This window comes from Myotis yumanensis, unplaced genomic scaffold, assembly GCF_028538775.1.
Source record: "Myotis yumanensis isolate MYYU_CA2020_CCGP unplaced genomic scaffold, mMyoYum1.0.hap1 SCAF_1, whole genome shotgun sequence".
NCBI classification, from domain to species: Eukaryota; Metazoa; Chordata; class Mammalia; order Chiroptera; family Vespertilionidae; genus Myotis; species Myotis yumanensis.
The window spans coordinates 169,544,583-169,653,475 of record NW_027223752.1 but is presented as its reverse complement, the minus strand read 5'-3'; the positions used below and the strand labels follow the sequence as shown (position 1 = coordinate 169,653,475).

The 108,893-nt window shown below is 41.0% G+C and overlaps 1 protein-coding gene and 1 pseudogene across 1 annotated transcript; both read right to left on the bottom strand.

The window, feature by feature from the left end:
* Window positions 1–959: 959 nt before the first annotated feature.
* Window positions 960–106,214, bottom strand: MANBA (mannosidase beta). Its single transcript, XM_070391995.1, has 17 exons — window positions 105,957–106,214; window positions 89,538–89,632; window positions 86,092–86,197; window positions 85,100–85,270; window positions 78,848–78,971; window positions 65,986–66,161; window positions 64,990–65,100; window positions 50,230–50,381; window positions 48,890–49,007; window positions 45,551–45,637; window positions 40,221–40,388; window positions 29,314–29,532; window positions 19,880–20,044; window positions 8,435–8,579; window positions 6,513–6,655; window positions 5,235–5,492; window positions 960–1,781 (listed from the first exon to the last, which is right to left on the bottom strand). Exons 1-17 carry the CDS (start codon window positions 106,131–106,133, stop codon window positions 1,557–1,559), a joined length of 2,640 nt encoding a protein of 879 aa, XP_070248096.1. The 5' UTR covers window positions 106,134–106,214; the 3' UTR covers window positions 960–1,556.
* LOC138998976 (large ribosomal subunit protein uL23 pseudogene) lies at window positions 32,044–32,821 on the bottom strand (annotated as a pseudogene).
* Window positions 106,215–108,893: the final 2,679 nt, after the last annotated feature.

Genomic DNA, 108,893 nt, shown 5'->3' with positions numbered 1-108,893 from the left:
CAGCTGGTTCCACAACCATCAAATCTCACAGAACTGGACAGTGCTATTCATCAGGCATGGTGTCAGATTCCTCACATCACCTTTCAACATCTTGTGGAGTCAGTGCCAAGAAGAATTGCCACAGTATTGAAGGCAAAAGGTGGCCCAACAAAGTCCTGATGGGGTGGTCATAATAATCTGGCCACTCAGTGTGTATACACACACACACACACACACACACACACACACTAGAGGCCCGATGCATAGATTTGTGCATATTCAAAGGAAATTAATTAGAAAAAATATTTTAGAGGCCAAGGAGGGATTGTGGGAGGGCTCCAGGGGACGTCCAGCCCGTCTTGCCCAGTCCCAATCGGCTGGACCCCAGCAGCAAGCTAACCTACTGGTCAAAGTGTCTGCCCCCTGGTGGTCAGTGTGCATAAGCGAATGATGGACCGGTCAAACAAATGGTTGGACACTTAGCATATTAGGCTATTATATGGGATGTATATATGTGTGTGTATATATATATATACACACATATTTATATATATTCATATGTATTCACAATCACTGTAAGTCTATATATATATATATATATATATATATATGTAAATAACACATAATATGAGGAAACTCTTGGATATAGAATGAAAGGCCTGGATTGTCTGCATTTATTTTCTTTTTGGTTACAGAACCATATCTCAAACTTCTCAGTATTAAAACCAAATCTATTACCTAATCAGTCTTGATTTTAAAGCCAAACTCTCAATGGTAGTCCATTTCATAAAAAACTACATGATTCTTCACAGAGAAAAACCCTCAAATATCTCGATCAGATTCTCCAAACTCTCCCAATTTATCAACTAGAATAAAAACTTGGCCAGAGCTAAATGGAAATTAATGGTCAGCACAGTATTGGGCACAATGGAATGTTTATGGAATGATTAAATAAGCCAGAGATGAAATAAGCCACTTGATGCAATTTATGTACATTTTAATTTTTTATATGATTTCAATCCCTACAAACCTTTACCAAAATTATTACAATTTATTAACAATTTTCCCCATTTGCTTTATCAACGTAATTTTATGAACACGATCATGTGTAATAAAGTACTATGTAGCCCTCTTATAATTAATCGATGTAAAATGATTTAAACCCAAACTAAAAAGAACACCACTTTTCCGCCAGAGTCAACAGTCTAAATCTAACTCCTCTGAACTGAAAAGCTCCTTGGATTGAGCCAAATCGGAAGCCCTGTGGTCATGTCCCTGTGGATCCCCAGAGGCTGACCTGTGCAGACATCCTTCTCTGGGGAGGGAGGGGCAGTTGGGTTATAACCGGCTCAGGTGGTGGTGAAGCTAGGAGGGGAAACCTAACAGCACCGACCTGGCACAGCTCGCTGGAGGGCCCCCGAGCACACAGCTGCCCTGAGAGGGGCTGTGCACACCGCTGGGGGAGCGATGCACCAGATGCCTGGCACAGGTGGACCTTCCGGCTCCATCCCTGGTCTCTGGCTGCCTGCAGCTCTCGCGGGTGGCTTAGAAGTGCTTTCGAAAGCAGCTGGATTCCCTTAGTAAATATCAGCCAAGGAAGTCACATGAAGAGATTGCTCCAATTCACTCTTGCTGGTGGGCCTCCAGGGGTAAAAATATATAGTCCGCGTCTTCTCCGTCATGAGGAAACCATTGTCACTGAATCTCCCCGGGATGCTCCCTACATCCAACCACACAAAGGGCGCCACAGCCTTCGTTTCCAGATCAAACACAAAGGTGTCCTTGTGCTGAGAGATGATGGCCTGAAAGGAAAAGATAAATGAAGTGAAGGATGAGGGACGAGCTCTCCGTTCCATAGCCGGTGCCTATCAGAGCGTGTTTCTGTGGGCCTACCAGGGAGTCTATTTCCTACAACTTTGGTTCAGTGGCCGCTAAAGTCATATATTCCATGCACTGTGTCAGATACTGAGAAATACATGGAAATGTGTTAAGGCTCTGGGAAATGACCAAATTGTAATCTCAAACCAAGTGCAGAAATGTGAGAGACTATTTCACGAGAAGCTCAAAGCTTTCTATCATTTACAGTGTTTCTCAGGGTATCATCAAGAGAGGAACGTCTTTGCATAACTGCTGGGCCGTTTAATGACTTTCTCGGGATATATCTGGAGCCAGCCGCAGAGCACAACGCCGGAGCTCACCTCCTGGCCCTCCGAAAAGATCCAGAAATCTGGACAGCAGCCTGCCAGGCATGTACAGCAGGTCTAGCATGAGAGCTTTCTCTTCTTCATTACATAGAACTGCAAAGCCACAATCATGAGCACTTGTAAGATGTGTGAACCCCACACAGTATCAGCAAACAAAAGCACAGTTTAAATCTTGTCATTTGTCACCGAGCAGCACGTGCACAGTGAGGCTGAGCTCAGCCCTAGAGGTGGGGGTTCGAGAGCCTGTCTGAGAGAGTATGGATGAGTGTGACCTGGTCATCAAAGCTCGGCCTTCATCATGAAAAAAGAGTCCTTAACATGGGTACATGCCACACCATTGGTCTGACATTATATGTTATGTGTGGCATCAAGAATTTCCAAGGAGAATTTTTACTATACATAACTTTAGCCTTACACACTTGTCTGATTGCCATTCAGAGTTCTGAGCTACAAACAATAAAACAAACCTACTGTGGTAGAAGCAGAAATGAAAATTAAGTACATTAGGTAGCTCGCAGATGGTCAGAGATTCAGGCTTGAAGCTAGATGTCAGATTTCCAAATCAATCGTCCACCTGTTCCGGTAAAGCAGTCATAGCACGCGATTCACACAGCTGGCCCTGGCCAGCCCACACGGCTGCTACGGAGGCCCCGGTCACTGCTGCGCCAAGGCCAAGGCCAAAAGTGACTCTGGTACCTGCTCACTCTTGTTGCCTTCTTCCAACTGGAATCTCATTTCAATGCATCTGACTATGGAGCCTGAGGCTCAAGCTTGCACCCTGGCTTCAGGGAGGCAGAGAAAACAAATTTCTGGCATCCATCTGGGGACAGGACACCCAAGTGCCTGGCCTATGTTAAGCCTGCAATAAATGCTTTATCGTTGTTGTTATTGTATCCCTTTAGGAAAGGCAAGTCTCACTGAAATTCAAATGTGGTAGAAAAAATAAAGAAGTCCTACTTCTCTCCAACCCTGAATTATCCCAAGATAATGAAGGCTTAGCTAAGGAAAGAGAAAGAATTGTTTTCAAAATCTGAGGTCTAGTCTGTTACATAGTGGGGTGTTTTGGTTTTTTTTGCTTTTCTGGAAAGAAACTACTTAAATATATGTCATTTCCTTCTTATCTGTTGTTACAGATAATTTGAATTTCATTACATGAATCTTTCATTACTGGGAAAGAAGATACATGTTTTTAAAATCAAGGATTAAGAATTTCTATATCATTACTTCTAAAGTAAATGTAAAAAATCCTCCCACTTAAGGCTTCTCAATGAAGACACATTTAAAATTCGCTAAAACTAGCCCTAACTGGTTTGGCTCAGTGGATAGAGCATTGGCCTGAGGAGTGAATGGTCCCAGGTTTGATTCCGGTCGAGGGCATGTACCTTGGTTGCAGGCACATCCCCAGTAGGGAGTGTACAGGAGGCAGCTAAATCAATGTTTCTCTCTCATTGATGTTTCTAACTCTCTATCCCTCTCCCTTCCTCTCTGTAAAAAATCAATAAATATATATTTTTTAAAAATTCGCTAAAACTAGAGAATGGACCTTTCTAGAAAAATATTTTCAATCACTATGTGTAGGAGGAATAGGAAGGACAGGGTTTCAATCGACTAAAGAGATTCCAAATTCTCCAGCTGCACAGTTTTCATAACAACACAGCCTAATCATGCCATTGTTTCTCTTGGCAATTATAAAGAGATTTGATAATTAAGCTACTTTGTAGCGATAAATCAAGGAGCGTAGAATGAAAATTTTAAAGATTAATAGACTCTACTTAAAATCTCAAAATTAGAGTGCTCCTCGTGGCTCCGATGCTTCCCTGAGCACGTTCCTTGAGCGTGTCAGTCCCTCTAGACTAGTTTGCTCACTTGTAAACACAGATGATAAAGTGGATGAAAAATGGGGTTCTGTGGAAAGTAACTTCATAGGGTGATCTGATCATAAATTCCTAACTGGGCAGGTCATGGTGGGTGGTCACGCCCACACCTCTAACTTCTTTAGTAAAAGGTTTATCTTTGCCTTAAGTAAACCCTGCCCATCATTGCCGTGTATCTAGGTTAACACACCTTTGAAAAACCAGAAGTGATAGAAGGAGACTCAACGTGGGGTGGTGAACACACCATACAGTACACAGATGATATGTTGTGGAATTACTAGTATGCACCTGAAACCTGTATAATTTTGTTAACCAGTATCTATCTATAGGTAGATAGATAAGATTAAAATAAAAAATAAATACAGAAAGAAAGTCCAGAAGTAATAACCTGGAAGGGGTATTAACACTCCAGACAGCACACAATCTTGTTAACTACCCTGTAATACAATCCCTGTGTTGCTTCCTCCCACCTTCATGCAATCTTCCTGGTTCCCTCCTTAATTTCATATGCATAAAAGAAGCTGCAAAGCTGTTATTCTCTGGAGGATTTAAGATCTTGCTCCTCAGCATGTACCATCAATTTGGCTCAAATAAACTCTTACGAAAATTCTCTACAGGTTTGACCAGGTCCTCAAACTACGGCCCGCGGGCCACATGCAAATACAAATATTGTATTTGTTCCCATTTTGTTTTTTTACTTCAAAATAAGATATGTGCAGTGTGCATAGGAATTTGTTCATAGTTTTTTTTAAACTATAGTCTAGCCCTCCAACGGTCTGAGGGACAGTGAACTGGCCCCCTGTTTAAAAAGTTTGAAGACCCCTGTTACATCAACAATAATACTTCAGGGTTGGTGCACTAAAGCCCCAGGACCGAGTTTGGCACTCTGTGGGGAGAGAGGGGGGAATCCCTGATGACACTGGTGCCTCTCCCTCCACTGTCCCAAGAGGGAGGGCTGATGGGACAGTAGGAGTAGCAGGAACCAAAAACCTTGACAAATGCTGAATTAGAAATAAAAATCATTTGGCCTTTGCTTCCAGTGGGAAGGAGCCAAAATTCCCAGGCCTTGGGGAAACTCTGTTCCAAGGGAAAAGTTTGCAAACAGCAAGATGCAGTGTGCCTGCCCAGGAGCAGGGCAGCTCCCGAGGCCACGGTGACCCCACCGACCGGTGCTTACAGTGATGTCTGCCTTCTGGAGCCCCTCGGCATTCTTCGGTGAGGACAGGAAGTGATAGTTGGTTGAGCTCAAGGGTTTGCTGTTGGCTGACAGGTAAAAGGAAACCACACAGCTCTGCCGTGTACAATGCCCACATCTCTGCAGCATTGCAGACACCGGCTCCTGATAGAGGAGAACAGCCTTCCCTGCTCTCATCACAAGATCCGGGGTCTTGTGAGAGCACACAGGCTCCAGGGAACTCCACCTGTGCACTCTCACCTGTGGAGAAACAACACAGAACGAAAGCAAATGTTCCTGGGTCACTACTTTTTTAAGAGGAAAATAGTAGTAGTCATTGATGAAAGGCAGAACAGCAGGAATGGTTAAGAGACTATGAAATCCGGGTTTAACCTCCGCCCCACCAAGTACTAGCTGTGTAACTAAGGAAGTTAATCAGGTTCTCAGAGTCTCTGTTTCTTCCTTTGTAGCATGAGAATAATAGCAGCACTAACTCTGCGGGCTGTTGTGAGAGTTCAATGAAGAGATCTATGGGAGGCACAGTACCCAGGCACCGTCATTACTCCATAAGCATGGTCTATGCTCAATGTCCTCCAAACTGTTGCCGCCCAAGACTTGAGTTTCTACCCTTTCTTTTCGCCTAGCACTGTTTTCGACCCAAGTTTACTTTTCCACGTATGCATTCTCAATAAAGCAATTTCCTGCTTTCCATGATTATCAATAAGCTTACATTTAAGTGGCACTTTATAATTCAGTTGCATCTAATTCTTTTATCCACTACCCATAGGCAGCCTTTTAGAAAATAGGCTGGCCCGCTGACATTTCTCAGTGGTTGAATGTCAACCTATGAACAAGGAGGTCAGGGTTCAATTCCTGGTCAGGGCACATGCCCAGGTTTCAGGCTCAGTCCCCAGTGGGGGGCATGTAGAAGGCAGCCCATCAATGATTCTCATCATTGATGTTTCTATCTCTCTCTCCTCCTCCCTTCTTCTCTGAAATCAATAAAAATATATTTTTTTAAAAAGAAGATAGGCTGGTATCATTTTACAGATGAGGAAACTGAATCACAAAGACATTAGGCTTAAGGTCACAGAATAAACACCAGTTTTACCCTGAAAAGAGATATGCTGACTCTGGGACAGCCCATTTTCTACTCCAGTTGCTGGAAACATTTTGGTACAAATTAATTTCTCTTTTCTGTTTCCCAAAAGAAAAAGCACCAAATAACTAAAGAAATAACCTAAAACTCTCCATCACAGAGAGAAAAGCCAATCAACTTACAGTGAGCGTCACCATGCGGTTCGAGTGAAGGTCTGACACCCCGTAGACAAAAAACACTCCTTTATCCTCAAAACCCACTGGCCACAGTGGCGCGAAGAAATGCTGAGCGAAGTAATGAAGCATTTTCCACTTTCCTCTGTATTCTAAAAAACAGTCAGGAAAGTTAGGAGGTGGGCAGGGCCAAGCCGTCAGTCAGAATCATCACCCACACAGCCCAGTGAGTATGAATCTGTCATGATCCTAAGGACTAAGAGTGGAAGGGAGACCCAGAAAGCTCGGGAACCCACGTTTGCTGAGGGCTCTGAGCATTTTGGACGTTACCACGTATTATCCTCACATCTGGGGGAGGCCCACATCAACATCCATTTTCAAATGAGGAACCAGGGGCTCAAGCAGTTAAGTCAAACATGCCACAGGCCCGTCTTTTGGGCCCAGAGCTGACTCCTTGCTTCTGGGAGCTCCAGGTGCCCCTGCTCCTTTTCACTATACACATGTGAAGAAGGAAGCCAGCAGCACCGGCAGGGAGCACCAGTTACAAATAGTCCTTTGTAAAAATGACTTGGGGCTCAGTCTCCTGTTCCTATGAGCACAGTCCTCTGAGAGAGACAAAACAAGCTCTGTCACTAATGTGGCCAGCAAGTTCCGACTGCAGAACACCCAACCGACAACAATTAATGACAGTGCCTCACATACAGTTACAAGGTGCCGAGGACCTGCAGAATGCTGTGCCCTGTTGGCAAGTCTAGTATGCTAACCCCACAAACTAAAAAATATTTCGCCCTGGCCGGTGTGGCTCAGTTGGTCGTCCCATGTGCCGAAAGGTTGCCAGTTCGATTCCCGGTCAGGGCATGTGCCCAGGTTGCAAGCTCAATCCCTGGTAGGTACATGGTGAAGGCAGTCGATTGAGGTTTCGCTCTCACATGGATGTTTCTCTCCCTCTCCTTCTCCCTTCCTCTATAAATAAATAAGTAAATACTGCCCAAGTGTCTCTAAACAGTATCTCTTCACCCTGTGTTAAGGGCTACTCCCCCCGCCCCCCAAATGCTCTACCTGTGATTCTCATCCAATACCCTTTTGTCTGGTCGTTGTTGATAGAGAGTTTAGCCAGATTAACTTGATCAAAACTCCAGTGCCCCTCGAGAGGTGACCTGGCACTGATCAAAGCCTGTGGAGAATGGCTTTTAGATTCGTATCCATAGCTGGTTTAAGGCCTTACCCAGCAACATGGTCTTTTTACTTCACGGCTTTGCCTCATTTTTGACCCCAAACTTTTGTTGGTATTAACTGAACTTTGCTTCAAACCACCTCGGGTGAAGGCGAAAGATCTATCATTGCTTCTGGATGGTTTTTCATGTACCAAAGAAGAATAATTCAAACTGCAAGTGCCATGCCAGTCATCTCACCTATTGCTAGTTGGACTGCTTCAATTGAGAACCCTTCCTACTTGGACTTCTGACTATGACCTCCCCTTTCAAGAGATAAATAGGGCAGAATAAAGATGACCTCATGGTCTTAAACGGGAGTCAAGCAAAGGGACATTTTAACACTTAGTGGGGCCAACCTTCCACATGGTTGAAGTCTCCTAAACGGAAGAAGAGATGCTTAAGTAAATGCTCCTTTGCCTTGGAAAGTCCTCTTAAATAAATTCAAATCTAAGCAATGATTATGACGCGTAACTGAGATCTCCGTGCATGCATCTACCCACCCTGTTAGCCCGCTTTTGTGACATTGCACAGCACAGAACTCATAGCGAGGCTGTCTCTCAGGCTCCTGGAGAGACTGTGAGGGGGGGGGGGGGGGGGGGTCCAGTTCACTGACCAGCTGCTGGAGAATCTCCTTACCTCGGCCTCTGGGTTTTCTCAGCGCCTCTCCCCACAGGTATTGCTTTCTCTCACACACACAAGGAATGCTGAAACACTTACCTAGAGAGGCCCAGGAAGGAGCCTGCCAGATGTCATTCAGCTGCCAATACAGTGCCCCCATGGTGTGCCCTTTTCCGTCCACTATCTCGCTGCGACTGCGGCGGTAGAATTCAGTTTCTGTTTTGACACACTGGGCCTGCATCACCTGAGTCGGGGAGAACATTAAAACACGGGTGTGATTGTTTGATGTAGGCTGTCCAGATCTGAGGAAATTACAGACTGTTTGTTTTTAAAGCAAATGGAATAAATCAGAGAATTTGATTAGCATTACATATACCACTATTATACTAGATCTGGAACTACCCCCTTAGCATGAGAGAAGCTACTGTCTGTAAAAGCTGGTTGGTTTGGGAGGTTTGGTGTTTGATTCATTATAACAATTGGGTAATCAAAGAAGCAGGACGGTGTAAAGGTTCTTTGCTAACAGTAGTGTAGGCAATGTGGGAAACAGACTTACTCCGGAGCAAATGCTATATGTAGTGAAACACTAAAGGTTTTTGCAGTGATGGGCTTTACTAACATTTGCAGAGCTGTTTTTTTATAGCTTTATTAGAAAAAAATTCTGTAGGAAAAATACCTTTATTTTGAGTCTGATCCTGACCAATCCCTATCCCCTTTTTTCCTAGTCAAGCAATTGTTTTTATATCATGACTTTTGAGAATGTAAAATTTCTTAAGAATGCAATTCCTTCATCATGGCAGAAGAGATGGTAAACTGCAGCAATGAGACAAGCGAGTTTAGTTGTTTAAGAGGCAATAACAAATTCATGTAAGAACCTTAATTACTGCCATTATCATTGAAAATCAATCTCTTTTATTGCTGCTGCTGCTGCTGCTGCTGAGACTGTGGGTGTCACATGCTCCCAGCTTGGAGTTGTAGTTGGGAAAGGCTCATAAACGAGAGCTCATTAGCCTCTGACACAACATCCAGTCCCTGTAGCAATTACACCTGAGGCCCAGAAAGACAAGAAATCTCTGTCTTCATCCCAAGATTCCTGCAAAAGCAGCCACTGCTTTATGGGCTGTGTGAGAAGGGAGCACAAGAGGAAGACTGAGGAGGCCCTCATCACACCAATGAGTAACAACAGGGGGAGTGGGGTCCTGGTCACCCCCAGACATTTCAGGAGCTGCTGGCCAAGCACAAGCATCGAGTGGCAACCACCATGGACACTCCACTCTGGGTGGCGGCCACATTCTGGAAACCCCAGGACCTGAAGCAAAGTCTGGGCCATTTCTGAAGCCAAAGAACCTGGAACATCCTGACTTTACCCCGAGGGACTTGGCTCAGGGCCTCCTCATGAATGGCATAAAAGGAGGGGTTCACTTAAGAAGTTTGGGACAGGAATCACTTCTCTTGGATCCATATTTATAAAGTAGAGTGAATAGGAAAAAGGTAAAACACAGAATTCTGAGGCAGGAACAAAATATCAGTGTATAACAGAGAAAGTAATCAAGTCATCTCTTTCAGGTAAAAAATGACCACTTTTTTATAGGACAAAGCTTTAACCTATTGAAACAGTCATACTCCTGCTTAGTTAGATGGAATCCAAAGGACAATTAGATATTTTACTGATGTTCTTCATAGAGATGGCCTGCATTGTCTTTTTCTTCCTGGTGAATTTAAGCTTCTTTTCAGGAAAAAGAAATCTGATGACCGTCAAATTATTTACATCGCTCCACATTTTTTCCCCAATCTTTGTTAACATATATTATAACTCAATTACATTTATAATTTACATTCTACTCTCACTTAATTTTCACATAAATATATTTCCATGCGCTGGCACTTTCTGTATATTTCTGTGCTTTAAACAGTTATGTAGTTACATCATAACTTGAATCATTCTCCAAATATTAAGCCAGTTTTTTTTTCTTTAAATAAAAAAGCAAAGAACATTTTATATCCCAATTAATTTCTTCACTTCCTGCATTGCCTCTTTTGATAACATGACAAATTTTAAAGTCCTTGTTCCATATCCCTATATTATGATCCAGTCAAGAGGTTGCCATACACTGGTGGCCTCCAGGCTAACCTTAGCCCCACATGGGTTTTAATTGGCCTACATGCAGGTGTTTTATGTTTCTTGTTGCTGATGTTGTCATTGTTTAATGTCTTAAGACAGAGCCTCTACACTCTATTTTGCCACGATTCCCAACAATCATACTCTCATCCATTCAAAATTACCTGCCTATAAACATTTGAGTTTTCAGTCCCTAAACTATTCCAATTTTCAGAACTCCCTGCAATAATTATTTATTTCTGTTCCCAAGTTCTTTGTTGTAATTTACCTTTTGTAATTTAATAGGTAAATATTAATAATGCTATAAATTTTTAAATTAAAAATTTTTTAATGCAAGCAGAGCTTCTAACCCTTGCAAGCTCTAACTGGTCACCTATCATACCGTAACTTAGTGTGAAGGGGAGAAATCAAGACTCTTGAGTACTCTGGGCTCTGCATGGTGAAGTACACTCGACAGACAGATGGTGCCGTGCCAATAACATGGACCTGGATTTACCCAAACCAATGGGTGCCTGTCAGGACTAATGAATGGCATGTTTGTTCAAAAAAAATGCAGAAGGCCACTTCCCACTATTCTTCTAAGGGAAGTTGTACAATCCTAGATCTCTGGACTCTCTCTGGAACTGACTCTTTCCCTTTAAAATTGTACCTATATTTGTACACCCATGCACACTTTCCTAAAGAGGGCAATCTTCACATATTTAAAGATAAATGCTTAGTCATTTCCAAGGTTACTCAGTCCCAATGTTAGCAGACAAATCTTATTTTAGTTTCAAAAATATGCCTATATTCAGCAGCTTGCCTGATTACACTCATGAAATCGGTTTCCTTAGAGAAACAGATGGTATGGTAAAAAGAAATTGGACCAGTACACCAAGACCTAAGGTTCCAATTCCAGCTCTGCTCTGTGATGGAGGTTACCAGCTGTCTATAAAAACCCATCCTCCCCTTCCTTCTGAGTGACAGATTTGTAGGTGACGTGCATGTTCCAGAATCACACTCCAACCCCTGGAACTAGGAGTAGCCATGTGGCTAAGTTCTCCTGACAGATGTGATTTATATCCTTTATGTAATTACTTAAAGTTATCTTGACAATAAGAATCTTCCAAGAAAGCCATTGTCCTAAACTAAGATATAATTCACCCTTTGAGTTTACGATTCATTGGGGTTTTTTTTTTTCTATATTAAGTTTATTGGAGTGACATTAGTTAATAAAATTATATAGGTTTCCAGTGTACAATATACATCATCTGTACATTGCATTGTGTGTTTACCACACATAGTCAAATCTCCTTCCACCACCATATATTTGACCCCCTTTACCCTTTACTACCTTCCCCCACTGTTGTCTGCGTCCATTTATGAGTTTCTGTCTGTCTTGTTTGTTCATTTGTTGCTTTCAGTTTTATATCCCACATGTGAGTGAAATCATATGGTTCTTGACTTTTTCTGTCTGACTTTTTTCGCTTAGCGTGATATTCTCAAGCTCTATCCATGCTGTCGAAAATAGAAGTATTTCATCTTTTCTTATGGCTGAGTAGTATCCCAGTATTTATATCTACCACATCTTCTTCATCCAATGATCTATCAAGGGACACTGGTTGTTTCCATGTCTTGGCCTCAGTATAGTTACTGGTTGTACATCACCTAATTCCAGCATACTTTCACCACCCCAAAAACAAACAACGTAATGGCTAATAGTCACTCCTCTTTCTCCCCTCTTCTTTGCTTCTGAAAACACTAATCCACTTTGTTACTATGGATTTGCCTATTCTGAACATTTCATATAAGTGGAATAATGCAATATGTGGCCTTTTGTGACTGGCTTCCTTCACTTACCATGTTTTCAAGGTTCATCCATGGTGTATGTATCAGTATTTTATTCCTTTTATTGCTGAATAACATTTCATTGTATGGATATGAACCACATTTTTCTTATCCATTCATCAGTTGATACATGTTTGGACTGTTTTAGCTTTTGGCTATTATGAAAAATGCTATGAACATTTATGTACAAGCTTTTGTGTCAACACGTGTTTTCCATTTTCTTGGATATATACCTAAGAGTAAAATTTCTGGGTCCTATGATATTTCAATATTTAACTCTTTGAAAAACTTTTCCACAGCAGTTGTACCGTTTTACATTCCCACCAGCAACATACATATAGGGTCCAATTTCTCCACATACTTACTGTGATGATTAACTTTCTGTGTAAACTTGACTGAATTAAAGAATGCCCAAATAGCTGGTAAAACATTATTTCTGGGTGTGACTGTGAGGATGTTTCTGGTGATTCGGTAGATTGAGTAAAGAAGATCCACCCTCACCAATGTCAGTGGGCATCATCCAATCAGTTGAGGGCCTGAATAGGCAGAGAAAGGGCGAATTCTCTCTCTCTTGTTGAATTGGGGCATCCAACTTCTCCTGCCCTCGGACATTGGAGCTCCTGGTTCTCAGGCCTTCAAATTCCAGGACTTGCACCACTGGCCTCTCAGATCTCAGGCCTTCAGACTCAAACTGAATTACATCACTGGCTTTCCTGGTTTCCCATCTTGCACATGGCAGATTTTAGCACTTCTTAGCCTCCATAACCATGTGAGTCAATAACTATAATAAATCTCCATATATACTAGTATTTTTACTTTCTTTTTTTCGTTCTAGACATCTCACTATCTATGTATCTCACTGTGGTTTTGATTTGCATTTCCTTAGTGACTAATGATATTGAGTATCATTTCATGTACTTACTGATCATTTTCTTTGGAGCAATACCTATTCAAATCTCTTACCCATTTTTAATTGGGGTATCTTTTTCATTATTGTGCTGGATTTTTAAAATGATCTTTCTTCATCTATTGAGATGATTATATGGTTATTTTTTCCTTTATTCTATTAACAGGTGTTTGACTTTCATATGATGAGCCATTGTTGCATTCCTGGGATGAATTGCAGTTGATTACGGTACATAATTTTTTTTTATGTGCTGCTAGATTTGGATTGCTAGTATTTTGTTGAAGATTTTTCCTGTCTATATTTATAAGGAATATTTATCTATAGTTTGCTTTTCTTGATATGTCTTTATCTAGTTTTGATACCAGGGTAATAGCGGCTTAAAAATAAGTTAGGAGGTGGTTTCCCCTCTTCTATTTTTTAGAAGCGTTTGTGAAGGATTGGTGTTAATTCTTATGTTTTTTAGAATTCACTAGTGAAGCCTTCTTTGTAAAAGGACATTTTTATTTTTATTACTGACTCAATCTCTTTAATTATAGATTTTTTTTTCAGATTTTCTATTTCTTCTTGAGTCAGATTTCATAGCTTGTGTCTAGGAATTTGTCCATTTCATCTAGGTGATATGACTTATTGTCATACAATTGTTTATAGTATTACTTTATCGCCCTTTTTAGTTCTGTAAGGTCAATAGTAATGCTTCCTTTTTCATTCCTGCTTTAGTAACTTGAGTCTTCTCTCTTTTTTTTCCCCTGGGCCAGTCTGGCTAAAGGTTTTTTATTTTGCTCATCTTTTCAAAGAACTAACTTTTGGTTTTGTTGATTTTCTCTATTATTCCAATAAGGCTTTTTTTTTTTAATGTACCAAATTTCTGATGTCTATTCTACTTATCTGCTGAAAATAGATGTTTTAATTCAACCAAATACCTCAGTAGTTATAGAATTCCTCTTATCACAATGTGATGGGATATAATTTTAAAAGTAGAAACCTTTTCCATATATTGCCCTGAGAATTTTGACAAAAATACTTAGTCTTTCTGAGCCTCTGTTTTCTCACATAATAAATGGAAATAGTAACACAGATGTCTGGAGATGTTAGAATTACATGAGAAGGCATATACAAAGGACCTCATCGCCTGGGGCCAGTCATTTAGTAGACACTCAAAGAATGCGGATCATCTGCCTGACTGCTAAATCACATGATGCATATAAATATAATATACTAGTATGTAATAGACTATGTTAGTAATCTCACTTTCATTCCTCTCAAAGCTCAGCATGGCCTGGATCTTCCATCATGACTCAGTGATGTTTACCAAACAAATAACTATTCTAGGGTAACAACTGTCATCAACGCCTGGGCCCACTGAGGCACAGCCTGCCTTTTGTTCTTCTTGTGATCAAGTTACTTGCAACATGGGGAGATACAATGGACCCCTAAAGAATATGAATCTCTCAAGGACATCCTCAAGCATCTAGCCCCCATTACACACTCAATAAGTATGTGAAAGAATAAATAAAATCACTAGAGGGGATATGAGCTAAGGGGTTATTAAAGACTGTCACTAGCCCAGCTTCCTCTCTAAGAGCCTCGTAAGAGGCCAAGCTGCAGAGTAAGTCACCTAACAGTTAGTGTCAGTGTGGATAACCAGTCCTCAGTTAAGCAGTGAGGTATGTGTGACACAGCTGACGAGGGTATGCCTGGGTATGTAGGCTATGCGGAATACAGTACAATAGCATGTGGTAGAAGAATGAAAGATGAGGAAAGATTTGTTTGGAATATTGGAAGAATTAAAGAGGTAAGAGCCTCCCGGCATACCTGTGCAGTTTATAAGATAAAGAGAAGATAGGGAAGCATCTAAATGTGAAGAAACTTACTGCACAGCTTCCTCAACTAAGGTTTGGCTCAGTGGATAGAGCATTGATCTGTGGACTGAAGGGTCCCAGATTCGATTCCTGGTCAGGCCATATGCCTGGGTTTCGGGCTCGATCCCCAGTGGGGGCATGCAGGAGACAGCTGGTCAATGATTCTCTCTCATCATTGATGTTTCTATCTCTCCCTCTCCCATCCTCTCTGAAATCAATAAAAAAAAATTTTAAATAAAAGAAAGTTATGAAAAATAATGCTTAATAGAATGTTTTGAAAAAGTGGCACATAGGCCAGTTCCCTGTTCTTCAGAACAGTATGGCAGTCTGTGAGAAAAACAACAATGGGGGCAGTGGGAACAAAGAAAATGGACCACAGAAGGTTTTACACGGTTAAAGGTGACTGTTCTAAAATCAAGGTAGTAAGAGGGGGAAACACTTTTTACCCCAGCCTTCTCTGTTTGTCTTTCAGTCAAGAAAATCCAGCACTAAAAAACAAAAAAATCCTAATGCATTTTTTTTTTCATCTTACATCCCATCTAATATAGCAGAAAGTCCCAAGGTGGAACCAGCAGACAGGTACAGTTGTGAGCCAAGGCCTGATGGAACATTAGTACTCAATTGTCAGACAAAACCATCACCAACAAAAACCAGCAACATAGAAGTACACTTGCCCACCCAGTTCCTAACTACCTCAAATGCTAACGAGTTCAGAAAGAATTCTTTCTGTCAGTTCTCTGAATATGGTTTTGAGGAAACAGAATAAAATATCAGTCATAAAGTGAACAGCTGGGAGGAGGGAAGCCAGCATGAAAAACAACAGCTGAAAAGGTTCTCACACACACACACACACACACACACACACACACGCACACACGGATAATCTTGTTTCATATATTAAAATTGAGAGACTTTTATAAAATATTTGTTACAAAAAGCTAATAAAAATTAAATGTAACACTTTCAAAAGGTCAGATAGCAACCTTATCTTTACACTTGTGTTCTGTGAGGTAATTTCATAAATTACACATCACAATGGCAAAACTTCCCTAACTGATAAGATTATTATTGAAACTTTGAAATTCTCTTAACCAGTTTTTTTGCCTTTTAACAAAGGGTATTCTTTTGGCTTACAGTTTTCTGCTTCAGCTTCTATCTGAGGCTTTGCATTTTCATACGGGGAAAAACTAATGAGGGTGAGCATGAGTTTAGATAGAAATTGGTACATTTTTAGGCACTAAGATGCAAAAATGTAAATGTGATCATGTTTGGCAAAAAACTTGTGATCTATCTCAGATCAATTCACATGACGGGGATTAGGCTCTTACCTTTTTTCTCAGGTCTTGAAATGGCAAAACAACAAATAACTAAGCAGAGGCTTTAATATAGTTTCACATAGTTCAGAGTTTCATGAAATTTTAGCAAATAAAAAAAGTAAAATCGGAACATTCAAATGAAATTATTATCCAAAATTCAGTTCAATAGTTTCGTAAAAAGTTAAGCATAAATTTCCTACATAACTCAGGAATTTCACTCATATATTTCTGTTAGAGAAATTAAAATACATGCACAAAGATCTGTATGTAAGTATTCATAGCAGTAGTATAACAGTCAAAAGTTAGCAATGATCCAAATGTCCCTCAACTAATGAGTAAATGAATAAAAAATGGCATATTCATTCAAGAGAATACCATTTAGCAAGAAGGAGGAATGAGGTATAGAAATATACTGTATCATGGAAGAACTTCAAAAACATTATAGTCAGAAAAAAAAAGCCAAATGCAAAAAGATCACATATTATATGATTCCAGTTACATGGAATGCTGAAAAAAGTAAAATCTGTAGAAATAGAAAGCAGATTAATGTTTGCCTGGGGCTGAAGGGGAGAAAAGAGAATGAGTGCAAATAGGCACAAGGAATCCTTTTGAGATATAAGAAATGTTCTAAAATTGGAACCTGGGACAGTTACAAGACTTGATAAATATAGTAAAAACCACTTCATTGTACACTTAACATGAGTGAATTTTATGGTCTGTCAATTATATTTCAGTAGAGCTGTTTTAGAAAAAGTCTAGGAAGGTGCAAAATGTAACCTACACAGATCATAAATGTACAATCCAGTGATTTTTAACATATGTTTACACCATGGAACCAGCACCCAGATCAAGATATAACAGTTTTAGTACTCAGGACAGTCTCCTTGTACCCTTTCTTATTCGTAGTTCACCATCCCCCTCCACAAGAGTGGGCACCACTAATTTGCTCTCTATCATCTGGATTCATTTTGTCTATATTGAAACTTCAGTGTTTCTTTTGCTCAATATAATGCCTGTGAGATTCATCCATATTAGTAGTTCATTGTTTTTTTATTGCTGTGGAGTATTCGCTGTAGTATAAATATACCACTATTTGCTTATAAATTCTTCTGTTAAAGAATTTTTAGGTTGTTTCCAGTTTGGGGGTATTATGAATAAAGTTGCTATGAACACTTGTTTTAGATGTCTGTTGACAGACGTATGCACTCAATTTTCTAGGGTACATAGCTAGAAGTAGAAATGCTGACTCAAAAGTAAGCAAATGCTTAGCTTGGGTAGAAATTGCCATAGCATTTCCCAAAGTGGTTAAACAAATTTCCACTCCTACTAACAATGTCTACAAGTTTCAAAAAAAAGTTTCAGCTGTCCTACCTCCTCACCGACAGTTGGTAATGTCAATCTTTTTAATTTTAGCCATTGTGCTAAAATTACACTGCGAGTAGAGGTATCCTGGCATGGCTTTAATTTGCATTTCCTTGATTAAGAATGGAAGTGAGCAGACTTTCCTATACTTTCTGACTATTTGGATATCGTCTTTGGTGAAGTGCCTATTTGAAGCTTTTGTCCATTTTTTAATAGGTTATCTGTCTTTTTCTTATTGCTTTATAGAAGATCTTTATTGTATAATATACAAATCTTTTATCAGGTATATATATTACAAATATTGTTCCCCAATCCATGGCTAACCTTTTCTCTATCTTAATGGTGCTATTGATATGCAAATGTCCATGTTAATGAAGTACAATTTATCATTACTTTCTTTCACAGTTATAGTTGTTACTAGAGGCCAGTGCACAAAAATTTGTGCACTCGGGGGGTCCTTCAGCCCGGCCTGTGCCCTCTTGCATTCTGGGACCCCTCAGGGGATGTCCACCTGCTGGCTTAGGCCCACTCCCTGGGGGATCAGGCCTAAACTGGCAGTCAGACATCCCTCTGGCAGCCCAGGAGCCCTTGGAGGATGTCGACTTGCCAGCGGGGAGCAGGCCTAAGGTGCAGTCAGACATCCTTAGCACTGCTGAGGAGGCGGGAGAGGCCCCCACCACCACCACTATGCTGGCTTGTGGCTGAGCAGAGCTCCCCCTGTGGGAGCACACTGACCACCAGAGGGCAGCTCCTGCATTGAGCATCTGTCCCCTGATGGTCAGTGTGTGTCATAGTGACCAGTCATTCCCAGTCAGTCTGCTATTAGGGTCAATTTGCATATTACCCTTTTATTATATAGGATAGAGGCCTGGTGTACGGGTGGGGGTCAGCTGCTTTGCCCTGAAGGATGTCCCAGATCAGGGTGGGGGTCCCACTGGGGTGCCTGGCCTGCCTGGTTGAGGGGCTGGTAGCTGTTTGCAGGCTGGCCACAGCCCCTCAGCAGGAACCCTCACCCCATGGGGGTGTGGCCAGCCTGGGTGGGGGGCTGAGGTCTGTTTTCAGGCTGGCCACACCCCCTTCAGGGTGGAGGTCCCCGCTGGGGTGCCTGGCCAGCCTGAGTGAGGGGCTGATGGCTGTTTTCAGGCTGGCCACAGCCCTTTCAGGGTGGGGAGGTCCCACTGGGGTGCCTGGCCAGCTAGGTGAGGGGCTGATGGCCGTTTTCAGGCTGGCCACACCCCCCGGTGACCCAAGCTCCCAGCCTCTCCTTTTTTTCTTTTTTTTTTCAGCGCCTCCTTGAGCGGAGGCCAGGGCGGGCTGGAAGCAGGTATCTGGGATTTATTTATCTTCTATAATTGAAACTTTGTAGCCTTGAGCAGAGCCCAGGGCCAGCCAGGGAAGGCAGGAAGCTTGGCTTCCTCCATTGCCAGAGGCAACTCAAGCCTCCTGCTTGCTCCAGCTCCGTGGCCGCCACCATCTTAGTTGGGTTAATTTGCATACTCACCCCTGATTGGCTGGTGGGTGTAGCGGAGTGGCGGAGTGATGGTTAATTTGCATCTTTCTCTTTTACTAGTGTAGATGTCCTGTTTAAGAAATCTTTCCCTATGCCAATATAATGAAGTATTCTCTTATGTTTTCTCCTAGAAGCCTTATTGTACTACCTTTCACAGTGGAATCTTTAATCACTGATCAAATTACTTTTTGTCATTTATTTTCCCCTAAAGATATCCACCATCTATAGCACTGTTCACTGATAAGACTATCCCTTCCCACAAGATTGCAGTGGTATTGTGTCCATAAGTCAGGAGACTATCTTTTACATGAGTCTGTTTCTTGACTCTATTATGTCCCATTGTTCCATTTTATCCTTGGGAAATGCTACTGACTTAATTTCTGGAACGTTATAGTAATCCTGAGCTGGGAAACATTTTAATGCATACATTTTTGTAGAAATTTCTGAGCTGTTCTTGTAAGAGAGACAAATGCCAAAAATTAACTATTTCAAGTCTTACATGGCATCATACATCAATTTTGAAGAAGATCAATTCCTTAATCAGTAAAATGAAAAACAGTTTTCACCACATAGGTTTACAAAACTTATATGATCTCTTATGTTAACTGCAGGAACCTTTTGAACTCCAGATGAGAATGCCTTACCTGGGTAAGGTAAATGGTATCTTTGAATTCACGTAATGGATCTGTGCTATGCGGGAGTTTGAAATGAAGTCCAGCCTGAAAAAGCATTTGTTCATTACCATTTTCATGATGCTGTCGATGACTTGAAAAGCTGCTGTTGTAAGACCAGTCCACTTTAGATGAAACCTTTTGAGTAAAGAATAAGAGGTACAAACTGAGAAATCAGGAGTACTTTTCTACACATTTCTGATAAACTCTATACACTGGAATAATAGCACAGATGTTTTTTACATCACATTTGTTGGTGGTGAAAGACCAGCCTTGTACAAAATTGAATCACAAAACCAGGATTTGGTACCTATACCCTTTCTTATTCAAACCTAGGAAATTACAATGTGATATTTCCATTGAAGGTCCTATCAAAATATTGTTCCTTTTATAAACATTAGTTATGTGTATTTTTTACCTAAAAAAATTTAATCCTCACATGAGGATATGTTTTTATTGATTTTAGAGATAGAGGGGGAGAGAGAGAGAGAGAGAGAGAGAGAGAGAGAAACATCCACGTGAGAGTGAAGCATCGATTGGTTGTCTCTCGCACACACCCTAATTGGGGATCAAACCTGCAACCTGGGTATGTGCCCTGACCCAGAATCAAACACACAACCTTTTGATATATGGGATGACGCTCCAACCAATTGAGTCACACTGGCCACGGCTAGTTATGTGTATTTTTAAATGTCATTTTATCTATTTAAGTAAGCGAATTGTCAAAACTGAATAATGAACTGAAATCAACATTTTGTTAAAACTGTCAATTCTTTAACAGGAATGAAATATCACTATTAAGATGGAAAATGCTTTAGCACTTGCTCATCTGTTTCTCAGTGATTACTAAATATATTTGAAATGTTTAATTTTGGTCAATCGAGCTAATCAATGATTCTCTCTCATCATTGATGTTTCTATGTCTCTCTCTCCCTTCTTTTCTCTGACATCAACAAAAACATTTAAAAATGAATACAGCAATTTAAAAAATCATTTTTAAATAAAATATGACTTATAATCCCCAGTAATCAGGCATTGCTCAGACCAATCACCTTAAGAGGAAACAGTTATTCTTTAGGCGTTTATTTATACCAAACTTAAGTAATGTACATTAGCCATATTTAATGTGGAAGTTTTTCCAAATTTATATAGTTTAGAGACAGTTTAGAGAACATGAATTACTCCTGTAATTTATTTTAAATAGAGACATTAGTATTACAGTCATCTGTACACATCTGAGATGCACATATCAATAATATTTTTTTAATGTTTCTTCCTTTTTAAAGTCTGAAACACACCTCTGGACCTCCCAATCCTCTCTCTGATTGGTAATGATTTGAATGCATCCCATAATCATAACCCTATTCTTCTGTTTTGTGGGAAACTGCCTACCTTCTGACAGTTGTGTTTTGGAAGTCTTGTAAACTTCATCTATAACAATGTTACCAGAAAAAATTAGAAAGTGCCAGGTAAGGTTCTAATTGCTTTTAAGAATATTAATTCATTTAATCCTCATAACAACCATACGAGTAGACACTATTATCACCCTATTGAACAGATGAGAAAATCAAGCACAGAAAGGTTACATAATTTGCCCAAGATCCAAAGCTAATTGGTGCAGTCTAGTTCCAGCCTCTAGTTTTTTAAACCTAGATGCATCTGAAGAAAATAAAACAATCATATGGCCAGACTGGCCATGATGAATAGTAACAATAGCTTACATTTTATGGGCTCTCACTATGTGGCAAGAACTAAGGCTTTAATTATTAATTAACTTAATCTTTGCATATGATCACATGCACACACACACACACACACACACACACACACTCCTAATAGGTTATTTACTACTACTAACCCCAATTTACCAATAAGAACATGATTAAATAATTTGCCCAAGGCAATGCAACTAGTGTGGGCAGTGCTAAGATTCAGATCCAGATCTGCTTATTCCAAAGCTCAAGCTTTTAATCACTGTGCAATATTGATAACTGCCTGTTAAAAACATGATTATTTTACAAAGAATTAATGTATCCCAAACTAGAGAGAGACATTTTAATATTTTTCTTGGATATACCAGAAAAGATCTAAGTAAAAGAACCAACTTTTTATGTAAAGTTATTCTTTTGGTTTCTTTTATTTTCACAATTACCTATTCAAATCCTCAACTAAGCACTTTCACTTGAAAAGAGGCAATGACTAAATAAAGGAATCTTAATGAACAGAACTTCTCATCTTTCCCTATTTTAAAATACAGTGTTGAGTATCTTTGAACATCATCAGACATCACAAAAACATGGCAATTCCATTATTTTCAGGAGAGGGAATAGAAATGCTTATACATTTGAAAAGAAGGGTTAGTCCAGCTGGTGTGGCTCAGTGGTTGAGCATCAACCCAGAAAACAAGAGGTCACTGGTTCAATTCCCGTTCAGGGCATAAGACCGGCTTGCAAGCTCCAACCCTAGTGGAAGGAGGAGGCAGCTGATTGATGATTTTCCTCTCTCATTGATGTTTCTACCTCTCTATCCTTCTCCCTTTCTCTCTTCCTAAAAAAAATCAATAAAAAATAAAGAAAAAGGTTTAGCAATTTCTAAATCTCACCTTTCTGTAATGTACTGGAAAGAAAGTGAGCAGATTTGGGTCTGATAATAAGTTTGAATTACTATGTAGGGATAGAGTTAGAACTTTCACTCTCCACTGCCTTGGTTTCCTCCTGGGCCTCAGTGAAAGCAGAAAAGGGTGAATTACTGTTAAATAAAACAGTAAGTACCTGAAATCAACATTTCATTCCTTCTTTCCCATTCTCAGTACTTGTTTCTGACTAAGTCAGAATACTGGGATACTGTACTTCCTCCTCCTTCATTTTGAAATAATATCACTCCCAAAAGACCAGCCCCCCAATATGAGAGTAATAAAAGTAAGTTTATAACACTACTATGAAAGCTACAAACACAATATTACTTTGATATCTAGAAGCAAATATAGTTGTGTTCAGGCAGTGAAATTGAGGAAGATTTTGAAATTGTTTTAAAACTTTGTGGTTACGTTACACAAGTGATGGGGGAGGGGGTTAAGAACTACCTGATCATTTCAATAGATGAACAGAAAGCATTAGACAAAATCCAAAACCCTTTCATGACATAAACATTCAACAAAGTAGGAGTAAAAGGGAACTGTCTCAACCTGATAAAGGGCACCTATGAAACACCTACAGTTAACATCATATTAAATGGTGAAGACTGAAAACTTTCTCCCTGGGAAAGGAATGGGGCAAGGATGTCTGGTCTTACCACTTCTATTCTACATTGTACTAGAGGTCCCAGCCAGAGCAATTAGGCAAGAAAAGTAAATAAAAGGCATCCAGATTGAAAAGGAAGAAATACAACTATTTCTATCTGCAGATGACATACTCTTTTATATAGAAACCTCTAAAAATTTTTAGAAAAAAAAACTATTAGAGTTAAAAAATGAGTTCTGTAAGGTTGCAGAACATAAGTTGAGTAAACAAAAAAATCAATTGTATCTTTATAAGACTAAACAATTTCATTCACAATAGCACCAAAAAAAGAATAAAATAGTTAGGAATAAATTTAACCAAAGTATAAGACTTGTACACTAAAAACTACAAAATTAGCGCAGCAGGAGTGGCTCAGTTGGCTGAGCATCATTCTGTGCACCAAAAAGTTGACAGTTCAATTCCCAGTCAGAGCATATACTTGGGTTGCGGGTTCAATCCCCAGTTGGGGCACATACAAAAGGCAACTGATCTCGATCTCTCTTTCTCTCTCTCTCTCTTTCTCTCTCTCTCTCTTTCTCTCTCTCTCGTCTTTTCCTTCCTCTCTCTAAGCATGTCCTCAAGTGAAGATTTAAAAAAAAAAAACTACAAAATTAAAGAAGATAGCACATGTTTCTGAATCAGAAGACAGTATTGTTATGATGGCAATACTTTGCAAAGTGATCTACAGACTCAACCCAATCCCAGCTGGCTTTTTGCAGAAACTGTCAAGGTGATCCTAAAATTCATATAGAAATGCAAAATACCCACAAAAGTCAAAACATCTTGAAAGAAGAACAAAGTTGGTAGACTCATACTTCCTGCTTTCAAAACTAACTACAAAGCTGCAGTAATCATGACAGTGCATACTACCATAAAATAGACACACAAATCAATGGAACAAAACTGAAAATCCAAAAAGAAATCTTAACATTTGAGCCAATTGATTTTTGACAAAGGGGTCAGGAGAATTCAGTGAGGGAAGGAATAGTTTTGTCAATAAATAGTGTTGGGTCAATTGGTTATCCACATCCAAAGAATGAACCTAGACACCTACCTCACACCATACAGGACAATAAGTCACAGACCTAAATTTAAAATCTAAAACTAGAAGACAACATTGAAATAATCCTTTGTGATCTACATTAGGCAATGATTTCTTAGGTTCAACACTAAAAGCACAAAAGACAAAAGAGAAGATTGCTAAGTAGAACTTCATCAAAATTAAAAATGTTTGTACTTTCAAGGATACTATCAAAAAAGTAGAAAGACAACCCATAAATTGGGAGAAAATATTTGTAAATCATATACATGATAAAGAACATATCTAAAAAATATATATTTTACAACTCAATAAAAAGACAAATAACCCAATTTAAAAATGGGCCAAATATTTGAATATACATTTCTCAAAGGAAGATATTTAAATAAACACCAAACACTTGAAAACATGATCAAATGATTAGCCAAAGAAATGCAAATTTTCTATAAATATAAATGTCCAGGGAAATGCAAAAAAAAAAAAAGGAGGAAATGGGAAATAACAAGTATGTATTGGCAAGAATGTGGAGAAACTGAAACCCTCATACACTGTTGGTAGGAATGTAAAATGGTGGAACTGCTATGGAAAACAGTTTGGTAGTTCCTTGGAATGTTAAACAGTTAACATATGACCCAGAAACTCCACTCCTTGGTATAACTTAGTAGACGGTCACAAAAATACAGGTATTCAAATGTTCATAGCAGCATTATTCATAATAACACAAAAGTGGGACTAACACAAATATACATTAAATAATAAGTGGATACACAGAATATAATATATATTCATGCAATGGAATATTATTCAGCAATAAAAATGAGTGACATACTAATAAATCATACAACATGGATGGACCTTGAAAATTTTTGCTAGGTGAAAGAAGCCAGTCTCAAATGATCACATATTTTATGATTCCAATTATATGAAATGTGCAGAACAAGCAAATATATTGAAATGCAAAAGTGAGTAGTGGTGCCTACAGCTGGGATGGGAGTGTCAGAGAGAGTTAGGAGTGACTGCTACATACAGAGTTTCCTTGGAGGTGATGAAAACATTCTAAAATTAGATCATGTTGATGGCTGCATAACTCTGGAAATATATTGAAAACCATTAAACTGTACACATTAAATGGTCAGAGAATTACATCTCACTAATGTTGTTTTTAAAAGAACACACAACCTAACCCTCAGGTAGAATTTAGGTTAAGACCAAAGACCTGAAGAAGTCTGGATTTCAGAAGTCAGGACTTCAGAAACAGTTTACAGACCCTTATTTTACAGAAGAAGAAACTGAGGCACAGAGGGGGTTACGTGATTTGGTTAAGATCATGTAGCAAGTTAGTGGCAGAGCAATTATGAGAACTCCAGTGCCTTAACTTTGGGACCAACACGACCACCTTCCCCACTGCTCCTAGGGCAGCACTTGGAGATGAGGATTGAGCTGTCTCTAGAGTCACTCACTCAAGATGATGGCTCTATATTGGACACAGAATAGAGAAGAAAATGGAGAAAGAAAAAAAAATAAGAAAAAAAATAAATTTAGTGGTTGATACACAATATTTAAAACCATGGGCATGAATGAGATTCTCTAGGTAGAAAAATAAAAAGATTGAGCACTGAAGACTATTGACATTTCATGTTGGGTAAAGTAGGAGGAACCGACACCTGGGATGGGAAGGAGCAGATGGTAGACTAGGACCTAATTAGGAGAATGGGGACCAGGGAAGCCTAGAGAGAAACGTGCTTCCAGAAGGACAGAGTGCCTCACTGTGAGGAATGCTGCTGAGGGCAGTAAGATGACGACAATAAAGAAAGGCGTATTTGGGAGAAACCAAGATGGCGGCATAGGTAAACACCTGAAATTGCTGCCTCGCACAACCACTTCAAAACTACAACTAAAAGACAAAACAGACATCATCCAGAACCACAGGAAGGCTGGCTGAGTGGAAATTCTACAACTAGGAGGAAAGAGAAAAGCACACTGAGACTCAGAGGATGTGCGGAAGTAAAGTGCAGAGGGACGGAGGCACACATGGCAAGGGCTGGCAACGGAGGACGCCGGTGTCTTTTTCAATCAGGAGGGAGTCACAAGCTCCCAACGGCTTTGAACTCCAGTTCAGGGCGAGTCTCTGGGGACCCAGACTCATACGGGGAGAAACTGGACTGTCTGGCAGTGGTCGGAACTCGAGGGCGGCTTTCTCTCAGAGGTGCTTGCAGCGATTACAGTGGGACACTGAGATGGGACACTGAGACCCAGGGGCCTCTTAGGACAGGGCTGAGGATCAGCCATAGCTGTTTGCTCCATCCTGTTGATTCCCTGAGACCCCGCCCCACCCAAGCTGCTAGCAGAGGCTTTTGCATATGAATGGGCTGGCCCTTTGAGATCTAAAATTACCTAACAAACTGCAGCTGGGTCAGAGAGACCCAGAACATCCAAAAGAAGGCCCAAGGCCCCACAGCAGCTTGCACTGTTTCACAGCTGGGCCTCATCTGGGCACCTCCAAACCCCAAACAAGGAAGAAGAATCTGCAGATCTCTCGTAGCTCCTGCTGGGTAGCCTCAGGCAGAGGCTAAATTAGCACCTCCTTAGAGATCCAAGAGCCAGTGTACCCAGTGGTCAGATTGGAACCATCCAGATTACAACTCCTCAGATCCATAAGGGACACACTCAGGGGCAGACTCAGTGAGCACCAAAACCCCACTGAAGCAAGTCTTGCCCCAGAGCTCCAGTACAGAAGTTCTTCCACTGTAGACACAGCTGATTCTCAGACAATTGGCCTGGAGGTCAATTCCTCCCAGTGATACCTACAACAATCAAGGCTTAACTAAAACTAGACTGTGCACAAAACCCACAAAGGGGTGCACCAAGAGTGTCCACTTCAGGTAATTGGGGAGGCTGAGCCACTGGGCCCTATAGGACATTTAGCACAGAAAGCCACTCTATCAACACAGGGAAGCATAAAAAATGCAGAGACAAAGAAATAGGTCACAAATGACAGAAATGGAGGAAAGCAAACTACTGGATATAGAGTTCAAAACCACGGTTATAAGGTTTTTCAAGAATTTTCTAGAAACCGCCGATAAATTTAGTGAGACCCTCAAGGATATGAAAAAGGACCAATTACTAATTAAGCATACACTGACTGAAATAAAGAATAATATACAAAGATCCAACAGCAGACAAGAGGATCCCAAGAATCAAGTCAAAGATTTGAAATATGAAGAAGCAAAAAATACCCAACCAGAAAAGCAAAAAGAAAAAAGAACCCAAAGATATCAAGATAGTGTAAGGAGCCGCTGGGACAACTTCAAGCATACCAACATCCAAATTACAGGGGTGCCAGAAGAAGAGAGAGAGCAAGATATTGAAAACCTATTTGAAGAAATAATGACAGAAAACTTCCCCTACCTGGTGAAAGAAATAGACTTACAAGTCCAGGAAATGCAGAGAACCCCAAGCAAAAGGAATCCAAAGAGGACTACACCAAGACACATCATAATTAAAATGCCAAGAGCAAAAGACAGAGAGAATCTTAAAAGCAGCAAGAGAAAAAAAGTCAGTTACCTACAAGGGAGCACCCATACACTGTCAGCTGATTTCTCAACAGAAACTATGCAGGCCAGAAGGGAGTGTCAAGAAATATTTAAAGTGATGAATAGCAAGAACCTACAACCAAGAGTACTTTATCCAGCAAAGCTATCATTCAGAATTGAAGGTCAGATAAAGAGCTTCACAGATAAGCAAAAGCTAAAGGAGTTCATCACCACCAAACCAGTATTATATGAAATACTGAAAGATATTCTTTAAGAAGAGGAAGAAGAAGAAAAAGGTAAAGATACAAATTATGAACAACAAATACACATCTATCAACAAGTGAATCTAAAAATCAAGTGAATAAAAAATCTGATGAACAGAGTAAACTGGTGAATATAATAGAATCAGGGGCATAGAAAGGAAGTGGACTGACTATTCTCAGGGGTAAAGGGGTGTGGGGGTGCGGGAAGAGACTGGACAAAAATTGTACACCTCTGGATGAGGACAGTGGTGGGGGGTAAGGGCAGGCGGTGGGGTGGGAACTGGGTGGAGGGGAGCTATGGGGGGAAAAAGAGGAACAATTGTAATAATCTGAACAATAAAGATTTATTTTTTTTAAATAAAGAAAGGCGCATTTGGATATGGTATCCGAATACATTGGTTAGTCATTGAGGTTGGCAGCTAAGACAGGGTGGGGTGAAGTCTGAATAAGAAGTGGGGAAGCGAGGACAGAGCGTGAAGTCTGCTCTTTCAAAAAGTCTGGCCACATCACGAGCTAAGATATAGAGTGATACCTAGAAGGAGATGGGGTTGGGTCAAGAGAGCTTTGCTTTTTTATAAAACAGTATTGAATGTCAACTGTAATTGAAAAATAAAAATAAAATAGGAACTTGAAAAAAATAAAGTAAGTAAAAGAAAAGAACACATATAACTCTAAAACTGAATCCATCTGTGAAACTGAATCATTAGGAACAGAGAAAGTGAAATGCCAAGCAGCCAATAGCAAAGTAATAGAACCACTTACCTTCTTCCACATTAAACAACCCCCAGCACCTCTCTACTATTTGCCAATCCTGATAATCAAATACACCAACACGCAGAAAAAGGAGGAGGAAGAAGAGGAGGAAATGAAAGAGGAGATAAAAGAAGTGAATGACCTGATGTGATAACGTTAGACAAAGACTTATTTATCACATTCATGTCTCTTACTGTGATAAACTTTCCAGTTCTCAATATCTAAATAATTTTTTAAGTTGTATGACATATAGAAAGTAGCAAGTGGGAGTTATTTTCATGTGTAATAATAAATCAGGCTTAAGCAGCTACTGGCTCCCATTTTACAATTAAAAGCAATATAGAAAAGCTATCCCCAAAATGATGACTACAAGAGTTTAGCTCCCCAAAGGTTAAAGAAAAAAAAAGTTATCTTCTTATCTTCTTCCTAAAATGTGATTTAAAATAAATAGATTTCATTTAGTTTTCTGAACCACTATTGACGAAATGACATATGCCCTAGCCCACCATTCTGAACCACTGGGAAATCAAAAATGGCTTACCTTTTCTAATGTACTGAAGGAAGGCCAGGACTGATATCCATATTCAGATGCAAATCGAGCTTTTGGGAAAATGTTCCAATCCCAGCAATCCCTGGTATAGTCATAAAAATGTACATCCCCAAAATGATTGTTATATGGGTCGGCAGAGAGCCAGCCTTCTGCAATAGATTTGACCCCATTTGTAGGACTGGAAGTGATAAAAGGACGAGTCTTGTCTGCCTGAGTTCAGAAACAAAATGGTTTAAAGGATAAGGTACAATTTACTTCTTCAAATATACTATCAAGACCCAGAAATGCCAAGCAGCCAATAGCAAAGTAATAGAACCACTTACCTTCTTCCACATTAAACAATCCCCAGCACCTCTCTACTATTTGCCAATCCTTTCTATCTATATATATAAAAGCCTAAGCAACCAGTCGCTATGATGTGCACTGACCACCAGGAGGCAGACGCTCAATGCAGGAGTGTCCCCCTGGTGGTCAGTGTGCTCCCACAGCTGGAGCACTTCTCAGCTGACCAGGATGAGCAGGATCTGCTCCTCCCCTGATCCCCACAGGCCACAACGAGGGCCTCTAGTCCTTTCATAATTGGCACTTAGCTTGTTCCTCACAGCAGGTGTTCCTAATCTTTTTCTATCATGTCTTCCTCAACCTTACCTTCTGCCATGATGGGTAATGTACAGGCTAGTGCAGAATCTCAACCTTGGCACTAATGACATTTTGGGCCTGATAATTTGTGTGTGTGTGTGTGTGTGTGTGTGTGTGTGTGTGTGTGTGTTGGGGGTGTCCTATGCATTCTAGGATGTTTAGTAGCATTCCAGGCTTCTACCCACTAGATGCCAGTAGTACCCCCCTCCCCCACCACCAAAAAAAAAAAAAAAGATCAATAGATGTTGCCAAATGTCCCCTGTCCCTTGGGGACAAAAATCACCTCCACTTGAGAAACACTGGTCTAGTGGTTAAGAATAGAGGCTACTGAGTCAGGTGGGACCTAAGTTTAAATCCTAAATCAGAACCTTATTGGTTTTGGATAGGTGTAAGCCTCAGTAGCCTATCCGTAAAATGGGGATAACAGTACCTCCTTCATAGGGCTATCGTGAATGGTAAGGAACTTATGTGTGGAAGAGGTAGCTAAGTGTCCACCAAAATCCATGTTCCCATTTCCAAAATATATAGAGTTGTCCCCAGGAAGTGGTTTCCTAGCTTCTGCACCTCTGTGGGGCCAGGTGCCTTATTCTCATCCTCTTCCCCCATGTGCAGGGCCTAGGACAGTGATGGCGAACCTATGACACGCATGTCAGAGGTGACACGCGAACTCATTTTTTTGGTTGATTTTTCTTTGTTAAATGGCATTTAAATATATAAAATAAATATCAAAAATATAAATCTTTGTTTTACTATGGTTGCAAATATCAAAAAAATTCTATATGTGACATGGCACCAGAGTTAAGTTAGGGTTTTTCAAAATGCTGACACGCCGAGCTCAATAGGTTCGCCATCACTGGCCTAGGAGATGGCAGAGCTAGAAGCCGGAAAGAGCCTGTGTCGCAGAAAGTAGGACAGCTGCCTGTCCGTCAGGAGCAGCCAGTAGTAGAGTTACTGAGTAAGAAATGTTTATTATGCAAACCAGTGCAACTCTGCCAGCAGCCAGCAAATACATACTTAATGTAGTGCCCAGCACACAGGGAGGACGCAAAAGGTTTTGGTTATTACCACCTCAACAGATGAACTCACTTCCTATCGCACTGAGAAGAATCCTTCATTTAGCAAGTATGTATCAAGTGTCGATTGAGTGTCGGGCATTTTGCCGCAGTGCAAAAATAGAGAAAACCTGTGACGTTGTCCAGTATTAATACATTAAATCTCTAGAGCGCTGGCGATGGGCCAGGCATGCAGCTCTTTCTATGTATGGAAGAGTCAGCAGGGAACAGGACAGACATCTGGCTGACCTCTTAAAAGAATAGATTGAAATCTAGTGGTGAAACCAGATGCTGAACAAGTGTGCGGTAAGAGTGATGAATGTTTTGAAGGAAAAGTACAGAGCTCTTTGGAAACAAAACATATTATAGAAGGCCACTGAAGCCTCCCTGAGAAATAGATTATCAGAAAATAGTTTTTTCCGTTAAGTTTCACTTTTTTTGTTATATCCATTTTTTCTTGTTTCTCTTCTATCATAGAAAAAAAAAACCACTCTTATTTCTTTTATTTACCAGCCTTCCTGTCTGTGTTCTGGCCATCATTTTTTTTTTTTTACTCTGGAACTATAGCCAATCAACTATCCTCCAGTCTTTAAAGAAATCTCTGTCTACTGCCCCCTTCCCTCAGCCTAAGGACTCCTCTCATCCTGACCAACAATTCCCTCTGTCCCATGAAGTCCAGCAGATTTCTTTACACCCACTTACTCCTCAGCCCCTGACTAAGTTCTCCATCATTCCACTTAATTAAAATTGTTTTTGGTTTTCATTTGGTTTTTCAAAAACTATCCATGGACTTCTACTTACCAAATAAAGCAAAAACCCCACACTCATCCCTCTCTGGTGTGAGCAAATGACTATTTACCACCCACTGTTTCTGAAGTTCTCTCCACCGTGGGGCTCATTCACTACTCTTTCACCTTCTGGTTCCCCCAGACCTTTCTGATTCTTCTTTCCCCAGCTCCCCTCTCCTTCTCTGAGGAACAGAGCTCTCTCTTCAGCCTTTCCTTGTCAGTCCCCTCTCCCAAGGCATTCCTTATTTTTTTTTTACAGTGTAAAATTTTTATATTTAGAATCAGGCAGCTGGACTCGGTTTAGATGATTCCAATTTTGTTGGCAACATCCAAAGCATCATAGTCAGGAGCCAGTGGAACATATGCCTTCTCGCCATCAGGCCTGATGAGGGTGTTGCCCTTGGCCACGTCAATGTCATAGAGCTTCTTCACAGCCTGTTGGATCTGATGCTTGTTGGCCTTGACATCCACAATGAACACCAGTGTATTATTATCTTCTATATTCTTCATGGCTGACTCGGTAGTCAGGGGGAATTTGATGATGGCGTAGTGGGCAAGCTTGCTTCTCCTGGGTGCGCTCCTCCGAGGGTATTTAGGCTGCCTTCGGAGCCTTAGTGTCTTTGGCCGTCGGAAGGTGGGTGACGTGTGGATCTTTTTTTGTGTGGCTGTGGACGCCTTTCAACACTGCTTTCTTTGCCTTCAAAGCCTTTGTTTTGGCTTCGGCTTTGGGAGGGGCAGGGCCTTCCTTCTTAGTTTTCGGCGCCAATTTCGTAAAAAGGGTTTTCGAGACCCGCTTCCATGGGCTTATCCCAAGGCATTCCCTCTCACCAAATGTTCGGACTACTCCCAAACTACTTCACCTCCACACTCGACTCCCACTGACCATCTCCACACTTCCACCCGGCTTGTCCTGCCAACATTCCAAATCCAACCATTCAATGCAGAAGTCCTTATTTATTAATCACAAAATTATTTGACTGTGCTTCCTACCTTCATTAAGGGTACCCACGTAAGAGTCATCTTCAATTTCTCCCCCTCTCTATTTTGCCCCCCCACCCCCGCATTCAGTCACTTTGAGTTCAAATATTTTTTCTATCACCTCATTTCCAGCCCCACTCCATTGGACTCTATTACCTATACCCAACATGACCATGAGCAATTAATCGTTGTAATCCTCCAATGCCTTCATCTCTAAAATAAAGATGATATTCATTAGATTCCAGGGTAGTTACAAAAATTAAATAAATAAATTCTATAAAACACATATCATTACTATATATTAATAATATTAATTAATTAATACAATAATCATAATTAATATATCAATGTCTGGCATTTATTATTCTCAATAACTTGATATCGCTGGTTTTTATTTTTTTCTTTTCTTTTTTTAAAAATATATTTTATTAATTTTTTACAGAGAGGAAGGGAGAGGGATAGAGAGTTAGAAACATCAATGAGAGAGAAACATAGATCAGCTGCTTCCTGCACACCCCTTACTGGGGATGTGTCCGCAACCAAGGTACATGCCTTTGACTGGAATCAAACCTGGGACCCTTGAGTCCGCAGGCTGATGCTCTATCCACTGAGCCAAGCCGGTTCAGGCAATTGCTGGTTTTTATAACTGGTTTCTTAACCTCAAATCTCTCACCTCCCTAATTCTTTGCTAGTAAAGGTACCTTCCAGAATGGGTTGGATAAAGTTCCTCCCCTCCCCCAAAATATCCACTAGCTTCCTAATGTCTCCTGAATACAGCCCCACTCCATAACATTCAAAGTCCTTTTAAGATTTTTTTCTAGCCTGACCGGCGTGGCTCAGTGCTTGGGCATCGACCTATGAACCAGGGCATATGCCTGGGTTGCAGGCTCAATCTCTTGTAGGGGGTGTGCAGAAGGCAGCCAATCAATGATTCTCTCTCATCATTGATGTTTCTGTCTCTCTTTGCTCTCCCTTCCTCTCTGAAAAAAATAAAAATACATTAAAAAAAAAAAAAGATTTGTTGCCCTGGCCGGTTTGGCTCAGTGGACAGAGCATCGGCCTGTGGACTCAAGGGTCCCAGGTTCAATTCCAGTCAAGGGCATGTACCTTGGTTGCGGGCACATACCCAGTAGGGAGTGTGCAGGAGGCAGCTGATCGATGTTTCTCTCTCATCGATGTTTCTAACTCTCTATTCCTCTCCCTTCCTCTCTGTAAGAAATCAATAAAATATATTAAAAAAAAAAAAAAAGATTTGTTTCCAAGCTGACTTTTCTATCTTTGACTTTCCAACACCAAATCAGGAATCCTTTGCTTCAAGCAGTGGGCACTGCATGCTGCTTCCTACATCTTTTTACTTTTATTCACATTGTTTTATGGCCTAAAACACCTACTGAATAATCCTTTGCCTCACATTCTACTCCACCTTTAAGGCTTGGTTTGAATGTCACCTTTTACTTAAAAGCCTTCCACCCTAACCAGTTTGGCTCAGTGGATAGAGCGTCGGCCTGCAGACTGAAAGGTCCCAGGTTTGATTCCAGTCAAGAGCATGTACCTTGGTTGCAGGCACATGCCCAGTAGGGGTTGTGCAGGAGGCAGCTGATCGATGTTTCTCTCTCATCGATGTTTCTAACTCTCTATCCCTCTACCTTCCTCTCTGTAAAAAATCAATATATTTAAAAAAAAAAAAAAAAAGCCTTCCTAGATCCTTCCATTTAAAAATGATGGTCTTTAAAAAATCCTATATAATAAAAGGGTAATATGCAAATTGACCCTAATGGTGGAACGACAAGAACGACTGGTCACTATGACACGCACTGACCACCAGGGGGCAGATGCTCAACGCAGGAGCTGCCCCCTGGTGGTCAGTGCACTCCCACAGGGGGAGCTCTGCTCAGCCACAGCTGGGCTGACGGCTGCTAGCGCAGCAGTGGTGGAGGGATTCTCTCCCACCTCCTTGGCAACACTAAGGATGTCTGACTGCTGGCTTAGGCCTGCTCCCCAGGGACAGCAGGCCTAAGCCAGCAGTCAGACATCCCCTGAGGGCTCCCGGGCTGCCAGAGGGGTATCTGACTGCCAGCTTAGGCCTGATCCCCTGGGGAGCAGGCCTAAGCCAGCAGGTGGACATCCCCCAAGGGCTCCTGGGCTGTGAGAGGGCACAGGTCAGGCTGAGGGACCACCCCCCGAGTGCATGAATTTTCGTGCATTGGGCCTCCAGTAAAAAAATAAATGATGGTCTTTCACATAGTTCCCACCATGCTGGCACTACATTTTTTACAGCACTTCTTTCATTCTGCCCTGTGATTCTTTCCATGTTTCCCCTGAGCACAGACTGGAAGCCCAGGAGGAAAAGTTTCCCCACAGCATTGGGAAGGAGGCTTTGCTCCTCGTAATACATATGCAGCAGATGGTAGTTGAATTTAAAACATAAAAACACATGGTAAGATTGTAGGTACTCTTAAATTTTAAACAATATTCTGTTATAATGGCTTTGAAGTAAAATTGGAGAAGGCCAATCAATTGGCCTTAATCAATCAAGCTTGACTGATTGCCCCCCCCCCCCGCCCCCGATCCCATTCCTCCAGATTCTTGAAAATTTGGTAAGATGAGCCAGTCAGTAAAATCACTAATGAGTCTCTCCCTAAAAATATTTGCTCTTGATGATGCACTATGATTTCTTTCCATTTTTGTATCAGTTAATCTTAAGGCCTGATTTTTACTCTATCAAATGGCCCCTCTCTAGGTCATGACCATAAATGCTTATTCAGACCAAGAAATACCATAAGATAAACCAAGAGAATTACTATTTTTTTAGGAAAAATCATTAGGAAACTAATTATTACAATTAGTGTGTGGATAGATCAGTCATGGTCTTTTTCCTTAAATGTCTAATGCTTTCATAAAAATAACAGTAATGATTATATAGCACTTAATCCTGTCTATCTTCAAATAAATATTTAAGTTCAAGAATGTAGTGTTAATATTAGACATTAAAGTTTGTAACTATCTGAAGACCTAGCTTGCTTAGTAAAACCAACAAAGAATGAGAATGATGACTAGCATTAATTAAAAGTCTACTATGTGCCCAAGTCTGTGTAATGCACCTTCCATTCATTAACTCACTCAATCCACATAACAACTCTTAATAGTTAGTGCCTATTGTTAACCCAATTTTATAAATAATAAAGTGGAGATTCAGTAACTTGCCCAAGATTACATAGACATGTAGTGGCCCAGCAAGGACTTGAAGTCATGACCACTTAATAATTAAGCTATGAAATGAAAATCATCAGATATAAAAATCTATTTCTTAAATCCCTCAGATATGAAAAACATAATACTGTGAGTTAAAAGACTAAAACAAATGTTCTATAAATATTAATTAAAGCTTAAACCACCACACTTTGTGACAAGAAAAATTCTTCATGATACATGACTTAGCATATCAGAAAAGCTAAAACTTAAGCCTATGTTTTTCAAGTAATCCTACTGAAGTTTCTTCACATAAATAGAAAAGTGCCATCAACTGGGCATATTTGGGTGCCAAAATCATATAGTATTCTTTTAAATATATCCTGTATAGAATTGCTTCAGGATATAGGCAAATACTTAAAACATCTAATTACGATTAAAACTGTAAATACAATCAGATGATTAAATCACATGATAAACATTACAGTTTCTAAAAAGTTAAATTTTTTAAGGCATTACTTTAAAAACAAACAAAAATGCTGTTTCCTCTACCTGCAAAAAAAGGCCAATTTGTATTAAGATATGATTAATATGCATGTAGTAAATACAAGTATGCTATGCCTGTCAAACAAAGAGTGGTGCAAAGAGAACTGCCCTAAGTGGAGCTGGGAACCAGCCCTTTCCTCTACATTTACCCCTTATATCATACACCAACATATTCATATATTATACAGATAGCAAATTCTACTTTAGCACTTACTTACATAATTTTATTTTTTAAATAATTTTTAAGTTTTAATTATAGTTGATATACAATATTATATTAGTTCCAGGTCTACCATATAGTGACTAGATATTTATACAACTTACAAACTGATCACCTTGATAAGTCTAATACCCATCTGACACGATACTAATTATTACAATATTATTGACTCTATTCTTTATGTTGTACTTTACATCCCCATAACAGTTTTTATAACTGGCAAATTGCACATAATTTTTTTAATCTTTATTGTTGAGAATATTACAAATGTCCCCCTTTTTCCTCCCATTGTCCCCCTCCACCTGGTTCCTGCCCCACCCCAGGCCTTTACCACCCTATTGTCTGTGTCCGTAGGTAATGCATATACGCATATAAGATCTTTGATTAATAGCTCCCCACCTCCCCTTCCCTCTGAGATTTGTCAGTCTGTTCCATGTTTCCATGCCTCTGGTTCTATTTTATTCATCAGTTTATTTTGTTCATTAGATACCTTGTTCATTTAGTTTGATTTTTAGATACAATTGTCGATAGATATGTATATATTGCCATTTTGTTGTTCATATTTTTTTATTCTCCTCCTTCTTCTTCTTCCTTTCCTTAATTTGCACATCTTAATCCTTGCCCCTTTTTATTCAACCCGCTCTCATTTGGCAACCATCAAAATGTTCTCTATTGATGAGTTTGTTTCTGTTTGTTTATTTATTTTGTATTTTAGATTCCACATGTAAGTAATATATTTGTCTTTCTGACTTATTTCACTTAGCATGATACCTTCTAGATCCATCCACTTTGTCACAAATAGCAAGATTTCACTCTTTTTATGGTGAATAATATTCCATTGTACATATGTACCATATCTTCTTTATCCATTCGTCTATCAATGGACACTTAGGTTGCTTCCATACCTTGGCTATTGTCAATAATGTTTCATTAAAGATATGGGTGCATTTTCTTTTCAATTTAGTGTTTTGGATTTCTTTGGATAAATATCTAGAAGTGGGATTGCTGGGTCCTTCCTTGTCCCTTGTTGTAGCCTTTGTTTTAAAGTCTTATATTTTTCCTGATGTATGTATTGCTATCCCAGCTTTTATCTTGTTTTCATTTGCATAAAATATCTTTTTTTCATCCCTTTACTTTAAGTCTGAGTGTGTCTTTTGATTTGAAATGGGTCTCTTGAAGGCAGCATATATACGAGTCTTGTTTTCTTGTCATTCATCCACCCTATGTTTTTGATTGAAACATTTAATTCATTTGCATCTAAATTATTGATAGGTGTGTAGTTATTGCCATTTTATTATTCATGTTTTGGTCTTTTTCTTCTTCTTAATGAAGACCCTTTAACAATTCTTGTAATACTGGTTTGGTGGTGATCAACTCCTTTAGTTTTTTCTTGTCTGGGAAGCTCTTTATCTGTGCTCTGATTATAAATGATAGCTTTGTTGGGTAGAGTGATCTTAGCTGTAGGTCCTTGCTTTGTAATACTTGGAATATGTCATGCCAATCCTTTCCGACCTGCAAAATTTCTGTTGAGAAATCAACTGACAGTCTTTTTTAGTAGCTCCCTTGTAAGTAACTAATTGCTTTTCTCTTGCTGCTTTTAAGATTATCTCTTTGCCTTTAACAACTGCCATTTTAATTATAATGTGTCTTGGTGTGGGCCTCTTTTGGTACATCTTGTTTGAGATGTACTTCCTGGACTTGGGTGTCTTTTTCCTTTGCCAGATTAGGGAAATTTTCCATCATTATTTCTTCAAATAGGTTTTCAATTCCTTGCTCTCTATCTTTCCTTCTGGTACCCCTTTGTTGCAAATGTTGGTACGCTTAATGTTGTCCCAGAGGCCCCTTAAACTATTCTTTTTTTTCTGTTCTGATTGATTGCTTTCTGCTACCTTGTCTTCCAAATCTCTGATTTGATCCTCTGGGTAATCTAATCTACTATTGATTTCAGTTGTTGTATTCTTAATTTCCAAATGGTTCTTTTTTATGTTTTCTATCTCCATTTTTATGTTTCCCATCTCTTTGTTAAAGTTCTCACTGAGATTGTCCACTCTTCCCCTAAGTTCATTGAGCATCTTATAACCAGTGTTTTGAACTCTACATGTGGTAGTTTGCTTGTCTCCATTTTATTTAGCTCTTTCTCTGGCGATTTCTCCTATTCTCTCATTTGGGAGATGTTTCTTTGTCTCCCCATTAGACAAATACTGGACGTATTGCTAGAGTGGCCTTATGTAGTAGGTATCTGGTGGGGCCCAGTAGTGCACTCTCCCTGGTCACCTTATCTGGATGCTACAGGTGTGTCCCTTGTGTGGGTACAGCTCCAGTTGTAGTAAAGCCTTGATTTCTGTTGGCACGCCAATGGGAAGAACTGACTCAGTTTATTGGTTATGAGAAATGGCTGTGACTACAAAAGAGTGCAGGGGCTGACCCTCAAACCAGAATTTGCTTTAGCTAGGCTAGCATTCTTACCAAGTCTGCCCTTTGGGTGTGTCATTTTGGAGGTGATTGGGTGGTGCTCTAATATGGTCTGAAGCTGGCCATAACATGTGTTTACTTGGGGCCTCTCTGGCTACTGCCTGTGCCCAGCCTGGGGCCACCTTGAAAAAGCCAAGTTATCTACAAGTGGTTGGCACTTGTGCTGGGTTTGGAGGTACCTGGGAAAGGCTAAGCTTCTAACTGAGGCCAGCTGCCTGGCCAGGGGCCATTAGGCCAAGGGCACAGCACCCCAAGGCCAGTCGCTGCAAAGGGTTTGTGAACCTTCAAGAGATTTTAGGAAAGTCCGTATCACAAACTGAGACTGGATGTTTGTATGAAAAAGCTGCTGGAAGCAGCTTGCTGAATATAAACGTTATGATTTCCAACATCCATTCTCCTATTGCCGCAGCTCCTCTTCTCTCTTTGTGTATCTCCTCTACTCTACTCAATTTTTAAAAACAAATTAGGCTCCTTCAAACATTTGAGTTTATAATACTTACCAGAGACCAATTTCACTTGTGAATACTAATATTTTTAATTCTAATTAATATCAGCAAATTATATCTGGCATAAAGGAAAAGAAGAAAGCATTATTAACTACATAATGCTTACACCAGGACCAGGTTATCATTAGAAAATTAATTCACAGAATTCACTATCTTAATGTATTTTTTTAAAAAGAAAAGAAGTGGCATATCAATAATTATCTAATATATAGATTCACAACCATTGGGGTTCCATGGATGGGCTCCAAATTGTCTGTGACAACCTTCAATTATAAATACAATATTGGTGTATGTGTGGGAGAGCCACAGATACATTGGTTCTTAAAGAAGTCCAAAACCCATGAATCCTTTCACAGGCTGCAGTATTACAATGGACTGCTCTGCATTAAAATGATATTGTTGAAGGTTGCCCTAAAATAAAGGGTATAAAAATATATTATACCAAATTTCAAACTGATCCAATTTAAAACAGGTTCTTAAATTCTACTGCATTAAAACCATTACTTACTTCCAAAACGAGCTCTCGGATGTTTTCAACGTACAGTTTCACATAATCTTTCATGTAAGTAGGGAGGTATGTGAAGTCTATGCTATACCAATTCATCATTAGCGCCGCTTCATTTTCATTATTTCCACCCCATATGATGATGGAGGGATGAGATTTCAGTCTCCTGATCTAAAATGTAAGAAAACATAAAATAATTTTCAAATGCTCAACATAAAAAAAAACTCAGAACTATAATAAATATAAAATTATAGCCACTGAATTTCTGCACATAAATTTTTAAAATATATTTTTATTGATTTCAGAGAGGAAGGGAAAGGGAGAGATAGAAACATCAATGATGGGAGAGAATCACTGATTGGCTGCCTCCTGCATGCCCGACATTGAGGATTGAGCCCACAACCTTGGCATGTGCCCTACCAGGAATCAAAACATGACCTCCTGGTTCATAGCTCGATGCTCAATTACTGAGCCAGGCTGGCCAGCTCTGCACATAAATTTTGACCTGCCACAAAGCCCATTAGAAAATGGCTATAACTTTACCTGTGGGAATACATTTTTTAAAATCTCTGAGATTCTTTTTATCTAGATTTTCTAAATACTGATAAGGTAAGGCTGCTCTTCTCTGCTGTAGGAACACTGAAGAAAATATAATTTCTTTTATTAAACATGAAAAATAAATAAAGCTCAGCATTATCTGACTCGGCCACAACAAGGTTCTAAGAAGTACAGAATGCAGGACATCTTACATTAAATTACAGGGTTAGTCGTCTCAAGAGCAAGTTGGGGCTTTGAGTGAAGATACAATGAGGCAGAACTTAGGCTGAAAGAGGTATGAGGTTCCCATCCACCAAGGTCAAAACCCATAAGAATTAGAGAGGGGCCCTAACTGGTTTGGCTCAGTGGATAGAGCATCAGCCTGCAGACTGAAAGGTCCCAGGTTTGATTCCGGTCAAGGGCATGTACCTCAGTTGCAGGCACATCCCCAGTAGGAGCTGTGCAGGAGGCAGCTGATCGATGTTTCTCTCTCATCGATATTTCTAACTCTCTATCCCTCTCCCTTCCTCTCTGCAAAAAAATCAATAAAATATATTTTAAAAAATAAAAGAAAGAACTAGAGAGGGTTTTACAAAGCAAGTGAGTACCAGAGATGCTCTGGAAGTTGAAGACAAACATATGGAATATTCTAAAGAAAAAAAAAGATTAGGGCATCAAGAGGATGTCACCTGAAAGAAGTATCAATGTCATGTCCTAAGAAATCAACTAAGGCTGTTGCTGAATCTATCTAAAACCCTGCCAGCCTCCAGAATTGAGGTCTGAAAACAAATAAACAAACAAACAAAATTCATAGGCATAGGTGATTACCAGAGGGAAAGGGAAGTGGGGAGAGATGGAGGAGGGTATAGGAAGGATAAATGGTGATGGAAGGAGATTTGACTTGGGGTGGTGAATACACAACACAATATAGAGATGTATTATAGAACTGTACACCTGAAACTTATACAATTTTATTAACCAATGTCACCCCAATAAATTCAATCTACACTAATAAAAGACAAACATGCAAATTGACCATACCTTCACTATGCCTTAAGCCACGCCCACCAGCCAATCAGAGAGACTATATGCAAATTAACCCAACCAAGATGGCAGCTGGCTGCCACAGAGCTGGAGCAAGCAGGAGGCTTGGTTGCACCAATGATGGAGGAAGCCAACTTCCCGCCTGCCGCGGCCAGCTCTGAGCTCCACTCAAAGCAACAAAGTTTCAATTATAGAAGATAAATAAACCCCAGATACCTGCTTTCAGCTGGCCATGGCCACGGAGCTGTAGTGAGCAGGAGGCTTTCCCTCCTGCCTGCCCTGGCCGGCTCTGAGCTCCTCTCAAGGCTACAAAGTTTCAATTATAGAAGGTAAATAAATCCCAGAATAAAAAATTTTAAAAAAAGAAAAAAAGGAGAGGCTGGGAGCTTCCATCGCCGGGGGGGCTTGGCCAGCCTGTAAACGGCCCTCAGCCCCTCACCCAGACTGGCCAGTCACCCCAGTGGGAACCCCCCACCCTAAAGGGGTTGTGGCCAGCCTGCAAACAGCCATCAGCCCCTCACCCAGGCTGGCCAGGCACCCCAGCAGGACCCCCACCCTGATCCGGGACACCCTTCAGGGCAAACCAGCCAGCCACCACCCATGCAGCAGGCCTCTATCCTATACAATAAAAGGGTAATATGCAAACTGACCCTAACAGCAGAACAACTGGGAATGACTGGTCACTATGACACACACTGACCACCAGGGGGCAGACGCTCAATGCAGGAGCTGCCCCCTGGTGGTCAGTGTGCTCCCACAGGGGGAGCTCTGCTCAGCCACAAGCCAGGCTGATGGCTGCCAGTTCGGCAGGGGTGGTGGGAGCCTCTTCCGCTTCCTCAGCAGCACTAAGGATGTCAGACTGCAGCTTAGGCCTGCTCCCCGCTGGCAAGCGGACATCCCCTGAGGGCTCCCGGGCTGCCAGAGGGATGTCTGATTGCCAGCTTAGGCCCAATCCCCTGGGGAGCGGGCCTAAGCCAGCAGGTGGTCATCCCCCGAGGGGTCCCAGACTGCAAGAGGGCACAGACCGGGCTGAGGGCCCCACCCCCGCCCCCCGAGTGCACAAATTGTTGTGCACTGGGCCTCTAGTAAAAAATAAAAGACACGGGGAAAATATATTTGTGTGTGTGATATACATTAAAATAAACTGTAAGAATATGGAATAAAAAGTTAACAATATTGAAAAAAATTGAGGTCTGCATGAGCTGGGCTCACTGTGGGCCGGCCCTGTGTAAGGGGAAAGATCAGGTCTTCTGACACACAGGGAGATGCACCCCAATAGAAGAGGGCAATTAAACCTTTGAGGACAACAAAGGGAGTCAATGGTCACGAGAAATTCTTTTGGAACATGGTTTAGCAATATAACCTCTGTGGTATTCACCACTTCTCTTTCACAGTCAGGGATGATCACAGTGATGGATCCCAGCTGCTGTTTCCACTGTGGTCTCCATTCAAGATGCTAAGTAATTCATACATGATACAGAGATGCATTAAAGAGATATAGCTCATTTAAAAAAATTAACATCCTGTGTTTTTCTAAATCATCCTTATAAACAGCATTTCCTTTATTTGCCTCTACATATGCCCAAGTATGTGAGACTGCTACCAGCAATGACTGGCATGTTTGTGGTGCTGGTGATACAAACACTGAAGAGGCAAGAAAACTTCAGTGACTCTGTGATACCCTTCAAACTGACTGAGAATTTCATGGTAAGCTTCAATTTAAAATGTTAACGAACTCTGCATTAGAAGTTCTCCTGTTTTGGAAGGCACACAGATATCATAGTAAATTATTTGTATGAAAGAAAAGTAAAGATAAAACTGAAATGTTTGCATCCTGGTCAGGTGGCTCAGTTGGTTGGAACATCGTGCTATACATCAAAAGCTTGCAGGTTCAATTCCCAGTCATGGCACTTACTTAGGCTGCGGGTTCAGTCTCTGGCCAAGGTGTGAACAGGAGGCAACCGATCAATGTTTCTAAAAACTCTTACATTGATATTTCTCTACCCACCTCCCCCTTCTCTCTCTCTAAAAAAATCAATGAAAAAACATATCCTCGGGTGAGGATTAAAAAAAAAAAAGCTGAAATGTTTGCAACCTACATAACTATAATCAATAGTTTAAAGTTTTTCATTCATCTCTCCATCCATCTACCTGGTGAATAATCCAGCCGGGGAGGAGGGACACAGAAGGGAACAAGCCCTGGCCTCAGAGAGGTTGCAACTTTACAGGGGTGGCAATGCCTGAACGAGGAATTCAAAGTGTGCTGTGGCTCACAAAGGGCAAATGACCTCATCTAGATTTGCAGACTCAGAAAGATTTCTTCACCAGAGGAAGCCTTGCTCAAGGTTAACAGGGGCCAGAGAGAATGAGTGAGGTGGTCCACAAGGGAAGGTGATGGGGATGGTGGGCCAGGGCATACACGCAGGGCAGGCGGTGCTTGGTGAGGTGGAGAGGCAGGCAGAGATGGGACAGTGTCTGCTGAGGGTCCTTAACTCTATCTGGAGGGCTTTCAGCAAGGGATGACTCAATTTGTACTTTAAAGCCTTATTTTTTTAATAAAACACAGGTGAAGAAAATAAATTATGGCACAGTAAACTATTATAAGGCCACCAGTCTATAACCACCACCCAGACCAGAAAGAAAACTTTACCATCCACCTTCCCAATCGTGGTCCTGTTCTCCTTCCAAAATAGCCGCTATCTTGAGCATTACAGTAATCATCTCCTTGCTTTTGTTTTGGTTTTTCATGCAAATACACAGCTTATAATTATAAACTCATGTATTTCAACACAGTTGATGGATTTCGATCCACTGACATTCTTATCCTTATTGAACCTCAAACTGTCCCACTTTGGGTTGGTCAGAGTCCCACCAAAGTCCTTTTGGCGTATCTTTCATAGCCTCCTTGTTATCTGTCTGTCAGAATCTTCCAGAATAATCTAGGATATTTCCTGCCCCACACTGAAATCAGCCATTTCTGTAAGACGACTTTCTGTTAATGGGAAATATTATCTATATATATAAAAGCCTAAGCGACCGGCTGACCGGCCAACTGGCCAGTAGCTATGACATGCACTGACCACCAGGGGGCAGACGCTCAACACAGGAACTGCCAGCTGCGGTCACTTGGCAGCGGCAGTTCTTGGGTGATGCACCCAGAACTAGAGAGGAGGGAGCCAGATTCTGGGGTGCATCACCCGAGAACTGCCCTCTCACAATCCAGGACCCCTTGGGGGATGTTGGAGAGCCGGTTTCAGCCCGATCCCCACAGGCCAGGCCAAGGGACCCCACTGGTGCATGAATCCGTGCACTGGGCTCCTAGTACAAATATAAGTGTGTATATGTGGAATGCAAAAGAAATCAAGGAGTCAAGAATCACTTTAAATTCTTGACCTGAGAAATTCAGACTGGCATTGCCAATTATTGAAAACTGCAGGAAAAGCAAGTTCAGGGAAGGTAGTATAACTTTGTTTTGGACATGTTACATTTGGGTGTCCATAAGTGGAGGCACCAAGTTAGCAGTTGGATATAAGAACCAGGAATTCAGCAGAGAAGTTGTGCCAGAGATAAATATGACAGTGGTAATATGGTAAAGCCATGAGACTGGGTGGAATCACCTAGGAAAACAATTACCTGATTGTGATTTTTCATGAGATTTAGTAAAGAGAACAACAAAAAGAAATGTGGAGTGGTTTAACAAAAGGCAAAACTAAAACGTAAGCCTGTTCCTTCTTGAAATGGTAGTAACGTACCTGGTAAGCAACTTCTGCTCTCACTGAATTTATGAAGTCCGCATCAGTTGGATAAAGGGCACAGGCAAACATGAAATCCTGCCATACCTAGCAAACCAAATAAAAGGTGATAAAGCACTTCCATGGATTTTACCACACAGAAACAAATTCCTCACTCTGAACTGTGGGGATTATCTTTCATGCAGATGAAAAATCAAGTTCGTCCGATGAGTGTGATCATTTGAGCACTACTATGTGCGAGGCACTCGGGGTCCCCTGACTTCCCAGAACTGCACATAACCGTAGGAAAACCCAAGAAGATAAAATGCAAGGGAGGCAAGAAAGACTGAGAATTCAAGTAAGGAAACAGTGAGTGTGTTGAGGGGGAAATAAAATTCTAAATGAAGCTTCCTACACCAACCCCTCCTTACTCCTAACTCACTCTAATTGTCACTGGGAATTTGGTATTGAGAGATGGACCAGTCTATTAAAAACATATATTTCTCAGAGGGAAGGGAGGAGGGGGGAGGTGGGAAGAGATGAACCAAAGAACTTATATGCATATATGCATAGCCCATGGACACAGACAACATAGGGTGGTGAAGGCCTGGGGTGGGGCAGGAACCTGGTGGAGGGGACAATAAGGAGGGATAATAGGGGACATCTGTAATACTCTCAACAATAAAGATAAATTTAATTAAAACAGAAAAAGAAAGAAACATATATTGTTTATGAAGGAATACATTTTCATGGCCAAAAATAATTACTACATGAATATTTTAGTACTGATACCACATAAGCTCATTCCTGGGGAGGCTGTCATGCTAAGTGGTTGAGAGCAGGGCCCCGGTTCAGTGGGCCTGAGTGGGAACCTTGACTCCACCATAGCCCCACCATGTGCTGTGGGCAAGTTATTTAACCCTGCACGTGTCAGTTTCCTTCTCTGTGAAATGTGGATATAGAGCAACAACCACCACCCCATAGAATGGGCATGAAGTTCAAACAAAATAATAGATGCAGAGCACGGAGAACAATGCCTGGCACTCAATGAATATTACAGAATATTGTCACATCATCATGACCATCAGCATTATCAATATTATTATAATTACTACTCTTCTATGGAAAGCTTTAAATTTTAGAACTGTAATACTAAAACTAAAAATATATTTTCTTTGTGTAACCCTCACTAATGTAAAACATGTTCGGAGTGCTAGCACACCTTTAATTTTATTATTTTTCTTCTCTCTAGGGCTTGTTGGTACTCTTTAAAGTTAAAGTTTTTATATATCTTATTTTCTTTTTTATGCATAGTCTCAAATCACAAAGAAAATGTAGATAGATACATACTGATATAATTACTATAGAGAATGCCTATCATTCAAAAATAATTAAATAATTGTGATACTCGCTATCAACTCTGGCTCTTGGTTCTTAAGATGCCATTTAATCTTTTGCAAAAAAAAGGAACATCATTCCTGACTCTGAGAAAAGAAGGAATGAGCAATATCACACTCTCAGAATGCTGAAAAATAACATATCCTATCTAATAAAAGAGAAACATGGTAATTAGCCATACCTCCGCTACCCTTCCCATTGGCTAATCAGGGCGCTATGCAAATTAACTGCCAGCCAAGATGGTGGTTGGCAGCCAGGCACTGAAGCGAACAGGAGGCTTGCTTGCTCCAGTGACAGAGGAAGCCAACGTTCCCCGCATGCTGCTGGCGGCCTCTGAGCTTGCAGTTTGAAGCATTGTTACAAATATAGAAGCTAAACAAAACCCCAGTAACCTGCTTTCAGCCAGCTGGGATCTCAGAGCTGGAGTTGAAACAGTGTTTCGATTATAGAACCCAAACAAACCAGATACCTGCTTTCAGCAGCCGAGGCCTCAGAGCTGGAGCCAAGCCTCAGAGCTAAAGCTGGCCCAGAATAAAAAAAAAAAGAAAAAAAGGACAGGTTGGGAGCTTCAGTCACCCGTCAGCCTGAAAACGGCCCTCAGCCCCTCACCCAGGCTGGCCAGGCACCCCAGTGGGGACCCCCACCCTGAAGGGGGTGTGACCAGCTGCAAACAGCCATCATCCTCTCATCCAGGCTGGCCAGGCACCCAAGCGGGACCCCCACCCTGATCCAGGACACCCTTCAGGGCAAACCAGCCGGCGCCCACCCGTGCACCAGGCCTCTATCTTATATAGTAAAAGGGTAATATGCCTCCCAGCACCGGGATCAGTGGAGCCTCGAGGCCTCCTGGCACCGGGATCAGCATGACAGGGGCAGTGCCCAAACCCCCTGATCACCCTGCGGCTCTGTGTGTGACAAGGGGCGGGGCCACAACCTCCCTATCTGCCCTGCTCTGTTTGTGACAGGGGAAGGCACCCCAACCCCCTGATCAGCCCTGCTCTGTGCCTGATAGGAGGGAGCTCCCCAACCCTCTGATCGCCCTGCGGCTCTGTGTGTGACAGGGTGCGGCGCCCCAACCCCCTGATCGGCCCTGCTCTGTGGGTGATAGAGGGCAGCGTCCCAACCCCCTGATCCCCCCTGCTCTGGGTGTGACAGGGGGCGGTGCCCCAACTCCCCTATCGGCCCTACTCTGTGAGTGAGCAGGCCTAAGCCAGCAGGTCGTTATCTCCCGAGGGGTCCCAGACTGCAAGAGGGCACAGGCCGGGCTGAGGGACCCCCCCTCCCCCCCGAGTGCACAAATTTTTGTGCACTGGGCCTCTAGTCTATATTAATAAAAGGGTAATATGCTAATTAGACCAGATGTCTTCTGGACATCCTTCCTGACAAAGCTGGGCCCAGGAGAAGCTACCCACCCATGGTCCCGGGCGCCTGTGCCTGCAGCCGGCCCGGGCAAAGCTGGTCCCAATCCCGGGTTACTGTGGCTGGCCGGAGGAGGAAAGCCTGGGTCCCAGGTGTAGGGCCAAGGCAGAGGAAGTTAGGGGCAATCAGGAAAGCAGGCAGGCAAGCGGTTAGGAGCCAGCAGTTCCGGATTGCAAGGGGTCCCGGATTAGAAAGAGTGCAAGCTAGGCTGAGGAACTGCCCCCCCATACACAAATTTTGTGCACTGGGCCTCTAGTCCTATATAATAAAAGGCTAATATACAAATTGTTCCCTTGACTGGGAGTTCGACTGGGAGTTCGACCAGGGGCTGGGGCTGGCCGGCCAACCACCCATGGCCCCTCCCCCCAGCTCGCCCCCCCCATTGGCCCCTCCCACCCCAATCAGAGACAGGGGCGGCTAGCCAACCTCTTGCGTCCCCTCCCCCCAGTGGCCCTGATCAGGGTGGGCCAGCCAGACCCCATCCGTGCACAAATTCATGCACTGGGCCTCTAGTCAAAAAATAAAGTGCTGTCAACTACTCACCATTATTCCTAGTTCATCACAGAGTTCATAGAATTCATCTCTCTCATAAATACCTCCTCCCCACACCCGAAGAGTATTCATGTTAGCATCCACGACAGACTGCAAAAGGAGTGATAACCTATAGAGAAATTTTAAAAACCAACACTAATCTGAAAACCTGGGGATGCTAAAAAAAAAAAAAAAAAAAAGATTTTAAGAAACACATTGTGGGTGATAAACACACTTAAAATCTCTGCTAGAAAAACATATTTTAAAATGATGATGGTTTGGCCCTAGCTGGTTTGGCTCAGTGGATAGAGCGTCGGCCTGCAGACTGAAAGGTCCCAGGTTCAATTCCGGTCAAGGGCACATGCCAGGGTTGCGGGCTTGATCCCCAGTGTGGGGCGTGCAGGAGGTAGTCGATTAATAATTCTCTCTCATTATTGATGTTTCTATCTCTCTCTCCCTCTCCCTTCCCCTCTAAAATCAATAAAAATTAAAAAAGAAAAGTCTAGAAATTTATGGCCACTTTGAGAGCATGTACCTTCCATCTCCAGAGCAATGCCCAGAAAGGAACAAAAAAGACCAGTAACAGGCTAGCCCGGGACCCAGAGCACTGACTCTGAGCAAAGGTGCTCATGGGCAGGTTTACTAATTGGCCCAGCTGTGCTGAACAGCTGCCACCAAAACCAGCCAGATAGGAGAGGATCATTTAAAAGAGAGAGACAGCTAATTATCTGGGCCTATGTCTAGAGAATAATTTCATTTAAATATAAAATTCAAAACAATATATATATTTTGAAGTAAAAGGAAATTACTACAAGTTTGGGCAAAATTAGAGTTTAGTTACCAACCACATCTACATTCTAAACATCTAGTAATATACTACAATGCATATTTATACAACTGTAAATACGTTAACAGTGTTTATTTTCACTTCACAAGGCTTATCTTCACTATCACAAAGACAGTAGTTTACAAACCCAATTAAAAAAATTACTTTCTTATATTGTTCTAGTCTCACAACTTCAGAAAAATACTTTAATTTTTTTCCTAGATCTAAAATTTTAAAGATTGTTTTTAGTTCTTTTTATTAAGGTAAAAGTAAAGGAATCTGCAAATATCTTCGCATGAAGAGATAAATATTTAAAAGGATGAACAAAAATATTTAAAGTGCTCTTCAAAACAGTAGCGGTGCGGGGGGACAAGTTTAATCACCTTTTAGAAAAACTTTTATCCTAGAATTCTATATTGCCCCTCAATTCCTTTGACTGGAACTAACAAAAGTAAGAATGAGCAGCGCTTAAGCTTTGTGGCTCTGTTAATAAAAGAGAAACAAGAAAAGAAAGATGATAACTTACAAGTCAGAGGTTACTCGATCCTGGAACGAATCTGCTGGGATCCAGTTTGATCCTTTCAGAAATATTGGAAATCCATTAATTTTGAAGTAGAAACTCAGACCAGGAGAACCTTTTATGGGCTCTTGTATCAGTTCCACTGTCCTAAAAAAAACCTATTATGAACAGAATTAAATACAAAAAATATATTGTAGTCTTCCTCATGAAATAGACATTTGTAATTATAACAAAAGAAATGTATTCGGTAGGGGAGGCCGGGGGAAGGTCATTGTGGGGAGAAAGGAGACATATTTACTACTATCTGTAATACTTTAAACAATAAAATAAAAAAATTTTTTAAAAGAAATGTATTTAAAGATAACATTTCAAAATTAAAACAAAAACTGATACTATTTTACAAAGTTGTGGGGGGAGAGGGGATGAGGGTATGGAGAAATGTCCATCAGTTAAACTACCACATCTTTGATTGAAAAACACATTCTCATTTCAGTATTGTTAAAATATGTCAAAATATACACTTAAGAAACAAAGAAATATAGCACAAGGTATTTAATAATTTAACATCTTTGCAATTATAATAGCACATTATTGATTAAGATCACTTTGCTTAATAGGCAATTTAATCCTAGCTAATTATCACATTAAACTCAATGTGTGAGAGAGCTCTGGTATGGAACTGGAGATGTAAGCAGTGTTCCAATTAAAAGACTAGATAGGAGCACATACCCCAATATCATCATTGCTACAGGAGAGGAAGCTGAGACCTCGGTCCCTGTGAAAAGCCTAGCCTGGTTTCCCTCAGCAGCATGACCAGCAAGACCCTAGGTAGAGCAGATTGATGTTCTTATCCAAATCTTCATTCTTTCCCATCATAAACTGGACCAAGCCCTGAACCAAGATTATGCATTTCTTCTCGAATTAAAAATATAAATGAATTAACCAATGTATTCCATGTAATAAGTGTCCACCATTCTTCCATTTTCTTGCCCTGCCCTTATTAATATGGCATGATGAAATGTATCAGAGTTAATGTTATGAGAAGACACAGAATAAGGCTTAGATGAGGAAGAACTCGACATGGAATTACCACACCTGCTTTAGAGTTGCAAAATGTAAAAAATGCCCAGTGACTTTCAGAGGTAACTCAGAACACCTTTAAGGATTCATACATCTAGAATAGTGATTCTTTAAAGTGTGGCCAAGGGACAACAGAGGATTCCTGAGAATCTTTCGGGGGTGGGGGAGGAGTGAGGGAGACCTTAAGTCCAAAACTATCTTCACAATAAAGATAAAACATTTGCTCTTTCACTCTCCCTCTTTTGAGTGTATAGTGAAATTTTCTAGAAGATACATGATATGTGATGACATCATCACTCTGACAGCTAATAGAATATGTGCTTGTATATTCTGGTGTGTTCTAGTTCCACAGTTGAGGTGTAGGGTATGAAAAGGTGTATTTCAGAGATTAACTCAGTACTTCTGTGCTCTTACTAGCTGTCTCTGGTTACTCCTGCTGCAATATCTGTAACTGCATTACCGTTCAATAAATTATGATTTCGAATCCCAAAGTTTTCCTTGCAACCTATACAGAAACACAAAAAGACTAGGTACCTTTTAACTTGTTTCACAATAATACTTTTAAGATTTCAAATAAAAACATATTTTAATATTATTAAAACTCATTTTAGAGTTTAATAAATTTTATCTCAGTCTAAAGGAAAATTTAAAATATACTTTTTCCCAATTTAAGGATGAACTGTTGTCATAAAATGGGATAATAAGACTAAAATTTTCAACATACAGTCACACTGTCTACATCTAAAAATACTGAAGCAGAACCAAACTGACATATCAGAGAATCCAATTTATTGAACATAATTTTATATAATGAAATGTTTCAACATTTGGAACTCTTAGGACACCATTTTTCAAGTAACCAATACATTATATTACAATATCACACATGAATAAAAGATCCATTAAGGGGCAAGTTATACCAATTGAATTTAATGTAACAGAGTAAGAAGAGTTCATTAAAATGGCTTCAGATTCCACATTACAATTAGTCTTTAAAAAACCACCACTTGTTAAATTCTAGTGTAGTACCAAAGAATCGCCACAGAAAAGTCAAGCAGTTTGAAAAGGCTACTCCTCTCTTCTACAACTACATACTATCTGTGTCAAGTCAGATTTTCTTCATATGTTTCAATGAAAACAACATACTGCAAATTGAATGCAGAAACAGATAAGAATCCAGATTCCTTCTATTAAGCAAGAGATTTGCAAACATGTAAAACAATGTCATTATTCTCACTAAATGTTTTATTTTATAAATATCTATACTAATAACGAGCTAATATGCTAATGGTTGATACGCCCTAACGGTAACGACCAGGTCATTACCATATTAGCTGGGGCATTGCTCCGGAGATGGGGTGGAAGCGGGGAGGCGGAACCATCCCGTGCTGGGGAGGGTGGGGGTGAGAGTGCATAGCGCCTCCCTCACCAGTCCTTCGCCAGCTACCACTCACACTCTGAGTGCCCCGCGTGGCCCACCTGCCAGGGGAAGGAGCACAGTGGAGTAGGTGGGAGGCTTCCACTCTCTCCTCAGGCGCCATGACAGGGTGGAGCTGCTCCGGAGACAGGGCGGAAGCGGGGAGGCGCCCAGAGAAGGTGGGACCAGCCCTAGGCAACTCGAGGGACTGAGAGCGGGGCTTGAAGTGGCCAGAGAAGGCCAGAGGGTTTGGGGGCTGGAGCTCTGTGTGGAGAGGTTCAGGTGTCAAGGCAGGGTGGCACCGCGAGATTTCAAATCGCAAACTGGGCTCCTAGTATTTATATAAAATAAGTCATAGAGTAACATGTGATAGGGTTTGTTTTTTTTACCATAATTTGAAATGAAAAATATTTAATTATAAGCTTTAACATTTACTCACATAAACAAAAGCACTTTGGGGTTCTTAATAATTTTTATAAATGTAAAGTGATTCTGATTCCAAAAGAATTTGAGAATCACTAATCTAGAAAATAGAACCCTTTAATTTTTTTTATTAATGCTACACATAGTATTACTAATAAAACACATTTTCCAACATGTTTTTTTCTTTTCTGTGCAAATATTCTCATACAAAGGCAGCTATTTTTGTCTCCCAACTCTTGCAATAACAGTTTTATAACCCAGGTCAAAGTAAACCCTAAACCACCTGACAGTGCCTCAAAGAAGAGGCAGTAATTCCAGTCACCTCTCCCTCTGGGCATTCCTTGATAGCTTAAAGGTGTTGGTTCTATGATTAGTGTCAGTAATTCTGCATATCTCTAGCCAGTCTTGAGAGGTAACATAAAAGCTTTCCTCTATAACAGGTATTTTACTTCTGAGAAAATAATGGTCTCTCAAAGAGGATTTTTAAGAAGACTCTCAAGTAACACATACTTACAGCCAAACTGAATATTTTGTCTTTTTACAAGATTAGAAATAGTTTAAACAGCCCAATGAAGTATATTAGTGTCTAAAAGGAAATATAGGTGTAAGTATCTAGGAACCTAAATATGTAAGTCGAGCAGTTTGAATTTTAAATTTTTTAATTTTCAATTTTTTCTGTTGTTGAAGATTCTATTTCAACAAGTGAAGGTTCTAACTCACTAGATGAGTTTTCTAATTGACTTTATGATTTCATTTCTAAAATAGAAGAATTAACTTTGAAAGTACAGGATAGCTGAATGGATTTTTTTAGACAAGAGTTAGGAGTTCCAGGCCAGTGTGGCTCAGTGAAATAAAAAGCATGGGCCTACAACCAAGAATACCCTACCCAACAAGACTAACATTTAAAATTGAAGGAGAAATAAAGAGCTTCTAGGACAAGAAAAAGCTGAAAGAGTTCATCACCACCAAACTAGTATTATAAGAAATGTTAAAGAAACTTCTTTAAGAAGAAGAAAAGAAAAAAGGAGAAACATAAATATGTATAACAAAATGGTAATAAATACGTACCTATCAATAATCACATTAAACATAAGCTAATTGAATACTCTAATCAAAAGACATAGGATAGCTGAATGAATAAGAAATCAAGGTCCACATATGTTCTGTCTACAAGAGACCCACTTCAAATCAAAAGGCCACAGAGCAAGTCTCAATAAATTTAAGAAGATTGAAATCTCATCAGACATCTTCTTTGACCATAATGGTATGAAACTAGAAATCAATTAAAAGAATACAACTGAAAAAAACACCAACACATGGAGACTAAATAACATGTTACTAAACAATCAATAGGTTAAAAATGAGATCAGGGAAAAAATAAAAAGATACCTTGAGACAAATGAAAATGAAAACACAACACAAAATCTATGGGACACAGTGAACGCAGTCCTAAAAGGGAAATTTATAGCAATACATGCATACCTGAAGAAAAAAGAAAAATCTCAAATAAATAATCTAAATGTACACCTAAAGAAACTAGAAAAAGAACAAAAAAAAGCCCAAAGTGAGTAGAAGAAAGAAAATAATAAAGATCAGAGCATAAATAAATGAAATAAAGTCTAATAAACAATTCAAAATGTCAATGAAACCAAGAGCTGTTTCTTTGGAAAGATAATCAAGATTGATAAACCTTTAACCAGACTCATTAAGAAAAAGAGAACCCAAATAAATGAAATCAGAAATGAAAGGAGAAAAGTAACAACTGACACCACAGAAATGCAAAGGATTATAAGAAAATATTACAAACAACTACATGCCAACAAATTGAACAACAATAGATGAAGGTGAAATACTACCAGTTTGGATGGAAATACCACCACTTTGCAGTTTAGCATTCTCTTTAAAAACTGAAGCTACACACATCCTATGATTCAGCAATCCCACTTCCAGCAGAAATGCTGTATGTACTTGGAGCACCATGTCGTTAATGCTCAGAGCAGCAATACTCAGAATAGCCAAGACTGGAAACTATCCAAATTGCAATAGCAGTATGTGCAATACAAGAAAATATTATACAACAGTGTAAATAAACATGGAACAGCTATACACAACAACATATTAAATGTCACAAATATAATGTTAAGCCAAATTGGCCAGACACAAAATAATGCATACTATATGGTTCCACATATGTAAAGTTTAAAAACAGGCAGAAACAAGCTATAGTGTTAAAAGTCAGGGGAATGGATCTTTCGAAGGAGAGGTGGGTAGGGGGCTACTGAGGTTCTAGTGATGTAGTATTTCTTGATCAGGATGATGGTTACATAAGTGGTCATTTTGTAATCATTCATTAAGCATTTCTCCACATTATGTACTTTTCTGTATATGCGTTATACTTCACAATAAATAAAAAATAAAAAGAAACCTGGATCTGACACATTCCCAACAAATAAAGGCTGGAAAGAAATAAGATTAAGGGCCAGAACACAGATAATGATGGCAAGTAGCAGTCAAATTTCTTGCTTGCTGAAACAGTGGCAAGTCTGAAATCATCTGAAACACTAAGAAACTTAGGACTGGTGAGAAACTGAATTCCCTCAAAGGCCCACCCTGGATGCAAACAAGGGTGAATTAAATATTCTCTCTCTAATCTATACTTTTTATCTAAATATCAAAGCAAACATTGAATCCCAAAACTTGCAAAAAGCTCAGATTTTTGCATCATTCTGTTGTCTTCTTTTGGGGAGGCAAGAGTTCATTCAATCCAACCTCTGACATCTCAGTCAAATGGGCAAATGAACATAAATACTATTCAAAGTTCCCACTGCAAATAAATTCTGAGATGTTCCTCAGTTACACCACTCTAGTACAGTGGTCGGCAAACCACGGCTTGCGAGCCACATGCGGCTCTTTGGCCCCATGGCATGGGCCACGAAGTTTCAATCGCACTGTACGTGCGCAACCGCACGTTGTATTTTGTGAAAGAGCCACACTCAAGGGGCCAGTTTGCCGACCACTGCTCTAGTATAAACAACCATGGCTGTCACATAGCCTTTCCCATGAATAACCACTTCCTCCTCCACACCTACCCTATGACGGATGAATGAAAAAATAACAACCTAAAGAATGAGCAAGCATGTCCTCAGCTTTCCTTGAAGTTAAATTATCTTATCCTTTTGTCCCCTCTTCCTTTAATCGCCTTCATGGCTCTCCTCTGAACCTTCTAAATGAGCAGACTGCAAAGCTGACTAAAATGTTGTAGGAAGGTTTTAACAGGCTAAATAAAATAGCACCTTAATATTCCTACATAATATGCCATTATTGATCTTATAACATTTTTTGTGTTTTTTTTTTAAAGAATAGTATATTGCTTTTTAGAGAGAGAGGAAGGGAGAGGGAGGGAAAGGGGGGGAGGGGGACAGAGAAACATCGATCAGCTGCCTCCTGCACACTCTCTACTGGGGATCAAGCCCATGATCCAGGCATATGCTGTTGACCAGGAATAGACCTGGCAATCTCTTGGTGCACAAGACAATGCCCAACCAACTGAGCCATACCAACTAGTGCTCCTATACATTTTAGAAATAAGATAATTTTAAAAACCATAGCAGAGAATGATACCTCGTTTGGGACCCAAACCTTTAAAGTATTGCTCAAATACAAGAGATTTAATTGGGATGTGTACAAGCAGGGTAGGCAGAAGGCCCAGAAAACAATTTCAAATCAAATCACATACCTATGATGTCTTACAAAACACCACCAAACCAGCCTAATGTAGCACAATCAGAAATCAATAGTTCTTTCAAGTCAAGGTATTCTGACTCTCAGATAAAGAGATTCACAGTTTTCAATCTCAATTGGGCCCTCAATGCTGCCTCACAATCCTATCATGTTGCTTTAGCCACATGCGGCTCTTTGGCCCCTTGAGTGTGGCTCTTCCTAAGCCTTAGGAGTACCCTAATTAAGTTAATAACAATGTACCTACCTATATAGTTTAAGTTTAAAAAATCTGGCTCTCCAAAGAAATTTTAATCGTTGTACTGTTGATATTTGGCTCTGTTGACTAATGAGTTTGCCAACCACTGACTTAGCCCTTTCAAGCACTTGGTCCACAGTGGCTATCTCAAGCCTTCGCTTTCCTCAGATTTCTAACTTGCTTCCCTCCCACCTCCCCCGCCATTACATTCAGCAGGCAACACTACATCCTAGTTCCCAGGAAAGAAAAAAGTGATCTGACCAGAAGAACTCCCTAAACTTTCTTAGGTTCACTTTTTGCTCCTAAAGAAGAGTTTACAATTCCCAATATACCTTAAGTGGTCCTACAGATCTATCCACAAGCTCCATGTTTCCCTCTCCATGTTATTTTACCTTTTGTCCCTATGACAAAAACAGCCTTTCATCTCCAAGTGAGTCCATGCTCTAGGGTGGTGGTGCCATCCTCCCCTACTTATCAGGGACCTTACCCTCTCCACTTTCTCTCTAATTTTGAGCTATTTTCAGTCCTTCCCTGTCTACTGGCCCCTTCCATCAGGATTTTGTTGCACTGCTTTTCATTCTTTTAATGATGTCCTATTTTGTGTTGAAACAATTTTAAACTTATAGAAAAGTTGCAGTGACAGTACAAAGAACTCCTGAATGCCCTTCATGTAGAGACCCCATTCAAGTTTGGTCAGTTGCCCAATGACATTGTTTATAGGGGGAAAAATTCAGGTACTGTACCCAGCTGTTACATCTCTCTAGTCTTTTTCAATGTGGAACAGTTCCTTGGTTTTCCCTTGTTACTTCCAAAGATTACAGTAGATCGAAGTAGATTTGAAGACTTTCGCTAATGAAGCTCAATTTGAGACTATCTGATGCTTCCTCACGATAGATCCAGGTTATCTCTTTGGCAGGACTAGCACAGAATTGATGCTGGATTCCTCTCGTTGCAGTCTGACAGGTAGATAACATGTCACTTTTCCTCACTGGTGGTGATAACCTTAATCACTAAATCAAGATGGTGTCTGCTGGATTTCTTCACTGTATTTTTTTCTCCAATATAATTAATAAATATTTTGTTGAGAGATAGATGCTTTGAGTCTAGAGAAATGTCCCATATTCCATGCCACTTTACCCTCTAGTTTTAGCATTCATTCATATTTCTTGCCTGAATTACTTATAACTATGATAGTTATCAAATGATTCTTATTCTAGTTCTATTGCTTCTTCTACATTTATTAGTTGGCATTCCACTTTGAGGAATATCTTTCCTTTTTCTCATTGACTTATTCATGTATCTATACTAATAAAAGCCTAGGGGCCCTCGCGCATGATGTCGCCATAAGATGGCTGCCACAAGATGACCGTGACAAGATGGCCACGTGCACAGCGGAGGCGGGGTCCAGCAGCTGCTCCATGCAAGGTGAGGCCTGGGGGTCCCATAGCTCCGCGCGATGCAGCACGGAGGAAGCTGGTCCCGGTGTCTCTGCTGCCTCGTGCAGAGGAGGCGGGTCCCAATGGAGGAGGCGGGTCGCGGCAGGGGAGGGCAGTTGTGGGCGATCAGGCTGGCAGGGGAGAGAAGTTGGGGGCAATTGGACCAGCAGGGGAGGGCAGTTGGGGGCGATCGGGCCTGCAGGGGAGCAGTTAAGCGTCAACTGGGCCAGCAGGGGAGCGGTTAGGGGGCGATCAGGCTGGCAGGCAGAAGTGGTTAGGGGCAATCAGGCAGGCAGGCAGGCAAGCAGTTAGGAGCCAGCGGTCCCAGATTGTGAGAGGGTGCAGGCTGGGCTGAGGGACACACACACCCCCTCCCCCGTGCACAAATTTCATGCACCAGGTCACTAGTTTATTTATATCAGTGTGCTCAAGGATTGTTACTATGTTAAATGGGTTATACTCTTTTACCACCATTCTTTATTTTAACACTCAAATTCTCTCAGATTTGGCCATTGGAAGCACATTAAACTGACTCCTGTGTCCCTTTTGATCTGGTCCATCATTCTTGAGTACCTTCTTAACTTTCTAGGCAGCAATATATTCTAGGCTTCATCCCCCAAATCAGTTATTTCTCCAAAGAGCCCTGATGCCTCTTAGTAGAAAATGGTATCCAAAAACCAAGATTTGGATGCTATCTCTGTTCATTGCTACCAGAGTGCCACTCTTTCTAGGCTCTCTGGGAAGGCCTAAAGAGAGCTTGAAAATGTGTGTGTCTGCAAATACACACACACACACACACACACACACACACAATTACATCTATACTTATTTCTATATCTATCTACATATACTGAAAATCATGAGTTCACACTATTAGCTCAAATTCCAATCCATTCTAGCTTTTTCCCTTTCTATATGTATTATCACCTTTCTGCATTCATGAAAAGGCTGGCTCTCAGTACTTTAATATACTTACTTGGATAGTTCCCTATATGTAGCCAATCTCCTGACCCCAAATAGCCATCACTGCCCCCTGGCTCAGGTGTGGTTCTCATCAACTATTTTTCAAGAGTTGCCTATACTCACTGTCTCTACTTCCTCACCTTCAGTCATTCCTCTACCCACTGCTATCTGATTTCCATTCTGGTCAAGGTCATCAGTCAACTCCCTATTGCTAAATCTAAAGGATCTTTCTCACTCCTTTTCTAAATTGAGCTCCACAAAGCATTTTATGCTCTTTGAACATTCTCTGCTTCTTATTCTTTCTCTGGCTTCTGCAACTCCCCCATCTGTCTCATTGGCTATTCCTTCTTAATTCCTCTATGGGCTTATTTTCTCCTCTCATGATTAATTATTATGATTCCCTGAAGTAGTTCATCCCTTCCCATGGCTACAATTATCTCTTATTCTGTTGACTTACCCATCTATAGCTTTAACCCAGATCTGATTCCTGAGCTCCAGACCTATATAATGAAATGCCCATCAAATATTATTCCTTGGCTATCTCTCAGTCACTTCACACAAAAACACATCTAACACAGAAATAATTTCCACCCTATCCAACCCCCTCTAACCTGCTCTTCTTTCTGAGTACTGTAACTCCAAGAACAGAATTGCCAACTGTTCAGTGGCCCAAACCAGCAACTAAAGAACCATTCTTAACTCACTTTTCTCCCATCCCCACAGCATCAAGCCTCACGGTATTACCTTCTAATCTCTCCTAAATCTATGTCCTCAGCAATTCTATAGAGTGAGTAAATCATCATCTTGTACCTAAATTACCACCATCGTCTTCCAACTGGCCTCCCCCTCTTGTCATTCCTCCAATCTGATCTACACAATCTGTGTAAGACAAATATGGTCTCTCCTTAAAACCCTTGAAAGAATTCGCATTGCCCTCAGGACAGCCTCGCTCCTGCCCATGGCTTATAAGGCCCTGCATGATCTTGCCCTGCCTACCTTTACACCATTCCTTGTTCAAACTCAAACAGCCACACGACATTTCTTTCACCTCCACAAACACACACTATTTCTTCGAATCCCCAGGCCTTGATATATTCTTATACCTCTGACTCTTTGTTGTTTGGTCAAATTCTACATATCCCTCAGGACACAGACATCACCTTCTCTGGGAATTGTCCAAGAATGCCCCTGCTCCGTGTTTCCACAGTACTCTACATTTCTCTAGAGTGCTTGTCACGCTCTATTGCAATTGTTTGTTTAATTATTTAATTTCCCAACCAAATTCTTTTATTCTGATCTCAAAGTGAAATGGAAGCAGTGTCTTATGCACTACTCTAGCGCCAAAGCCTAGCAAAGGAACTGAAATGTGATAGCTCTCCCTAAGTAGTTAGTGAACAAATGAGCCTCAAAAATAACAAACTCCACAGCAGCCACAGTCAAAGGGCACATTTCACAAACATGCATTAACACAAGGCATGAAGCAATACATCTTCCTTCACTCCTGTTGCTGGTCAAAGAGTAACATTTTAATATGATGCACCCATACTAGCCTGAGTGAAGAATAATTATTTCCCACAAACAAACAAAAAACCACAGGAGTTCCCCTTCTTTCTCTGCGGTAAGTTGGTATGACTCATCCATTTTTACACTTTCATGAAGGTGACACAAAACAGACTCAACATGTGAGAGAGCACAGGTTTTTGGCCAAAAGGGTTAGAATAAGAGTGAATGTTTAGAAGAGAGAGAGGGAGAGAGAGAGAGAGAGAGAGAGAGAGAGAGAGAGAGAGAGAGAATGTTTAGGCTCTTTAGGCAGCTCTACAACATTCTCCCTATATATGATATGGACACACACTCACAATGTCCAAGAAAATATAGAGGCATGATTTAAAAAAGGGAAAATAGAAAATGAACTCCTGAAGGGTATATCACCAAGCTTATTATGGTACCTGACCCAGGGGAGAGGCAATATAACATAGGAGGGGTGACACCAGGGTACAACCCGAGCCAACTACAAACACCAAAGGCTGGTGTGCAAGGAGGAGGAAATCTAGGAAGATGAACATCGCTACTACTTATTATATACCATCCAAGCTACCTCAGCTTTACTGTCCCATGTTACACATAAGAAAATGGAATTTAAAGAACTAAAGAAGTAACCTATACTAAATACCAAAGTGCTGTTCTTCCCAACCCTTAGTGCTGCATCCCAAACCAGGCAGGAGCCAGTATTTTCTTTAGACTAAAGTTAAAATGCTCCTTTCAATATTCTCTAGCTGAGGTTATCATAAGGTTTACTCATAGACATGGAGGCAAAACAAGTGGTTATGTCTTCAGGAGGAAACATCTTACTGTGGTTTGTTTTGTTGTTGTTGTTGTTTTTAAATATCAGTCCTGATTTATGGGGGAGGGGAGTGTGGGAAGGAAGACAGGTCCTTCTCTAGTGGCACCTTGGGAGTATTACTAGAGGACAGAGGCTGCTTTCCCCCACTGTCCTCTCTAGATAGCTCCAGTTCCAATCCTGGCTCAATTTTACGATTTCTAAAGTGACATGGAGAGACAGTTTCATGTGTAATGACCTTTAAGATGTTTTATTCTAAAAACAAAACTCAAGTACATTGTTTTGAAGAAGGGATTCTGAAGCTCACTATTATTTTGCCTTTCCCAATCAGAGAGGCTGAGGATGGGGAGCCCACTGCAAGATGGAACTCTGTGGTCGATGGTAAGAACTTTGATCCCCTGCAGCCAATAGACTCCCTGAATGGTAACGACCAGTCTTACACTCCCCAGGCAAGAGACTGGAGAATGTCCTCATTGACAAAGCTAAGCAAACACACACACACCAGCTATAGCAACTGACATGTGGCCATCATCCCATGATAAAGCTGGTTTCCACAGGAATACCTAACATTGCAGCACATATAGGGCTTCGCATCTGCAATTCTGTGTCTTAATCTTCAGAATGGATGAACACCAAGGACAACTGAATATTCAAGAAAAGTCTCTAATGGGGACAATGAGACCAAAACAAATAGAAGAAGTAAAGGAATATGGGGGAAGGGGGCGATGCAGAGAAAACTCCAAAAATACTACTAATAATTAACATTTTAAGAGAAATGAGAATATATTACAACCATAAAATACAAACAGTTTACAATTTTTAAAGTAAAATTTAAAACTCTTGAGAAAAATTTTAAGTGATAAAAATAAAATATCTAATTTTAAAAACTGAATATGAAATCAAGCAACTCTCCCAAAGGATAGAATTTTAAAAGTGAGATGAAATATAGAAGAAAAATCTAACAATACTGTTCAGTCCAGGAGATCCAATATCTGATTAATAGTTGTACCAGAAAAACACAACAAAGATAACAAATGAAAAATTATAAAAAATACAAGACAATTTCCAGATTGAGTTTCTATATCAGAAAAGCTCACAAGATGACTAGCACAACAATAAAAATCTACTCATTTTCAAAGTTTCAAATTTTAGGTTATCAGAGATAAAGAAATCCTAAAAACTTCCAGAAGCAAACAAAAACAGCTCTACATAAGAAAGCAGAAATTAAAATGTAAGTACATTTCAAAACAAAAATACTAAAAGCTCAAAGATAATGACTTCAAAAATTTGGGGGGAAAAAAGATTTCCAACTTAGCCTTCTAATAAACACGACCAACTATCCAGTACTGTGAAGATAAACTTTACATATTTGCATATTTACAAGTTTTCAAAATGTCATTTCCCACACATCCAACCTCAGGAATCTATTGAAAAAAAGTGTTTCACCAAAAGTGTAAAGTCAAAAAAGAAAACGAGAAGTATAGGTTTAACGAAAAGGGTTCCATATTTAATTCAGGAAAAAGATGAAAGAAATACCTAAAATACCTAGAAGACAGGTGACGGTGATTCCTATAATGATAATGAAAGGAAGTTCCAGGACAACAGTTAAGCAGAATGTCCAGAGAGTAACCGAGCAAGATCAGGGAAATGAGAAAATGGCTCTAGGAGTGTTTCGAAAAATAACAAAAATTCAAAGAATAATAACAGTAATAATAAACAGTGGGGATAGATTACCTAAGGAATATGACTATATTTATTTAAAAGGTATTCAAGTATCTAAGAGTGTTTGTGTATGATTGAGAGGAAAGTAAAGAGAAAACAAACAAACATGAGGTAATTATTAACTCTAAGGCAAACAGAAAGTTGCATAAGAAAGGAAATACAATTTTAGTACACCATGAGGTTCAGCTTTGAACAATATTTCCATAATATAATCATGTAAACACTGAATATTGAGTTAACAAAAATACTTTGGGAGGGCAGAGGAAGGCAAATGTGTATTCGTGAGCCAAGCAGGCATCATCAGAGAATCATGTAAGAGAGCTATAGCCTCCTCCGTTAGGTTAGAAATCAACAGATAATATACAAAGCTGAAAAAGTAGAAAACACCACTAAAATCATGTTATTTGGGAAAATATAGGTAAACAGGCACGAGAAATAAGCAAAAGTTTTAAAGTATTAATTCTGAGAGCAGGAAATAGAAATCGGAAGGGCTGGGCAAAGGATTCTATTTTTCACATAAACCTATAGAAATATTTGAGCTTTAAAATTATATATATGTATTACTCTGATATAAAGTAATTTAAAAACACAGTAGAGCCCTGATCGGTTTGGATCCGTGGATGGGGCATCGGCCTGCGGACTGAAGGGTCCCAGGTTCGATTCCGGTCAAGGTCATGTACCTTGGTTGCAGGCACATCCCCAGTGGAGGGTGTGCAGGAGGCAGCTGATCGATGTTTCTCTCTCATTGATGTTTCTAACTCTCTATCCCTCTTCCTTCCTCTCTAAAATCAATAAAATATATTTTTTTAAAAACAGTAGAAAAATATTTATAAGTATAATAATGTTAGACTTATCGAGATGATTACTTCCTGTTACTATATAAATGTCTAGTCACTATGTTGTACACCTGAAACTAATGTAACAGTGTATGTAAATTATTACTGAAAAAATGTTTTAATTATTTTTAAAAATTAAATTATATAAATGTACAATTAAATAAATTATATTTTAAAACAACAATTAATATGTAAAGTCCAATTTATTTAAAAATATAAATACAATAAGCCCTCAAATGACATCATTTTGTTCAACATCATTTCACTGTTAAGTACCATAAGAACTTAACTCTTGTTTTTATCAATTAGCCTCTGGTAAAAATGGATTCATTATACATCATTTCACTTAAGTCACATAACTTAATGACGATGTTAGCAAGGACTTACTATACACGCATACACACACACACACACACACACAAGCATTTGAATGTCTATACCTGTTACTCATGATTATCCCTGGGTGGTGGGGTTACAGGAATGTTATTGGTTTCTTCTTTTCCTACAAAGATCTGTATTGTTGTTTTAGTAATAAATAAACTTTTTTCACAAAAATATTTCAAATATTTGCTTACCTTAGCTGATTTTTTAATTGTTAAGCCTCCATTCAGTTTAAAAAGAACTGTCATGTTGTACCCTGTCTGGTTTCCATGTCCACGAGGCCACCAAGTTTCTACAGTAATTTTCTTTTAAGAAAAAATAAACGTCATTCTAAGTAATCTGTGGCATATTTTCAGCAAAATAACATGCTGATTCAGAGCATTTATATCTATTTCTCATAGAAATTCTAGGTTCTAAACAATATAAATCTCCCTCCCTAGAGTAGGCCAAATTATATCAATACATAGATCATAGTTACAAGTCAACATTTTAGGAATGTAACATGGATTAATATGCCAAAAGGGGGGGGGGGGAGGGGGACACACAGGATAACGTGGAAATTCAGTAAACAACTCTTCCCATTTCTATTACTCAAGCTTACATTTATTCTACATTATTTAACATTTAGAATTGAACTTTGAGGCTGACTCTTGTTTTAAGCCCAAAACTAGAAATTGTTTTGAGTTCTTACTTTATCTGAACAGTTAATGAATGCTGATTTGTTCCATCCTCTTCCATTCACAATGATCAGAGGAATTTTTTAAAAGAAAAGGTAAAGTCTAGCGTACATATACCCATGAAAGATCATGGAATTAGAATTCTGCATGTAAAACAAGCACAAACACTCAAAATAATTTACAAGTACCAAAAATAATCACTATATTTAAATATAATGCTTACAATATATTTTGGATTTAGAATACCGCAAAAAAATTAAAATACAACACACCTGGCTTCTTGGGAAAAAAAAAAGAATGCCAAGTTTAGCACATATTTTCCATCTCTAGATCTTAAAATCTGGGAAAATCATTCCATAGCTTGCACATAAACAAAATATATGAGAGGTTAAAAGTAAAGGAGAAAAGTAAAAAAGTACATTTTTTTTTTTTACTCAGACCCTTCTTTCTGACCATTTCTTTTGAATAATATTGCTTTTTATCTCATGCTTCTCAGGAAGTACCATCATTCACCTTGTTAATTTTCACAGAGAGCTTAACAATCCTTTTCCCAGGCCGAAGTTCGATGCTGTATGTCCGCTGTGTTTGCAATTTAGGGATTTCTATGATCACTTGACCAGGGATTGGCTTTGAGCTGACAACATCAAAAGAAGACTCTATTTTGAGATTCCACTGCTGGGCATGGTTGTCTAAGGCAGAAAAAGAAAAGAAAAAATGTACATATAAAATATGCTAAACATTATCCCTGCACTCCTTAGGGTTCACTGAAGAAAAGACCAAAGCAGCCCGCAAATAGTAAGTACTCCACAAATGCTGCCATGATACCGAAGTTCAGTGGAAATTCTCTTTTAATCTTTAGTTTAATCCTTTATCCTGGAGAAGAATAACTAAAAATATATATTTTACAGATACTCTACTCTAAAAATATTATAATCCTAAGCCATAAAAAATGTATAAATAGGGTACAAACAGAAAACTGCAAATGAAAAGACAGCATAAATTTTCCAAGGTTGATCTACACTTGTTCCTTTTTATAAAGTAAAAGTTCTGAGGGTTTTAAGCCATATAAAAAGGTATAAACTTAGATGTGTTTGAAGTAATCAAACATTAAAAAATAGAGATATATTTTAAATGTAATTATCTATCCAAGGAATATTGATGAAGAACCTTCTGTGTGCCATGCACTTTGCTGAGTGATGGGAATGAAATGGTTGACCAGGATGAACTTGGCCCTACCCTCATGAGTTACTCTAATGGAAGTGTGATAATATTAGGATGAGAGGAGTAAAAGGTTATTCTGAGAAAATACTCACAGGAAAGAACACCTAACTTACAGAGGGTGAGGGAAAGACCTTTATGAAAAAGCAGTATCTAGCTGAGCCCAGAAGGATGCTGTAGTTGATAAGTCTAGAGGAAAACAAGTATTCTGGGCTTGGCAAAAGCAAGTGTAAAGGGCCATGTGAGCGTGAGCAACTCCATAACAAAGACTAGGCAATGATGACACTGGTAAGGGAGACCAGCAGGACCGAGGCGAGCAGGATTCAGCTTATGCTGCGTCCTGTGAGGAGTCTGGCAACTTCACACTAGATCAATGGGAAGCCATTGAAGATTTTTCATCAGAAAGGATAACATTTGCTCAGTAGGGGGCCCCAGCACAGCAATAGCATCAGGATGCAAATGGAAGAAGCAGAGAGACATGAAATTTCTACCTGTGCAAAAAAGAAAGGGCCATGTGGGAAATCCAGGAACGGAGAGGAGGAAAAGAAAGAAAAAGAGGGAACAAGGTTGAAGGGAAAAGTTATGGGGAGAAAGGAAAGATCAGACAGCTGCCTAAGAAATGGGATTTGGGAGTGGAGTTTGGGGATGGGGCAGCATGTTTCAAGGGGGTTTTGATGTAGTGTTTCAAATTACGTATGGACAATATCATCCCTTCCTCCATCACCCATTTAATTTACATTGTTTGTTTCATATCTCCAGAATCAGATGTGTGCATGAGTTTGGGGTTTTAACAAATAGAAATGCCCAAATAGAAAAGTGGACCCGTGTTCTTGAGGTTACATGGGATAAAAATACCCCAAAAGGCAGGATGGGCAGGGTGTCAGACCACCAAGGAACATTCTCATTCCACGGCCACAGAAAGGAGGCGCTGGTGCACTTAAGTTTGTATACTTCCTGGCAAGAAATTAAGGTAGTGCCTATTAAATGGCTTCTGTTTTTCTTACTGAAGAAGAGATGGGAGAAGGTTATCCGCTGAGAAATATCATGAGGACTCTTCTACAAAAAATAGCAAGGGGACTGATAACTTTCCAATTTCATCATCACACATTGTAGGCTCTATAACTGGCATTCCTTCCGAATGTAGAACCACACCAGACCTGTTCTAAGGATGGTCACACCACATCTCATCACTTGTATCTCACACCAGCCAAAAGTATAGATGGATTTGATCCACACTGAAGAAAACCTAATCTTGGACTTAAGAACTATTTTACTTATTAATTGATTCATTCTTAGGAATACAAGTCACTGAGCCTTGAATTAGGTTTGTTCTGCCCCAGTCAATTTTGCAGCTTACCCACCGACAGACTCCAAGTTTTTCTAAGACACACAAAATATATAAGACAACTACACTTTTTAGTTAAAGATGCTTTTCTTCTACTAAGTCTCTCAGTTTTCCTTTCATAGCATTTTTATTGTTTTTAAACAGAAGCACACACTCCAACTGATCCAAATTTGTTTGTTTTCTAAAATATCCCTAAATCCCTCTAGCCTGAGCATGTCAAACTCATGGCCAACAGGCCGCATGCAGCCCACGTGAATATTTTTGCTTCCCAACCAATACAGCGGTCTGTAGGAAACATTTTTTTAAATTTTAGTAACTTAATTTTTACAATATCCTGTTATACCTAATGATTAATAACGTTCACTAATGACTGATTACTATAATCATGTTGCATTCATTTCCCTTAGGCGCCTTACACGAAGGAGCACCATTTCTCTCACTAATACCAGCAGCAAATACTTTAGCAGCCGACTGCCACGTCATTAGTTTTGCACTGACTTGTTTGGTGAGCTCAACAGGAAATGTTTCACTTTCAGAGAACAAGAAAAATAGGTTTATTTGTATTACACTTATTAATTTGTGCAGTTATTGTCTGGTAAGTTAATGTTCAAGAAAAATATTAATTTTATTAAAATGTTCTATTATTTTATGTTAACGATTACTCATTTACTTCAGCCCTTTGTATTCAGCATGTCTCTATCAAAATAAACCTACGTTTCTATGAAAATTGAAGCTTTTGCTTTTTTGTGGCCCACAAAAACTTAAACCTTGTTTATTTGGCCCGTGTTAGCCTTTGAGTTTGGCATGCTTGCTCTAGCTGGTTTGACTCAGTGGATAGAGCATCGGCCTGCGGACTGAATGATCCCAGGTTCGATTCTGGTCAAGGGCACATGCCTGGGTTTCCGTCTCGTTCCCCAGTGGGGGGTGTTCAGGAGGCAGCCAATCAATGATTCTCTGTCATCATTGATGTTTTTATCTCTCTCTCCCTCTTTGAAATCAATAAAAATATATTTTAAAAAACAAATAAAATAAAATAAAATATCCCTAAACCTTTGACAGCTACATGACCTTTAGATCCCTATCACAGAATAATAGATCACATTTACAAGTACTTACTCTGAGCTAGGCTCTCAACATGTATTATCTTATTTAAGCATCACAACATTGCTATAAGGTAAATCTATTATCATCAATAAATAGATGAGAAAACTGAGGCAGAGAGAAGTTAAGTAACTTGCCCAAGAGCTTGGATGTGAACCAAGACAGTCAGAAACTAAAGACTATACATAGCCTCAGATTTATGCCAATCTCACCCAAATAATTCCCCAAAACTATGTCTCAGGGGTGCTCAGGATTTTGACATTGGGGAGGGGGTCTATTATATAGGGGAACAGTTGTTTTAATGAAATCAAGCTATGCTAGGCATCGAACACGTCATTAGGCAAAGTTTCTCTCTCTCCTTTCCTCTTTCTCTAAAAATCAATAAACTATTCTTTAAAAAAAAAAAGTTTGCTGATCCTTACTCTAGAATATTTCCCCAAAAAGGTCATTCTACTCTTTTTTAAATATCTATGACAAAAACCTCTGCCTCACAAAATAGGCTTTCCTTTTTTGCTAGCCTTGACTATTATAGTCATTCATTACACTGATTTGAAATTCACTTTTAATTTCCACCTAACTAAAGATTTAAGGTCTGCCCTTTAGGCACCTCCTACCAACCAGTAACCATCAAGGTCAAGCCGGTTCCTTTGCTGCTTCCATCACTTCTGCAGTGGAGAATGAGCAGCCTGTAAGGGCCTCTGGACAGAGGGTGCAATCCCCAAAGAGCTGGCAAAATCCCATGTCTTCTAACATGGACAGTTCTAAAGTAAGTCGGCACTCCTCTAGAGCTCATCCTGTTAACTCCCTTCAGTGCCACTAAATGAAAAAAACTAAGGCTGTGGAATTTAAAACTCAGTATGAAGAGTCACAAGCCTATTGTGTCATCATCTAATTCACTATGCCAACATATTTTGCCCTCTCATCTTCTTCCAAAAAGGGTTCAACCCTTTCTTCCAGAAGCCATGGAGAATTTACATAGTTTAGGTTCACAAAGCACATTTAGAGTCTTCAAAAATCAATAATTTTCCTGGTATTATCTGTTTACTTGCTAATTTTTAAATATATAAAATCATATTTCCTGCCCTAGCTGGTTTTGCTCAGTGGATAGGGTGCCGGCCTGCGGAATGAAGGGTCCTGGGTTCGATTCTAGACAAGGGCACATGCCCGGGATGTGGGCTTGATCCCCAGTAGGGGGTGTGCAGGAAGCAGCTGATCAATGATTCTTTCTCATCATTAATGTTTCTATCTCTCTCTCCCTCTCCCTTCCTCCTTGAAATCAATAAAAATATTTGTTTAAAAACTATTTTTAAAAAATCGTATTTCCTAGTTAAAGAGAGAGCCCTAATAAATGAAGACCCATTTCCAGAATAGAGCTTCCTATCCGATCTCTCTTAAAGAATACCCCCAGCCCTCCTGAAATGGAATACAAGGTCATTTCAGAAAATGGGAAAAGTACTAGGAGTGGAGAGATGAAAAAAGAAAGACTCTTAAACGGCATCTGGGGGTTAAGAACTGGCAGAGAAATGGAAGAACATTCAGGTCAGCCTGGGATGGATCTGCAAATACTGGTAGATTGCTTATGTAAGATAAAAAGAAGGCGCTTCATCTCGTTGGGGCGAAAAGCTATTCAGAGACAGCTGCCTTGATTAGCTTCGCCCTGCAGAGCTGCTCACAGCTCCTCCTCTTGCCTGCTCTCTTCTTGCATCTTTAATGATGATGAAAAGCCTAGTGAAAAGGTAGTCCTGCACATTGGAAGGAACAGTAACAACAGCAAGCTGAAATGACCAACCCATAGAATGTTTAAACTCACACGGAGGAGATTTTCCTGTGCTCCTGCTGGAATTAGAGCACAGACTTCAGCAGCTGCTTTTCAAAGAGCTAACAGCTTGCATTAGCCAGAAAAGCAGGTCCACAGAAAAGCTGTTTCCCCCTCTTTACTGAGCAATCAAGATCTCCTTGCCTACTCAGCAGGACGAAATCCTCAAAGATGAAATCCACCAGGCAAAACAGATACAAAACAAAATCCTCCCCGGAAAAAAACAAAGATAAATTGGTAAATTCCAGAGGGGAAAAAAACCTATTTATGCAACAAGGCAGCTAATCAGAGGAGAGATTATTCAAGCAACCTACCTACCCATAAAGGTATTTTCAAAGGTGAATAGTGTCATTTTTATGAGTAAAGTAATTCAATGATGAATGAAAAAGTGATTCAAAGTGAATGCAAGGAAGAAAAATGAATGCATCAAACAAGGCACTAAGCAAGACAGGCAAATCTTTGCTCTTTTGTGGTATTATGTTCTCCATAGTAAGCTGTAAGCAAAAGGCAGCACTGACCTTCAATACAGGTTTCTATTGTGCGGCCAGGGTAGAGCTGAGAGCTAGGCTCACTCCTTCAACTCAAGGCGAAATCTTGGAAAAGGGAGGAGGGGGTGCTTTAGGCTGAGGCAGCAGGTCAATTTGAAGGGGGTGGGGAAGGCAGTGTCTGTGAGATGCCCAAGCGCAGCTCAAAGATCCTCAGCTGAAGAGGAGGATTCACATGCTCAAAACATCTCTATACTATATTTTCTAACTATGGTAACAAAAGATTAAACAATGTAGCATTTCACCAGAACAACCATAATAATAAAAGTGTAATATGCTAATTAGACTGAATGACCTTCCAGAAGACCACGCTATGACAGCCACTGGCGACAGGACAGACAAGGCAGGTGCGATGTGATTGGTCAGGGCCTGGCCATTGCCCCATGATTGCCCCGCAGAGGGAGGCCCAGGCCACCAACCGGTGGGCTGCGGCAGGTGGGCGGGGCCTCCCTCTGCAAGGGAAGCCCGGGTCCCGGGTGCCAGAGGGAAGCCAGTGCCAGCAGCCGGGGAAAGGAAGGCCTACTCTTACACGAATTTCATGCATCGGGCCTCTAGTATCCTATATAATAAACAGCTAATATGCAAATTGTCCCCATGGGCAGGAGTTTGACCAACCAGGAGTTAGATGTGCACTGACCACCAGGGGGTGGCACGGAACATGGCGGGCATCGGCAATGCAGCGCTGGCAGTAGACAGCAGTGGAGGTGCTGCCAGCCCCAATGGGCCCCGACAAGAACTGGACCATGGTGGGATGGTGGAGCAGGTGAGTGGGTGGTGCCAGGCCAAGCTGGGTGCAAACAGGGGCCCTGATCGCCCTGCTGGTAGCCCCATAGAAGGTGACCAGTGGTGGTGACGGGGGAGCAGGGCCAGTGAGCGGGCAGCACCAGGCCAACGCGGGTGTGAGCAGGGGCCCCGATCACCCCGCCCGTCGCCCCACAGATCGGCCCTGATCACCAGCCAGGCCTAGGGACCCTATCCGTACATGAATTTCATGCACCAGGTCTCTTGTTTATTATATACTAGAGGCCCGGTGCATGAAATTTATGCACGGGGGGGAGGAGGGTATGTCCCTCAGCCCAGCCTGCACCCTCTCCAATCTGGGACCCCTTGAGGGATGTCCAACTGCCCATTTAGGGATGTCCAACTGCCCGGTGTGGGATCGGGTCTAAATGGGCAGTCAGACATCCCTCTCACAATTCAGGACTGCTGGCTCCCAACCGCTTGCCTGCCTGCCTGCCTGATCAGCCCCTAACCATTCCCCTTCCAGCCTGATCAACACCTAACTGCTCCCCTGCTGGCCTGGTCCCCCCCAACTGTCCTCCCCCTGCTGGCCTGGTCCCCCCCAACTGCCTTCCCCTGCTGGCCTGGTTCCCCCCAACTGCCCTCCCCCTGCTGTCCTGGTCACTCCCAATTGCCCTCCGCTGCAGGCCTGATCTTCCCCAACTGCCTTCCCCTGCTGGCCATCTTGTGGTGGCCATCTTTGACCACATGGGGGTGGACATCTTGTGCGTTAAAGTGATGGTCAATTTGCATATTACTCTTTTATTAGATAGGATTTGGACTGGATATGTTTATGTAACCTTATGAAAAACCCATAGAACTAGGCAATCATCATTCCTTCCTGATAAATTTTAGGGCCTAATGCAAACAATTTACATTAGATTACAAGTATGAAAGACCTAGCATAAAGAAAATGATCGGCCCTAACCGGTTTGGGTCAGTGGATAGAGTGTTGGCCTGCGGACTTAAAGGTCCCAGGTTCGATTCTGGTCAAGGGCATGTACCTTGGTTGTGGGCACATCCCCAGTAGGGGGTGTGCAGGAGGCAGCTGATCGATGTTTCTTTCCCACTGATGTTTCTAACTATCCCTCTCCCTTCCTCTCTGTAAAAAATCAATAAAAATATATTTTTTTAAAAAAGAAAATGATCAATAAATGAATCTCTCTCTTTCTCTCTCTCATACACATGCCACCTTCACCACCTTCACTACCACCACTATCACTATACAAAGGGCCTGCATTTCTGGCCAGATTATTTGCTTGTAAATGTCCAAATCTCTAGAACTGGGGCATCACCCCCCACACACACACACCAGTTGTCTTCTCCCCTCTCCCCTCCCACCACACCTTGGAAATTCAAGTCCAGCCCAGACTTTCCTGTCCCTTCCCCAGCAGCTGGGGTTAGTCTCCTACCCCACCCTCGTCCCCAAAGGCAAAGAACAGTAGAATCTTTCTGGGTTTCCATACGTGGTAAAAAGCATCTGAGCTTCCCTTTTCAATGCCCAGGGTCAATCTTTCCCTGTTTACAATACTGAAAATATAGGTGCCCTAAAACAGTTACTGCTATTTAAAACCTGATTAGAATATTTCAGGGCTAAGGATGAATCATTCAAATAAATATTTTCTAATGAGGTCCTAAAAAAGTCACATCAATGACTCAGAACCTCTTAATACCTAGAAAAGTGACAAGAGCTAAGAGATAATGGAAGTAATTCTTGTTTTCCTTTGAACTCAGTATTTTTTTTTCAAATACAAATGTGTTTTTATTATTTAAAACATTAAGAAGCTGAGCTTAAGGCAAAATCAAACAAATGACCACAGGCTATTGAAAAATGCTAAAGTTCAGTGATGACTTTATAAGGACTAAGAATGCAGAAAAGGTACACACACATAGAAAGAAAATTAATTCACAGGAATTTCAAGTTAATTTTTTAAAAGTCTAACATTGTTTTCCTGTCATACTATACACAATTATGTTGGAAAATTATGGTTAGCCATTTGATCCTCAGGGGTAAATTCACTAATTTTAAATTTAAATAGAACATCTGGAAAAGCAAAAATGTTATCTCTTTCTAGCCTCACCAGGGAGAAAGCATAAATATCAGAGTCAAATTAGTTTAGCCCTCCAGATTGAGATGGCTGAAATTACTAGATAGATTAGTTTGTTTTAGCTACTTTCCCCTTACTATAGAAACAATATAAACTCAATATGGAAATTTAGAAAACACAACTGAGCAGAATAAAATACAAACTATCTATAGTATTTTTTTAATTAAATCTTTATTGTTCAGATTATTATATTTGTTCCTCTTTTTTCCCCCATAACTCCCCTCCTCCCAGTTCCCGCCCCACCCTCCGCCCTCACTCCCCACCCACTGTCCTCATCCATAGGTGCACGATTTTTGTCCAGTCTCTTCCCGAATCTCCCACACCCCTTTCCCCCCCAAGAATAGTCAGTCCATTCCCTTTCTATGTCCTGATTCTATTATAATCACCAGTTCATTCTGTACATCAGATTATTTATTCACTTGATTCTTAGATTCACTTGTTGATAGATGCATGTTTGTTGTTCATAATTTGTATCTTTACCTTTTTCCTCTTCTTCCTCTTCTTAAAGGATACCTTTCAGCATTTCATATAATATTGGTTTGGTGGTGATGAACTCCTTTAGCTTTTTCTTATCTGTGAAGCTCTTTATCTGACCTTCAATTCTGAATGACAGCTTTGCTGGATAAAGTAATCTTGGTTGTAGGTTCTTGGTAGTCATCACTTTGAATATTTCTTGCCATTCCCTTCTGGCCTGCAAAGTTTCTGTTGAGAAATCAGCTGACAGTCATATGGGTATTCCCTTGTAGGTAACTGAGTTTCTTTCTCTTGCTGCTTTTAAGATTCTCTCTTTGTCTTTTGCTCTTGGCATTTTAATTGTGATGTGTCTTGGTGTGGTCCTCTTTGGATTCCTTTTGTTTGGGGTTCTCTGCGCTTCCTGGACCTGTAAGTCTATTTCTTTCACCAGGTGGGGGAAGTTTTCTGTCATTATTTCTTCAAATAGGTTTTCAATATCTTGCTCTCTCTCATCTTCTGGTACCCCTATAATTCTGATGTTGGTACGCTTGAAACTGTCCCAGAGGCTCCTTACACTATCTTCGTATTTTCGGATTCTTTTTTCATTTTGCTTTTCCGGTTGGGTGTTTTTTGCTTCTTCGCATTTCAAATCTTTGACTTGATTCTTGCGCTCCTCTGTTCTGCTATTGGGTGTCTGTATAATATTCTTTATTTCAGTCAGTGTATGCTTAATTTCTAGTTGGTTCTTTATCACAACATCAAGGGTCTCATTAGATTTCTTGTAGATCTCATCAAGTTTATCAGCAGTTTCTAGAAAATTATTGAAAGACCTTAAAAGTGAGTTTTTTAGCTCTATATCCTCCATTTCTGTCTTGTTTCTTTGTCTCCGCATTTTTTATGCTTTCTTGGTGCACCCCCTTGTGGTCTTTGTGCGCAGTCTTGTTGTAGTTAAGCCTTGATTGTTGTTGGCAATACTGGGGGTGATTTGCCCTCCAGGCTAACTGGCTATGAGAGTCAGCTGTGTCTGCAGTGGGAGAACTTCTGTCCTCTAGGGAGGTGCTAATCTAGCGTTTGCTTAAGGCTATCCAGCAAATGCCTCTGTGCAGGGCTTGTGCGGGGCAGATCCCTGGGGATCTACACGGCGGGCGGAGCGAGCAGTTATGGCTGCTCTCAGTTCCGTCCCCAGGGGCTCTGCCTCTCAGAGTCCCAGCAACCGCTGCAAACCTCGGAGAGAAAGCTGCCTTCGAGTTCCGACTGAAGCCAGACAGTCCCGCTTCGCCCATTTGAGTCTGGGTCCCTAGAGACTCACCCAGATCTGGAGCTCAGAGTCTGAAACTCCCTCCCGATTGAAAACAACAACCGTGCCCTCCGCCGCCAGCCCGCTCCACATGCACTCCGCACCTTAGTATTTCACTTCAGCACTGCGCCTCCTCTGAGTCTGAGTATGCTATTCTCTTTCCTCCTAGTTGTAGAACTTCCACTCAGCCAGCCTTCCTGTGGTTCTGGATGATGTCCGTTCCGTCTTTTAGTTGTATTTTTGAAGTGGTTGTTCGAGGCAGCAAACTCCGGCGTTAACCTATGCCGCCATTTTGGTTTTTTCTATCTATAGTATTAATATCCAGAGATTGCTACGGTGTGCATTAGTTTGACTAATCTCATTTCACACTAAATTTTAAAAACTAATATATTTTATTTTAAATAAAATTTAGATGTTTCTATTTTTATTATGAATTTATTATTTTATTTTTAGTAACTCTCACAATGCTTGCCTCAAAGTATGTGTCAAATAAATACATAAAAGTATCCAGCATATATTAGCTTATTCTCTTTATTATTTTTCAACTTTAAAAATTTTTTATTGAGAGGCATGTACAGACTGTTGAACCTCAGAGGGAAGGTAGGGGAGGGTGGGTGGGAAGAGATCAACCAATGAACTTGTATGCATATATGCATAACCCATGGACACAGACAATGGGGTGGTGAGGGCCTGGAGGGTGAGGGGAGGGGAAAGCAGGCTGGAAGAGGTTAATGGGGGAAAAGGAGGACCTATGTAATACTTTCAACAATAAAGATTTTTTTAATTAAAAAATTAAAAATTTTCTATTGATTTCAGTGACGAACAAAAATTCCTAGGGAAGTTCCCCTCCTAATGCTTTCATAAAGTTATGCTTCAATTTTCTTAATTGAAATCTATAAAATTAATCAGAAATATAAGAATCACTACTTAATATGCACAGGGCACATCTTTTGAACAGGAACCATATTTTTCTCTCTATTAAGTACAAAATAAACTGCAGTCATAAAACATTAAAAATACAGTTGCTATGGGAAACTGATTATACAAATTTAATTAAATTTTAAGCATCATTTAAATTAATTGATTTAATCCTAATAAAATTCACTGAGTCACTAGTGACTAATAAACTGAACTCTAATGACTCATATTCAGGAAGAAATGTTTAGCTTCATATTTTAAAATGTTAATTAAACTAAAGTAATGTTAGTCAAATGTTTTTAGGTATTGGGGTCTCTGGAGCTCAGTGCTTTTTGCTAACCATCTCAAATGCTGATTAAGCTTTGAAACTATTAAATAAATACCTTTTTGCAAAATCAGACCCCTTCTAAACAAGACCTTATTATACACAGGGTGGGACAAAAGTGGTTTACAGTTGTTAGTATGGAAAATAATACAATAATTTATAAATAATAATAGGAGAATAACTGTTTTGAGTACTCACAACTGTAAACCTACTTTGCCCCGCCCTGTAAACTGAGAAAAGCTGTGGGTAGGGATGGGGAAGAATGAACTATTATTTGAATTTAGTAGCATGACTCAGTTCAGGTTACACCTCTGAAGAATAGTTTGAGAAGTACTGGAGAGCTAAAACAGCCACATTTATAGGTGCAAGTTAAATAAGATCTTTTAATACATTTTTAAGATTAAAAAATACCAGCACCACCAAATGACCTCCTCAAACATCAACTATTTCTGCCTTTAGAAAACACAGATTTGGTTCCACTGAATACCAGGTTCGATTGAATAGCAATCCAGAGTCCCCAGCACCTAAAAATAGTGGGACTCCTGTACTGACACACCACATTCTTGCTTACTGACGTCATCCAGTTAGGCCTGCACAGAACTAATGGAGCATCAAGCATTGTCAGCTACCACTGAAGATCCACCTTCATTCACCCTGATTTCCCCAACTTCTCAAATCCTCACTGATCTCTGATTTTCTGAACCACGGGGGCTCCCTTCCCAGAAGACCGTTACACAACCTGTTTGGTTTGGTAATCACGTGTATCTCCCCACTCTGCCCAATCCACATGCGAGAATGAGATTCTTTCTTTCCTATGCCAAACAAACAAGCACGGTGCTGGGCAAAGAACTCAACAAATATTTGACCAGCTCCTAACTGACCCCCTGACATCTGTGAGATTTCTGAGCTTTTAGTCAATGCTTCTTTCTTGCGAATAGCTCCTTCAATGGAGTAAGTAGTACACTGTGCCTTACAAAACTTACATGCCTTCCAGTTTATTTTTAACTCTTAACAAGGCAGGTGTGTCATGGTCTTCAGAGGAGAAAATGTGCAGTGACAGGAAGTCAGCCTGACACCTTCAGCAAACCAAGACATCAGGACAGTGGCGTTCTGAAAGGGACCACAGAGGAGGCGGGAAGGAGCACAAACCATCAGGCCCACTTCTTTCAGGAAAGAACACTTTGCTCAGGAAAACTAGAGCTAATCACACTTTCGCTCCTTCTATCTTCCTTTCTTTTCAAAATATGTTAAAAGGTATCCACCTGCCTACCTGCCTGCTTTCTATTGTAAATTTTTATGACAAATCCCAGTTTGTACACATTTTTCACTTTTTAAAATTGAATGTCTCACAAAATTTTTAAAAATAAGTCTCTAAAAAGTAAATCTATATATTCAAATTGCAAACCCAGTTCTTGCAACACAAAAGAGGCTCAGAAAAGTAAAGCAATAAATCACATCTCTTAGCTTACCGTATGTAGGGGAAAACGTGAAGTAGTTCAGATGACAAACATTATAGGCTTTAATACTGACATCTTTCCAGATGCCCTGGGTCGGAAAGGAAGGCCCCCAGTCCCAACTAAAGGAACACTGCTCCTGTAATTTAATGGGGGGAAAAGGAGATAAATTCTGATTACCATGAAACTTAAACATTTTAAACTTTTTTTTTAAAAAAAACAAAACCTTTCCTTTTAAAATATTATAAGTAAAAAAGGTAAAAAATATTATAAAAGTAAAAATGTTTGCTAGAGCTGCCATAACAAAATAGCATAGATTGGATGGCTTAAACAACAGAAATTTATTTTCTTACTAGAGGCCCAGTGCACAAATTCATGCATGGGTGGGGTCCGGCTGGCCCGGCCCCTCGGCCCAAACAGGGCCAGGCTGGCTGGGGGGAGGGACCACAGGCTATTGGCCAGCGGGCCCCACCCTGGTGGTGAGGGCCGATCTGGGGCGAGGCTGGCCAGGGGGAGGGGCTTAGGGCCCATCAGGGGTTAGGCTGGCTGGGGGAAAAGGGCTGCAGGAGGTTGGCAGGCCAGTCCCACCCCCTACTGAGATGTTTACAGCCCTGGTCCACAGCTCAACTGTAACCCCATGAGTGACCTTGGGCCACAAACACCCAGCTAAGCCACACATTCCTGACAAAAACTGTGACAATAAATGCTGCTTTAAGCTGATAACTTTTGGCATTATTGATTACATAGAAATAGATAACTAATATATCAACCTATGCAACTAGTTAAATTTTGAAGAAATGTTCTAAGAACATAAAAGTTAATTATGTACATTTGGTCTCCAAAAACATATTACATTGAGGCAACAGAAGAGTTGCTTTTTAGACTTCTCAAAAATATCTCTTAACTTACCATTGTATTTAAATGGAATTACTATAGAGAATATTATATTCAAATGTAATAACTACAGAGAATATTGTATTTAATTGGAATAACTATAAAGAATGAGGAAACACATTGGAAGATCACAATATTTATAAATAGGTTTAAGAAACTCTAGCTAGACTTGCTAACCCCTATTTTCCACTAGTATGAATTCAGAAATACTTGTTTCTGAACTCACAGCCCAAAAACAATCAGTTCACTGGCACAGGTGGCCACTCTTATCCAGCCTGGCTAGCTGTCTCTCCCTTCAGACACATTTCCATTTCCATGTTAATTTACAAAGGGGCAAATTCATAAGTAGGAGATGGTTCCCTTAAAATAAATCTTTTTTCAAGCACAATTTTTCTAATTTATACTTCTTTTTACTAATTATTATTTCTTTTTATTATTGTTGTTATTGATAATATTACAGATATCTCCCATTTTCCCTCCCTTTCCCACCTCTTCCCAGTCCCTCCAGGTCTTTACTACCCTGTTGCCATGCATATAAGTATAAAAGGTCTTTGGTTTATCTCTTCTTGTCCCCCAAATCCCACATCGAGTTATGTCAGTCTGTTCCTTGCTTCAGGTCGTATTTTGTTGGTCAATTCATTTTGTTCACTAGATTCCACAAATAAGTAAGATCATGTGATATTTGTCTTTCTCGGATTGTCTTATTTCACTTAGCATAATATTTTCCAGGTCCATCCAGGCTGTGCCAAAGGGTAAGAGGTCCCTCTTTTTTTTTTTTTTTTTTTTTTTTTTTTTGCAGTTGCATAGTATTCCATAGTGTAAATGTCCCACAGCTTTTTTATCCGTTCATCTACTGATGGGCACTTGGGCTGTTTCCAAATTTTAGCTATTGTAAATAATGCTGCTATGAACATAGGGGTACATAGATTCTTTCTGATTAGTGTTTTGGGGTTTTTAGTGTATATTACCAGAAGTAGAATCACTAAGTTAAACAGAAGTTCTATTTTTAATTTTTTGAGGAAATGCCATACTGTTTTCCATAGTGGTTGCACCAATCTGCATTCCCACCAGAAGTGAACTAGTACTAATTTCTATTTCTAATTTTGAAAGAAAAAATTATTTTCAAAAGGCAGTTAATTACAATGTGTGAGACATTGAGTTCGACTTTTAGAAAGGAACAAGCCCCAGAGGAAGTATTAAGATCTTTCTGAACACAGCATTTGTAGAACACAGCCTGAGGATTTGACCAAACTGTTCCCATTTCAGTATTATTTGCTAAGTGCTTCATTTATCAGAGACAGAAATCAATTTTTTTTCATGTCAGGGAAAAACAAAGAATTAAAACCACTTCATAACATTCCTATCTGTTTAAATTCACCGCATAAATATCAGATTCTCATGTTCAGAATGAAACCCATTTCGGGGATATTTATTGGAGAGTTTGTAAATTCACATGTGTAATTTTTTATTAGGAATAGGGAGAAAGAGGAGGGCAAAAATATTCAACAGCTTCTAAGGCAGACTATTTTCCCCACTAAGGGCTACAAATCACTTATACTCATACAACCTCTCCAAATAAAAGTTATTACTTATTCAAAAATATTTGTAAAATGCTTTCTATGTGTTAGGCTGGGAGTACATCAATGTACAAATCAGACACAGTCCTTGTGCTTATAGTGTTCACAGTACCGCAGGAAATTCAGGCACTGAATAAATAATCACAAATACAAAGGAAGCAGACAGGGAACAAGCGGGGGGAGGAGATATCAAGACAAGATTTCCTGAATAATAGCGACTTTTATATGGAGACTTGAAGGGTGGGTCCCACTTGTCCAGTGTGCTGAGAGGAGAGGGAAGTGAGGCATCCCCTTCAAAAGTAACAACATGTGCAAGAGAGTGTGGTGCCTTCAGGAAATGAAGAGAGAACAATGGAAGAGGTGGGAGAAGACTGGAAACGTGGTGGTGGGCTCTACACTTTAGCCTAAAGGCAATGAGAAAAGGTTGAAGAGTTTTTCTGTTGTTGAAGAGTTGTTGTTGTTGTTAATCCTTACAAGAGGATATATTGAGAGAGAGAGAGAGAGAGAGAGAGAGAGAGAGAGAGAGAGAGAGAAAGAGAGAGAGAGAGAGAGAGAGAGAGAGAGAGAGAAAGAGGAAGAGAAAGAGAAACATGGATGTAAGAGATAAACGTTGATTGGTTCCTCCCATACACGGGAATTGAACCTGCAAACTTTTGGTGTGCAGGGGACACTCCAACCAACTGAGCCACCTGCCCAGGGCTAGAAAACAGTTGAAGAGGTGTTTGTTTGTTTGTTTGTTTTAAATATATTTTATTGATTCTTTACAGAGAGGAAGGGAGAGGGACAGAGAGTCAGAAACACACTCCCTACTGGGGATGTGCCCACAACCAAGGTACATGCCCTTGACTGGAATCGAACCCGGGACCCTTGAGTCCGCAGGCCGACACTCTATCCACGGAGCCAAACCGGTCAGGGCAAGTTGAAGAGTTTTAAGAAGGAAAGTGCTGTAATTTTTGTCTGAAAAGAACATCCTGGCTGATGTGTGGGAAATTAACTGGAGGAAGGCAAATGAGGTTGTAGGGAGACGAGTCAGGTGACCGGGCAATATTTCATGCAAGAAATGATGACAGACTGAACTCAAGCATGGCAACAAAAATGGAGCGTGGGCAGATCGAGAGCCACTGAAGAGTTTTAAGTAACATTCACATCATCAAAAGGACTTAGTCGTGGACTGAAAGAGGGGGGAAATGAGAGGGAGGTATCAAAAAATAACTCCTAGGTTTCTGGCCTGAGCAGGTGTCCTGTATGGTATTCCATTCAGCAAGACAGGGCGCCGTGGGAGAGGGGTTTAGATCTCCAGGGGAGTGTTGGACACACTGAGCCTTCGGTCCGTGTGAATCAGCCAAGTGAAGGTGCTAAATAGGCAGCTGAATATCGGGTCTGGAATTAAAGAGAGGTCCAGACTGAAAATACAATATTAAGAGACACTGGAGCCTGGCCGGCGTGGCTCAGTGGTTGAGAGTCAACCTATGAACTAGGAGGTCATGGTTTGATTCCCAGTCAGGGCACATGCCTGGGTTGCAGGCTCGATCCCCAGTGTGGAGAGTGCAGGAGGCAGCCGATCAATGCTCTCTCATCATTGATGTTTCTATCTCTCTCCCTGACCTGGTCTCCAACTCAGGCCTCTTCCTACTGGATCAGGTCAACCTAGCCAGAAACACCAAGATGCAACTCATTGGCTGGCAAGTTTGCCCCAAGTTTAGTTCCACACACTACGAGAGCAGAAACCTGGGTCTGATTCCTGATACCAGTGACGAAGGATTTTGTTCTATCTAGTTAACTTGAAAGCGTGGTTTAAATGCCACAAAGTGACCAGGGAGAAGAGGGAAACTCCTACATGGATATAGTAGAGCATATATACACCTTACCGATGACCCGAAAAGTAAACTTTTCACATTAGGATCCAGGAAGTCTTCATTTTGAGAGAAGGTGAAAGTTGGAAAAGGAGAAGGGAAAGAGCAACCTCTAGTATTAAAACTGCTATGCCATTTGAAGCCAAAGGCAAAAAACAAAAGCTGATTGTTAAGCAGAAGTGTAAGTACACAAGTGTTCCATGGGATGCCTGGCTGCTCGGGCACACACTGTCCAGTTACAGCCATGTGAACACATGGCTATCGACACGAATCTGGGTAGGCTGAGTCAAACAGATGGGGGTATAATTTTGACCTTAGTGCTTATCTTAAGGAAATGTGACTGAATGGTCCGTCTATCCAGCCTACAGAGAGCTGCTTAACATAACTAATCAGAATTTACTAACTGAGGTTCTGGTCAACAAGCTGTTGAAAAAATACGCTTAGTATCTTCACACTGAAACCAGTGATTACATTTGTTGTTCAAATTAAATGCTACTTCATCAAAACATTTAAAATAGAATTCTCAGGGAATGCAGTAATCCCATTTCTGGGTATATATAAAAAAAATTGAAAGCAGGGTCTCAAAAGAGATATTTGTATATCTGCACATAGCAACATTATTCAAAATACTCAACAGTGGAAGCAATGTCCATGTACAGATGACTGAATAAACAAATTGTGGTCCATACATACAATGGAATATTATCATGCTTTAAAAAGGAAGGAAATTCTGACATGTGCTACAACATGGATGAACCTTGAGAACATGATGGTAAGTGAAATAAGGCAGTCATAAAACAAATACTGTATGGTTCCACTTATATGAGATACCTAGAGGAGTCAAACTCACAGAAACACAAAGAATGGTGGGAGTCAGGGGCTGGGAGAAGGGGGAAATGAGCTATTTTTGAATGAGTATAGAGTTTCAGTTTTGTCTCATGAAACAAGTTCTGGAGATTGATTTCAAAACAGTGCGGATATGCTTTGTACACTAAAAAATTGTTAAGATGGTAAATTTTATGTTATATGTATTTTACCACAATTAAAATAACTTTTAAAAATAAAAAGCTAAATATCACATAGAATACTAATCCAACCATAAACTAGAATCAATCCACGTCATCTAGGCTAACATCAGACTCAGACAAAAATTCTCTTACGGCTTTTGTTATCTTTTTTATATTTTACAGAGGCCTGGTGCACGAATTTGTGCACCAGTGGGGTCTCTCAGCCTGACCTGTGGGATTGGGCCAAAACCTGCTCTCTGACATCCCCTCATGGGTCCCAGATTGCAAGAGGGTGCAGGCCAGGCCGAGGGATCCCACCGGTGCACGACTGGGGCCAGAGTGGGATGGGGGAGGTTGGCCAGCCGGGAAGGGACCTTGCAAGGGCTCCAGGGAGTGTTCTGCCAGCCTGTTTCACTCAGTCCCGATGGGCCGGACCCCAGCAGCAAGCTAACCTACTGGTCAGAGCATCTGCCCCCTGGTGATCAGTGAATATCATAGCAAGCAGTTGATTGGCCTTAGCATATCATTAGCACATTATGCTTTGATTGGTTGAATGGCTGACCAGAGGACAGGACACTTAGCATATTAGGCTTTTATTATATAGGATTAGAACCTACCAGTAAAATACAAGAACATGTCAACAAATATATTAATGTAACAAGAATCACTAATAAATATGAACGTTACAGTCTGGTGAAGAGTTTGATAAATCTAAATGTTGAAAAATAATTTGTAAAGTTACATTACCAGTCACCTATTTGACTTCTTTTTCTGATGTTACCTAAGTTCTGAAGCATGCTTCAAGAAAAAAAACTGACAAAGACAAAAATTCTCCACAAAAAATTCATATACTCTTTTGGTTCTTTTTTTTTTAATCCCACGAAGGGGGCAAGAGAGGTTAAGGTTAAGTCTCCCATCCATTTACAAGACCATTACCTTTCGAATGAAGTTGACATGGCATTCTCCCTTCTGTACACTGGGAGGGCAGTCGGGGGGCACCTCGTAGAGAATGTGGTCCCTGCTCTGCTGGGCCGCATACAGCACTGGTGACTGGAAACGCAGCTCAAGGGAGTTTAGGGCTTTGACCACATGGGTAACATCAAAATTCTGAATTAAAAGGAAAGAGCAAATGTGGAAGAAGCCTCATGTGTAACGTTTTAGATATAGGCATATACAAGATGGAAGAAGAGATGCAACTGAAATCTTTAGAGTGATCCTTTCTGAAGGAAAAGCACTTTTCCAAAATAGTATATCTAAGTGGCCGGCTTTTAGCTATAACTGAGTACATCCTCCTGCCTGAACGTGGATTTCTAGGTTTCTCCTTCTGTTTTTACTGACAGATGATAGTCCTAGTAAACAGAACACGTAGAACATATATTTAGCTCTGTAATGTGTGCTCTGGCTATTTACATATGGCCTTGAACTGCCAAGGATTTCCTAGGCGCTTCATGACAACCTGACTCTTTGCTATAAATAGCATGTATTTCTAAGTCATAACTTATTTTTGTTTTAGAAAGTCTACCCTTGAAAGGGAAGAGAGATCAAAATATGATCTCATAGTGCCATTATTCCAGATAGGAAGGAACACTTTCTTTTAGAATGGTGTGTCAATTTTCATTTCCCATGAAACTCTGGATCATCGAGTAATGGAGAGGGAAGAGCATTTGTTGAATACTTCCCATGTGTCAAGCACTGTGCCCATCATTTTATACTGTGAGCTTACTAAGTCCTCACAGTAACTCCATAGGGTTTGCAGTGTTTTCATCATTCTACAAATATGTCAACTGAGAAATAAAGTAACGTACGCAAAGCTTGTACCAGCCTGCATGGGCAAATATACTGGTACACTTAGCTTTCTCTACTTACAATAACAATGAACAAACACATATAAGTGGGAGTTTTTTTGCCTGATGTTATTTTGTACTTACATATTTTCTGAACATGTTGTTTGTTTTCCCAATAAGAACATTATTGAGCAGGACCTTTGAAACTGTATCAACGCCCTCAAAAATCAAATTTACTTTTTGCCATTGGCTGAAAAAAAAAAGAAACAATTTTGGAAACAGGATGTATAAAACATTAACTTAGATAAGTCCTTTTTTATTAGTTAAGAGCTAAAGGAATAAATATTTCACAGAAAATATACATCCTTAATAATCAGTTTCCAATGAAATTTTCAGAAGTATTAGTTTAATACATTTTTATATTGAGTGATCCTTATCTTTCTTCATAATATTTCAATCACCATAAAACCAGGAGAACAACTTACAATCTCCAAATTCACTAACTTTTTTTCTAGAAAACTTCACAAAGTTCTTTTAAAAACCAAATTAAATAACAGACACAAAACGTTTTTCACAAACTATTAAATTCACTGACACTAAGAGAACACATTAACCAACTAACGAGTATCTATGAGTGAATATCATGTGATCAGCACTCTGCTAAGCCCTCACAGGAAACTCAAACAGTCTCTAAATTTAAGAAGACTGTGGTCTGGTTGGCATTCAAGCCTAAAAACAAAGAGAAAACTTTGTGTCTCCTACTTTGCAGTACAGTCTTATTGGACAGACTACGTTCCTTTTAGAGTTTATGTTATAAGGAAAGACTTTAAGAAGGAAACAAGAACTTAAAGAAGAATAGAATAAGTAAACTGTGGTATATCCACACAATAAAATCTAATTTGACAAATAAAAGAAACCAAGTACAGCAAGTCCTTGAAGAATGTTGTTTTGTTCTATGTCATTTCTTTATAACATTGAGGGGGGAAAAGTCAATTCCGTCTGAGCCACCGTCTGTGCAGAGTGTGCATGTCCTCCCCGAGTCTGTGTGAGTTTTCTCTGGGGACTCTGGCTTCCTCCCACTTCCCAAAGATGAACTGGTGTGTCTAGACTGTCCCAGTGTGAGGTCCCACTTGTGCCCTGAGCTGCCTCGAGAGGGACCCTGAACTGAAAGTAGTGGGTTGGAAAAATCATGATCTTATTTGTGCTTATTTATCTTTGTTAAATGGATGTAGAGCTCCTATTTATCTCAATGTTTAATAGTAGAAGTGTTTTGGGTCCTCATTTAGAAATTTGGTGATATTTTTGTGACCAGGATTATGCCTTAGGAACTTACCTCTTATTTATATCAATTCACCTATGGTAAAATTGTCCTTGTTATATGTAAGCTTCTCTTTCAAGAATCTTTCAAGAATGTTAAGTGAGGACTTACTGTACTTGCAAATGTGGCAACACAGATGATCTGTGAGAACATTATCATGGTAAGTGAAAGAAGCTAGGCATAATCCCATTTATATGAGATTTCCAGAAAAGACCTATAAAAGGGTCTGAAGAATTTTTTTATTTAGCAATAATAGTGATAGATATAATTGGGTTACATTCTGCTTCATAGATCATTACTGAAAATTACTGAAAACTAGAACATGCTTTTCCTCATGGCCTCATGACATAATATGACACCAATGCAATATTCTCAATGGCTGGTTAATACCACATTCAACAAATGCTGTATCTCTGATCCTACTTCACAATGTTATAAATATACTAGAGGCTCGGTGCACAAAATTCATGCATGGGGGGAGGGGTCCCTTAGCCTGGCCTGCACCCTCTCCAATCCAGGACCCCTAGGGGGATGTCCGACTGTCAGGATCAGGACTAAACTTGCAGTCGGACATCCCTCTCACAATCCGAGACTGCTGGCTCCTAACTGCTCACCTGCCTGCCTGCCTGATTGCCCCTAACCACCTCTGCCTGCCTACCTGATAGCCCTTAACTGCTCCCCTGCCAGCCTGATGGCCCCTAACCACCTCTGCCTTGGCCCCCAGGACCCAGGCTTCCCTCCTCAGGCCAGCCGCAGGCACCCAGGACCTGGGCTTCCCTTCCTCTGGCTGGCCACAGGCACCTGGGACCCAGACTGGCCACAGCCACAGGCACCCAGGACCATGGGCGGCTTCTCCTGAGCCCGGCTTTGTCAGGAAGGATGTCTGGAAGGACGTCCAGAAGACATCCAGTTTAATTAGCATATTACCCTTTTATTAGTATAGACTAGAGGCCTGGTGCATGAAAATTCATGCACTGGTGGGGGAGGGGGAGTCCCTCAGCCCAGGAGCCCTTAGGGGATGTCCTACTGACTGAGGGAAACAACTGACCAATCAGGGGAAGGCACCTGCCCCCATCACTCCCTTGCTGCTGCTGCCCCTGGCCTCCCTCTGCGGGAGGCGACCCAGCTGATCAGGGGAAGGCGACGCCCCCATCACACCTCTGCTGCTGCCACTGCTGGCTGCCACGGCTTCCTGAGCCTTGGCCCTCGCAGCCACCACAGCTTGCCTGAGCCTCAGGCTAGCCCTGGCAGCGGCAGCCACCATCCATGGCTTGCCTGAACCTTGGGCTGGCCCTGGCAGCCACCATCTGCCATCTGTAGCTTGCCTGAGCCTCAGGCAGCTACTGCAGCTTTGTCTGGAAGGATGTCCAGAAGGACATCTGGAAGACGTCTGCTCTATTTAGCATATTACCCTTTTATTAGTATAGATATGCTCTATTGATTACTGTGAGCAGGGAGGGGAAATGCAGGTAAGAGAATTGACCAGGTCTAGGTGACTTCATTATAACCACAGGAAAAATGATAAGATAATTTCTTTTTCTCTTTCTTTTCTGTTAATCCTCACCCAAGGATATTTTTCCATTGATTTTTAGGGAGAGTAGAAGAGAGAGGGAAAGACAGAGAGAAACATCCAGGTGAGAGAAATACATTGATTGGTTGCCTTCTGCAGGAGCTCTGACCAGGGCCTGGGCTGGGGAGGAGCCTGCAACCAAGGTACATCCCCTTGACCAGAACTGAACCTGGGACCCTTTGCTCCACAGGCTGATGCTCTATTCACTGAGCCAAACTGGCTGGGGTGATTAGGACATAATTTCATAACTCATGATCCGTGGCACCATCCTCATCTATAAATCAAAATATAATCATATATTCACTTTTATAATACAAGGCTTTAGCCGAATAACTCTCTGATACGCAACCTAAAAAACAAGAGATTAGCCTGGCCAGAGTGGGGTGGCTGAATGTCGACTATGCACTGAACGGAGGTCTCAGTTCAATTCCTGGTCAGGGCACATGCCTGGGTTTCAGGCTTGGATTGCAGGCTCTGTCCCTAGTAGGGGGTGTGCAGGAGGCAGCTGATCAATGATTCTCTCTCATCATTGATATTTCTATCTCTCTCTCCCACTCCCTTCCTCTCTGAAATCAATAAAAATATATTTTAAAAAAACAAGAAATTATTACAGAGACAGGGAAAGAAAAATAAATACATAAAGATTAGACATAGATATAGATATAGATATAGATATAGATATAGACATACACACATACATACCTAATGTCAAAAGGGATTTGAAATTCCTTGCTATAGGTCCAGTTATCCAAGGAGATCCATCTGTAGTTAAGGTCATTAAATCTGTAGTAAGGATCCTGTTGATAAAAATTATGGTAGATGATTAAATATGCAAAAATAAATTAATTAAACATAAAATAAATTATTAACAATAGCTACTTATCACATAAAAATGAATGAACTCTTGGCTTAGGAGTACAAGCATTTCACATGCCAGCAAATCTCATCCTCATCCTCAAGGCTAAAGTTCCATTCATTTAAGAAACAAAGTGAATATGGCGCCCTGGCTGGTTTTGGCTCAGTGGATAGAGCGTTGCCCTGCGGACTGAAGGGCCCCAGGTTCGATTCCAGTCTAGGGCACAAGCCCAGGTTGCGGATTCGGTCCCCAGTGGGGGACATGCAGGAGGGAGCTGATCAATGATTCTCTCTCATCAGTGATGTTTCTATTTCTCCCTCTCCCTTCCTCTTTGAAGTCAATAAAAAAAATTTTTTTTTAAAAAGTGAACATGGCATTCACATACTCAAAGTACTAAAATGCGTGTTTTTTTAAAGTTCAACAAAATATCTGAAACAAAAGAGCTCTGAAATATAAATGATATAGTTTCTTTATCAAACAACATGTGCGGAGATTAAGATTGGCTTCCCTTGTTAAAACCAAACTCAGAACCGCCAAGGGATTAGCACTAAATGAAAGACCTTCTGATGTGCAGCCACCATTCCCTCCCTGCCCTGTGGGTCTCTCTTTGCCTATTGCTGCTGCTATCTCAGCTGGCCTCCGGGGCAGATGTTTCTCCTCCACTGTCCGAATGTCAGCAAAACTCCCACTCCTTGGATTCACTTAGCATTTCCAAAGTTGTTTTTCACTCAGCTTTGCTAAGTGAGCACAAGAAGGGTCTCTATAGAGAATACACAGGAAGCACAGACACCATCAAACTTCAGGTTTCCTGGATTATCCCAGACCAGGTCAGCCATCCACAGGCCAAATGCAGCTCACTACCTGTTTCCGTGTGGCCAGCAAAGTAAGAATGGACACGTGTCAACAAAATAAAGTCTTAGGAGAACAGCCATGCCCATTCCTTTACCAAGTGTATATGGCAGCTCTCGTGCTACAATGACATGGCCCAGGAAGCCTAATCCCTTGCCCTTTACTGAAAATGGCTGCCAACCTCTGCCCAGGTGACCAGGTGACCAGTCTGCTGGGTGTTCACGATGCTGTTTCAACGGAGGGTCCAGCCCCACGTCCTCCCTTTCAACATCCTTAGGTCTTCTTCTCCTACTCATTTCTGCCCTTTACCTCCCAGGTGAGGGCGCCCGGACAGGAGGCAGAATGGAAAGTAGTTAGCAGAGCTTTTCGGTGCATCTTCTATGAACATCCCCACAGCTGCACAGAGGAAATCAGTGCAGATCAGAGGGCTTCTCCCCCCGACTGGGGCAGGCCCAGGGAGATTTCCTCAGGGACTGCAAGAAAGAGACGGAAAAGCCGTCTTTGTCAGGTTCCACAGAGGTAAGGGCTGGACGACCAAGTTAGGTCGGCAAAGGCCAGCTGGGCACAGAGCCCAAACCTGTAAGAGACACCTCATCACTGGGTGTGTATGGAGGTGGAAAGATAGGTACCTGCCAGAAAGTGCTCCTGACTGGAAGATATATTTTGATAAGCTACTAGGAGAGGGAGTGGTTGATGAGATTTATTAACAACCAGGAATCACCAAACTGATATATTTTTTAATGTTTTAAAAATGCTTTTATTTATTTCAGAGAGAGGACAGGAAAGAGAGAGATAGAAACATCAATGATGAGAGAGAATCACTGGTCGGCTGCCTTCCGCACACCCGCTACTGGGGATCGAGCCCAAAACCCAGACCAGGAATCAAACAGAAACCTCCCGGCTCATGGATCAGTGCTCAACCACTGAGCCACACTGGCCGGGCCAAACTGACGTTTAAGGTCTGGTTTTGTTCTGCTAAATGAGGTGTACCAGAGCCAGCCAACTTGTTTCTTTTTCTGCTTTTCCCCACACACAGGACTTAGCCTCTCCAATGAATAAACATGGAATAAATACTTAAGGACACAGGTTTGAAGAGGCACCTAGTTATTAGCCTACCCATGTGTCTCCACCCAGCCCTATTTATAACTCTACACTATGGACTCGGCCCAATACAGCTAAAAATATCATGAGAAAGAAGGTGTGAAGGCTAATGCAGTTACAACATATCCACCTGCTAAGCCTTAGGGCTGCTGATGACCTGGCTTTCAGGGCACAAGTCACCTTCCTGTCTCCTGGATCCTTGAAGGAAGCTGCATGTTGAGTTCAAGGGAGCCATCTTCTCAAATATATTTTTTCTAGACAGAATTTAGAGGTTAAAATTTTTTTCTTATTTAAAAGAAGCTGATCTGAAAAGGCTACATACTCTTTGAGTCCTACTACATGTCATTCTGGAAAAGACAAAACTATAAAGACAGTGGAAAGATCAGTGGTTTCCAGGGATTAAAGGGAAGAAAGAGATGAACAGAAAGAGCAGAGCAGGGAGTGAAATTACTCTGAATGATGCTGTAGTGGTGGATACATATCATTATACATCTGTCAAAACCCAGAATGTACACCACCAAGAGTGAATGCTAATGTAAACTACAGCCTCTGATGCAGCGTCACTGTAGGTTCATTGATAGTAATAAAGATACCAACCCTGATGGGGATGTTGGTAATGGGAAGGCTGTGCACGTGTGGGAGTAATGGGAACTGTCTTTATTTTCCATTCCATGTTGCTGTGAACCTAAAATTGCTCCAAAAAACTGAAGTCTTTAAATAAAATTCTCTTACTAAAAGAAAATATCTTATTGTCCATAAAGTAAAAGTGGCAGAGGCTTAGATTACATTTTTATAACTATTCTGAATGCTGAGAGAAAGCAACCAACTTATTTTGGTTCCAGATTGGTCTGACCTCCTGTGCTCGTATTAAAATTCTGAGTCCCATTTAAAGCAAACAGTGGCTCAGTGTTACAGCTAATGACCAAGGACCCATGTAAGTCACTGAATTGTTAAGCAAACCCATGAACCCTAAAAACAATAACAGTGGAGAAACCAAGATGGCGGCATAGGTAAACACTGGAAATTGCTGCCTCCCACAACAACTTCAAAAATACAACGAAAAGACAAAACGGACATCATCCAGAACTACAGGAAGGCTGGCTGAGTGGAAATTCTACAACTAGAAGGAAAGAGAAAAGCACACTGAGACTCAGAGGAGCTGCAGAAGTAAAGTGCAGAGGTACGGAGGCTCGAGTGCACGGAAAGGGGTTGGTACCTGAGGACCCGGCTTTCTTTCTGAATCGGGAGGGAGTCACAAGCTCCCGACTGCTCTGAACTCCAGTTCCGGGAAGTCTCTGGGGACCCAGGATTCATACGGGGAGAAACGGAATTGTCTGGCAGCAGGCAGAACTCAGAACTTGAGGGCGGCTTTCCCTCAGAGGTGCTTGCAGCAATTACCGGGACACTGAGACCCGCAGCCCCTTAGGGCAGGGCTGAGGATCAGCCATAGCTGCTTGCTCCACCCTGTTGATTCCGAGACCCCACCCCACCCAGGCTGTGGCAGAAGCTTTTGCATATGAATGCCCTGGCCCTTTGCAATCTGAAAATTACCTAACAAATTGCAGCTGGGCCAGACAGACCCAGAACTTCCAAGAGAAGGCCCAAGGCCCCAGAGCAGCTTGCATTGCTTCACAGCTGGGTCCCATCTGGGCACCTCCAAACCCCAAAAAAAGAAGGGGAATCTGCAGATCTCTTCGTAGCTCCTGCTGGGTAGCCTCAGGCAGAGGCTAAATTAGCACCTCCTTAGATCCAAGAGCCAGTGTACCCAGTGGTCAGAGTGGGACCATCCAGATTACAACTCCTCAGATCCATAAGGGTCACACTCAGGGGGCAGACTCAGTGAGCACCAAAGCCCCATTGAAGCAAGCCTTGCCCCATAAGGGTGTCTTCAGCACAGAAGTTCTCCCACTGCAGACACAGCTGATTCTCACAGCCTGGAGGTCAATTCCTCCCAGCGATATCTACAACAATCAAGGCTTAACTACAACAAGACTGTGCACAAAGCCCACAAAGGGGTGCACCAAGAATGTCCACCTCAGGTAATTGGGGAGACTGAGCCACTGGGCCCTATAGGACATCTAGCACAGAAAGCCACTCTATCAACACAGGGAAGCAGCCAAAACTCGGAGACAAAGAAACAGGATACAAATGACAGAAATGGAGGAAAGCAGCTCTCTCTGCTTCCTGCTGCTGTGTCGGCAAGGTGGGGGAGCCGAGCTAGCTCGAATAAAGACTCTTATGCTTTTGCATCGGACATGGCTGGCTCCCTGATGTGGTTTCTTGGGGATCCTGAAATCTGGGCATAACATTTGGGGGCTCGTCCGCGATTCCCAAGACCATCCAGGGACCCCCAGTTTGAAGAGTCTGACTGGCCAAGGTAAAAAAAAAAAAAAAAAAAGAAATGGAGGAAAGCAAACTACTGGACATCGAGTTCAAAACCACACTTTTAAGGTTTTTCAAGAATTTTCTAGAAACTGCCGATAAACTTAATGAGACCCTCAAGAAATCTAGTGAGACCCTCAATGTTGTGATAAAGGGCCAACTAGAAATTAAGCATACACTGACTAAAATAAAGAATATTATACAGACTCCCAACAGCAGACCAGAGGATCGCAAGAATCAAGCCAATGATTTGAAATACGAAGAAGCAAAAAACACCCAACCGGAAAAGCAAAACGAAAAAAGAATCCAAAAATACGAAGATAGTGTAAGGAGTCTCTGGGACAGCTTCAAGCGTACCAACATTCGAATTATGGGGGTGCCAGAAGAAGAGAGAGAGCAAGATATTGAAAACCTATTTGAAGAAATAATGACAGAAAACTTCCCCCACCTGGTGAAAGAAATAGACTTACAAGTCCAGGAAGTGCATAGAACCTCAAACAAAAGGAATCCAAAGAGGACCACACCAAGACACATCATAATTAAAATGCCAAGAGCAAAAGACAAAGAGAATCTTAAAAGCAGCAAGAGAAAGAAACTCAGTTACCTACAAGGGAATACCCATACGACTGTCAGCTGATTTCTCAACAGAAACTTTGCAGGCCAGAAGGGAATGGCAAGAAATATTCAAAGTGATGACTACCAAGAACCTACAACCAAGATTACTTTACCCAACAAAGCTATCATTCAGAATTGAAGGTCAGATAAAGAGCTTCACAGATAAGGAAAAGCTAAAGGAGTTCATCACCACCAAACCAGTATTAGATAAAATGCTGAAAGGTATCCTTTAAGAAGAGGAAGAAGAAAAAGGTAAAGATACAAATTATGAACAACAAATACACATCTATCAACAAGTGAATCTAAAAATCAAGTGAATAAATAATCTGATGAGCAGAATAAACTGGTGATTATAATAGAATCAGGGGCATAGAAAGGGAGTGGACTGACTATTCTTTGGGGGGAAAGGGGTGTGGGGGATGCGGGAAGAGACTGAACAAAAATCGTGCACCTATGGATGAGGACAGTGGGGGTGGGGGTGGGGGGTGAAGGCAGAGGGCGGGGTGGGAACCGGGTGGAGGGGAGCTATGGGGGGAGAAAAGAGAAACAACTGTAATAATCTGCACAATAAAGATTTAATTATTTAAAAAAAATAGTTTGTTGACCATTTACTGTCAGTCTCCAAGATTGGCACTCACCCACTCTTATTTCCAAAACAAACACCATTTCACAGAAGAAGACACTAAAGCTCCAAAAGGTGAGTGACATGTGTAGCTACTGTGATATAATCTTATAGTTTATATTTTATAAACTTACACATCTAAAAATATTCTTCTCTGACCATCTGTCCCAATTACATGTGAAGAATTAAGGTACTGATAAAATTTAGAGAAAAGTACTAAGCATCTGGTACCTACCATTTTTAGTATATGTGTATATTTATATATTTATAACATATTTTCTTCTATATTTAAGATTTTAAGCATACATCTTTATAACAAAATCTATGTGGTTACTAAAAATTATTTTAGATCCATATTTATAAATACATAGATACAGAAAGATGTTCACCATATATTTTGAATGACGAAGTTACTTACAAAACCATCTTAAAGATTTATTTCATTTTTATATTATTGGATTTCTTTGTATATACTTAGAAAAATCTGGAAAGATATACATAAAAAATTTTACAACCATTACCTCTGCTTTATAGTATGTTTTTTTTATTGGCTTTCTCCCTTCCTTATATTTTATATTTTTCTGCATCAGTTTTTGTACAATAACCATCAAACATTTATAATTATTTTTAAAGAATTTACAGAGAGAGAATAAGAAAATAATATCAGTATATGTGAATTTCATGCATGATAAAAATAATCTCTATATATAAAAGGCTAATATGCAAAGTGTCCCTCTGACCATCCAACCGGTCACTATGACACATATTGACCATGAGGGGTCAGATGCTCATGCAGTAACTGCCATGACTCTCATTGGCCATTTACAAAGAAATGGTACTGCGAACCTGGCGCCGATAAAGCAACACTCAGCTTCCCCCAAGTGGGACAAAGGCCCTGCCACCACCCCAGAGTGACAGCCCACCAAATTGCAGCGAATGCTGCCAAGACCCCATGGTGCAAAATACAGCCCACAGCCCAGCCCAGCCTGGGAACAGTGGCTGTGGGCACCAAGGTAATGACATCACGTAGCAACACCCAGCTTCGTCTCCCTAGCAGCTACCCTCCTTGGAATTTCTTCAGCCCAGGAACACAACTTGCTTTATAGCCAGGTGCAAACATTTTATGGTTTAAACAAATGTCTGTGAAACGTTTTCACATGCCTCATCTCATTTGATCCTCACAGAAGTCCTAGAGTAGGTAGATAGGAGACTTGGTGGAATCCTATTTTCTTTTTGTTATCCAGGAAACAGAGATTTAGAAAGTTTAGAACCTTGACCCCACTGAAAAGAAGTAAGAAATGGTGGAACTTGAAAATGACTTCAGGTTTTCTCACTGCACAGAATATAGTCAAACATTGCTGCAGTTAAATATTTTATCCTTTGTTCTCCCTGCGTGATCTACAATAATAATCTGCTTCATGTTGATATTTACTGCTGTGTTGCTGACAATTACCTGAAAGAGAAGTTGGGGTACTTCACTGGGCTGGAAAAAGTTTAGCTAAATCAGAAAGCAGGTCTAAATAAGCAAGTTTACTCTATATGTATAAAAGGCTAAGTTGACTAGCACATGCGTGATATAAATAAAGCTCTCTGTTGCCAATCGCACACGTGTTTCGATTTGTCATTGTAGATCATAAATTTGGTTGACACTTCTATTATAGAGAAAGGGCAAATAGTGATATTAAAATATTTCTTCTATTTAATTTCCTTTCAATGTGCCCGAATCTGTGCACTGGGCCACTAGTGTTTTATATTAGTAGACAAAAGAAACATTATTCAAATCGTAGAGTAAAAAAACTGACTGACCATTTTTAAAAAATTCCAATGGATCAAAATTTTAAATATAAGAAGGAATTCTTATCATTTGCAACAGCATGGATGGAACTGGGGAGCATTATGCTAAGTGAAATAAGCCAGTCAGAGAAAGATAAATACCACATGATCTCATTCATTTATGGAATACTAGAGGCCTGTTGCATGAAGATTCGTGCAATAGGCCTTCTTTCCCCTGGCTGCCAGCACCAGTTTTCCTCTGGCACCCGGGACCCAGACCTTCACTCTGGCCACTGCCTTCCATCTTTGCTCTGGACACAGTCTTCACTGCAGCTGGAGCCTTCAGTCTTTGCTCCTCATTCCGGCGGGAGTCTTCAGTCTCCAGCCAGAGCTGCTCCTGTAACTCCTTCTGCCTCCCACCCTCCCCTTCATAGCTTGATCGCTAGTTTGCCTGCAGACCTCACCGATGGGCTCCTGGGTTTCAGGGGGCCGCCTTGCCTACGGCCCGGCTTTCCGATCACAATCAGAATCACGGGCCGCAGGAAAGGTGGCTCCTGGGTCCCGGGGGGTTGCCTTGCCTGCGGCCTAGCTTTCCGGCGGCTCCTGGGGTCGCACACGGGGGCCTGAATGGCAACTCCCAGTGCCCTGCCCTGCCTGCAGTATGCAAATTAGCTGCCATCTTTGTTGGCAGTTAATTTGCAAATCACACTGATTAGCCAATGGAAGGCGTAGCAAAGGTACGGTCAATTACCATGTTTGTCTACTATTAGATAGGATCATGAACAACATAAACTGATGAACAAAAACAGATCCAGAGACAGAGAAGCAGCAATCAGACTGTCAAACCTCAGAGGGAAAGTAAGGGAGGGTGGGGGTAAGGGGGAGAGATCAACCAAAGGAATTGTATGCATGCATATAAGCCCAACCAATGGACACAGACACCAGGGGAGTGAGAGCATAAGTGAGGGGGGTTGAGGGTTAATGGGGGGTTGAGGACATATATGTAATACCTTAATCAATAAAGAAATTAAAGATTGAAAAAAAATTAAAAATAATAAAATAAAATAAAAATTTAAATATAGCCCTAGCCGGTTTGGCTCAGTGGATGGAGCATCAGCCTTCGGACTGAAGGGCCAGGTTTGATTTGGATCAAGGGCACATACTAGGTTGTGGGTTCGATCCCCAGTAGGGGGCGTACAGGAGGCAGCTGATCAATGATTCCTTCTCATCATTGAAGTTTCTATCTCTCTCTCTTCCTTCCTCTCTGAAATCAATAAAAATATATAAAATTAAAACTTTTTTAAATATAAGAAAGGAACTATAAAGATATTAAAAGGATAAAACATGTGTAAATATTTATTTAATTGGAAGAGAGTGGATTACTTTCTAAGCATAATCCCAAAGACAGAAACAATCATAAAAGAAAAAAACTTTGTAAGATTTCAATATGTAGAACTTTAAAAGTATGACAAAATAATCATTAACAAATGGGAAAGTTTTTTTTAAAATTAAATAACAAGAGTTCTAACAAATCTGTTTTAAAGATGAATAGCCAATAGAAAAATAGATGAAAACCCATAAATGAGTAACCCCAAATCACCAATAAACATATTAAAAATATAAAATATGTTTAACCCCACTAGAAAGTACATTGTTTTGTTTTGATTTTTTAAAATAATATCCAAATCTGCACCTAAAATAAGCATTCTGCTAAAATGATGATGAGAGTATAAAGCTAGTACAGCTTTTATGGAGAACAAACTTGGAAGTGCATATTAAAAGACTAAAAAAGTGCATACCTTTTGAATCAGCAATTCCACTTCTAAAAATTTGTCTAAGAAAACAAATGATGGCAAGTGTACACAATGGACTTTTTAAAAGAGCCATTAAACATGGTTTGTAGAAATATCTATACTGCATGTAAAACTGTCACAAAATATTTAGTATAAAAAGGTTGTTAAACTGAATATATAAATTCTTACGATAAATCTGTATACACCGAAAACTTCCAAATGGATGTAGTGTATTTTTAAATTTTATAGTAGTAGTATCTCTGGAAATCGGGTTTCCAAGTTCTCTTCTCCTTACTTTTCTATATTTTCTAATTTTGGCACACTGAAAGTCTTTTTTTTTTTTTTTTAATATATTTTTTATTGATTTTTTACAGAGAGGAAGGGAGAGGGATAGAGTTAGAAACATCGGTGAGAGAGAAACATCGATTAGCTGCCTCCTGCACACCCCCCAGTGGGGATGTGCTGCAACCAAGGTACATGCCCTTGACCAGAATCGAACCTGGGACCCTTCAGTCCATAGGCCAACGCTCTATCCACTGAGCCAAACTGGTTAGGGCTGAAAATCTTTTTTTTTTTTTTCTTTTTTTTTTTTAGAAAGGCTTTCCAAAGTTACACCACCAAGGAATTGCACGGAAAAGCTGAGAACATCCCTAAGAGTCCCCTAATCTATGCACTTATCATAAGGTTATTAATTAGGTTTTCTGCCTCACTATAATGTGGCCTCCCACAAAATAGAGCTGAGTCTCCCTTGTTTTTTTTAATGCCTCTTTTAGTGTATGGCATAATAGTAGGATGAATGAATGAATGATTACCTCTAGGAGAGGGCTAAGACGCCTAAGGTTTAGATTCTGTATAGGAAACACACAATCACTTACGAACACCCAAGGCTGGCCACAGAGCCTCTCAGTAAATACCAATCCATTCCATTTAACCAACTACTCAGACTGGCAAATCCTTAACTTTTCCTTGACTCCTCTTTCTCTCCCACCTCACATTCAATCTATCAACTAATCCAGCTGAACAAATCTTGTGTGTTCCATGTTTAAAATGTGTTCTCACAATCACTTCCCTGCTACCACCCTGGCCCAAGCCAGGAATTATCTCTTGCCCAGACAACTGTAATAATCCCCTACCTGGCCTCCATGCTTCCACTCTGATGCATTGTAGTCTTCACACAACAGTTAAAAATACCTTCTAAAAGGCAAATCTAATCATGCAAGTCCAAGCTCAAAACACCCAATAACTTGCCATCACCTGCAGATTAAAATCCAAAGTGTTCCCCATGGCTGACAAGTCCAGCATGATCTGCTTCCCCACCTCCTTTGAACTCATTCTCTCACCCTCTTGGCTCACAGGGCTCCTGCCACACTGGCCTGCTTACATATTCCTGGAACTTTCAAGCACCCTCCCTTCCCTATCCCTGTCTTTTTTTCTCTCTTTGCTGGGAATGCACTTCTTAAAACTGACCTCATCAAAAAGACCTCTGCTTTAAAAAGTCACTTTATCAAATGCCTCTCTTTAACGACTTTTTAAAAGTAGCAATCCTTCCCAATCGACCTTCACTTCCTCTTCCTTTATTTTCCTTCAGGGTATCACCTGTCATTATATTATATATTAATCTGTTTATTGTCTCTCTTCCACTAGAGATTTTCTATTGGGCAAAGGCTTTGTTTTCTTAAACATTCGCTATCAAGCACTTGGGAAAGTGCCTGCCACCTTGGAGGTATTGAATAAATACTTATGAGATAATTAGGTAAATGAATAAATGAATGAGTGTCTTCGGCAAGATGTGCTTCAAGTTCTCATGTAAACACAGTATCTGGGCCAGTGTCTGCTCTAAACTCTAGAATATCTCCTGAGGTCAACGCCAAAAAGGAATGTAATAAAGCAGGTGTTATAACATCACAGTATTTAACAATGACACTGATTTTGATGATTACTGTCAATTGGCTTGGAGTTCTCCAAGCCCCAGAAAGCTCCCCCATCTCTCATCCCACTACCATTTAAGACCCACATCCACCTTATTGAAACAAAGTTTTCCTAAGAATTTATGAACAGATTTAATAGGCACTGTAAGCTATTCCCACGAGGAAACTAGTTACTGAACACTGTTTCCTGATATGTGGCCCTGTAACACGGATCTGCTTTGCTAAAGTCACTAATGATTTCCCATTGGCTTCATTCCACCAGTGCAAAGAGGCAAGGAGAGGCCCTGCGATGCACACAGGCGTTCTCAAGCCTCAGGGTGCCAAAGTCAGCCGTGGTCTATGCCACAGATTGAGTAACTAAAAATAAAGTACGTAAGTTGGAGAATTATTTACTTAAAAAATAAACTGGACTGTAGACAGTGTCAAATACACTTCCTTTCTGACTTACATTCTTGAAAAAAAGCTAATGCAGAAAATAACCCTAGTTGACCATCTTGTCATTTAAGTAAAATTTGGATGATACTCCTGTCTGTGAACCACAGTGCTTCAAAAATACATGGTTTTTCAAAACACCAGCGTAAGAGCAGAATAGTACAGAACCCAGGCTATGGAGTCAGGCCAGCCTGGGTTAGAATTCCATTTCTGCCACTTTGTTGCTGTGTGATCTTGGATAAGTTCTCCTAACTGCTCCCGGCTAATGCAAAGACGCGTTCCATAGAGTTCTTATAAGGAATGAGACTATGCATGCAAACTACTTAGTAAGTACACCTTGCCCCGCCAGCCTGGTTCAGTGGTTGAGCATAGACCTATAAACCAGGAGGTCAGGGCTGGATTCCCAGTCAGGGCACATGCCTAAGTTGCTGGCTCCTTCCCCAGTGTAGGCGTGCAGGAAGCAGCTGATCAATGATTCTCTCATCATTGATGTTTCTAGCTCTCTCTCCCTCTCCCTTCTTCTCTGAAGTCAATAAAAATATATATATTTTTAAATGTGCATCTTGTCCCAGCCAAAGATAATCAATAGAATGGGAAAATGACCTGAGGCAGGTGGAACCATGAAGACAGCGGAAGGTGAGAGTCTGCAAACATCTGCACACACTGGCAATCAATCAGGAAAATGTCCTCCACACGTCTATAAATTAGAGCATCTAGAGAGACCAAGATGGCGGCATAGGTAAACACCTGAGATTGCTGCCACAAACAAACACTTCAAAAATACAACTAAAAGACAGAACGGACATCACCCAGAACCACAGGAAAGCTGGCTGAGGAGAGACTCTTCAACTAGAAGGAAAGAGAACAGCATACCGAAGCTCAGAGGAGGCGCAGTGTGGAAAATATAAAGGTACCGAGGTGTGCGCGCAAAGCGGGCTGGTGGCTGAGGGCGCGGTTGTCGTTTTCAATCGGGAGAGAGTCTCAGACTCTGAGCTCCAGATCCCGGCGAGTCTCTAGGGACTCAGACTCAAACGGGAGAAGCGGGATTGTCTGGCATCAGTTGAAATGTGAGGGCAGCTTTCTCTCCGAGGTTTGCAGCCTTTGCTGGGGTTCTGAGAAGCAGAGCCTCTGGGAACGGGACTGAGAGCAGCCATAACTGCTCCCTCCGCCCGCCCTGTTGAGCCCGCCCCACCCAAGCCCTGCGCAGAGCTATTTGCCGGATCACCTCAGGCAAAGGCTAGATTAGCACCTCTCCAGAGGACAGAAGTTTTCCCACAGCTGATTCTCACAGCCAGTCGGCCTGGTGGTCAAATCCCTCTAGTATTAACTACAACAATCAAAGCTCAACTAGAACAAGACTGAGCACAAAGACCACAAGGGGGTGCACCAAGAAAGCATAAAAAATGCGGAGACAAAAAAACATGACAGAAATGGAGGATATAGAGCTAAAAGATGAAATTTTGAGGGCTTGCAATAATGTGCTAGAAGCAGCCAATAAACTTGATGAGAGCCTCACAAAAACTAATGAGACCCTCGATGCTATGATAAAGAACCAACTAGAAATTAAGCATACACGGACTGAAATAAAGAATATTATACAGACACCCAATAGCAGACCAGAGGAGCGCAAGAATCAAGTCAAAGATTTGAAATGCGAAGAAGCAAAAAACACCCAACCGGAAAAGCAAAATGAAAAAAGAATCCGAAAATACGAAGATAGTGTAAGGAGCCTCTGGGACAGCTTCAAGCGTACAAATATCAGAATTATAGGGGTGCCAGAAGAGGAGAGACAGCAAAATATTGAAAACCTATTTGAAGAAATAATGGCAGAAAACTTCCCCCACCTGGTGAAAGAAATGGACTTACAGGTCCAAGAAGCGCAGAGAACCCCAAACAAAAGGAATCCAAAGAGGACCACACCAAGACACATCATAATTAAAAATGCCAAGAGCAAAAGACAAAGAGAGAATCTTAAAAGCAGCAAGAGAAAAAAAGTCAGTTACCTATAAGGGAGTACCCATAAGACTGTCAGCTGATTTCTCAACAGAAACTGCAGGCCAGAAGGGAATGGCAAGAAATATTCAAAGTGAGAAAAAACAAAGTAGGTGGGATCTCAATGCCAGATATCAAGCTGTATTACAAAGCCACTGTTCTCAAAACTGCCTGGTACTGGCACAAGAACAGACATATAGATCAGTGGAATAGAATAGAGAGTCCAGAAATTAGCCCGAACCAATATGCTCAATTAATTTTTGACAAAGGAGGCATGAACATACAATGGAGCCAAGATAGTCTCTTCAATAAATGGTGTTGGGAAAATTGGACAGATATATGCAAGAAAATGAAACTAGACCACCAACTTACACCATACACAAGAATAAACTCAAAATGGATAAAGGACTTAAATGTACGACAGGAAACCATAAAAATTCTAGAAGAATACAAAGGCAGCAAAATCTCAGACATATGCCAAAACAATTTCTTCACTGATACAGCTCCTAGGGCAGTTGAAACTAAAGAGAAACTGAACAAATGGGACTACATCAAAATAAAAAGCTTCTGCACAGCAAAAGAAACCACCAACAAAACAACAAGAAAACCCACCTCGTGGGAAAACATATTTGCCAACGTCATATCTGATAAGGGCTTAATCTCCAAAATTTATAGGGAACTCATACAACTTAACAAAAAGAAGATAAACAATCCAATCAAAAAATGGGCCAAGGATCTAAATAGACACCTTTCAAAAGAGGACATTCAGAAAGCCAAGAGACATATGAAAACATGCTCAAAGTCACTAATCATCCGAGAGATGCAAATCAAAACAACAATGAGGTACCATCTCACACCTGTCAGAATGGCCATCATCAACAAATCAACAAACGACAAGTGCTGGAGAGGATGTGGAGAAAAAGGAACACTTGTGCACTGCTGGTGGGAATGCAGACTGGTGCAGCCACTATGGAAGGCAGTATGGAGGTTCCTCAAAAAATTGGAAATGGAACTCCCATTTGACCCTGTGATCCCACTTCTAGGAATATATCCCAAGAAACCAGAAACACCAATCAGAAAGGATATATGCACCCCGATGTTCATAGCAGCACAATTCACCATAGCTAAGATCTGGAAACAGCCTAAGTGCCCATCAGTAGATGAATGGATTAGAAAGCTGTGGTACATCTACACGATGGAATACTATGCTGCTGTAAAAAAGAAGGAATTCTTACCATTTGCAACAGCATGGATGGAACTGGAGAGCATTATGCTAAGTGAAATAAGCCAGTCAATGAAGGAAAAATACCACATGATCTCACTCATTCATGGATAATAAAGACCATTACAAACTTTTGAACAATAATAGATACAGAGGCAGAGCTGCCTCAAACTGATTGTCAAACTGCAGTGGGAAGGCCAGGGAGGGTTGGGGGGGAGGAGAGAGGGGATTAAGAGATCAACTGAAGGACTGGTATGCATCCATATAACCATAACTAATGGACATAAGACACTGGGGGGTAAGGGAGGGCAGGGGTCTGTCAAGGGCGGGGGGAAAAAAGGACACTTATGTAATACACTTTGTAATACTTTTAGCGAAAAAAAAAAAAAAAAGAAATATTCAAAGTGATGAATACCATGAACCTACAACCAAGATTACTTTATCCAGCAAAGCTATCATTCAGAATTGAAGGTCAGATAAAGAGCTTCACAGATAAGGAAAAGCTAAAGGAGTTCATCACCACTAAACCAGTATTATACGAAATGCTGAAAGGTATCCTTTAAGAAGAGGAAGAAGAAAAAGGTAAAGATACAAATTGTGAACAACAAACATGCATCTATCAACAAGTGAATCTAAGAATCAAGTGAATAAATAATCTGATGTACAGAATGAACTGGTGATTATAATGAATCAGGGACATAGAAAGGGAATGGACTGACTATTCTTGGGGGGGAAAGGGGAATGGGAGATGTGGGAAGAGACTGGACAAAAATCGTGCACCTATGGATGAGGACAGTGGGTGGGGAGTGAGGGCGGAGGGTGGGGTGGGAACTGGGAGGAGGGGAGTTATGGGGCGAAAAAAAGAGGAACAAATGTAATCTGAACAATAAAGATTTAATAAAAAAAAATTAGAGCATCTATTAAACACACGCACATCGCATGCCTTGAAAAGAAAGAGCAACTTTCTTCAAATCCCCATCAGCTTTAAAAGTTATGCAGCCTTCACACCTGCACTGACCATCCCTAACCTTACACTTGCAGGTCTGTCTCCTCAACCCATGTGCTGCAAAATCCTAAATCTGACTCCCTGAGGCCTAACCGCGAAAATGAAACCCTGAGACACGTTACTAAACATAGTTAGCATTTACTTAGCAAAACACAATAGTCCCCTGCAGCATCCAGGTAGCTGAAACAGTAATCCCCGCCTTAGGCTTTATGGGTGACAGCACGTCCTTTCCATCCACGCTTCAGTGGAGAACTGAGGCGGTAAGTGCACCACAAGTAGCAAGGCCCGTGCCCTAAGGAAACTTCCGCTTTCCAGTTACTGAGGACGGGGCGCGGGTCAGCCTCCATCCAGCCGGGGCCCCAGCGGTGCGCTTCTTCAACAGCACATACGCTGCCTTGGCAGTGCCCCCCAAAGACCACAAGCTGCGTAGGGGAAGTCTGTGCCCAACAGAGGAGAAGAGCCTGGGGCAGGGGGCTCCCAGGCGGGTCCCGGGCCTCCCACCACGAAGGGAAGGCGGGCGCGGGCTCGCGGGGGCGGCCACTCACGGTACCTGGATGAGGTTGCGCTGGAGCAAGGCGGTGTGCACGCAGCCGGGGACCTCCCCGGGCAGCTCCAGAGAGCCGTTCCCGTTGCGGATCCTCCAACTTCCCCGCAAGCTAAGGCTGCGCGCGGCGGCCGTGGGGTCCGCACCGCACAGCGCGAGCAGCAGGAGCAGGCAGGGCCGCATGCTGGGACCCGGAGGGAGGTGTCGGTGCCCGCGCTGCGGGAGGCCACGGAAGCCAAGGCGAGCGAGCTGGGAGCCCAGGCGCCAGCCCTTCCAGCCGCGGCCCCGCCCCGCCCGCAGGTCAGCTGAGCTGCAGGGACGCGGAGTGGGCGCGGGTGCGGAACGCCAGCCCCTTGGCTCAGCTCGGGCTCCTGGCGCTGAGCTCGGCGCCCGCCTCAGTGCTCATGCCTGCTGCTCCGGTATCAGAACGGGAGACGCAGCCGTGCGCGGTGATCGGTGCACACAGGCCCTGGGGGCAAAGTGGCGCACAGTCCGGGGGAGCTCTGGGACTGCGGAGACCACAGCTAGAGAGGCTTCTCTCTGCTTCAGGGAAGCGAAACACCGAGACACCCCACCACTTTCGTTCCCCCAACTTCCTCATGCCCCCACCACTCTGCTAGGTCCGCCTGGAGGCGGTGACGCCCACCCCCTGCAGCTCCCCGGTGGCCTCGAAGTACCCCGCCCTTGAAGGAGTAAGCAATTACTAAAGGTACCTCATTCGTGGGGTTGTTTTCAGGGCTGAGAAATCCGTGTACAGCCCGCAGCATGGGGCCGGGTCCAGAGAACGACCGGCCCGTTCGCTAGTCATCTTAGTGGACTAAGACCTTCTGTTTCGTGAAGCCCCGCAGAGGAGGCTCCTAGGGCCCTGAAACCTTCCCTACACGCGCAGGCAAGTTTAAAATCTTCTGCCGCGATCTGTGGGACTCGGCAATCCACAAACTATCTAATACCTCTGTTTCCTGAACTGAAAAAAAATGTAGACAGTACTTTTTCAGGTTGTTAGAAGCATCAAATGAGTTAAATAGATGGTTGGCCTGCCCGGCTGGCTGGCTGGGTGGTTGAGTGTTGACCTATGAACCAGGAGGTCAGGGTTGGATTCCAGGTCAGGGCACCTGCAGGGCTTGCGGGCTCCATCCCCAGTGTGGGGTGTGCGGGAGGCAGCCGATCAATGACTCTCTCATCACTGGTGTTTCTCTCGCTTTCTCTCTCCCTTTCCCTTCCTCTCTGAAATCAATAAAAATATATTTTTAAAAAAATAAATAAGTAGATGGTCATCCCGAACAATGCGAGGGTACCGAAAAAATAACACAGTAGTCACGTGGCCTCTCGACTCCCATTTTGCAATAAAATGTTACTCTGATCCTAGGAAGCTGACACAGAGAATTTCGCATTGCATAAAATAGACTGGCTTATTCTTGTGTTGACGTTATCTGCCTTATTTCCTTATTTAGGAGAAAGTCTTTGAAGAGAAGTTCTTCCCTCACCAAATCCAAATTGTTTTGCTTTATAATGGCCCTGCAAGTGTGTGAATCTGTAGACACAGGACGATATTTTACCTTTTAAGAACCAGTATTTTTCATAAAGCTAGCATTTTGGAGTTAGGGACAAGCCTTTGAGGTAAAGGGTCCAAACAAGTCGGGTGATTTGTCTGTTATATACGGTAGTGGCAGATAGGACCAAAACACTCCTCTCCTGGCTCTTGGTCTCCTTGCAGTTGAACATGTTAATATTTAAGGGGAAAGTTTCTGGCTGATTCAAAGGCTTCCTCACTCCAGAAGCATTCTTACTTTTGATAGCAACAAAACTCTAATTCAAATAATATACCATAATGCATGGAAATAGATAGCCAGCCCTGGTCTGTTCAAACTGATAACATGACTATGGCTGCAAGAATGGCAAAGGAATTTTTTTGTAAATCCCAGAGATCCAATTAAGCAAAGTCAAAGGAAAGGTCATGCCAGCAAATGTGTTTCGATATATTCTGTTATTCTATTAAGAAATATTTTAGCCGAAACTGGTTTGGCTCAGTGGATAGAGAGTTGGCCTTCGGACTGAAGGGTCCCAGGTTCAATTCCGGTCAAGGGCATGTACCTGGGTTGCGGGCACATCCCCAGTAGGAGATGTGTAGGAGGCAGCTGATCGATGTTTCTCTCTCATCGATGTTTCTAGCTCTCTATCTCTCTCCCTTCCTCTCTGTAAAAAATCAATAAAATATATTAAAAAAAAAAAAAGAAAGAAAGAAATATTTTAGCCCAGCCGGTGTTGCTCAGTAGTTGAGCATCGACCTATGAGCCAGGAGGTCACAGTTCGATTCCAGGTCAGGGCACATGCCCAGGTTTCAGGCTCAATCTGTAGTAGTGGGCGTGTAGGAGGCAGTCCATCACTGATCCTCTCATCATTGATGTTTCTCTCTCTCTCCCTTCCTCTCTGAAATCAGTAAAAAATATATTTTTTAAAGAAATATTTTAAAGAATGAAACATCATTCCTCCTTTCATTCCAGGACACAAACATGACACCATTTGGATTATGTCACTTTGAAAACAGAGCTTAAAGCAAATGCAAAGCCCTAAAAAGTATTCTGTCTAAAATTGGCATTGGCACAGGTGATATGATGAAGTTTCATTTTGTTATAGGATAATTTTTGTTCACAATTTCTAGGAAGAATAAATCTTATTTTGAAATACTTATAAAATTTATCAACTTATGTAATTTAAAGGCACAATATCAAATATAATTTTTAAAAAGTTACCTGTTTCTTTAGCTTTATACTGTATAAATGGATCCCATTTTGATCATCTCTTTTGATACTCCCCAGAATTCAGATCAATTAGATCAAGTGATAGTTCCCTGGTTTAAAGAGACAAAGAAAGCCTAACAGAGGTTAAATGACGTGCAGGGTCAATGTTCTGCTGCAGGAGGCCAATAGGGGCTTTTGGTCCATC

What these genes read in the sequence shown, in the direction of transcription:
- MANBA (XM_070391995.1), bottom strand. Translation starts at nt 106,133, where the DNA reads ATGCGGCCCTGCCTGCTCCTGCTGCTCGCGCTGTGCGGTGCGGACCCC. An exon ending in CACGTTTTCCCCTACATACG is followed by an intron (nt 66,162 to 78,847) that starts GTAAGCTAAGAG and finishes TTTCTGCCTTAG; the next exon opens with ACAACCATGCCCAGCAGTGG. An exon ending in CAATTAAAAAATCAGCTAAG is followed by an intron (nt 50,382 to 64,989) that starts GTAAGCAAATAT and finishes TGTTCATAATAG; the next exon opens with GTTTTTTTTAGGACAGTGGA.